General features: G+C 34.2%; 5 protein-coding genes, 1 long non-coding RNA gene and 1 pseudogene across 6 annotated transcripts in view; 4 read left to right on the forward strand and 3 right to left on the reverse strand.

Annotated features, from left to right (window-relative positions):
• The first annotated feature begins 19,036 nt into the window (after positions 1–19,036).
• Positions 19,037–22,643, forward strand: LOC108323627 (G-type lectin S-receptor-like serine/threonine-protein kinase At1g11300). Its single transcript, XM_052878281.1, has 7 exons — positions 19,037–20,345; positions 20,533–20,673; positions 20,747–20,943; positions 21,047–21,257; positions 21,350–21,587; positions 21,664–21,811; positions 22,147–22,643. The coding sequence occupies exons 1-7, from the start codon at positions 19,067–19,069 to the stop codon at positions 22,468–22,470; spliced, it is 2,538 nt and encodes an 845-aa protein (XP_052734241.1). The 5' UTR covers positions 19,037–19,066; the 3' UTR covers positions 22,471–22,643.
• Positions 22,644–27,497: 4,854 nt separating this feature from the next.
• LOC108339351 (serine/threonine-protein kinase SRK2A-like) lies at positions 27,498–37,607 on the forward strand (annotated as a pseudogene).
• An 8,538-nt stretch (positions 37,608–46,145) lies between these two features.
• Positions 46,146–49,357, reverse strand: LOC108338910 (E3 ubiquitin-protein ligase RMA1H1). The gene is made up of 2 exons (XM_017575977.2): positions 49,188–49,357; positions 46,146–47,102 (listed from the first exon to the last, which is right to left on the reverse strand). The coding sequence occupies exon 2, from the start codon at positions 47,054–47,056 to the stop codon at positions 46,334–46,336; it is 723 nt and encodes a 240-aa protein (XP_017431466.1). The 5' UTR covers positions 47,057–47,102; positions 49,188–49,357; the 3' UTR covers positions 46,146–46,333.
• A 16,621-nt stretch (positions 49,358–65,978) lies between these two features.
• On the forward strand, positions 65,979–66,632 carry LOC108323723 (uncharacterized). The gene is made up of 2 exons (XM_017556313.1): positions 65,979–66,306; positions 66,451–66,632. Exons 1-2 carry the CDS (start codon positions 65,979–65,981, stop codon positions 66,630–66,632), a joined length of 510 nt encoding a protein of 169 aa, XP_017411802.1.
• A 38,346-nt stretch (positions 66,633–104,978) lies between these two features.
• LOC108340081 (GPI-anchored protein LLG3) lies at positions 104,979–106,767 on the forward strand. Its single transcript, XM_017577309.2, has 3 exons — positions 104,979–105,225; positions 105,313–105,369; positions 106,359–106,767. The coding sequence occupies exons 1-3, from the start codon at positions 105,144–105,146 to the stop codon at positions 106,733–106,735; spliced, it is 516 nt and encodes a 171-aa protein (XP_017432798.1). The 5' UTR covers positions 104,979–105,143; the 3' UTR covers positions 106,736–106,767.
• A 12,309-nt stretch (positions 106,768–119,076) lies between these two features.
• On the reverse strand, positions 119,077–119,958 carry LOC108340009 (uncharacterized). The gene is made up of 2 exons (XR_001833143.2): positions 119,622–119,958; positions 119,077–119,491 (listed from the first exon to the last, which is right to left on the reverse strand). It is a non-coding gene; the product is annotated as an uncharacterized LOC108340009 (long non-coding RNA).
• Positions 119,959–144,148: 24,190 nt separating this feature from the next.
• Positions 144,149–144,179, reverse strand: part of LOC108339571 (riboflavin synthase) — a 1,315-nt gene continuing 1,284 nt past the window's right edge. Inside the window, exon 2 of the mRNA XM_052877832.1 lies at positions 144,149–144,179. This exon is cut by the window's right edge and continues 66 nt beyond it. The gene's annotated coding sequence lies outside the window, so the exon portion shown is untranslated.

Raw genomic sequence — 144,179 nt, forward strand, 5'->3', positions numbered from 1 at the left:
TTATATAAATTTGAAAATGAATTCTGAATATATTAAATGCCAAAACTAAGTTACATTTGCTAGTTTTCTACTTTTCGGGTTTGGTAAAACTATAAAAATGGATCATTGTTTATTAGTGTTTCGGTGTAAATGTTGTCCGGTGTGTCTTTGTTGCTCCTGGATGTCTGGGATGCTTGCTCTTCTCCAATTGTCGTTGTTCATACTCGCCAAAGGAGGGAGAGGTACCTGCAAAGATACTCCGACGCTCAAGTCAGATGTGAGTTATGGAGCCTCAGCTCTCAAGAGAGTGATTATGATACTGCTCTGAAATATTATTTAGGGTCTTTAGACATAAAGAGAACGTACCTGAACTTTTGCCCTGTCATTGTATTTATAAGCAAAATAAAAATAACCACCTTACCTAAAAACGTGGTTAGTTACTTAGAAATATCTTAACCGTTAAAATATCTAAGATATTTTATGTAATAAATATTATCTAACATATTTTATGTAATAAATATCTTACTACAGAACATGCCCCCCAAGTCCGAGTTAACCGTTCCGTTTTTACGGATGTGGTAACTATAGGACTTATGAGTTTGAGAGAGGCTGTATTTGCTGTATTAGAGAGCGTGTTTCTGGTTGTTGCTCATTTGTGGTCTGAACGTTTCAAACCAAGGATGACCGAGCGGTTGAGTTTGAAGGACCAAAAAAGATGTGAAGCCAAACGGCAAAAAAGCTGGAACGAGTGAGGCCGAACGTGAGGACCTGGATGGCCGAGCGGTAGAGGCTGTATAGCCGAAGGTCACAGAAGCTGAATGCTTGAGGCCATGGACGGTCGAGGTCGAGTGGCATGTGAGGCCAAATGGAACGAGTGAGGCCGAACGTCATTACGGCCGAATGAACAACATTAATGGCGTCAAACGGCCGAATACTTGAGTGCTCGTGGCCATGGATTGACGAGCGGTTGAAGCCAAGGGGACGACTACCTTTGAGGTCGAATGGCCGAATGTTTGAACGCTCGTGGCTATGTATGGTCGAGCGGTTCAAATCAATATGTGAATACCTTTGAAGCCGAACCGCCGAATGCTTGAACGCTCGTACGCATGGATGGTCGAGCGGTTGAAACCAAAGGGCGAACACCTTTGAGGCCGAACGACCGACTGCTTGATCGCTCGTGGTTGTGCATTGTCGAGCGCTGGAAATCAAAGGGAGGCCGAACGGCTGACTGCTTGAACGCTCGTACACATGGATGGTCGAGTGATTGAAACCAAAGGGCGAACACCTTTGAGGCCGAACGGCCGACTGTTTGAAAATTTGATGTTCTTGGGTGAACATAAGCTAGGCTAGGGGATGGCCCCCTACGTTTGATGGTCTGGGTGTTCTAGGGCGAACATCTACCAGCGGGAGTGTATCCCTTTATTCAATGCACCTGGGTGTTCTAGGGCGAACATCTACCAGCGGCAGTGTATCCCTTTATGCAATGCACCTGGGTGTTCTAGGGCGAACATCTACCAGGTCTAGGAGTGTTCCCCAATTTTAGTGCTTCAACATGAACGGTTCTCTGGCGTCCGCTTTTATGTACGAGATATGCCTATCTGCACTCTAGAACGAGGAAAAAGAGTAGGCAAACAAATTAATGCATTTATAGGATTTAGAAAATTAGCGTAAAACATAAATTATGTTATAAAGCCGTTCGGTTGAGAGAGTAGGATGGCTCGGTCTTGGGCCGATTGTTTCTTGTGACCTGTAAGATAAATAATATTAAGCATATAGGTGAGACCGTTAGATCGAGTTGTAAACCTGGCGGCCGAACGTCAGTTAGGCCGAATACTGGACGCTTGAGGCCGAACGTCAATGGGATCGAGTGGCTGAACGTCAGTGAGTTGGAATGACCGAACGCTTCCTGCGGGAATTACCGAACGTCAATGAAGCGATTGGCCGAACGGGTCAAGCCAAGATGACAAACGTCAGGACCAATGGGCGAGCATCAGTTTAGTTGAATGGCCGAACGTCAGTGAGGCTGAGTGTTGGACGCTTGAAGCCGAACGTCAGTTAGGCCCAATGGCCGATCATGAGTAGGGTCGAACGTCCTTGAGACCGAATTCTGGAATGCTCGAGATACGGATGGCCTACCGGTAGAGGACGAGTGGCCGAACGTCAAGGAGAGCGAACATGTGTAGGGCCGAATGGTGGACGCTTGAGACCACGGAAAGCTGAACAATTGAGGCAGAAGGGATGAGGACAAGTGACCGAACGTCCGTGAGACTTAATGGCCGAACGACGATTGAAGCCAAGAGGACGAAAGTCATTGAGGCCAGATGGCTGAACATCAGTTGGGTCGAACGGTCGTGGCGGTCGAATGCTTTAGGCCGAACGTCAAGAAGGTAGAATGTCGGACGCTTTAGGCCGAACGTCCGTTAGAACGAATTCTGGAACGCTTGAGACGCGGATGGCTGAACGACTGAGGCGAAAGGGTGGAGGCCAAGCGGTCGAACGTCATTGAGACCTACAGCTGAACGACTGAGGCAAGCGGACGAACGTTATTTGAGTGCGACTGGCTGGTCATCAGTGGGGTCGAATGGCCCAATGCTTGAGTGCTCGTGTAGATGTATGGTCGAGCGGTAGAGGCCGAAAGACCGAGAGTCAATGAGGCTGAGTGGCCGAAAGCAGGAACGTTCGAGGTTGAATGTTTGAACACATGAGACCGAATGGCCGAAAGGTTGAGTGCTCGGGAGGCCGGATGGTTGATCGCCAGGGGGGCCGGATGGTTGATCGCCAGGGAGGCCGAATGGCTGATCACCAGGGAGGCCGAATGGCTAATGGCCAGGGAGGCCGAAGTGTCGAATGGTTAAGGCCCAGGTGCTGAACGTCAGGAGGCCGATCATGAGTATGGCCGAATGTTGGAGCGCTCGTGTCGGTGTATGACCGAATGATTTGAGGGCGAGCGGACGAACGTTATTAAGGACGTCGGCTGGACGCTTGATGCTGAAAATTGCCGAACGATGGTGAGACCGAATGGCCGAACGATTGAGTGCTGAGATCATGCATGACCGAGCGCTAGAGACCGAACGTCAATAAGAGAGGCCGAACAGTCAAGTCCAAGCTGCCGAACGCCGATAAGACGGATGATTGAATGGTTGAGTCTAAGTGTCCGGACGTCATTGAGACGGGTGACCGAACGGTTGAGGCCAAGCTGCTGAACGTCAAGGAGGCTCAATAACCCACCATCTGTTTGGTCGGATGACAGAACGCTGGTGGAGCCGAGTGGACGAACGTCAGGGACGCTCAATAACCAAGCATCATTTTGGTCGAATGACCGAACGCTGATTGAGCCGAGTGGACGAACGTCAAGGACGCTCAATAACCAAGCATCATTTTGGTCGAATGACCGAACGCTGATTGAGCCGAGTGTCCGCATGCTGGAGTATTTGAGGATGAAGAACCGACAAAAGGTGAGGCCGGACGGACGAGTAGTGGAATGCTTGTGGCCACGGAGTGGTCGTGAGGCCCGGTCAGCAGGATGAGCAGCCAAGGATGTCAATCCTGGGTGTGTAGCCACTCGGTTCTGCCGACTGGTCATGATATACACTCGCCCTTGTCGGTCGACCTAGATGGACGACCTTGGAGTGCGGCTTGTTCTTGATGGTCGACCTGGATGGGTGACCTTTAGAGGATGGCAAGATCGTTGTCTTGGACGATCGCTATTGAGGTTATTGGACAATGGAGTGCGGCTCGTTCTTGATGGTCGACCAGGAAATGGTCGAACGGCAAGGAGGAAAGTTTTGCCGATTGGTCACGATACACACTTGGTCTTGTCGGTCGGCCTAGATGGACGACCTAGAAATTGTTGAACGACAATAAGGAAGGTTTTGCTGATCGGTCATGGTCGACACAGATAGACGACCTTGGAGCATCGTTGAGTCCATGTGTCGGACTTATCGGCCGGTTCAGTAAAAGTGGGGTTCAGGCCAAATTAGTTGCTGAGTTCACAATGGATGGCGGCGGATTTCGGCAACGCCAACCGAGGCCCTACAGAGGAGAGATTGGATGAAACCTTTCATGACAGAGAAGGAACCATCCGCTCAGAGATTCATTCGCGAACCCTAAATTGTCGATGCCGTTGGCGGTCAGGGAATGATAACCGAAGTTTGACATATGGGGAAAAGAAATTTGGACGACGTGGAGGTAGAACTGAAGGGTGCGTGGATGCAGTGGGTGCTGCGGAAGATGCGGAGGATGGGGCGCGTGGATGCCGTGGGTGCTGCGGAAGATGCGGAGGATGATTAGGTTTGGGATGGGCTAACGGCGCCTCGGTGACAGTGGTGCCTGGGGGCGCGACGGAGGCTGATGGGCAGACCCGATTTGCCATTGAAGACGAAGAGTGAGAACCTGAGCTCAATTTGGGGATTTAGGTTTTCACTTTTCCTGCGCTTCCTGAGAAACGATCCTGGTTAGGTTTTACAGAGTTTTTCTCGTTGGGGATTTTGGGGTCTTTCTGCTCTCATTCTCGATTCTGATCTTAGGGGTTTCGATTCTGGTGTGAAGAGCTCGCAACTTTGAGTGCCTGAAGATGGCGAGGGCCGCGATGCCGTGATTGGCGAAAGCGGCGGCGACATTGAGCTTTGGGTTTAGGGTTCCTGTTGTTCTCCGATTTTGGGGATTGGGGTTTGTGGAAATTAGGAAATTAGGGATTTCTGTTTTAATTGGATTTTCATTGATTGGAATTGTGGTTTTGATCTTCGCAACGGCGACGATGAAGGCGGCAGCCCTCTCCGACGAGGATTTCCCGTGTTTACCGACAAAGGAGACGGTGAAACTAGATATTGTTCCGAAGCGTCACGGTCCCTGCAACAAACTTCAACTCGTTCTTGAATAATTGGATCGCGACATTGTTGTTTCCTCCAAATGGAAGGAAAAACTGGGGTGACGACGTCGAGATTAAAAGAGGTAGTGAAAGAAGTTTTCTCTTATTTGTCCACCATTGTTGAGGGAGGTGAATGATGAGTTTAAGCATGTTTTTGCGCTGGATCTGACCCACAAAGGGGTGTGATTTCGCTGATGTGTTCACTGGCGCGATTTCGCAGAGGTGCTCGTGCTGGCGTCAATGGCTCGCGGAGGAGACTTCTGGCGGTGATGGAGTAGCTTTATCCCTAGAAATTATTCATCGAGGCCAAGGCTCCTCTTGTGGCTTCTTTGGGTTGGCACTCGGCCCCACGGTGGGCGCCAAAATGTTTCGGTGTAAATGTTGTCCGGTGTGTCTTTGTTGCTCCTGGATGTCTGGGATGCTTGCTCTTCTCCAATTGTCGTTGTTCATACTCGCCAAAGGAGGGAGAGGTACCTGCAAAGATACTCCGACGCTCAAGTCAGATGTGAGTTATGGAGCCTCAGCTCTCAAGAGAGTGATTATGATACTGCTCTGAAATATTATTTAGGGTCTCTAGACATAAAGAGAACGTACCTGAACTTTTGCCCTGTCATTGTATTTATAAGCAAAATAAAAATAACCACCTTACCTAAAAACGTGGTTAGTTACTTAAAAATATCTTAACCGTTAAAATATCTAAGATATTTTATGTAATAAATATTATCTAAGATATTTTATGTAATAAATATCTTACTACAGAACAATTAGAAAAAAACAGAGGAGGGACGTTGAAAAATTATCATTTTTTAACATTAATTAACATCAGAAAATGATAATTTTTTATGTCAGTTAACGTCTTTTTTTACTTCCAACGTCAATCAACATCTTCCACTATAACATTGGTATTTTTTGTAGATGTTAAAAATCGAAAATAACATACGTCAAAACTTTTTTTTTGTAATAATGAAAGAAATTACATTTGCTAAGAATAATAGTATGAAAGTTTTAAAGTAGTTTGCTTCCGGGATTAAGGATTTTCTTTTTTGTAAAGATTTAGTAAATTAAAGCTTTTAATAATCAAATTCGTAAGAAAATATATCAGAATATACATAATATACTTGTTTCATGTTAAAAATTTTCAAATCCCAATGAAATAACATCCTGCATTAAAAAAAGACATGTAAAAAAAATAAAATTATGTCTACATGAAATGCAACAAAAGTAAAGAAAATCACATTACAGACCACAAGAGAAGATTCATTCGGTGTTCTGAAGGTGGAGGTTGGTGCATATATGCGCTTTCAAATTGTGCATTATTGAAAAACTGCTTGAAGGATGAAAGTTGATCAAGTGATCTCTGATCTCTTGAATAGATTGTGTTTGAATAAAAGAGCCGGTAATATTTTTATAAATAAATGCAATTATTAGATGTCATTTAGAACTTTAATTATTTGTTATAAGACGTCGAATATTGAGAAGTCTGACGTCCTATTGGAAAAATTTTACAAAAATGTTTGGCTCGAAGGTAAAAATATACTTACGTATGTCGTTAAAAGGTTATAAAACATGGAATGCCCTAGCGTTAGACGTCAAAAGGTTAGTGAATTCAATAAAAATTTGAGCGGGAGATTGAAAATTCATTCACTTTATCTTAGTGCGCGAGACCTTTTCTCTGCTCAAACTTTTCTCGAACGAAGTTTGACGGCCATTACATGTAATCTTTCTTTCATTTGATACAAATGTATGTTAATTATCTACTTTAGGTATGATTTTCGTTTGTTTTGACCGATTATTTTCATGTTCTTGCCCTTCATAGGTGCATTTTGCTTTCTCTCTCACGGGTCACAACACTTTGTTGTTCTTTGGTTGAACTTGTTTGTTGTTGTTCTTTGGTTGAACTTGTTTGTTGTTGTTCTTTGGTTGAACTTGTTTGTTGTTGTTCTTTGGTTGAACTTGTTTGTTGTTATTCTTTGGTTGAACTTGTTTGTTGTTGTTTTTTCGTTGAACTTGTTTGTTGTTGTTCTTTGGTTAACTTGTTTGTTGTTGTTTTTTGGTTGAACTTGTTTGTTGTTGTTTTTTGGTTGAACTTGTTTGTTGCTGTTTTTTGTTGTTGTTGTTTTTTGTTGTTGTTGTTGTTTTTGTTTGTTTTCTGTTGTTGATACAACACTACACGTTCATAGTTCGTACTTTATAAAATACCAAATCTGTTTTTGAGGTCTTCATAGGGTTGTAAAAAAAATCACAATTAATTAAAAAAAAAACAAAAAATTGATTAATGTCGTTGACAAAATTCGACGGTAATTAACGCAAATTCAACGTCAATTTAATATCTCCTTATATGACGTCTGCCTTGAATTTGACATTAAAAACCAAAAAAAACACTTACTTAGTCATCAAGATAAGATTTTTCCTAGGTATTTAAACTAGATTTCAAAAACACGTGAAACTAATAACCCAAAGAAAATAACACCAATGAAGACAAGGAGATAAGAAAAAAGAAAAAAAATTATTAAATGTGTATCATTTGTAAATCTCACAGAGATTTATACATATACTAATTTAAAATAAAAAGAAATCTTTACTATTAAAGATAAATTCAAATTTTAAAATCCAAGTTTGAATATCTGCTATATATATTTGATAGGGGTATCTTTACTTTGATTTATCTTATAAAATTGAAATAAAATTAGTGTCATTACTTATATATTGGAAACAAAAATCTATAAAATAACTAAAGTTATTTTTACGTAGATTTAAGATAACTAAAAAAATCCTAAAAAATATAAATAAAATATGTAACTGATCTATATAAAATAAAGATAAAATATAAGTGCGTATCCATAAGATAATGACGAAGTTATCTTTTGATTTTATACTCGTTTATATCTTTAATTATTTTTTAAGCAGATTTATCATCATTTATTTATATTGGATTAGTTATATCATTTTTAGTGTTTCGATAAATTAAACGTTATTTTATTCAGAGGAAAAAAATGTTTACTTATAATGTATTAAGCTTTTTTATGGTAACAAGATTGTGTTAATATGATTTTACTTTTATATATAAATATGTATGTATGGTCTTCTGATTTTAATATATATTTACAATATTTTAATTTTAAAATAATATTTTTTTTAAGTTTAGTTCATGGATAAGATATATCTATAATAACTTTTCTTTTAGCAGACAAATATATGTTTTTCATTTTTTTATAATCTTGATTATCCATATATTTGTATCTTTTAATTTTTTTAAGATACAATATGCAAGTATAATATAATTTTCTTTTTAATGCTTAAGTTGATACCGAAAGAAAACAAATCTACAAAACACTAAAGTTATTTCTACAAAGTTTTAAGACAACTAAAAGAAATTCCATAAAAATATAAATAAAATATGTAATTCATCTGTATAAAATAAAGATAAAATATATATATATATATATATATATATATATATATATATATAAGTCTTTTAATATACCAGTCACAAAATACTATAAGATACTACTAAAAAGATAGAATATAAATATTATCTTATATATAATAATATCTTTTACCTAATATAAGAATACTGCATTCCTTCCTCTTTATCATTAGTTAGTATAATTTATGTTTTAAAGTTGAAGAAATGAGAAGTGAATGGAAGTAGTAGAGAAGGAAGGTGTTGAATCAAATAAAAATATTATTTTATTTTATTCAATAAAATAAATACTACACTTATTCATCACTTCAAAAATAGGAACAATAAAAGAAATGCATAAGATATAAGAGTGTATCTATATAATAATGACGAGATAAGTTGAGCTATTACTCTAATTAATCATTACATTTCAATAAGTTCTAATAAATCATGAAAATATATATAACTAAAGATACAACATACATACGATAAATTATATCCTCTTATACGCACTAATCATAGTAAATAAGTTAGATTTAATTTTTTAATTTATTAATAAATATAAGATAATAACTAACACTTAAAATAAAATAATTATATATAATAGATACTAGCATATATTGTGTAGAATAATATCTTTTAGATAATGTAAGAATATTTATGCTAATTGGTTGATCTATATATATCATTCAATAGCATAATAAATGAATCAAACCTCACAAAAACACATTCATAGTGATTGTTTATTGCAAGCCATGTCGATGCATTTTGTAGATTCTCTAGCAATGTTTGCACAAAGGGATGCAGAAGAAATGTTTAAACTAGGAAACATCAAAGGGGCCATCACTTGTGCCACCATGGCCAAAACACTAGATCCAAAAGTTGATGGCATTGATGAAACAATCTTAGCATACAAGATCCACCAGGCAGCAATGAAAAAAGATGACAACGGTGCAACAAATTGGTACAAAGTTCTTGGCATTAACAAGGGCTTTGAAGATGACATTGAGAGCATCAAGATGCAACACAACAAATTAGTAGTCATGCTCAATCCAACCAAGAAAGCTTCAGTCGCAACTTTGGGTGCTTTTAGACTCATTTACAATGCTTGGAGACACCTAACTGACTCAAATTATAAAAATGTGAATTTAAGAAGAAAGACGACTCCTCATCGCAACAAAGTTACCAAAAGTGCATGTTTACGATGTAGAAAGTGGTGCAAATACCAAGTTCCCAAGATTTCAAGTGTACACAAACATGGAGACCGCACTAAAAGAGTTTTATTAATCGAGTGCTCGTGTTGTAAATGTAAATTTGATCCAATATCTAGACAGATTCCAAAGTCTAAGCTTCCCCACCTACAAAAACTTCTATAATAATGTTGTACTTGAATTCCATCATTTTATTGAATTTGTTCAGTTACACTTTTCTTAGTTTTTCATAAATATAATGTTCTATCTGTATACAAACGCATTGTTTTCCAGGAAAAGAATGTTAGTGCTGGTAATATATATGTAAAATTTTATACTAACAAATACAAATTTGTGTTAATAAAATTTTATTTTAATGCATATTTATTTTATTTCAATGTATATTTATAATATTTTAAAGTTAAAATAATATTTTATTTAAAGTTTAGTTATCAACATTTTATTTTAAATTTAAAAAACATAAAAAATAATAATTCAAAAATTTTAAAAAACCACGAACTGACACGTGTCACCTCCTTTAACGGTGTTAGTACGAAACTAACGGCAAAGTCTAAATTGATTCAATTTTTCACAATACAGAACCTAATTGAGAGCATTTACAATAAGGACCTATTTGAGACGATCCTGAAAAATAAGAATGTCCAAAATTATTAAACCTAAATTTGATTACGAATTCAGCAGATTAAAAGATCTCACTTTTGGTGGTTTGAGAATATGTTAAAAATTGGTTTGAGAATCCCACTTTTAAAATAGAGATTATTTTTGGTGGTTCTGTGAGTTGAATAGTGGTAGGAGAAGATAAAGGAATGATCTGCTATGTTTTATATATAAATCATGGACTGGTAATTATATTAATGTTAACAAGAAAGATTAATTTCATATGAAAAATGGGAAATTTTGGGACTTCATAAGTGGAATCTTGCAATTAAGGGAGTAAAATGTGAGATACATTGAAATTTTATCAGGTGAAATGGTGTATAACTGAAGCAAATATTTTTGTTATGAATTGTTTGCTTCTTTGTCATTTTTGTTCCAAGTGATATATATGTGGAGGTCATTAAGAAGGAATTTTACTTGTTCAATAATTAAAGCATATTTTTTATTTGGTTTTTTATTGACATTGCTATCTCTTTTCTGAAGGCCCTCGAGATGCATGTCTGCAAAACCTGATCCTCGTCTGGCTTGAATCTAATGTTAAGGCATACTCTGGTGAAACCACATCATTTTATACTTTGATTTAATTTTAATTTTTGTGTTTTTGTTTTGTGTGATTGTTACTTTTAATTTTAATTGGTCAATTATTCATATTTAGTATTTATAGTTTTTGATTGTTCGAATTAATTTTCTTTAAATTTCATTTAATAATTAATAAAATTATAATGGAAGTATAATATAGTACGATATGTATAGTTTAGAAGAAAATCCGTAAAGTATTAAAATAATAATGAAACCTACATTTTATTATTTTTATTTAAACATTATTTATGTTTTCAAATGCATTTGTACTATTACATGGAATTTTAGATGAAAGATGGAAAATTATAAGAATTCTGTTTAGACAACTATAAATAAAGAATCAAAATTAAACACTGATATAAAGTGTTATTAAGCCTGTGATAATTTTGTAGACATATTATAACATTTTATGTGCATATTTGATTTGATGTTTGGAATTTCAAAGTTTCTTTTTTGATATTTGCAGTCTCATGTTTACATTTACACAAGTAAATATTGAAATTGTTCAAAAATAATTTAAGTTGACATGTAATTATGAATTTACATTGAATTACAAATCAAATGTGTACTATAACTTTAATCCATACATTTACACGATGAAGTTTAGTAAAAGTTAAAAAATCAAATTATTCTCTAATGTTAAAATTTCAAAATATTTTGAAATAAATTATAGCAATTTTAAAACCTTCTCTAATAGTAACTTCAATTATTTTATTGTACCAATGTATTTATTTAATCCTAAAGTTGGTTTTCTAAAACGTAATTTTCAAAATTGAAATTTCATCATTAAAAAAATCCCTTATGAATGTACAACAATTTTAACGTTGTGGAAAATAATTTGGTAAGTATTCAATAGTTTAATCTACTTGAGAAGTATTTTCCAGAATAATTAGAATAAAGACAGTAAAATTAAAAGATATAAATAATAATTGTTTTACTAAAGATTAATTTGGTGTTTGGATTCTCATACCATTTTATTTGTCGTCTTGTATTTATATTTAAGAGATGTTAAAATTTTTAAATTGTTTAAAGTAATTATTTTTATGTTTAAGACATGAAAAGTTAAAATTATTTAAAGCAATTTTAGACGTCATACGGATTTACATTATACTGGATTCCAAGTCAAATTAGATATTTATTAATGTAAGATCTGAAAAATACTTAAGAATAGGAGTAGATAATATTAATAAAGTTTTGATTACTTTTTTATTAAAAGCTTGAGTTATAATTAGAAAACCAATTAATCAAGTTTTATTGTATAAAATTTACCATTTCTTTAATATTCCTCTTCTATTCTCTCTAAAATTTTGACTAATTTATTCTTCATTTTGAAAATATGAGTGAACCATAGGAGTTATGATGTAGAGAGCAATCATCTCACTTAATCAAAGTCTAAATCAAAATAAGTTCATTTTTTTCCTTTCTTTTCTGTCATTTAATGTGCGGAAAACTTGCCTCCATGTGACACTTGTTTTTGATGTTCAAAATGAATCTTTGTGTAGTAGGTTGTGTTCAAATAATTGTCTATATTCTACCAAGTCTTTTATTTTTGGTTTAATAGCCTATTTTGTTTCAAGTTTTGCTGAATTTTCTCAATTAGATCACTCTTTTTAAAAATGTGTCAAATTGATTTTCACTTGGTAAATTTTACGACAAACCTTTTAGTCAGTGCTATCTTTTTGTCTATTTTTTTTCTTTTTCTTCTTTCTACTAAACTAATCATTCATAACACTCATACCCTTTTCTACTTTCTCTACCTCCCACAACTCACTTCAACGTTCAATAATGAAGTCTTTCGATTTTGTCAGTGTAACCTTCCTCCCTCTCCGTATCACTTTCTTCACTAATTTTCAGTTGTCTCAGGTTTTTTTCTCTCACCCACTTTCTTCATTAAACATATGTTTCCTACTTTCTTCATTCATCAACTTCTAACCACCTTTTGCGGGTTCCTCTATGCTCAGAATCTATGATCCTCGACAAGTTGTTTCTATTCCTTTATTCTGTCATTGTTACCTTTCTCTACTTTCTTTTTCTCCTATTGGTTTCACATTTTATACCCACTATATTTTTAGTTACAATACCTCTTTTGCCATGATGGATGGATCAACTATGGAAGAAATTGACTTCAAAATCGTCCACATCCCCTTGCAGCTTCTCATCTTCCCCTTGGAATCTTCTTCGCCGTCTTTAGCAATCGGAAACATCGTCGCCGGTCCCCTCCAACTTTGTCTGTTTCTAATGTCTCTCAACTCCATCTCAGTAGTGCCAGACAACTTGGACATCTCGAACATAAACAAAAACCACCTATACTTGGTGGTGCACCTCACTAGAGACACCTTCCTTGTCGACGTGTAGTCACATGAAAAACTCTTTGAACCTTTTGAACCGTGTTTTGCAATACCCTTTTGCACGTTCCTGCAAGCCTTGTTATTGCATTCATCAACACGCGGAGGAATATCCTTGAAGGGAATGAGTTTACCGCAGAAGATTATGTTCTCTGTAGCTGCAATGTTACTTGAAGAGTTGAATTCTTCACTGAAGAACTCGAACATGTTATAATCATCATCACCGTCATCACCAAAGTTTTTTTCATCTTCTTTCGAGAAATCACCATGCCATTTATCTGAACTAAAGCCACTGTAAATAAGAAGGTCACAAAGAGAGATAGTTTCTTCCTCCTCTTCGTATGGATCTACCTATAATAGGGTGCTTTCTTCATTTCCTGCTTCTTGATCCGAGTGAAACTCTTTAACCGCCATTGTTATATAAAGTTAAAATTCTTTTGTCAATTAATATTGTTGATCATTATATTAATTTTTATGATATTAATTATTATTTTAACATTTAGCCCTATCATGAAACCAACTACAATTAGAGTGGTTCTATCTCTTGTGGTTTCTCTCAAATGGCAAGTGCATCAATTGGACATAAACATGGCTTCTTTTACACGGTGATCTCAATGAAATCATGTACATGGATGAACCTTCAAGATTTATCCAAATCTGGTTTGCAGACTTCATAAAGCCCTCTATGCCTTAAGCAGGCACCCCATGCCTCGTATCACATCTTCAGCTCCACCCTAATACAAATGGATTTTCTTTCAACCACTAGTGATTCCTTTCTTTTTGTTATAATTCAGAATGACTCTATCTTACTAATTCTCATTTACGTCGAAGATATTCTTCTCACAGGGAATCCTGTTGATGTTGTCACTTCTCTTATAGTTTTTCTTCATCAACGTTTGGTTCTCAAAGACCTTGGAAGACTTCATTATTTTCAGGGTATAGAAGCTTACTGGACCACCAATGGTGATTTATATCTCACACAAACAAAATACATTCTCCAAAGCCAACATGTTGGACGGTAATCTACAGCCATCACCCATGGTTTCTTTAAAGCTCACCGTTGATGCTTCTGTTGCTTATCCTAATCCAACTTTGTATCGACAAATCGTGGGCACCCTTCAATATATATATATATATATATATATATATATATATATATATATATATATATATATATATATGGGTTTGCTAACGTGCACCGCAATTTGTTGCTCTTGCTCTGTTCGTTCATTTGTTTTCCACTTTAATAACAAAATAACTGATGATGTTGATGTTGATTTTTGATGGGAGAGTTGTGTTATATATTTTCCCTTCTGATTATTATTAAATTTCGTTTTTAAATTTTAGAATTTTGTTGTGTTACAAACTCTCTCTACAGGCACACTATCATCAATAAACCAAGATCTAAATCAAACCAAGTTTAGCCAATTAAAAATTAAGTCAGGAGAATGTAATGGTAAATAAAACATTTAGCTTCACAAATCACATAAACAAATTAGATAAGTGAGGAAGGTAGATTAGGGTTAGGCAAGTGTTTCTGATTTTTTTCAATTGAGACTAATATAGGGATGACAGAGAAAATGTTGGAGTGAAAGAGATGAAAGAGAAATGGTTGAGAAGAACGAGGAAGGTGAGCAAGGGTTTAGGGGTTTCTTTTTTTCTTTTTAGTTTTGACAATGAAAATTATTAAAATACCCTTAACCTTAAAACTTAGAATGATGATATATAAGAGTATTTTTGTCTACTAAAATCCGATACACATTACTAAAATGTACCAACTGAAAAACAAACGTACACGTGTTAGCAAACATTATATATATATATATATATATATATATATATATATATATTGAATGAGAATGGAAGATGTTTATTTATGCTGGTGTTTATCTGTAATTAACTTTTCATATATTTGTAGGATTAATTCTCTTAGTGTTTCATAAATGGAATCTTATTTTATTCACATAAAAAAAATGTTACCATAAAATGGTATTTCTTAATAAATAAAATGTCAATTTTTTACTGACAAGATTGTGTTAGTATGAACTTACTTTTATATATAAATATATAAGTATAATAATTTTTATTTTAATATATATAATATTTTAATTTTTAGATAATATTTTTGTTTAAAGTTTAATTCATAATAAGATATATTTACAATATTTTTTTTTCTTTCAGTAGAGAAGTATTTTTTTTTTATTTTAGTTGTGAATATATTCTATCTTATTATTTTGATGTCTGAAAAAGATAAATGAATACAAAAACTAAAGTTATTTCTACATAACTAAAAAAATCCTACAAAATTATAAATAAAATATTAATTCATCTATATAGAAAGATAGAATCTATAAATAGTTATTTCTACATAACTAAGAAGATCCTACAAAATTATAAATAAAATATTAATTAATCTATATAGAAAGATAGAATAAATATATATATATATATATATATAAAGATAACTTGAAGTTTTTAATTTTTTAGTAACAAAAATGATAAGATAATCTACGTATTGAGATAAAATAGTTATGTATAATGGATACGATTAGATATTATAGATAATAATATCTTCTAGATAATATAAATATAAGATAAGTATATTGATAGAGATTAGTTCACCTATATATATTATTCACATAGCATAGTAAATCAACTCTCACAAAAATACATTCATAACGAATATCTACTGTAAGCTATATCGATGGGTTTTGTAAACTCTTTAACCATGTTTGCACAGAGGAATGTAGAAGAAAAGTTTAAAGTTTAAGATAATATGTTTGTTTAAAGTTTAATTCAGAATAAGATATATTTACAATATTTTTATTTCTTTATTGGAGAAGTATTTTTTTTTTTTATAATCTTAGTTGTGAATATATTCGTTATCTTTTATTTTTGTTAAGATAAAATATGAAGACGTCATATAATGTTTTCTTTTGTTATTATTTTGATGTATGAAAAGATATAAATCAATAAAAAAATAAAGTTATTTCTACATAACTGAAAAAATCCTAGAATATTATAAATAAAATATGTAATTCATCTATATAAAAGGATAATATATATATATATATTATATAAAGATAAATTTTAGTTTTAATTTTTTAATAACAAAAATGGTAAGATAACGATAAAATAGTTATATATAATGGATATTATTAGAGATTGTGCATAATAATATTTTCTAGATAATATGAATATAAGATAATATTGATGTAGATTAGTTCATCTATATATATATATATCATTCACATAACATAATAAATTAATCAACTCTCACAAAAGCACATTCAAAGCGAATATCTACTGCAAGCCATATCGATGGATTTTGTAAAGTCTTTAGCAATGTTTGCACAAAGGAATGCAGAAGAAAAGTTTAAAGTAGGTAACATCAAAGGGGCCATCAGTTGTGCGACGATGGCGAAAAGACTAAACCGAAAAGTAGAGGGCATTGATGAAATGATATTAGCCTACAAGATTCACCAGGCAGCAATGAAAAAAGATCGCAACAGTGCAACAAATTGGTACAAAGTTCTAAACATTAAGAAGGGCTTTGAAGACGACATTGAGAGCATCAAAATGCAACGCAACAAAATGGTAGTCATGCTAAACCCAACCAACAATGCTTCAGTGGCAACTTGGGGTGCTTTTACACTCATTTACACCGCTTGGACACATCTAAGTGATCCAAATTATCAAAATCTGGAGTTTCAAAGAATGACAACACAACGTCCAACCAAAGTTACCAAAACTCTGTGTTTTCGATGTTGAAAGTGTATCAAGTTCTTAATAAAGTGTACACAAACATATAGACCACATTAAAATAATTTTTGTAATAAAAAATACTCACTTAAAACTAATCAACCTTCTCAACTTATCTAATTTTTTGTTTTTCTTTCATCTCCATCATCTCTCACATTCACATACAACAATTCAGGACACCGCAATTTATTTCTTTAACTTTGTTTGTTCATTTGTTTTCCACTTTAATAACAAAATAATTGATGATGTTGATGTTGATTTTTTATTTGTGTTATATCTTTTTCCTTTTGATTGTTATTAAATTTGTAAAAGCTAAAGTCTACAATAATTTCAAAACTAAAAAAAAATAAGAAACCTCCACGAAGAGAGGTTAGCATCAACCCATAATAAGGGTAAAAGAGTTAGTTTCTTAATACCAATTTTGATAAAATCATAGAATTGAAAGAAGTAAAACTTAAATTCCAATTTATTAAATTTAAATTCTAATTTGAAATTCAGTACATTTTGTTTTTCTTAATTTCACTTCTATCGCAAATATTAAATCAAAATGACAACATCATATTTATAATTTTGATAAAATGAAATTTTTTTTTCTTAATTTCACTTCGCGTTGGTTGAATTTGATTAGTTGTAATTCTTTTATAGTGTTTCAAAAATCTAATGGTTGATATTCTATGGAAAAACGTTATTTACTAGTAAAATTTTGTACTAACAAATACAAAATTGTGTTATAAACATCTCATTTTAAGATATTTATAATAATAAATATATATATATATATATATATATATATATATATATATAAACTAATATATATATATATATATATATAAAATGGATTTAATCCCATTTTACTCATAACTAAGGCCAAATATATAGATTTCTTTTAAAATATTTTTTCTATATTTGGCTTCTATTATGACCTGAATCAAATCAATATACATTACAAAAATAATATAATATAGGAAGGGTTTGTTTTCCACTGTTTCTAAAACCTTAAATTTCTCACAAACATATAGACCATATTAAAATAATTTTTGTAATCGAGTGCCCAGGTTGAAAGTGTAAACTTTTATCCAATATCTAGGCGTACTCTAAGGTCTAGGTTTTTCCATCTGTAAAAACGATATGCTTAATTCTACTAGTTTGCATTTGTAGTAATTTTGTATCGCGTTCATCATTTGTATGGATTTGATTAGTTGTACTTGTTTTATAGTTTTTCAAAAATCTAATGGTTTATCTTCCATGGAAAACGTTATTTACTTGTAAATTATATACTAACAAATACAAAATTGTGTTACAAACAATTCATTTTAAGATATTTATATATATAAATCTAGAGAACAAATGAACTTTACCTTTAGACCTATTATAGACAAGAAAGAAAGTCCAAAAACTCAACATGCCTCAACCAAGTGATTAACATAATTTGACTCAAATCGAGATAACGTTTCAAGCATTCATTTGATTGGTTTCTACAAACAGTAAGTGATACTTTGTACGTAAGGTTGTGTAAATTATAAAGATTCAATATACAAGGGCAAAAACCTAAAATATGGATAAGTAAACCTAAAATATAACAGGCACAATCAAATTTGAATTGATTCTGTCATTATTTTAAAATAATGCTCATGATCATCAAGTCCATCCTCGACTTAGAAAGTGACATTTTTAATTGCCTTTTATTCTATGGAATATTACACATAGCGGGCCAGTGTTTATTTATGAAGTCAACAAGTCCACCCTCCACTTAGAAAGTGACAGATTTGGTTGCTTTATATTGTTTGAAATATTAAAAGGAAAAAGAAATATGTAATAAATGTAGATAAAATTGAGATATATGGGTATAGTTACTCATCACAATCACAAGTATTATCAAAATGTCAATTTAATTTGACTCCCTTATGAGGGGTTGAAAAAATTTGATCCAATTCAACTTATTACACATTAAAAAATTAAATGAATTTATTTACTGATTCATTTAATGACAAGTAATTTTTATTTTTTAATTTCAAAAAAATAACAATTTTTTTTTTAATTTAAATCTAAGGCAATCCAAAATGAGTTAAATTAGAAAGAAAATTTAAAATAAAGAAAAAAATATAAGAATAATCACAATTCATGGGTTAGTTAAAGTCAAGCCACCAATGCTGTCATGAATACGAACCATTCAATCCGTCATCTAGGACAACTTATTAGATTGGTTTTCTCATATAATATGTAGAATTGTTTTAAATAATGGCAATCAATCTTGTGAATTAAAATGGCATTAACTTCCTCAACTCTGGCATCCTTGACATCATTCCTTTGCCTGTGTACGTTTTGTGTTAATGCAGTCATTCACAAGGAATTTTTGCAAATAGGAGAATCAATGGGAACCTTAGACTCCGTTGTTTCTTATACCGGGAAGTTCGAATTGTGCTTTTTCACCAGAATCAGAGATAACTCAACCAAGTACTACGTTGGTATACGGTATAACAGGGTCCCAAACGACAAGAACAAGATTGTCTGGGTTGCTAACCGAGACTACGCATTTCAAACACCATCAGCAGTTCTTACCTTTAAAGATGGAAATTTGGTGATCATAGATGGAAAACTTACATACAATGTCAGCAATGTTTCAAACAATATCAGTGTCTATGCCATGCTCTTGGATTCAGGAAACTTGATACTGCTGAAAACCTCAAGTAAACAGATTTTGTGGCAGAGTTTTGATTATCCTACGGACACCCTTTTACCCATAATGAAACTAGGACATGACGAAGGAAACACTTGGTCATTGCGATCATGGAGAAGTGCAGATGACCCTGACCAAGGAGCTTTTTCCCTCGAATATGATTTGGGCAGGGTCAGCCTAATCATCAACAATGGTTCTAATGCTTTCTGGATTGACAACCACTACAACGAAACTATTGGCAATTTTACTAGCCGAAGTGGTGGATATCAGCACAACCTCAACGATACTCGTTTCAATGTCGGCTACTATTTCACTTTGCCAGTTGGTAATGACTCTAGGCTGGTACTAGAAGTGTCTGGTGAGCTCATCCAGGAGTATTGGTCTGATAAAGAACACCAATGGATTTCTATTCAGTCATCCAAGTGTGCTAACAATTCGTGTGGAGCCTTTTCCATCTGTAACCCGAAAGCTCGTGACCCTTGTGACTGTCTTCAAGGTTTCAGGCCCTCTGATGCTGATTCTTGGTATAATGGGAACAAATCTGCTGGCTGTGTAAGGAAAAAAGACTTGTCGTACTGCAGTAACAGTGTTAAATCCAACGATAAATTCAAGCAACTTTATTATGTCAAATCACCAACTTTGGACAGTCTCACGAAAATCAATACAACAACAACAAGAGAGTGTGAAAGTACTTGTTCTAGAAATTGTTCTTGCGTTGCTTACGCTTACTATGTGAACGGATATTGCCAGTTGTGGCTTGGTTCGGTATTGAATCTAAAGAACGTCTCAACAGATGTGGCCAATTCTGATGATAGCAAACCAATTTTTTACCTAAGACTTGCTGCCGCGGAAGTCGATACTTCGGGTAAGTTCAAGAAGCGTATTTTCCTAGACTTTATGTGTTTCTCAGAGTTAGGAAGACAGAATCCTAAGTTCTTTTTCACTCAGCTGCTACTTCTTTCTCTTTTTTAGCTAGAGTCACTTCACTGAAAACTTATATAAATTTATCAGTCAATACATGAATTTTTATAGTTGATAAATTTTCTCTGCAGATTCGAACACAACAAGAGAAAAAGAATCACGACAAACTTCTGTGAGCAAGATCCTACTTCTGATTGTTATGTTGATCTCCTTTGTAGTTTTTCTTATATTGGGCCTTTTAGTTTACTGGATTAGAAAGAAGAGGAGAAAAGGTAAGAAAGACACAAGTTTTCCAAGTAAATTCAGAGTATGTTAACTTATGAACTAATTTTCCTCAATTTGCAGGGGAAGATTTGCTCCATTTTGATATAAGCATGAGCATGAAAGTTGAAGATTCTGAGCTTACTGAAGCAGATAGGAGTGCCAAAGTGAAGAAGGAAGTGAAATTGCCTTTATTCAGTTTCGAGAGTGTTGCAGCTGCAACTAATAATTTCTCAGATGCAAATAAACTTGGTGAGGGGGGCTTTGGACCCGTCTACAAGGCATGCTCAAAAACTCTATCCTCTCTATATAAACAGCTTTTACGATATAAACAGCTTTTACTACGCCATATATGTAACTTATACAAAAGATAAGAAAATACAGGGTACATTATTTAATGGGGATGAGGTTGCTGTGAAAAGACTGTCACGGAGATCTGGTCAAGGATGGGAAGAGTTGAGAAATGAAGCTTTGTTGATTGCAAAACTCCAACACAACAATCTTGTTAGACTTCTGGGTTGCTGCATTGATCGAAATGAAAAGATGCTGATTTATGAATTTATGCCTAATAAAAGCTTGGATCTTTTCCTTTTTGGTTTGTATCCTACAGTCTCTGAACTCTCTTAAATATGATCCCATCTGCCAAACTTAAACTTTGGTTGTGACATCTTCAATGATGCATAGCAGATGCAACAAAGAAACAGATGCTGGATTGGGGAACAAGACTCAGAATAATTGATGGGATTGTCCAAGGAATTCTTTATCTTCATCAGTATTCCAGGTTCAGGATCATTCACCGAGATTTAAAAGCTAGCAACATATTGTTGGACAGCCATATGAATCCCAAAATATCAGATTTTGGATTGGCAAAAATATTTGGTGATAATGAGCTTCAAGCAAATACAAACCGAATAGTTGGAACGTAGTAAGTCAATTAACTACAACTAGTGGTTTTTTTTTACGTGATCAACCATCTACTAATTAATCTACCTTGTTCTCAGTGGTTATATGGCTCCTGAATATGCTGCAGAAGGGCTCTTCTCAGTAAAATCGGACGTGTTTAGTTTTGGGGTCCTTTTGCTGGAGATTCTAAGTGGCAAGAAGAATACTGGCTTTTATCAAACGAATTCCTTCAATCTTCTTGGATATGTGAGTTTCTAGATTCCATCCATTTGCTCTTCATTTGCATTTTCACATTCAAATTGATTTCATGATTTTTGTGCATGTTTTAAGCCTTTTTACAAATGGTATGTTATGGCCTAATGAGTTTTCTATTTTGAGAAAGGATTCATCAAAGAGAAACTACATACATGTAATCTGAGTTCAACCCACGCAAAAGATTAATACTACTTTTAATCTAACATCAGAGAACGAGTTCAAGTTTAAATTTTCATCATGAGATGGAGTATACAAAATCATAGTGCCATACCAGAATATGCTCCAGACTTTCTAATTTTGAGGTTGTTTTGTGTTAAATCTTGAAGGCTTGGGATCTTTGGACAAGAAATTCAGGACTGGATCTAATGGACAGTGCATTAGATGACAGTGATACTTTAAGTAATAACAGTCTGCATACTGTGCCAAGATATGTGAACATAGGACTTCTTTGCGTTCAAGAAAGTCCAAAAGATAGGCCAACCATGTCTGATGTTGTATCAATGATTGGAAATGACACTGTGCTCCTTCCTTCTCCTAAACCACCTGCATTTCTAAAGGTAAGAGGTGAGTATAGTTCAACATTGCCCTCAACCACCCCAGAAAGATTTTCAGTTAATGTTATCACAAATACAACTATGGAAGCAAGATGAGTTACTATAAAATCCTCCTCCTTGTTCTTGGATTAGACAACAGCTCTTTTCTATTGAAAGTTTTATGTATCAATTTCTACTTCCCTTATATATTATAACCACGGAATCAGGTTATAAAAAACTGAGTCTGAGTCCAACAGTTAAATGATTATTAAAATACTTATTTGATGATGGATCTTGTATATTTTTTAAAGATTATAAATGATGCAAGGCTGCTAGATATAAGTTAAAGGTGGGAACATGGAAGTAATCAGGCTGATTTTGTAATCTTGCTTAATTGTTAATCAATGTGTCATGTGTAAGGAGATTCAAGTTTCTTTAAATAAATTTCTAGAATATTTTGTATATTGAGATTTATAACTTGATTCGAATTTCGAATTCTCTATTTAGTATGTTTGTATCAAATAAGTTATCTGCCACTTGTGATGAGTAGTTTTTAACTGGCTGTTTTACTTTACACTTCATAGTTATATTTCTTTTTTGAAACTTCTTACACTTCATAGTTATATTTATTTTTTCGTTTCATTTTTTCTCTCATTTTTTTGTTTACCTGATGTCTTAAGGTGGGTTTTGTGTGACATTAGATTAGGATAAGCAATGGTTGTCTTGTCCTAATTTTAAGAGAAATTATAAATGGTCAAGGCAGATGATTTTAATTCAGTGGCATAATAGTTTAAATTTTTTTTCTTTTTAACTTGGTTCTATTCGGTTTGATACGTTGTCTACTATTAGGATCTAGGATGATATGATAGATTGGATTTAGGAGTTAAGGGTCTGGGGGTGTCGGTTGTAAAAAGGGAGTGGATCAGAGCTGCTATAAATAGAGCTCTTGTAACTCGGTAGAGGGCTTCAAGTGTATTTTGTGTAAAGTCCGGTCTTTAACCTGTAGAGAGAGGTTATGCTCTCAACCAGGAAGGTTATGCTCCCAACCCATTCTTTGTAAAGAGGATTCTTTTACGGTGAATAATAGAAACCCTTGGTAATAGGTGCGCTTTTACGGAACCCCGGTTAGTTCCGGCAGTTCCCAAAACCCCTGAAAATTGGCAGAAAATCGCCAATAACTTTGTGACGCTACTTTTCCCAATGGTTCTTGTAACCTTTGGAAAAGTATTTTTCGGGGGTTAAAACCTCCGGTAACGTTAAAAATAACCCCTACTAAAATTACATATTTTTGTAGTGGCTGATGGTTTTAAAAGTTTAACATACACTCAGTCCTTATTAATTAAATTACTTGTGTGGCTTTAAATCTATATAGAGCTTCTTGTTTTTGATTAACCTACGTTATCTTCACTTTATTCACCAATTTTGATATGCTTTTAATAGAAGATAACATTTTAAACACAAACTTTGAAAGTACATTGATTGAATGTGATATCGAGAGTCAATATGTAGTTTACATCAAGCTAACTCTCACACCTGGTTCTCTCTATTGTCTACAAAGAATCAAGCTTAAGGAAATTAATGGTCACTCATGGCTTTTGAAGAATCTACCAAGAGAGTTAACTGAATCAGTTCAAGTTGTCTTTTACCAAAGATCCAACCCAAGTTTTTTTTTTCAAAGTGGGGAGGAGATAATGAAAATTGTGGGAGAAGCAAGGGACCACCTTTAGTTTCTAGGCCTTTCAAAGGTTTTGATTGCAACGATGAAGAAGACGAAGGAGAAGAAGAGAATAATTTGATACATGAATTTATGCACAAAAAGAGAATAATTTTAATTAGTACATAAAAATACAAATTCAAAAAAAAAATTGATTTAATGCAAATTTTAGTTACCGTTTCCTAATTAATTGTAACACGAGCACGAGAACGTTGTCATTAAGTACATTACATAATAACTCTGCTGATATGAGCTTGTTTGTTTCTTACACAACAATATATCAGTACAATTATAAATAATTTATAATTGTTTAGAAATATTTTTTTATATGATATAAGAGTATATTTGAACAACCTTTTAAGAAAAAAGTGAAAGTTCCACCCTTAAATTCACCCACTAACAGTAACTTCTACCATTATTTAAAAATTCAAAAGATGAAGTGTTTCACAATTTCAAAAACATAGTATATTTCAATATCTTAAAATTAAAATTTTAAGTTTTCATGAATTTACATTTTCTTAGTGTTAAAAGATAAGAAATTTGATTGCCTTTTTTATTTATTTTGGATTTATCCAATTGTTTTAAAAAATTGGACCTTTTAAAACTTTTAATATATAAGAAAATACATTCTTGATGAAATAGTAAAACAATGATTAGTGAAATTTGTTTACAGTTCCACTCATAGAATGTTGTCAAAACAAATTAACACGATTTAAAGTATGTATGATACACAGACCATGGACTGTTACAATATGAAAAAAATTATTTTTTATCACATACTTGAAAATAAGGCATTCAATGTAAAAGAAATATGAAAATATGACATTCAACTATCTATGTATGTAAAACAATTTTTGTTATCATATAAAAGAAAACATTACATCAAATAATTTGCGTGAAAACTAAGAACAATTAACATTACAATTTTCTAAAGTTAACATACTAGCGTCTGTACAATATGACTATTACTGTTCTAGTACCATATAATAAATGAAGGGTTAAATATGTTTTTAGTCTCTAAACTATCAAATGATTTTGTTTTTAGTTCATCTTTCAAAGCAAGGTACTTTTTGGTCCTTCACTTTTAGGAAACCATAATTTTTTGTTCTAAAAAACCAATGGCGTTAAAAAGAAGCTGAGCTGGCTAACAGTGGAGTGTCACGTCATGTTTTTTTCTGACACTGAGTCAATCGATCCCTTACCGTATGGTAATGCCGAACGATATTGTTAATGGCCGAACGGTATTGGTAAGGCCGAATGGTTATGATGACTGAATGATCGAACAGTATTGGTGGTGACCGAACGATATTGTTAATGACCAAACGGTATTGTTAATGACCGAACGGTATTGGTAATGGTCAAATGATTATGATGACTGAATGACCGAATGGTATTGGTGGTGACTGAACGGTATTGGTGGTGGCCGAATGGTTATGATGACTGAATGGTGATGGTGACCAAATGGTGATGGTGACTGAATGATGATGGTGACCGAACGGTGAGGGTCAGATTGACTCCGTGTGAGAAAAAAGATGACGTGACACTCCACCATTAGCCAGCTCAGCTCCTTTTTAACGTCGTTGATTTTTGAGGACGAAAAATTATGTTTTCCTAAAGGAGAAGGACTAAAAAGTACCTTAGTTTGAAAGAGGGACTAAAAACAAAATCGCTTAATAGTTTAGGGACTAAAAACATATTTAACCCTTCATTTATCAAATCCCAATTTCTCGTCGTGACTAAGGTTTTCCTTTTGAAGAAATCTGAATTTCTCATCGTGAATAAGGTTTTTCTTTTGAAGAAATAACCGATAAAACTAAGGAACCCCAAAGAAAATAGCAACAATGAAGATGACAATGTAAGCAAAAAGAAAAAAACTGGTTAATAGTCTGTCATTTGTAAATCTAACATGGATATGGATTATTTATAAATATATTAATTTAAGATAGAACGAAATCTTTAAGATAAATTAAATTTTTAAAATTCAGATCTAAATACCTATTATATTTGATATTGGTGGCATTATTTATTTCGATTTATTCCATAACTGAGAAAAAGAGATATAAAGATCATTTTATTCCACAAAATAAAAGCTACATGTATTTATAACAAAATAAAACCGTGTATTTATATAATATCCCCTTTGATATCTATATATTTGGGTTATTTTTTAATTTAGTCATTACACTAACAAACTATGAACATACATATAACTAAAAATACAGTGTATCTATATATACAACAGATAAATTTTATTTTCTTAATTAAACAATAAGATAAAATATATTATACATTCAATCTTTTATTTGATTTGTACTGATATTTCTTAGGTAATAAATCCTTATAATACAATATAGCGATAACTTTGTCTAATAGGTAATTATGAGAGATTTCCTCTTAATAATTATATTTAAGTACGCCTTTTTAATATAATTAGGGGTTATATTTTTTTTTTACTTATATATATTTATATATATATATATATATATATTGAATGGGAATGGAAGATGTTTATTTATACCTGTAATTAACTTTTCACATTTGTAGGATTAATTCTATTAGTGTTTCATAAATGGAATCCTATTTTATTCACATACAAAAATGTTACCAAAAACAGAGAAGGTATTTCTTAATAAATAAAAATGTCAATTTTTTATACTGACAAGACTGTGTTAGTATGATCTTACTTTTATATATAAATATATATGTACAATAACTGTTATTTTAATATATGTAATATTTTAATTTTAAGATAATATTTTTATTTAAATTTTAATTCTGAATAAGATATATTTACGATTTTTTTTTCTTTTAGTAGAGAAGTATTTTTTTTCTTTTTATAATCTTAGTTGTGAATATATTCGTTATCTTTTACTTTTGTTAAGATAAAATATGCAGACGTCATATAATTTTTTCTGTTTTTATTTTTTTACTTCTGAAAAAGATAAATCAATAAAAAAAATAAAGTTCTTTCTACATAACTAAAAAAATCCTACAAAATTATAAATAAAATCTGTAATTCATCCATATAAAAAGATAGAATATATATATATATATATATATATATATATATATATATATATATATATATATATATATAAAGATAACTTTAAGTTTTTAGTTTTTTAATAACAAAAATGATAAGATAATCTACGTATTGAGATAAAATAGTTATGTATAATGGATACTATTAGATATTATAGATAATAATATCTTCTAGATAATATAAATATAAGATATAGATTAGTTCATCTATATATATCATTCACATAGCATAATAAATCAATCAACTCTCAGAAAAGCACATTCATAGGAAATATCTACTGTAAGCCATATGATGGATTTTGTAAAGTCTTTAGCAATGTTTGCACAAAGGAATGCAGAAGAAAAGTTTAAAGTAGGTAACATCAAAGGGGCCATCAGTTGTGCGACGATGGCGAAAAGACTAAACCGAAAAGTAGAGGGCATTGATGAAATGATATTAGCCTACAAGATTCACCAGGCAGCAATGAAAAAAGATCGCAACAGTGCAACAAATTGGTACAAAGTTCTAAACATTAAGAAGGGCTTTGAAGACGACATTGAGAGCATCAAAATGCAACGCAACAAAATGGTAGTCATGCTAAACCCAACCAACAATGCTTCAGTGGCAACTTGGGGTGCTTTTACACTCATTTACACCGCTTGGACACATCTAAGTGATCCAAATTATCAAAATCTGGAGTTTCAAAGAAAGACAACACAACGTCTAACCAAAGTTACCAAAACTGTGTGTTTTCGATGTTGAAAGTGTAAGAAGTTCTTAATAAAGTGTACACAAACGTATAGACCACATTAAAATAATTTTTGTAATCGAGTGGCCAGGTTGAAAGTGCAAGTTTTATCCTCCAATGTCTAGGTTTTTCCATCTATAAAATCATATGCTTAATTCTACTAGTTTACATCTGTAGTAATTTTGTATCGTGTTGGTTGAATTTGATTAGTTGTAATTCTTTTATAGTGTTTCAAAAATCTAATGGTTTATCTTCTACGGAAAAACGTTATTTACTAGTAAAATTTTATACTAACAAATACACAATGGTGTTACAAACATTTCTTTTTAAGATATTTAGATATATGAATAAATAAATAATAATATATATATATATATATATATATATATAATATTTTGAGAAATTATTTTAATTCAAAATCGAAACAGTCGAGGTAAAAGAATGATGATTTTTCTATTTTGGTTATGAGTCGTAGCTTAAAGTTCAATATTTTCATTCGGTTCAATAAGAACTAAAGTTTCTAAACCATAATTTAATAATAAAAAATTAAAAAAGTGGATTTGGTCTTGATTTTACTCATAATTAAGACCAAATATCCTTTATGCTTCAGTTGTATAGATAACGAAAGTCTAAAATAGATTATTTCAAAAAATGCTTTTCTGGCTTCTATGACCTAAACCAAATCTATACATTACAAAACTAATGTAATATAAGACGGCTTTGTTTTCTGCGATTTCTAAAACCTTATATTTCTCACATTTTTATTAAAATCGTAGTTAAGTTGTGTGGAAAAAAGGTGTTCTGAAGGAAATTTGTCTTTAATGTATACAACACCAAAATTGTATTTACCTTATGATTTCACTTATCTTTTTACACGATATTAACTTAGTTTAAGATGGAAGGAATGTATTTTTTAGCTTAATAGCTTATTTTGTCCTTAGTTTTGCTGGATTGTGTCAATTATGTCCCTCCTTTCAAAAGAGTGTCAAATTGGTTCTCATTTAGTAAATTTTTTGTCAACTTCGTCCATTCCGTTAAGTAGAAACAAACGGAGTTAAGGATTGATGATCAGGCAAAAGACATGTTATTTTATAGATATATTTATGCTGACGTGTGAGAGAAGAGATGGAATTTAGGAGTGCACTTGGTATTTTCTAGGCCAGGCTCAAACCCTCTTTTCTCTAGGGTTTCTTTTATCTTTTTAAAAAACGAAGGTCTCTTCTCCATCTTCATAAGCGACAACTTTGTCCTCCGCATGGCTAACGCTGTCGTGCCTCCCTCTGGCCGGCCAAAACTGTCGCCGGCGACACCGACCATCATCGGCGACACCGATCGTCGCCGAAGACACCTCAACCACGCTCAAGAACATAACCAGCGTTGTCCAGCAACCACAATGAATCACATCACCTCCATTGACGCACCACCGTGAGCAATATCAGACCACAAAGAATTCCTTTATTCTTCCATCAACCACTCAAATCGCGACAATAGAGAGAACCCGAGAAAGTTCATCTTCTCCTCCATTCTCCACCGTGAAAACTCAAATCTCCTCCATGCCATCTCCATCATCCTTTGTGTCTTGACATGCATCAACCTCAACCCAGTAAATAAGAACCCATATACGAAACCCAAATCGCGCCTCCACCTCGTGAGTTTCGTCCATTCCAAAATCACCAGATTCATCACGAGTTCAATACTTCTCCTTCGAAACATGCAAGGAAACACAACCAGCCCCAAAACTCCAATCGAAAAGAGCCCCAAATTGCAGAACCCTAATCACGTAGAAACCATCCCCACCACGAGCATCCTCATCGCGCATCAACATCGTGCCTCCTCAAACCTGCAAAGCAAGAGAACCAAACTAGAACAGCCATGGATAAATCTTAATGCAGCCTTGCACAACCCACTGAATTGGGCATTGTGAGGGTGGTGGGACAAAACGGTAAGGTGGATTCAGGGTCTCTTGAAATTCTGGAAATTAGGGTTGGCGGAGGTGTAAGAAAAAGGGGTTTGGGGGGGGGGGGGGGGGGGGGGGTGGTGGTGATAGGGTGGGGGAGGCGAAGCGGGGCAGAAGGGGAAGTGAAAGAGGGAGCAAGTGCGACAGATATTCGGTGGAGGAGTGGGACTCCATTGCCGATTATCCATTGCTAACTGCAACACTCTTTTTCGGAAGAAGAGGAAGAAGATTTGATCCAAGGAGTGGGACGCCATTGCTAACTATCACATTAATTATAATTAAAAGTAATTAAAAGAAAAACATTAATCCAAATTAATTATAATTAAAGGAAATACTAAACACGTCACCCCACATACAATTTAAAATGCCACGTTTCTGTCAGATCATCAACCCATTAACGCTGTTTATTTCTATTTAACGGAAGGGGCAATTTTGACGCAAAATTTAATAAGTGAGGACCAAGTTGACACTATTTTAAAACCAGGGACCAAATTGACATAATCGAACAAAACTTGAGACAAAAGAGGCTGTTAAGCCTATTTTTTATACAAGGCTTGTTCTATATTTTTCAGTAAAGCCATGTAGTTTAAGAATTAGGATATGTTAAAAACATAAAATTTATGATATGAATATTGAATAATATTTGAGTTATAAAAGTACCTATATTTTATTTTGAAAATATTAATAACCTGTATTATGGCTTAGGGAATTTTTTAAATACTTTTAAATATTTTATTTACTATTTATAATAGGTTTAATGTTTCGTTAGGTTTCTATTTTCGTCCAGAATTTCAAATAGGTCTCTTTCTTTTTTGACGTCTCAATTGGATCCTTATTTTTGTAAAATTGAATCATAGAGGCTTTCCGTCAAATTGAGAAGACGTCGTTAAGTGACATACTGACAGTATCATTTTAAATGACGTGGTATTAAAAGTGTTTGAAGTGTATTTTTTAATTTTTGAATTTAAAAATGGAGTGCAAAGAGGTAAAATAAAATTTTAATAAGGGCAAAGTGGTCAAAATAATGTAAATTAAGTGCAGCAGCTTCTTTCTCTTTTGATTACCAATTCAAAATCACATTGGGGCCGGGACCAGAGTTCCTTGCTGCACAACTTACAAAGATTCCCTTCTACATTGCTGCAAATGTGCCTATTGCGGTGCTATCATTGAAATATTGAGGTGGCTAGTTTAGGCCAAGGGATATTGATATTACATCCACGCCATCCTCCACAACTGCATCCAATGCGGCCAATACACTGCTTTATGGGCACTCTTCTCCAAAACATACTTTGTAAATTGCCAGGTGAGCATGAGAGGCAATCCCTGATACTGTACCTTTGGCATTTCCCATTACTTTTGCATTATCAACAAAAGCACCAGATGGAGTGCTCGTTGTGTGAGTCCCATGCCCATCTTCATCAATTGGTGTCACTGTTTCTTTCGTTGTCTCTGAAGCGAGGTTAAAAGACCTTGCTCCAATTAGTTTATTGTTACATGTCACATTAAGCTCGCATCTTCCAATCTTTTTTCCCCAATCTGATTTCGATTTCGAAAGAGAAAGAGGCTGCTGCACTTAATTTACATTATTTTGACCATTTTGCCTTTATTTAAATTTTATTTTTCCTCTTTGCACTCTATTTTTAAATTCAAAAATTAAAAAAATATACTTCACACACGTTTTTAATGTCACGTCATTTAAAAAGACACTATTAGCATGTCACGTAATACCCTCGTTAACGCGTCTTCTCAATTTGACGGAAAGTCTATATTTGATTCAATTTTACAAAAATAAAGACTCAATTGAGACGCCGAAAAAAAAAGAAACCTCTTTGAAATTTTGGACAAAAATAAAAACTTACCGAATCATTAAACATTTATAATACCATCATTATGAATACTGATTTTCTCTGCATGTTATATTCTCATTATCTTACCAATATTTCTCGTTCTCATTTGTAGCGAATAAAGGTTGTTCAATACAAAATCTCGGATTATGTTCACATATCTCAAGATTGCAGACACCTTCTTTCTTGTATATTTGTACCAAATCTATTAAAGGTATGTTATAATATTCAAGTAACTCTTGTTTCCTTTTTACATTTCAATTTAGACAAACCATCTTAAAACGTATTATATTCCTGAGTTACACTTATGTTTATTTTGTTTTTACTTTGTAACCCTTGCGAATCATAGTGTTGATGAGAAATAATCAAAATTGTGAAATAAACATTGTTGACTGAAAGCTATACCTATTGGGAAGTTCTACACCTAACCCTTATTCCTTAATAATCATCTGCTACCCTATTGTTTAGTTGATTGGTAAAGATAAAAAATTTCCATTTTTCCTATTGTTAAACTACAACTTGAATTTAGTATTTTTTTTTCTCTTCTTTGCATTGCTTTCCATATGTCATGCTTAGGTTTGTTAGAGATCCGAGACAACGCAGAACTGAGACTTGAAAATTTTGAGCCTAAATCTTATCATATATTTGATGAACAATGGTATTTTCTTTTCAAAAAATTTTGGTGCTACTGACTCCAGCAAATGAATTGGCTGGCTAATGGTTATAAAAGTTTAACATACATTCAGTCCTTATTAATTAAATTACTTGTGTGGCTTTAACTCTAAATAGAGCTCCCTATTTTTGATTCACTGTGTTATCTTCACTTCAGTCACAAATTTTGATATGCTTTGGACAGAAGACAACATTTTAAACACAAATGTTGGGTTCGAGCGTAAAACGGAGAAAAGAATACCCAGAAAGCCCAAAGAAGAAAGAACAAGAGAGAAAACACAGAGAGAAATGATCTGAATATTTTGATATTGAATTGTATACTAAAACACAGAAGCTGGCTACAATATATAGCCAACTCAAGCAACAACAACAAACAGAATGACCGAACACAAGCAAAAGACTAAACGGTCACAACAAGTCTAACCGAAAAATACCGAACGATTATCAACATGAAACCGAACGGTCAAAAGTAATAGAAGAGTCTAATCAACAAATCTCCACCTAGAATCGACTATTATAAGAAAGAACAAATCGAACGGTACACAATTACAGACCGAACGGTAGAAACCCAATCCTGGACAAAAACTTCAGAAACTTCTCTTTAGCGAGTGGCTTAACCAGCATATCTGCAGGGTTGTCTTCAGATGCAATTTTGCAGATTTGGACATCACCGGATTCCACAATACTCTTGACAAAATGCAGCTTGATGTTAATATGCTTTGTTCTAGAATGGTAAATCTGATGGTTGGCCAAATGTATGACGCTCTGATTGTCACAATGAACACGGACAGACTTTTCATCAATACCAGTTCCTGAATCAGGCCTTTTAACCACAGTGCCTCATTTACCCCTTCAGCAAGCACACAGTATTCAGGTTCAGTGGTTGAAAGGGCAACAACCAATTGCAATGTACACCTCCAGCTTACAACAGTACCGAAAGGTGTAAATACATATCCCGAACGAGATTTCCTTTTGTCCATGCACCCGGCAAAATCTGAATCAACAAAAGCTTCAATATAACCTCCATCTTGAACGTTATTTTGGAAGAGTAATTCAGTATCAAGAGACCCCCTTATGTATCTAAGCATATCCACTTCAGCGCTTCCCAGTGAATTTGTCCAGGATCAACCATAAACCGGCTGAGAACACTTACTCCATGCGCCAGGTCAGGTCTTGTGCAGACCATGCCATACATGATTCCACTTGAAAACGGAACAGATTCCACCTTCCTCCTTTCATCCTCGGCCTTTGGGCATTATTCTTTGGTGAGATTCAAGTGTTGACCGATCGGTGTGCCAGCAGGTTTGGATTCAGTCATCCGATACCTTGAAATCACCTTCTGTAAATAAATCTTGAGATAAAAACAAGTTTTCACCCCGTTTATCTCTCTTTATGTCAATGCCCAATATCAGCCTTGCTTCCCCTAGCTCCTTCATCTCGAAAGCACCACCCAAATTTACTTTCATCTCATGAATCATGCTATTGTCACTGCTGACAATCAGAATATCATCCACGTATAGAAGAAGATATAATATCTCACTGTCACGGTTCAGAGTATACACGCAGTCATCATAATTGCACCGCTTGAAGTTCAGCTTTATCAGAAAATCATCAATTTTCCTGTACCACTGTCTTGGACTTTGCTTCAAGCCATATAGAGACTTCTGCAACAGGCATACCCTATCATCCATAACATATCCCTGCTTCGTATAAATGGTTTCCTCCAAGTCTCCATGTACAAACGCAATCCTCACATCCAACTATTCTAGATGCAAATTGCGGTGAGTAACTATCACCATTAAAACTCTGACCGAACAGTGCTTCACCACAGGAGCAAAAATCTTATGATAATCTACACCTTCAATCTGAGTAAACCCTTTGGCAACAAGCCTTGCTTTGTACCTTACTTTCTCACCCCCTAGTATAGCTTCCTTTTTCTTGAATATCCATTTTGAACCTACAACCTTCTTACCTTTTGGCAGATCCACCAATCTCCAGGTGATGTTCTTCCTCAAAGCCTCCAGCTCTTCTTCCATAGCACTCTGCCAAAGATACTGATCGCTGCTATCAAGAGCCTCCTTGTAACTTCTCGGTTCATCCGAGCTTTCAAGATCTTCAGCGGCATTCAAGGCGCAGCAAATCAGATCCGCCTCTCCAAACTGTTTGATTGGCTTAGAGATCCTCCTTTCTCTATCACGAACAAGCTGATAATTCCTCAATTCAACACCAGCTCCTCTTGAGTGACTCACATCACCAGATATACCATCTATTTCATCACCAAGATCTGTTTGCATTTCACCCGTTCGGTTCTCCTGTAATGACCGAACGGTTTCGTCTTTCCCTTTACCCATTCGGTCTTCCTCAGTCAACGACCGAACGACTCCATCAGTAGTATGCTCCACCTCCACGAGAGTCTTCTTCTCGCCTCCAGGATTTTCAACATGCATTGTCATTCTCGTTTCATCAAAAACGACATCCCTACTAATGATTAATTTTGAAGGTTTAGTATCTAACCTCTACAACCTATATCCCTTAACTCCTTCAGCATATCCAAGGAATACACTTCTCACCGCTCGGGCATCCAGCTTATCCCCTTTGACATGAGCAAACACCAAAGAACCGAACACCCTCAAGTGTGAGTAATCAACCGGTTGTCCAATCCAAGCCTCCATTGGTGTTTTATAGTTGAGAACCGAAGATGGACTCCTGTTAATCAAGTATACGGCTGTATTGGCAGCCTCTCCCCAGAAAGCCTTTGACAACCCTGATCCAAGCAGCATGCACCGAACCCTCTCCAGAATTGTTCTGTTCATCGTTTTAGCCAAACCATTCTGTTGAGGAGTTACCACCACAGTCTTGTGCCTCTTGATCCCTTTAACCTTGCAGAACTCATTAAATTCCTCTGAAACGAACTTCAGACCATTGTCAGTTCTCAGACATTTCATCCTACACCCAAATTGGTTCTCGGTCTGTGTATGTCACTCCTTGAATCTCTGAAAAGTTTCAGATTTATTCTTCAGAACGTAAATCCATACTCTTCTTGAAAAATCATCAATTATGCTCAGGAAATACGCTCCTCCACCATGAGTTTGAGTTCTTGCATGACCCCACAAGTCAGCATGGGCTTACTCAAATGGTCGTTCGGTTAAGTGCTTCCCTTGACCGAACGGTATCCTGTGTGATTTCCCTAAGACGTAATGATCACAAAAATCTAGCTTCTGCAGTTTATCTCCCAGAAGTAAGTCTTGCTTCTCCAATTCTTCAAGGCCTTTCTCACTGATATGACCCATCCTCAAGTGCTAAAGCCAAACGGTATTCTCAGTCTTCCCACTTGCTACCGAGACATGAACAATGATTGTGGATCTCTCCAGAATGTACAAGTCATTCTTCCTTCTGCCTTTGACAACCATAGAATCTCCATAACACACCTTCATCACTCCATCTTCGACTTTTGTGGTGTAACCTCCAAGATCAAATGAACTTATTGAAATTAAATTTCTCTTCAATTCAGGCACATAGCTCACATCCTGCAGCACCATCTCCTGGTTATCAAACATCTTCAGCCTCACAGACCCCACTCCTTGCACACGGCAAACCTTGTTATTGCCCAGCAGCACATTTCCATGCTTCTTCTGATCAAGACTCTCAAAGAACTCCTTTACCGAGCACATGTGATAGGTGCAACCAGAGTCCATGACCCAGCTCCTTTGAGAATCTTCTGATGAAGCCACCAGAACACCGACAGATTCATATCCCTCAGACGTCTCTGTCACATCAGTAGTTTCCTATGACCGAAAAACCTTTCCCTTCTCTGGACAGAACTTCTTGATATGTCCAATCTTCTGGCACTTGAAACATCTCACCTATTTCACACCTTCTAGCTTCGACTTCTTCCTATTTCCATCCTGCTTCCTCCATTTCTCTTTCACCGAAATCAGCCCAGATGCCACCTCCTCGGTTGCCTTCGAATCTTGGAGCTTTTGAAACTCCTTGAATCGGATTGACATCACAACCTCCTCTAGCGTGATCACCTGATCTTTACCGTAGAGCAAGGCATCCCTGAAATGCTCGAAGGTTCTTGGAAGCGCATTCAGAAGGATAACAACTTTATCTTCATCTTCCAACCTCACGTCAATATTCTCCAGATCGTCAACAATCTTGCTTAATTTTGCAAGTTGCTCCTTTATGGTTCTTGATTCTGTCATCTTGAACGAATAAAGTTGTTGCTTCAAACACAACCTATGAGCTAGTGATCTCGTCATGTACAGAGATTCCAACTTCGCTTAAATTCCAGTTGCAGTCTTTTCCTTCGCAACCTCTCTCAACGCCTTATCACCCAGACACATTATGATTGCACTTCTAGCTTTATCAACCATTCTTTTCTTCTCTTCTTGCAACATCGCAGCACCCATCTTCAACTCACCCTTCAACGCTTCATCGCATCCTTGTTGTATCAAGATAGCCTCCACCTTGATCTTTCACAGCCCGAAATCATTAGAACCATTGAACTTCTCAATGTTGAACTTGGTTGCCATCGCTTCTGGAGTTTCTAGATTCATAACCCTACGGTGGGCGCCAATTGTTGGGTTCGAGCGTGAAACGGAGAAACAAAAAACCCAGAAAGCCCAGAGAAGAAAGAATAGGAGAGAAAACACAGAGAGAAATGATCTGAATATTTCGAGATTGAATTGCATACTAAATCATAGAAGTTGGCTACAATATATAGCCAACTCAAGCAACAACAACAAACAAAATGACCAAACACAAGCAAAAGACTGAACGGTCACAACAAGTCCAACCAAAAAAGTACCGAACGATTATCAACATGAAACCGAACGGTCAAAAGTAATAGAAGAGTCTAATCAACAACAAACTTTGTGCTTTTGAAATGACACTTGATTGAATGTGATATCAGGAGCCAATATGTAAATATGTAGTTTACATCATGCTAACTGTCACACCTTGTTCTCTCTATTGTCTACAGAGAATCAAGCTTAAGGAAATTAATGGTCACCCATGGATTTTGAAGAATCTTCCAACAGTGTTAACTGAATCAGCTCAAGTTGTCTATTACCATAGTCGCAACCCAAGTTTTTTTGTTCAAAGTGTGGAAGAGATAATGAAAATTGTGGGAGAAGAAAGGCACCATCCTCAGTTGCTTGGCATTTCAAAGGTTTTGGTTGGGACGATGAAGAAGACGAAGGAGAAGAAGATGTGGAAGAAAAAGAGATGAAGAAGATGAGTATAATAAGACAGTGAACGAAGTTCATGTCAGTGGAAAATTTCAAATCAGTTAAGCAGTATAATTATTATGTTCTTGGTTAAAGTTTTTAGGCAATCTGAAAAACAAGAAATTGAAAAAATAAATGAATTTAATGTTTGTGATCTTCAGATTTTAAATATATTAGTAACTAATCATTATTTTACATTGTAGGTATATCATCACATACAAAATGATGAAGATAATGAACAAGAACAAAAAATAATTATGAAGATAATGAACAAGAACAAAAATAATTATAGTTGTTGAACATGTTTATTTTAATTTTTATTATTGAATAATGTTATTTCTTATGTTGAAGAGAATGTTTACCGTTTATTTTATATAACATTACTTAATTTTAGTTTTAAAATATTTGATTTTGTATTTTATTATTAAAGTATTTTTATAATAATAATAATAATATTTCAGTAATATAAAAAAAAAAATTGTAGTCATTTTCAGTCTCGTTAGTTTTGAAAGCTCCAATAAGTAGTGACGGTTTTGTAAAAACCCAACAAGTAATGGTAATTTTGAAAAACTCCAACACGTAGCTACGGTTTTGGTAAACCCCAATAATTAACGACAGTTTTGGTAAATCACAATAAATAACTGCAGTTTTGGAAAACTCTATTAAAACTACCGGTAATTATTTATCAACACTGTTTTCCTAAGGGTTAAAATCATCGATAATGTAAACTATAACCCCTGGTAAAATTCAATATTTTTGTAGTGATACTCCTTTTTGTTTTGGATTTTGCTATAATTGTGGCAAAAAACCTTTTATGTTAGGGTTTTAGAAAACTCCAACAAGTGAATGTGGTTTTGAAAAACCCCAACAAGTAGAGGCAATTTTGGTAAACCCCAACAAATAATGGCAATTCTGGTAAACCCCAACAAGTAGTGACAGTTTAGGAAAACCCTAACAAGTATCAACGGTTTTGGAAAATCCTAGCAAGTAGCGATAGTTAATAAAAAATTGTCCGTAATTATTTATGTACGCTATTTTTCCCGACAATTTTCGTAACCTCGGGAAATGTATTCACCAAGGATAAAACCGTAATTAATGTGAAAAATAACTCTTGTTAAAATTCGATATTTTTGTAGTGATACCCCTTTTTGTTTCGGTTTTAGCTATAATTGAAGCCTAACATTGGAATTTTTTAAAATATCTTTTTTTATTGTTTTTATTCCATCATATATATCAAACTTGCACAAACCTCCAACACAGAAACAAAATAAATTATATATTTATCACAGTCAAAATAAAGCCAAAATGTGTTAAATGTGTTAAATGTTATCCTTACATTTATGTTAAATCCTTAAGAAGATGATATCCTTATAATTAGTAAATGTGCTTGTAGAAATTTATCCTCAACTGAGTCCAATGTTGAGGAGATCGGTCTCAGTTGGAGTGGCGGGAGCATTCACGACTTTCTTTCGTTGTGTGTTAGGCTTGCACCTTTGTTCTCTTCAAGTTTGACGTTGATGAGATCAGTCTTAATTAGAGTGGCAGTAGCGTCCACGACTTTCTCTTGTTGAGTGTTAGGCTCACCTGCTTCATTCTCTCCAAGTATAACGCAGGGGAGATCGGTCTCGGTCGGAGGAACGAGAACATCCACGAGTCTCTCCCATTTTGTGCCGAGTTGACCTGCTCTGGTGAGGAGATCAATCTCGACTTCTATTAGAGTCTCGTCGAGACGAAGAGGTATGCCCTAACTTGGAGTTCCGGGGTCTTTTTCCATTTTCTAGGCCAGTTTGCTTCTCCAAAGTTCTTGAGCTCATGGAGGTCTACTTGTCATTGGTTGCACAAAGCTTCGACCTTGGTATTGTAATGTCAGTGCTTGTTGGTTGTTGTGTTGGATGTGCATCTACATTGATGTCAAATGGTCGCCATTGGGTGTGACTCCATCTCGTGGCTTGACTTTGAGTGGTGACCATGAAAATGTGAGGTCAGGGAAGAGTTTTACCGAGACCTCATATTGGACACCAAATGATTCTAGTGATGGCTCGAATGGAATTCCCTATTACTCAAAGGGGGCAAATCCACCTACAAAAGACTCTTTCACTCTAAAGTTAGTAAGAGAATTTAAGATCTTTATGAATATATTAAATGTGAGTGAGTATTATGTGAAAAATACTATGTTCCTATTGAAATAATACTTACCTTAATAACAGTGTAGTTAATAATAACATAATTATACCTTATCATATATAATAACCATAATATCACATTGTCGAAATTAATTATGATATGTCGATATTGTTTAATATATATAAATTTAGATTGTTTTATAATGAAAAGACTTAATAAGTTTTATTAGATTATACTCTTTAATATATCAATTGAATGGGATAGTAAATATATAATTACTACTTTCAGAAACATATTTAATATGGAACTTATATACACGTTGAAAAGTCCCAACTAGTTTAATAAGTTAATAATGACCACTTCCTATATATCGACTTGTTTAAAAAGTTTTAGGTAGATTGTGTTTAGCATGCCATTTTATCCATAATAGCATTTATCCATGAAATGCGTATTGATTAACTTAATTTTAAGTTTATTCTATTTTGTTTATGTTTCTCGTAAATGAAATAGTACCTTTCTTATAAAAAACAAATTGAACCCAAAAAACAATGAAATTCCTTAATATGTAGCTTAATTTGACTTTTGTTTCATGCACTCTCATAATGATTATCTCGATCTTCCTAATTTTTAAAATGATATTTCTATCCTGTTAGACGTAACATTCTGCTGCTCAAAAACCTAATTCCGAATATGTTTTTAGAATTCGAAATGTGGAAACATGCAAATAAAAAAGGTGTTCAAAAATTACTCTGGCATTAATGAAATTCAAATCCTTTACAAGCTGAAGAAAGTACCTTCGGAAAATTGACAGTGAAATTGGGTCCATGATCATAGAAAATGCAGCAAGTTGAAGTACTATAAGTAATATTAGTTTGTTCTTTTCTTTTTCATTTTTTCAAAAACAAAGCTATTCATCACAGAAAAAAAAAATCTTATAAAGATGGAGGATAAGCTCCGTGAGAGAAGCTTTTTCTTTTTTTCATTTAATAATAAATTATGTTTTTTAAGAACAAAGAAAGTGAAGTAAATATAAAAGAAAATCTTTTTTTCTCTCTAATTCGTATGAAAAATTTAATTAAACTCCTAATTTTTATTTAGTTCAATTTAGTTTTTTGATTTTTTAAATGATCCAATTAAATAATTCTCGTTAAATGGTGTTAACATTATAGATGAGCATGTTATGTGTAATGTTGTATCACATGACACTGTCATGTATTCAATTTAATTTTTAATTTAAAATTTTGAATCAATTTAGTTTTATTTATTTTTAAATAGAACAGTTTAGTTTAAAAAGATCAAATTAAGAATTAAATTTAATTATAATATATATATATATATATATATTAAAATAATTTATTATAATTTATATATCAAATTACTTCATCTAAATATTCAAATTAATTTTATTTTTATATTTTTATTTTAAAAAATCTCTATTTTAAACTTACAATTTTTAAAAAATATTAAAAATATAAATGTAAAGCATACTCTAATTTTTAGATAAGCTAATAAAGATGTAAAATATAATAAGTTAAAAATGTAATTGTATTTGTCACATTAAATTTATAACTAAGCTAATTAAAGAAAGTACATTTTTAAAAATTATTTCAAATATTAAAATTTTAAAATTACAAGTATTATTTTTTATTTACATTTTTAATATTTTAAAAAAATAGAAATTTAAAAAATTATTTTAAGATGTATATATTATTAAGACAATATCGTCTAGATACTAAATCATCTAACAACTTAGATTTTGAAGTTTAACAAAAAAAAATATTAAACGAAGCTCTATATGAAAAGTTATTTTAAATAGCATCTAAGAGAAAAATATTTTGGAACATCTTTTATAGACGAAAATAAGTTTATAATAACATTTTCTAGATGATATTGTGGGATGAATAAAGCCTTATGAACAACATTTAATAAAGGTTTAATAGCCAATTTAGTCCCCACTTTGGTTGAAAAATCTCAATTTAGTCCCTCGTTATAAAAGTGTTTTACATTAGTCCTAACTTTTAAAATAGTGGGTCAGATTGATCCCTTTCGTTAAATATAAGTTAACGAAATTAATGGATGATGATGTGACACAGCTTAAAGCTGATGTGTTAGATTGGTCCCTCGTTAGTTTTAAGTTGTGTCACATCATCATCCATTAATTTTGTTAACTTATATTTAACAGAAAGGACCAATCTGACCCACTATTTTAAAAGTTAGGACTAATTCAAAACACTTTTATAACGAGGGACTAAATTGAGATTTTTCAACCAAAGTGAGGACTAAATTGGCTATTAAACCTTTAATAAAAGGAAGTGTCTTTCTTAATGAATCATCTAATAAACGATACGAGTAACCAACAACATTTTTACAAACAACATATAAACGCCTAAACAAACAATGTCTTACAAGCAAGCATTTTGTGAATAGACGCGTCTATCTCATGACAACACTAAAGCTTAAAGTATGTTCTATTCAAAATAGTGTTAATTTAAGCAAAGTGTCTTATGAAACGTACCATCTAACAAAAGACCGTTAAACGCTGCATATCTCAAATAACTCTTAATATAGCATATAATGTTTTACACCATCTAATGATCATATATGTTGAATGCTTTATTAAACGACGCATTTATTAATGAAATGACAAATGATAACATGTTTTGAACATGCAATATGACCTAACGCTTATCAACATTCACAATACTTAATGCATGTACGATAAAGTGTTTCGATGCTTGTATACCTTGTTCTTGATAATGCATGTATGTTTTGTTAAAAGCTATGACAAAGCATTGTACCTCTGCAAAGTAAACTTGAGTTTGACTTCTCACCTATAAAGGCTACCTACTCTACATGAAGTCAACCTCTCTATCTAACGGTCATCTCTCAAAACAATCTATAAATAGAAGGAAGCTTGAAGAAAAGATAAAAATGATAATATAGTGAACTCGTGAATGCTTAAACAAACTTAATGTGCTCATCATCTGAAGCTAAATTTTCTAAGAAAGAATCCTTATCAAAATCTCATATTTTTTTTGTATTGTTTTATATCCTTTCTTTCTGAGTTATTTGTGTTGTATATTCTGAAGAAAATTAAAACACTTGTTATTAATTTATATGTAGCTCAGTTATAAGTTAAATAGTCTAGACGTGTTATCTAAGATTGAACCATAATAATTGTATGCTGAGAGTGGTTAAACTCGAATCAGTTATATTGACTAGGTGAACCAAGATTGGTGATAATACTTATTGTAAACCTAAAGAGGTAAAACTCGTGAAATATTCTTCAAGATTAGTGAAATCTTAAGAATTTTTAAGAAAGAATTGGACATAGTTTAAGTTGAGTGAATCAATATAAAATTTGTGTTTTATTGTTTTGCTCTTTGAAACATTTTCCATTTGTGCTTTTCATAAAATTAAGCATCTAAACATCTTAATAAAATTATATATCTTTAGCAATCTATTAGATGTTTTGCAAAAAAATTTAAAAACATTATTCACGCCTCTAATATTTTTCTGTGATTTCATAAATAAGTTGTAATTATACATAATTAATAATTTTGTTCCATTTTAGAGAAAGATTAAATTACTTCATTAAAAAAAATAAGAGTAAATTGAGTTAAAATTTCAAATTAATAATTAAATTGAATATAAAACTTTATCACACTAATATTGACTTACGTACACATTTCACTTTACATACCATTGACCTGACATATAACAATTTTAAAAAAAAGTTAAAAATTTTAAGAAAAGTAAAAGTACTACAATGTGATGTGTGATATATAAATGTTAATATAAGGGAAAAGAACTTAATTGAATTTTTAAAAAAAAATGAACTGAATCAAATCAAAATTAAGAGTCTAATTAAATTTTTCATAGAAAACAGAAGATAACAAAATTTGAAAAAAAAAACAGCCAAAAAAGAGAAAAATTCAATATTCAGTAAATGATATTATAAAAAAACCGGTGAACGGTTACGGTAGGTTACTATTAAATATATTCATTTATAATTCACAATGTTAGGTGCTATATGGTCTCACGATCGCTTAAGATAGGACATCTGTTTCTCCAGTAATATTTTTATTAAAATTATAAATAATATTAAATATAAAATAATAATGCATATCTTTTTATTTAGATAAGCATGTAAATTAATAAAATATTATATTTAAATTTATCAAAGCAAAATAGTATAATAAAATAATAATTTAATTAAGTTTTAACTATTGTATAAATTTGAGTATTTTTAATTAAATTTTTAATAAAGAATATCTTTTCATCTCCGATATACGTGATCTTCCACGTTGAAAATGAAAAAATACAAATAACAGTCAAGTCGTGCTACTGTAGACAAAAGTCAAACAACAGAAATTTTCTTAACAATTATTAAGCCTCAATTAAGTATTTAAAAAATTCAACCGTGTAAATATGCAAATTTGGGTATGTTGGCTAATAAGCATAATTGATTCGGGTTTAATTGAAAGAAGGAATTCAACAAATCCAAATTCTAAGTGCTAATGGATTCAACTTCTTCAAACATCTCATCTTAAAGTCGTTCGAAGGAAAAAACCCTAATCTAGAAAAAGAGATCTCATTGAAAAGATATCATAAAATACTTCCTAAAAAAAAAATTAATCTGATCAATAATTGAAAAACAATTTGACCAACTACTATCCAGTTAATTTTGACTTGGATACAACAAACGAATCATTCATTTCATAAATATAACAACACAATATTCTTGAAACTCTAAAACTATGACCAACAAAGTCGAAGAGTCCACCTATAATTTAAGACAGTGCGATTATTAACAATTGAATCGTAATTAAATTGTTTCTATCCTAAATTTATAAATACATATTTAAAATAAAGAAGAAGTAAGAGATGATATGTAATATACGTTAATAGCTTATACTGTCAAATTTTTAATGATTTTAACATCGAACAAACATAGTAAAAGAACAAACATTTAGACCACTAGTAACTCATACGACAACAAATAATTGATCTGGATCTCACACCCAAAACAAACTATATTTTTAATCTCTTTTTCATACCAATACTAATTGACGACTTCATATTTCTAAAACATTAGAACTATTTTACTTTATATGCTCTGCGTATAAAGAATTTGTTTTTCATGAAAAAGCATTTGAGAGTCCTCACAACTCCCATTTCATTTACCATTTTTTTGAATATTATTGGTGAATTCCTATCTGCAAACCTCTTCAAATCTGTGTTTCACGTGGAAAATCATTGCTGGCATGACAGTGAATCGAATTTGAATTCAGCCTTCTAAATGACGAAGGATAAGGACAGGAACGGAGTGGCAATTTCGCTTCAAACAACTGCTGGGACCATAAGTCACTTTCATTATCACTAAATCGATCTTTTGTGAACACTAGATGTTGTGCCCCCATTACGAGTAGTCATTTTCATTTCAGGGTCATGAAATTGAACAAGAATAACGTAAAGAGCATGTCATATACATTAAGTCTTTTATGATGATGTGACAACATTTTCCCACCATTTACCATTTTACAACTCCATGCATTGGCATCATATAGTTACCATTTTGTCAGACGTTTTTTTATAGTTGAATGTCCTAGACTCCTAGGCCTTGTATAGTCACTCATCTACTTAGAAAAGCCAAAACTTGTAAGAAGATTAGAACAACTTATGTGGCATTTTGTTGCATGGACCACTTTCTCCAAAGCAATAGATAAGGTATGACTTCCAAGGCCATATGCATCCTATGCTTGCCTCTATCAATAAGTGATTCCTATCACGAATCCTCCTATTAGTCCTTTCTTTATGTAGAAGTATTATTGGATTGTTTTGAACAAGTATAAAGGCTAAAACTACGGTAGAAGTATTGGTAGTTGGTTTTGAACATGTTTAAAGGCTAAGAGTAGAATACCAAGTGAACTGGTCAGAGATTAATGACTTTGATATCAACAGAGCTTGGAAGTTCTCTCAAAGTGATTCTCTCTTTAGGCATGATGGAGGTCAGTGATAAAGGGTTGAGAATCTTACAAATGACTATTAATACTTAAAATTAGTGAGAAATTTGACAAAGTAACTGTAAATGTCATAAATGTGAAATTTCACAACTGATATGACTAGTTTATGAGGATGTTTTAAAATAAATTAAAATAAATTGGATTGGATTAGAGATGTGTGAAAAACAGTTTGATTAAAAAAATAAACCATATATGGTTAATAACTCACTTACTTCACTTTCTATTTGACTGTCAGTGTTCTTTTTACCAGGTAGGCCAACTCAGTGGATTGGGCTGGTGTAGTCAAAGTAAAAAATCACAAAGGTATACTACCTTTGTTTCTCTAGTGTTAATTCTACTCCCCAAAAACTTATGACAAATACTACAGATAGGAAAAAATTGGGATAACAAAAGATAGAAATCAACATGTGATGAAGAGACATGCAGAAACAATAAAAAGTGTTGTACAAGAAGGTAGTGATAAATCACGTAAGAATATCATTGTTCATTTCATATATAACTACTAGAGAGAATGGTAATAAATAATTACACATAACTCAGCATTAATTTGCGACTTCTCTAGCATAGAATACATCTGGATCAATAGGCTGTTGTATTCTATGCAAGGATGTGCTATAACTAAAGATAAAAAGGAAGTATCAATCAGAATAAAAGGAGACACAAAACTAGGCAGCATAGGAGGAAACAACTTATTCTGCTGAGTGATTTATCAACATGCATTAAATGTCTTCTCATCCTTGGGTTACTGATCCCAGAAAGATTGTACGAATTAGCATATGGATGCATGTTTGTCACCTGGTTACCAAACACCCTTGCATATATCATCTCACCAAAGATTCCAAATGAGTTGTCCAGTGAACCACTTGTTCTGAGCATCGGTGAGGTATAACCGTTTGGAACTGAGTTGAATTGCTGAGTATAATAAGGATTACTATAGGGATCATGATAACTTTGAGAAATAGGTTGGGAAACCCTGCTGGTACTCAATGATCTGGGACCATGAGGTCTTTGTGGTATGACATTCCCAACTTGATGTGTTTTCCCCTTAGAAGGTCTTGTGGTAAGGCCACGGCCATATAATGGAACAAGGGAGGATTGAGAAACTTCTGATTTGCATACTGGACATTGTGGATTCTGTTGCTCTTCACTGTCAAAAGAGGTACGTTGAAAATGAAGCCATTTGTATATGCATGGCCAGCAATAAAGATGACCACAGAGTGTGACCACTGGTTCTTGCACACACTCAAGGCAGATGTTGCAGTCAAAGCCACTCGAGGCGTTTATATCAGAATCTGCAATGACTTCATTGGAAGATTTCCACTTTTCGTTTTGGGGCACAACCTCCTCCAAGTTATCTAAGGCCATTTTTTCCCTTCAGTTTTCCAATGTTTACTTTCACAGGTAACTGAACCTGAAATGCACAACCACATCTTGTGAGTTGAGTGCCTCATGTTATTACAGATTGGTCCACAGTTAAATGAAGTTTTGTCATGATGAGAGAGTTTAAATTTTAGAAAACACTCAAAACTAAAGGTTGAAGTAAGAAATGTCAACCAACCAAATGAAATGCAGTGTTTACATCATCTATGATTAGGAGAAATATGGTCACTTGGTTAACAATTTTAGTTTTAAGTTTCCATAAAAAATAACTAGTATATATAAAAAAAAAAAAAAACAAAGTCTTCAGATCAAATCAAAAGGTTTACAGGATAATATTAGAGTAGCAACATCATTCACAGATTTTTGGAAACTACCTTTCTATAAAGGGTGATGATTATTTTCATCAAGGCTTTACATGGTTGGTGAGGGTGTGGTCGACTTTGCCTAGAGTTGACAAGTTCAAAGTTATGGATGACAAACCCCTCTTAGCTACCAAATATTTATGCTTAAAGAATAATATTTTGAAAACTAAAATTAAAATAAAAATATTTTAACTGATTCAAATGCTAAATTTGGTAAGAACCAACCGATTCAACTCTCCAGCCACCTTTAAGTAGACTTTATGATGGAAAAAAATATATATAATATGAAAATTGGAGAATAATCTATCATCACAGACCCTACTTTGAATACAAAGTCTGAGGTGCGGTGCGACCATAATTATTCTATTTTATTTCCTCAAAGTAGTTGAAAATCGATTTGCAATTTCTCGTTAGATTAAATAACATATCATGGTTATGTCGGAGAAAGAAGCACACAACCTTAATATTTTTATCAAATAAGAACTCATCATGATTTGTTATTATGCACTCAATTATATTTGTCAAAATTTGCATTTCTCTCTCTCTATCTAACCATATCACATTATCCAAATCCTTTTAAAATTACTCCACTTAATCTCTGTTCCTGGAAAATAAAGAGGTTACGGTGATAAGATTTCAAATCTACAATCACTTGTCGTCAATGATTGCCAGAAAAATGACAATTACAGCTACAGAAAATAAACATATCAGTACTACATTTTTTCTTTATTTGACAGATTGAAACAATTGCAGGCAGAACTCGCCGATCTACTTAAATAAACTAATTTCAAGAATTTTCCCCACAGATATTCTCTTTCCAAGACGATAGGTTCATAATACTGTTAGATACTAAATATATTATATAAATATCTTTATCAGCTGAAATTAATCCTTTATTCTTTACATAATCAAAGACTAGTTATGTTTCAATAGACATTACTTTCGCTAATAGTCAATGCAATTTTCTTATTATCCTAATTACATTATATAAGAGATTATTATCGTTAGGCTAACAGAAAAGGTTCTTCCAATTGAAAGAAGCAATTCGATAGAAAAATATCTCTCAAAGCAAAAGAAGGTCAAAAAGACAGAGAAACCTATGTCAGGGATGTCCTGTATCATGCATATCATGTACTCTGAAGGAAAAAAAAAAAGTTTCTCATATCCACCATCCATCACCAAATCACTTTTTGCAGGAACAAGAAAATTCTGTAAGATTTCCTTCTCGCTTTCTGGTTTTAAAAACTATTTTCTAAAACAATTTCCTACAGCATCAATTTTGTGTAGGAACTAAAATCAGTTCTCAAAAAATAAAAATCAAACACACCCAAAACAAATTTATCTCTAGATCTGCCACGAGAGAAAACAAAATTTAGCCATCAATGAACAGTGGAGTACAGTGGCGTGTTGAACATGAAAAGCAAGAGACAGTGGTATTTGTTTCAATCTATTAGAAATATATAAATCAGGATCTCAATCATCATCGCACAGTATTGATAGTTACTTCATAAGTTTCCTTGCGCAAAGTTAAAGCGCATCCATTGAAGACCAAGCAGTTCCCACAACAACAACAACAAAAAAATGAAAAAAGAAACATTTTTGATGGAAAATTTCAACACCCAGATGAGCACAAGAGGCCAAGAACACATAAATAAGGTGAGTAAAGGAAAATAAAAACGAAAGTGCATGACCCATGTTTTCATATGGTATACAGAAAAAGAGAAAGAGAGAAAGGGAGGAGTTTGAATACTTACAGGTGAGACGAGAAAGGAAGTTTTGGAGGGTGCAATTAGAATTACAAGGCGTCGAAAGGTTGATAGAAAAGAAGAAAAGTGAGGTTGAAGGGTAGAGACAGAAGGATGAAGGAAGGAAGCAGAACAATGAAGTTGAGGTACGAGGGAAGGAAGAACTCGCGGATAATAAGATTTTATAATAGAATAATTAGACCCTAATCGTGACTATGGTATGAATTCCGCGGGGAAAATAATAAATAAATAAATGTGACAAATCTTATGATAAGAAAATAATTTTAAAAATATAAATATGAGGAGTTTAGTCTATCATGTACTATCATCATCTTCATCTATACACAATCTTTCTATCTTGTTTTTCCTTTTTAATCCTTTTATTTTTATTTTCTTTTACATTTATTTTGGTATAGTAGACATTCTTTCATTGAAACTACAAGAGAAATAAAAACACTTCTATCCTTGAAACATCAAATTCTACTTAAATTGAAACAAATAATGTGAGAGATGTTAATCATCTAATGCAATAATGGACTATGGGATGAAGAAGCATTAGTTTAAAAAAAGTTGGATTAAAGAACATAAGTTTGTCTTTTTGTGATTAAAATATAATAAGACAAAATGTTTAAAATAACAAATCTAGTCCTTGAAATTAGGTATAATTCTAAAATTATGAAAAAATTCACATAATTTTTATTTATTATTTATGCAAAGTAGATAAGATTACTATTATTATATCATATTCTGGATCATGATGATAAGAAGGCTATCAGGAAGATGAGTTATAAGTAACTTTTACATTCATGAAAATTGTTTATATTGCGAGAAATCTGTATTTAATTTTTATTATATATAAAAGTTTGATTAACCAACAATAAACATATATTACCAGAAACGAAATTAATATAACATCTAATAATAAGCCTAGAAGAATATGTAATAATAGAATAAAATATAGTATAAGATTAGGGTGAGACAATTATTAGTGGCAGACAATTTCTCAAATTTTCAATGTGTCTATTAAAGGAAAGTACTTTAAATTTCTCAGATAAAATATTATTTGTGCATGCACTTAGAATTAAATTCTTATTGGTATGTTTAAAAAAATTCATCAATTGGATGATGATACTAATGTCTGTTGGCTGTACTTATTTAAAAAATTCAACATTTTTTATTAAATTATCATACATTTAAAAATATGAATTATTTTTACATACTCTAATAAATTTCTCCAATAGAATTATTAAAAAAGTGATCCAATAAAAGTTTTTAAATCTCTTTATTATAAATAATTCAAATCTATATCTATTTTAATCATATATTATAACTAAATTTTGTTATTTTGATGTATTAGTTATTATGTATATGTGCTATTATTTATTATTATATTATTATATATGAAGTAAATATTATTTTAATAAAAATATAAATTTATGATTCAAATTGATTCTTTAAATATAACTAATATTTTCTACTTAGTACCAACTTAAAAAAAATACTTATACACATTATATTTATTTAAAAGAATCTATAAAAGTTATAAACAATTTCGTTATATTTACAAATATTTAAGTTATAAATAATGGTTATTAGCGTAGCGCCACATATGCTTAGTCTAATCATATTCTATAATTAGAATGGATAACCTTCCTGACGTGGCTCCACATATAACACACTCGCACACTTTTTGAGAGAATCAACGTCTTTTTCTAACAATTTTTTATAATTAGTTTTAACACTTTTATTTCAATTTTATGATTTAAAATAGAGAATGAATAGACCTTTTGTTTTTGGTAAAAGATTTTTTTAGCAACTATAAACTAATTTTACTTATAAGATTATATAATTATAATACTATAGTTATAGTAACCTCAGAAATTTTTTTATCGATATAATACAATAATATTATTTTTACTGTCATAAACATTACAATATCTCTTCGTATAATACATTATTATAGAAACTAATATTAAACCCGTGTGTACCACAAGTTATGAGTTCTTTTTATTGATTAGAAGAATATTTATTAAATAAATGTATATTTCTTTGAAAGAAGTTGTAAGATATAAAATACTAATAATTATTGGTGATTATTAATATCTTTTTTTGTTAGATAAAAATGTTTTGAAATGTTAATAATAATAATAATAATAATAATAATATAGTTAATCTATGTTATAAAATAAAAATTATAGATTGTGACAACATTTTGTATTGAAATATTACACTTTTGTGAGTGCAGATGGTAACATCCCAAAATATATAGTATAGACTATATTAAAGAGAAGCTACATGCATGATAAAGTAATAAGTTATTCATCTAGAGTATAAAGTGTTTTCTTTACAGTCATCCAAAAACAACTATAAATTTAAACTTTATATAAATACAAACCAAAGGAAACTCAAAATTATACACAAGATCACTAATAACTAATCCAACTACTCAGTAGCATCACCTCCATCCAATGCTTGCTCCAGAGAGACCTCTTCTTCTGCTACTCACATCCAAAGGATGGTCATTGTAGAAGAAGAACAATAGAACATACAAAACACAAGCACACAACAGGGTAAGCTAGTTTAAACAAAGATTAATCATACGTCAATTCATTTAACTTCATACAAACATATTATTCATTCACATCACTTAAATCCTTTACACATAACACCACACTGAATTTGACTGTCCGGACTTAGAATGACTGCCGAGCTATGGTGGGTCGTGCACTCGTGGTGGCTTCTACTGCTTTGCAAAGTCGTTGCCAATGGGTTTCACCCTACCACACTCACGAGGTTAGTCCGTTATCACTCACCTTGGGCCATACTGGAAGCACCCAAGACTAGGACCTCCTACTACTCCTCACGACATGGATCAATCCTCTCTACTTGAGAATAAAAGACCATTGGAGTTTCAGGATAACCTCCAAGACTAAGCTCCTGCATCCATTCTAAACTTACTTGAATCTCAACTAGAGATTTCACTTTGAATCACAACATAGGGCACCACCATGTCTCTTCTCCTTAAGGATCATGGAATTACGTCCATTAACCACACTTGAACTTTACACTTTTAATTACAACATACATCAATCACCACAGATATTACATGATACAACTTCAACTTACTTCATACAACACTCAATTGTTCATTTAAAACAACTTAAGATCACAAGAGAACTAAACTAGAACTGAACCCCTCGCATAGCGCACACTTTCGCACAGCGAAGCCATAAGCTTCTCGCACAGCGACCTAACTCGCCTTGCGAAATCCTTAGACAGAGACCAACTCCTCATAACCACTCGCATAGCAACTAATTCGTTATGCGAATAAACTGTGAAATGTAACAGACCCCAACCCCTCGCATAGCGTCCTAACTCGCTATGCGAGAACCTCAAACAGAGACTCAGACTTCTTAAACACTCGCAGAGCGAAACCCACTCGTTGTTCGAATAAAAAAAAATGGTTCCAGACCCCAACCAGTCGCATAGCATTTTGATTCGCTATGCGGATTGACAAACAGAGAGCAACCCTCTTACTTTACTCGCACAACGCACCCATCGCTATGCGAGTGACTTGGCAGAGAGCACCTCGTCAAGGTGACTCGCTATGCGAATCCATTCGCACAACGAGTCTGCATAATCTACATAACAAAATTCTGCAGAATTATGCAACTCAACTCCTCTTTACCAATTCTACTCAACTTTGCCAACTTCTAACACTCCTAATCCGTTGTATATACTTAATTAGACTTGACTAAATGATTCTAGACCTTCTTATCCTTAATCTGAAGTGTTTATGCATCAAATCCTACTCTAAAACCTCAATTCATCAACTTAGAGACCCAAATCCTAATTGACCACTTTGAACCTGATTTTAACCATTTTGATGACTCAAACAAGTCACAAATGACTTATCTAAACTACCACAACAGCCTCTAACAGCACTTGACCTCTAATACTCAAATTCACTACCTCACTTCCTCTAAAATACACTAAACACATTCAAATCACTTCATATTTACTTAATCACCACAACACCAGATTTCACACCTGAATATATATTCAATTACAACAGCACACAACATCCAATTCAATTCATAATCATTCTTCCACAGTCTCCACAATTTAACATTTTAAGAACATACATTCATCAGCTAAATTTTCAACCAAACAACACAATAACACGAAATTATCCCATACAACACAAATTGATAACTGAAACACAACCTAGCTTCCCTTACCTCAAAGATAAACAACCCCACTCACAGAAACGCTCCAATTGTACCTTACACTGCAAGGGAACTCAACAGAAACCTACAACTCACCAATTGGTGATAGAGAACAACACTTAGAACCTAAATTGAGCTAGCAAATGGAAGGAAAAACTGTTAACCACATGCAAAGCGGAATTAGTGCATGTTCACAGTCCACAGAAAACGTATAACAATGGAAACCACTTACCAACTGAAGAACACGAAATTGATCAGTCCAAAACGAAGTCCTCAACGCCAAGATCGCCTAGGCACCTCCTGATCGTCGAACAAATAACTCAGTAGATAGAGATTGTAGAGATAAGTCATAGAACTCTGAGGAATTGAGTTCTAGAGAGATGAAGTGTTCTTAGAATAATGAGAAGTGTTTATAAAATTCTATTAATATTATAAGATTATTTTAAATTAAACTAATCTGTCTCATTATTTTAACACACATATCTGCACTATAACACTCTATTTTTCAGGTCTTTACATTCTCCCCAACAACAAAATTTTCGCCCTCGAAAATTAGACTTACTAGAGAACAGGTGAGGATAGGATTCTCTCATAACTCCCTCTAATTCCCAAGTGGAATCGCCTGTTATACTATCCCAGACAACCTTGACTAGACTGATGTTCTTTCCCCTAAGTTGTTTGGTCTGGCTCTCCATAATCCTGACAGGATGCACTTCTACAGACAGATCTTCTCTGATTTGCACGTCTTCAACTTCTAACACGCGGGAAGGATCAGGCACATACTTCCTAAGCTGTGATACGTGGAACACTGAATGAAGAGCTAGTTTAGGAGGCATGGCTATCTCATACGCCATTGGCCCTACACGCTTCAGGATCTGATAAGGACCAATGAACCTAGGAGATAACTTCCTTGCACGAATGGCTCTTCCTACACCAGTAGTAGGAGTCACTCTGAGGAATACATGATCCCCAACAGCAAATTCCAATGGTCTCCGTCTCTGATCGGCATAGGACTTCTGTCTACTCTGAGACGCCTGCATCCTTTCCCGAATCAACTTCACCTTATCGGTCGTCTGCTGAATCAACTCCAGTCTAGTCAAAACTGATTCTCCATCCTGAAACCAGCAAAGAGGCGTCCTACACCTTCTCCCATACAATGCCTCAAACGGTGCCATACCAATGCTGGCTTGATAACTGTTGTTGTAGGTGAATTCCACCAACGACAACACCTCATCCCAAACGATCCAAGACAAACGTCCTCAATAAATCCTCAAGTGACTGGATCGTCCTTTCTGACTGACCGTCAGTCTATGGATGATAAGCTGAACTCATCTAAAGTCTGCTGCCCAACTCACTCTGAAAAGTCTCCCAAAAACGAGAAGTAAACCTTGGATCTCTATCTGATACAATGCTAGAAGGCACTCCATGCAGTCTCACCACTTCTCTGATATACAACTGAGCAAGCTTAGCCATAGACATCCTCAAATTGACTGCTAAGAAATGAGCGATCTTGGTCAGCCTGTCAATAATCACCCATATAACATCATGACCTTTTACCGTTCGTGGCAAATGGGTAACAAAGTCCATAGCTATGCTATCCCATTTCCACTCAGGAATTTCTAGCTGCTGCAACAAACCTCCAGGTCGTTGATGCTCCACTTTAACCTTCTGACAGGTCAAACAAGAAGCCACAAACCGTGCAATATCACCCTTCATTGCAGACCACCAAAACGAATCCTTGAGGTCTTGATACATTTTAGTCATGCCAGGATGCATGCTAAAACGACTCTTGTGACCCTCCTCAAGGATTAATCTCCTCAGCTCCGAATCCTTAGGAACACAAACTCGGCTTCTGAACCGCAGTATACCATCAGTCCCCACATTGAAGTCTTTACCCTATTCGATACCGATCAACCCTGTTGATTTTTGAAGCTCGACGTCTAACAATTGTTTATCTCTGATGCGGTCCAACAACCCACTTGATACCACCAAATTGTTGCATCTGATAAAATCCGATTCTAACTCCACCTACAGTCTCAAATTCTTGAAACTCTCCACCAACTCCAATTCTCTAACCATCAATGCTGATACATGAACCGTCTTCCTACTCAACGCATTAGCAACCACATTCGCCTTCCCCGGATGGTAGAGAAGACCAAACTCAAAGTCTTTCAAAAACTCCATCCATCTCCTCTGCCTCATGTTCAGCTCCTTCTGATCAAAGAGATACTTCAAACTCTTATGATCATTGAACACCTGAAACTATGCACCAAACAAATAGTGCCTCCATATCTTCAAGGCAAACACAACTGCTGCCAACTCCAAGTCATGAGTGGGATAATTCTTCTCATGAACCTTAAGTTACCTTGAAGCATAGGCGACCACCTTCCTCTCTTGCATCAACACACAGCCAAGTCCCTGATAAGAAGCATCACAGAAAACCTCAAAAGATTTTCTTGTGTCAGGGATTACCAACACCAGAGCACTGGTCAACCTCTGCTTTAATTCTTGAAAACTAGACTCACACTGGTCCGTCCAAGCAAAAGGTTGATCTTTCCTCGTCAACTGAGTCAACGACGCTACCATTCTAGAAAAACCTTCTATGAAACAAAGATAGTAGCCCGTTAAACCAACAAAACTTCTAATCTCAGTGGCAAACTTCGGTCTCTCCCACTGAAGCACTGCTTGAACCTTAGTTAGATCCACAACAATTCCACCCGCTAAGATAACATGTCCCAGAAACTGCACCTCTTCTAACCAGAACTCACACTTAGAAAGTTTAGCGTACAACTTTTTCTCTCTCAAAATCCCAAGCACTGTCCTAAGGTGATTCTCATGCTCCTCCCGAGTCTTAGAATAAATAAGCATGTCATCTATAAAAACAACAACAAACTTATCTAAGAACGGCCTGAAGATTCTGTCCATATAGTCCATGAATATGGCTGGAGCATTAGTCACACCAAAAGACATAACTACATACTCGTAGTGACCATATCTAGACCTAAAGGCAGTCTTCTGCACATCACCTACCTTGACCAGAATCTGATGATAACCTGACCTCAGGTCTATCTTGGAGAAAACAGTAGCTCCATGCAGCTGATCCATAAAATCATCAATCCTGGGCAAGTACTTGTTCTTGATGGTTAACTTGTTCAACTGCCTGTAATCTATACACAGTCTGGAGTTACCATCCTTCTTCTTCACAAGCAACACAGGCGCACCCCACGGAGAAACACTCGGTCTTATGAGTTGTTTCTCAAGCAAATCTTCAATTTGCTTCTTCAGCTCAGTTAACTCAGTTGGAGCCATTCTATAGGGCGATATTGATACTGGTTCTGCTCCAGGCACCAGATCAATAGAGAACTCAACTTCCCTCTGAGGAGGCAACCCCGGCACTTCCTCCGGAAACACATCCAAGAAATCACTCACAACTAAGTGATCTAAACCGTGCCCACTCTACTCAACCGCCAGATGCGACAACACAAGAAAACAACAAGCTCCTTCCACCAACTCTTGCTTCAGCTGCTCTGAAGACAAGAACAATGTCCCTTCTTCATCAAGAAAAACTAACTTCTTCTCACCACAATCTATGAGAATGTGATTGGTAGATAGCCAATACATCCCCAAGATTACATCTAATCCTTGCAAAGGTAAACAAATGAGGTTTACCTTGAACGGACGCCCTTCTACAACCATAGAACATCTAGCACCCAAAAGTAGATGTCTTGACGAACCCCGAAGTGGGAGTAGCTACAGCCAAATCATACTGTAACTCTCTCACAACTAATCTCAAATCAGCAACACAATCTTCAGACACAAAGGAGTGTGTCGCTTCAGAATCAAATAACACACAACACTCTCTACCATTCAACACACAACGCCCAACAATAAGAGTACCTGAGCTGGCTGCCTCTAACCCCGATAAAGCATACACCCTGCCTGAAGCCTACGGTCTGGCACTGCCCCTCGGACGTGCTCTCACAGCCTGATGAGTCTGTTGACCTGTCCTCCTGACAGTAGGACAGTCCCTGGCGTAATGCTCCTCAACCCGGCATATATTACATCTCCTATAACCCGCCATCTGGGGACAGACTGACTGAAGATGGGGACTTCCACAAGAATAGCATCTCACTCCCCCAGAACTGCTGGAAGGTCCAGACGACACAGAAACCTGAGAAGAAGACCCTCTAGACCCATGAGAAGGAGGCCTAGAATAGGGAGTCCTCCTAGAACTGGAACCACCTCTGAACATCACTGGTCCTCTCACTCTCAACGATTGACTCTTCTGGCTATCAACTTCCAACTTAGTCTTTTCCATGACTCTTGCCATTTCCACCAAAGCAGGGAATTCCTTAATAGAAACTCCTTTTACTAACAACTTGATTTCTCCTCTCAGGCCATTCTCAAATTTCCAACACTGCCAAACTTCACTCATAGGCACTGTATGAAACCTGATCAGATGCTTGAACCGGTCCGCATACTCAGAAACTAACATATTTCCCTGTACCAGCTGTAGGAATTCAATCTCCTTAGCAAATCTAACGCTGTCAGGAAAATATTCAGCATAAAATCTCTCCTTGAACAGCTCCCAAGTGATAGGAGTGTTACTGCCCTCCATTATCGTCCTCATACCACTCCACCAATGACTAGCTTCCCCGGACAATAAGTACTCCATGAAAGCCAATCATTTCTCTTATGAACACCTCTTGGCATTAAAGATGCGCTCCATATCTCTGAACCACCTATCTGCCTCATCCGGGCTAACCTGTCCATTAAACTTTGCTAGACGGTGCTGCAAGAAATTCTCAAGGCTCCACTCTTGAGGTTGTGTGGAAGAAGAAGATGAGGGTCCAACTACAATCCTCACACTGGTCAACAAGTCCAAATACTGCCTTTGAGAGGCCTTAGCTGAAACTCGAGCAGATTCCAACTGTTGCATTGCCGCAGAATTTTGTTGTACCAAAGAAGTATTCTGCTGCCGCATCTCACTGATCACTGATTCAATCATCCTCATCATATCAGGTGCATCAAGATTTGTGGGTGGAGGAGGAGGAGGCCTAGGTGCCATCTTCTGCTTACACAGAGAGAAAATACGTCAGTCCAACTCAAAGAGACAAGGATTGCTACTAAACATGACTAAGAGCACACAAGCACAAGCAAGGCACACTCAAAACCTACAGGATTCCTAAGGAAAGAACTGCTCTGATACCATTAATGTAACATCCCCAAAATATATAGTATAGACTATATTAAAGAGAAACTACATGCATGATAAAGTAATACAGTTATCCATCTAGAGTATAAAGTGTTTCCTTTACAGTCATCTAAAAACAACTATAAATTTAAACTTTATATAAATACAAACCAAAGGAAACTCAAAACTATACACAAGATCACTAATAACTAATCCAACTACTCAGCAACATCACCTTCATCCAATGCTTGCTCCAGAGAGACCTCTTCTTCTGCTGCTCACATCCAAAGGATGGTCATTGCAGAAGAAGAACAACAGAACATACAAAACACAAGCACACAACAGGGTAAGCTAGTTTAAACAAAGATTAATCATACGTCAATTCATTTAACTTCATACAAACATATTATTCATTCACATCACTTAAACCCTTTACACATAACACCACACTGACTTTGATTGTCCAGACTTAGAATGATTGTCGAGCTATGGTGGGTCGTGCACTCGTGGTGGCTTCTACTGCTTTGCAAAGCCGTTGCCAATGGGTTTCACCCTACCACACTCACGAGGTTAGTCCGTTATCACTCACCTTGGGCCTCACTGGAAGCACCCAAAACTAGGACCTCCTGCTACTCCTCACGACATGGATCAATCCTCTCTACTTAAGAATAAAAGACCATTGGAGTTTCAGGATAACCTCCAAGACTAAGCTCCTGCATTCATTCTAAACTTACTTGAATCTCAACTAGAGATTTCACTTTGAATCACAACATAGGGCACCACCATGTCTCCTCTCCTTGAGGATCATGGAATTACGTCCATTAACCACACTTGAACTTTACACTTTTAATTACAACATACATCAATCACCACGGATATTACATGATACAATTTCAACTTACTTCATACAACATTCAATTGTTCATTTAAAACAACTTAAGATCACAAGAGAACCGAACTAGAACTTAACCCCTCACATAGCGCACACTTTCGCACAACGAAGCCATAAGCTTCTCGCAAGCGACCTAACTCGCCTTGCGAAATCCTTAGATAGAGACCAACTCCTCATAACCACTCGCATAACGACTAAACTCGTTATGCGAATAAACTGTGAAATGTAACAGACCCCAACCCCTCGCATAGCGTCCTAACTCGCTATGCGAGAACCTCAAACAGAGACTCAGACTTCTTAAACACTCGTAGAGCGAAACCCACTCGCTGTTCAAATAAAAAAAAAATAGTGGTTCCAGACCTCAACAAGTCGCATAGCGTTTTGATTCGCTATGCGGATTGACAAACCGAGAGCAACCCTCTCACTTTACTCGCACAGCGCACCCATCGCTATGCGAGTGTCTTGGCAAAGAGCACCTCACCAAGGTGACTTGCTGTGCGAATCCATTCGCACAGCGAGTTTGCATAATTTGTAGAACGAAATTTTGCAGAATTATGCAACTCAACTCCTCTTTACCAATTCTACTCAACTTTGCCAACTTCTAACACTATACTTAATTAGACTTGACTAAATAATTCTAGACCTTACTATCCTCAATCTGAAGTGTTTATGCATCAAATCCTACTCTAAAACCTCAATTCATCAACTTCGAGACCCAAATCCTAATTGACCACTTTGAACCTGATTTTAACCATTTTGATGACTCAAACAAGTCACAAATGACCTGTCTAAACTACCCCAGCAGCCTCTAACAACACTTGACCTCTAATACTCAAATTCACTACCTCACCTCCTCTAAAATACACTAAACACATTCAAATCACTTCATATTTACTTAATCATCACAATACCAGATTTCACATTTGAATATATATTCAATTACAGCAGCACACAACATCCAATTCAGTTCATAACCATCATTCTACAGTCTCCACAATTTAACATTTTAAGAACATACATTCATCAGCTAAATTTTTAACCAAACAGCACAATAACACGAAATTATCCCATACAACACAAACTGATAACTAAAACACAACCTAGCTTCCCTTACCTCAAAGATAAACAACCCCACTCACAGAAACGCTCCAACCGTACCTTGCACTGCAAGAAAACTCAACAGAAACCTACAACTCACCAATTGGTGATAGAGAACAACACTTAGAACCTAAATTGAGCTAGCAAATGGAAGGAAGAACTGTTAACCACATGCAAAGCGGAAATAGTGCATGTTCACAGTCCACCGAAAACGTATAATAGTGGAAACCAGTTACCAGCTGAAGAACACGAAATTGATCGGTCCAAAACGAAGTCTTCAACGCCAGGATCGCCTAGGCACCTCCTGATCGTCGAACAGATAACTCAGCAGAGAGAGATTGTAGAGAGAAGTCAGAGAACTCAAAGGAATTGAGTTCTAGAGAGATGAAATGTTCTTAGAATAATGAGAATTGTTTATAAAATTCTATTTATATTATAAGATTAGTTTAAATTAAAATAATCTGTCTCATTATTTTAACACACCTATCTGCTTTATAACACTCTATTTTTCAAGTCTTTACATAAATTGCATAAAGAAAAGAATATATATAGTTTATTATGTGAGAATAAAAGGATATATTATTCAGAATATTATGGTTCTATATAAACATACATTCAACACTATTTTTAAGTTAATACTAATAGAATTTGTAATAAAGAACAAAACTATTAGCCAAAACTTGATCAACAATGTCATATTATACCAATAATCTAGCTCAATGAATAAAATAACAATAGTGAAACATATTTCTATAAGCATTATTACTAAATAAATGACAGAATAACCACACTACCCGTTGCAAAAATCAAGTATGGCATACCATATAATGAATAGTAACATAGATCTTGGATTACCTGTTGCTGATTTGATCCTAAATTAAGTCAAGATAATCACTATATTTTATAAACTCTACCTTTCCCTCAAATTAGTTAAAAAAGTGTGCAAAAGCCATCGCATAAAGTGCACCGAATTAAACATTGGATTATTGAAAATGATCAAATGATTAAACATATAATTAATGTTGTTATTATGTATGACACTCACTAACATGAGATTTGTGACATTAAATATAACATTCTTCAGTGGGGCTTACTCTTAACATTATCCACCATACAAATAGCATCTTAATTCATCAACAACATAATAATTAATTCGTAACATATATGTTTAAACACATTTTTAGATTACAGCACAATTTATAAGTGTACTAAAGTTAATAATTTTTAACCACTATTTTCTTTATAAATTTAAAAATTAATTATGTTTTTAGTTCTTAATTTCAACGCAAAATTAAGTTTTTTTATTCAAAACATTAATATGTTATTATTTCTAAACTTTAAAAATAAATAAATATAGTTTTTTTAACTTAATTAATAATGAGGGCATCCAATATAACAACCAAATTATAATAAAAAAAGAAAAAGTAGTCTGTTGTTCAACCACAAATAATGATGAAACAATAATCGAAAAATGAAGAAGTGGTTCAATATATTAAAGAACATCTTATAAGATTTAGCTGAGTTCCTAAACTCTTCAATGATTAACTCAACAAATCCAAAAATAGCACAAAATAAAAAATATTCAAACCATATGCTTGTATGTAAGAATCAAAATACAAAACAAAAAACATGTATTCAACATTTGAACCCTAAGCCACAAATAATGGACAAGCCATAATCGAAAATGGAGATAATGTAACATCCTAAAATTTTAACTCATAAGTGTATTAATCTCTAAATATTTAAACTAATAATTGTATTTTTAATATCATCAAAGGATTTTATTTTACTTTTTTACCAATCTTATAACCATACAATGTAGAAATCCAAATATCCTCAATATTAATACAAATATTTATAATAGATAAAAATAAAATAAAATATTTGCCTTCTTCCAAATCCTTTTTTCTTGCATCAATACATATATTAGTTTGTACATATATTAGTTTGTGTATATAGTGTAAGAACCTAGAAAATAGAGTAATAGAGTAGATAGGTGTATTAAAATAATGAGACGAGCATTTTTACTTTAAAAATAATCTTATAATATAAATAGAACTTTCTAAAGCTCGGTTCATTATCTAAAACACTTCATCTCTCTAAGACACTATTCTCTACTCTTTCTCTGCCTTCTCTCTAAGATTTCTCTACCCTGAGTTGTATGATTGACGATCAAAAGGTGTCCAGACGTTCACGGCGTAGAGGACTACACAATTGACCGATCAATTTCTTGATTCTAGCTGGTAAGTTGTTTTTCCCCCTTTCTCCGCATGTTCTTGAGTCGAGATCATGCAAATTCTTTTGTTGCATGTGTCTTGTAGTTATCATCTTAAATTCCTAATTCAATTCAAGCTCTAAGAGTTGTTCTCTATCACCAATTGGTGAGTTGTAGGTTTCTTTTGGGTTTCCTTGCGGTACAAGGTATTGTTGGAGTGATTCTGTGAGCTGGGCAATTTATCTCTAAGGTAAGGGGAGCTAGGAAATTTCTTTAATTGTGTAATTTCTTGTGTATGTTTCTGGAAAAGATGATCCTTGAGTTCTTTGAACTAAAATGATGTTTTGTAGTATATGAACAATATGGGAAATGATGATTTTGAATGTAATTGCATGAATTGAGATTCTGGACTGTCTTGAATTATGAATTGAACTGTTTTGGTGGTATAAAGGTTGGGAATCTATGAGAGAAAAGTTGTACTGAGGTTGATTGATTTTGAATGATAGTAGGATGTCTCTGTTAAAGTCATTATGAGGAAGTGGAGTAGTGAAAATGAGAATTTGATGTTAGAAGTTGTTTTGGTCTGTTGGGATAACTTTAGTAAGTTATATGTGATTTTTTTGAGTCATCAAAATGGTCAAAAACAGGTTCAAAGTGGTAGATTGGAATTTGGGTCCCTAAGTTGATGAATTTGATGTTTTAGAGTAGGAATTGGTTCATAAACACCTTAGATTAATGTTAGGAAGGTTTATAATCACTTAGTCAAGTCTAATTAGGTTTATAAAACAATCTAGAGGTGGTTGAAGTTGGGGAAAATAGTTAGAATTGGTAATTGGTGGTTGAGTTGCATAATTCTGCAGAATTTCGTTCTGCAGATTATGCAGACTCGCTGTGCGAATGGATTCGCATAGCGAGTCACCCTGGCGAGATGCTCTCTGTCAGGGCATTCGCATAGCGAATGGGCACACTATGCAAATGGTTTGAGAGGGTTGCTCTTTATTTGATGATCCGCATGGCGAATCGGGGCGCTATGCGACTGGTTGGGGTTTGGAATTATTGCCAATTTTATTCGAATAGCGAATAGGTGCGCTTTGCGAGTGTGTAGGGAGTTTGAGCCACTGCCTGGGGCTCTCGCATAGCGATTTGGGGCGCTATGCGAGGGGTTTGGGTTTGATACAATTAGAAGTTTATTCGCATAGCGAGTTTAACTGCTGTGTGAATTGTTCTGAAGGGTGAGTCTATGTTTGACGATTTGCATAGCGAGTTGGGTCGCTGTGCGAGATACCTCTGGATTCGTTCTGCGAATGTATGCACTGTGCGAATGGTCCAGGTTTAGTTCACTCTTTTCTTTTAGTTCTAAGTTGTTTTAAATGAATATTTGAGTGCACTATGAAGTAGGTTTAAGTTGTCTTACAATACATCATTAATTGTTGTTATGAGTTATGTTCCAAAGTGAAAGTTGGTGATTTCAAAGTATGCGAATTCAAAGTATGGTTGATGGACGTAATTCCATGAATCTCACGGAGAGGTTACATGGTGGTGCCCTATGTTGTGATCCAAAGTGAACTCTCTTGTTGAGATTCAAGTATGTTTAGAATGAATGCAGGAGCTTAGTCTTGGGGGTTATCCTGAAACTCCAATGGTCTTTCATTCTCAAGTAGAGAGGATTGTTCCATGTCGTGAGGAGTAGCAGAAGGTCTTAGTCTTAGGGGTTTCCAGTATGCTCCAAGGCGTGTTACAGACTAACCTCGTGAGTGTGGTAGGGTGAAACCCATTGGCAATGGCTTTGCAAAGCAGTAGAAGCCACCACGAGTGCACGACCCGCCACAACTAGACAATCATTCTAAGTCCGGACAGTCAAAGTCAGTGTGGTGTCATGTATGAAGAGTTTATGTGATGTGAATGAATATGTATGAATGTATGAAACTTAGTAAATGAATATATGATTAATCTTTGTTTAAACTAGCTTACCCTGTTGTGTGCTTGTGTTTTGTATGTATTGGTGTTCTTTCTTCTGCAATGATCATCCTATGGGTGTGAGCAGAGGGAGATGAGGTATCCCTGGAGCAGGCTTTGGATGGAGGTGATGCTGCGGAGTAATTAGTTTAGTTGAAACTTATAGATAGTTTTGAGTATCTTAATGTACATATATAAAGTTTTAAATTTATAGTTGTTTTTGGATAACTGTAAAGAGAATACTTTATATTCTAGATGGATAATTGTTCTACCTTATCATGTATGTGATGACTCTCTTCTATAGTTTATTTTATATTTTGGGATGTTACATTAATGGTATCAGAGCAGTTCTTTCCTTAAAAATTCTGTAGGTTGTGAGTGTACCTTGCTTGTGCTTGTGTACTATTAGTCATGTTTAGTGGTTATCCTTGTCTCTTTGAGTTGGAGTGATGGCTTTTCTCTCTGTGTAAGCAGAAGATGACACTTAGGCCTCCTCCTTCCCCACCCACTAATCTTGATGCACCAGAGATGATGAGGATGATGGAATCTGTGATTAATGCAATGCAACAACAGAATACTGCTTTAGTTCAACAAAATTTTGTGGCAATGCAGCAATTGGAGACTGCCCGGGTATCCGCTGAGGCCTCTCATAGGCAGTATTTGGATTTGTTGAATAGTGGTAGGGTTGTAGCTGGACCACCATCTTCTACTTTCACTCAACCTCAAGAACGGTGCCTTGAAAGTTTCTTGCAGCATCGTCCAGCCAAATTTAACGGCCAGGTTAGCCCAGATGAGGCAGATAGGTGGTTCAGAGATATGGAGCGTATCTTTAATGCCAAGAGATGTTCGGACGAAAACAGATTGGCTTTCACGAAGTACTTACTATTCGGGGAAGCTAGTCATTGGTGGAGTAGCATAAGGACGCTACTGGAGGCCAGTGGAACTCCTATCACTTGGGAGTTGTTTAAGAGGAAGTTTTACGCTGAATATTTTCCTGACAGTGTCAGATTTGCCAAGAAAATTGAGTTCCTTCAATTGGTTCAGGGGATATATGTCAGTTTCTGAATATGCTGACCAATTCAAGCATCTGATTAGGTTCCATACAATATCCATGAGTGAAGAATGACAGTGTCGGAAATTTGAGAATGGTTTGAAAAGTGAAATCAAGTTATTGGTTAGAGGTCTTTCTATTGAGTAATTCCCTACTTTGGTGGAAATGGCAAGAGTGTTAGAGAAGACAAAGATAGAAGTGGAGAGTCAGAAGAGTCAGCCGCTGAGAGTGGGAGGACCATCTACGTTCAGAGGTAGTTTCAGTTCTAGGAGAACTCCTTACTCTAGGCCTCCTTCTTATGGGTCTAGGAGTTCCTCCTCTCAGACTTCAATGTCGTCTGGGCATTCCAGCTTTTCTGGGAATGTGAGGTGTTACTCTTGTGGAGGGCCTCATCTTCAGTTTGTTTGTCCTCAAATGGTCGGTTACAGGAGGTGTAACATTTGCAGAGGTAAGGGACATTATGCCAGGGATTGTTCTACTGTCAAGAGGGCAGGTCAACAGAATCATCAGGCGGGGAGAGCTCATCCGAGGGGCGGTGTCAGACCGTAGGCTTTAGGTAGAGTGTACACATTATTTGGGTCAGAGGCAACCAACTCAGGTACTCTTATTGTTGGAAGTTGTTTGTTGCATGGTAAAGAATGTTGCGTGTTGTTTGATTCTGGAGCGACACACTCTTTTGTGTCTGAAACTTGTGTTAAGGATTTGGGATTGGTTGTGAGAGAGTTACAGTATGATTTGACTGTATCTACTCCTACTTCGGGGTTGGTCAAGACATCTACATTGTGTGCTAGATGTTCAATGGTGGTTGAAGAGCGTTAGTTCAAGGTAAACGTCATCTGTTTACCTTTGCAAGGATTAGATGTGATCTTGGGAATGGATTGGCTGTCTGCCAATCGTATTCTCATAGACTATGGTGAGAAGAAGTTAGTGTTTCCTAAGGAAAAAGAGGCAATGTTGTTGTCTTCTGGGCAATTGAAGGAGTTGAGTGAAGGAGTTTGCTGTTTTCTGGTGTTGTTTCATTTGGCGGTTGAACATAGTGGGCGGAGTCTAGATCACTCAGTTGTGAGTGGTTTCTTGGATGTGTTTCCTGAGGAAGTTTCGGGGTTGACTCCTCAAAGGGAAGTTGAGTTCTCTATTGATCTGGTGCCTAGTGCAAGACCAGTATCAAAATTGCCTTATCGAATGGCTCTAGCTGAGTTAGCTGAGCTGAAGAAGCAAATTGAAGATTTGCTTAAGAAACAGTTTATAAGACATAGTGTCTCGCCGTGGGGTGCGCCTGTGTTGCTTGTGAAGAAGAAGGATGGTAGCTCCAGGTTGTGTATATATTACAGGCAGTTGAACAAGTTAACAATCAAGAACAAGTACTCGTTGCCTAGGATTGATGACTTGATGGATCAGCTGCATGGAGCTACTGTTTTCTCCAAGATAGACCTGAGGTCAGGTTATCATCAGATTCTGGTCAAGGCAGGTGATGTGCATAAGACTGCCTTTAGATCCAGATATGGTCACTATGAGTATGTATTTATGTCTTTTGGTGTGACTAATGCTCCAGCCATATTCATGGACTACATGAACAGAATCTTTAGACCATTCTTAGATAAGTTCGTTGTTGTCTTTATAGAGGACATACTTATTTATTTTAAGACTCGGGATGAACATTAAACTCACCTTAGAACAGTGCTTGAGGTGTTAAGAGAAAAGAAGTTGTATGCCAAGCTATCTAAAAGTGAGTTCTGGTTGGAAGAGGTGCAGTTTCTGGGGCATGTGATCTCAGCTGATGGCATCTCTATAGATCCAACAAAGGTTCAAGCGGTGCTTCAATGGAGGAGACCTAAGTCTGCCACTGAGATAAGAAGCTTTGTTGGTTTGGTGGGCTACTATCGTCGCTTTATAGAGGGATTTTCTAAGATAGTGGCGCCATTAACTCAGTTGACGAGGAAAGACCAACTGTTTGCTTGGACGGACCGGTGTGAGTCTATCTTTAATGAGCTAAAGCAGAGGTTGACTAGTGCTCCTATGTTGGTGATCCCTAACACAGGTAAACCTTTTGAGGTTTTATGTGATGCTTCCTATTAGGGACTGGGTTGTGTGTTGGTGCAAGAGAGAAAGGTGGTCGCCTATGCTTCAAGGCAACTCAAGGTTCATGAGAAGAATTATCCCACTCATGACTTGGAGTTGGCGGTAGTTGTGTTTTTCTTGAAGATTTGGAGACACTATCTGTATGGTGCACAATTCCATGTGTTCAGTGATCATAAGAGTTTGAAATATCTCTTTGATTAGAAGGAGCTGAATATGAGGCAGAGGAGGTGGAGGGAATTTCTGAAAGACTATGAGTTTGATCTCCTCTACCATCGTGGGAAGGCGAATGTTGTTGCAGATGCTTTGAGCAGAAAGACAGTGCATGTGTCTGCATTAATGGTTAGGGAGTTGGAGTTGGTTGAGAGTTTCAGAGACTTGAGACTGCAGGTGGAATTAGAATCTGGTGGTATCAGATGCAGCAGTCTTGTGGTGTCTAGTGGATTGTTGGACCGTATCAGAGAGAAGCAATTATCAGATGTCGAACTATAGAGGTTAGTGGGATTGATTGGTACAGATCAGGGCAAAGATTTTGCTTCGGGGGATGATGGCATTCTGCGATTCAAAGGCAGAGTTTGTGTTCCTAGTGATTTGGAGCTGAGGAGATTGATCCTTGAGGAAGGGCATCAAAGTCGTTTTAGCATGCATCCTGGCATGACTAAAATGTATCAGGATCTCAAGGAATCTTTCTGGTGGTCTGGGATGAAGAGAGATGTAGCACGATTTGTCTCTTCTTGTTTAACCTATCAGAAAACTAAGGTGGAGCATCAGAGACCCGGTGGCTTGTTGCAGTAGTTGGACTGAGTGGAAATGTGATAGCATAGCTATGAATTTTGTTACCCATTTGTCATGCACGGTCAGAGGTCATGATGATATCTGGTTAATTGTGTATAGGTTGACCAAGAGTGCTCATTTCTTGGCAATAAATTTGAGGATGTCGATGGCGAAGCTTGCACAATTGTATATAAGAGAGGTAGTGAGACTACATGGGGTGCCTTCTAGTGTCGTATCAGATAGAGATTCGCGTTTTACTTCTAGATTCTGGCAGATGCTTTAGAGTGAGATGGGCAGTAGGCTTCAGATGAGTTCAGCTTATCATCCCCAAACTGATGGTCAGTCAGAGAGGACGATCCAGTCACTTGAGGATTTGTTGAGGACGTGTGACTTGGATCACTTGGGAGTCTGGGATGAGGTGTTGTCGCTAGTGGAGTTCACATACAACAATACTTATCAGGCCAGCATTGGTATGGCACCGTTTGAAGCACTGTATGGGAAAAGATGTAGAACGCCTCTTTGCTGGTTTCAGGATGGAGAATCTGTGTTGACTGGGCCAGAGTTAATTCAGCAAACTACAGAGAAGGTAAAGCTCATACAAGAAAGGATGCAGGCATCCCAGAGTAGACAGAAGTCCTATGTTGATCAGAGGCGAAGATCATTGGAGTTTGCAATTGGGGATCATGTATTCCTCAGAGTGACTCTTACTACTGGTATAGGAAGAGCCATTCGTGTTAGGAAGCTATCTCCTAGGTTCATTGGTCCTTACCAGATCTTGAGGCGAGTAGGGCCAGTGGCGTATGAGATAGTCATGCCACCCCAACTAGCGAATCTTCACTCAGTTTTCCATATCTCACAGCTTAGGAAGTATGTGCCTGATCCTTCTCACGTGTTAGAAGTCGAAGAAGTGCAAGTTAGGGATGATTTGTTTGTTGAGGTGCAGCCTGTCAGGATTGTGGAGAGCCAAACCAAGCAACTTAGAGGCAAAACCATCAATCTAGTCAAAGTTGTCTGGGATAGTAGTATAGGTGATTCCACTTGGGAGTTATGAGAGAGTCATATCCTCACCTGTTCTCTGGTAAATCTAATTTTTGAGGGCGAAAATTTTTGTTGTTGGGGAGAATGTAAGAACCTAGAAAATAGAGTAATAGAGTAGATAGGTGTATTAAAATAATGAGACGAGCATTTTTACTTTAAAAGTAATCTTATAATATAAATATAATTTTCTAAAGCTCAGTTCATTATCTAAATTCCTTCATCTCTCTAAGACACTATTCTCTACTCTTTCTATGCCTTCTCTGTAGGATTTCTCTCAACTGAGTTGTCTGATTGACGATCAGGAAGTGCCCAGACGTTCACGGCGTAGATGGCTACACAACTGACCGATCAATTTCTTGATTCTAGCTGGTAAGATGTTTTTACCCCTTTCTCTGCATGTTCTTGAGTCGGGATCATGCAAATTCTTCTGTTGCATGTGTCTTGTAGTTATCATCTTAAATTCCTAATTCAATTCAAGCTCTAAGAGTTGTTCTCTATCACCAATTGGTGAGTTGTAGGTTTCTTTTGGGTTTCCTTGCGGTACAAGGTATTGTTGGAGTGATTCTGTGAGCTGGGCAATTTATCTCTAAGGTAAGGGGAGCTAGGAAATTTCTTTAATTGTGTAATTTCTTGTGTATGATTCTGGAAAAGATGATCCTTGAGTTATTTGAACTGAAATGATGTTTTGTAGTATATGAATAATATGGAAAATGATGATTTTGAATGTAATTGCATGAATTGAGATTCTGGACTGTCTTGAATTATGAATTGAACTTACAATTTTAATATTATTAAAATTAATAGAAAAATATTTTATAATATTTTTATGTGAATAATTTTTATAACTATAAATTTTAGTAATATTTTTTAATTCATTTTATAATAATGATTATTATTTTTTAAAATTATTATCATAAAAGAGTAAAATAGGCATTATGTTCTCACTATTAATAATAAAAAATAATTGAATGCCTCGAAGATGATTAAAAGTATACTTCAATAAAAGAAATCAATTATGCAATCTCTCCCAACTGGTGTTATAATAGTGTATTTTCAAGTGATTAAAATTTATAATAATATACACATTGATATGTGTATGGCTAATTAAGTAATTTTTCATTTGGTCTTTATTTGGGATGGTTGTTTCCAATTATTACTATAGACAAAAGTGTCCCTTTCTTTGCTTGCTGACAATATTTTAAGAAAACTTTTCAATGTTGTATTGATGAATAGGTGATCGACATGTTGGCTCAGCGTCTTTAAAATTCTTAAGGCTTAATACCTCTTTTTGTCCCTCTTTATAAGGGAAATGTTCAAGTTCGTCCTACCTTTCTTAAAAAGTTCAATGTGGTCCCAAGTTGTGAAAAAAGTGTCCAATTTAATCCTTTTTGGTCACGGCGTTAAATATTTAACGATCCAGCTGACAGCGTGGACTGATCTGTGCAACGTGGCTGTTTACTTTCGTAACGTGTCAGTCATAGTGTTGTTAATTAAATTTCACGTGGCAGTGGCAGTGATTAAAAAATTCTGAGTTAGGGTTTGGGTTTTCGAAATCGCGATTTGGGGATAAGCATCTTGGAGGAACTGGAAATCCAAATTGGGTGATCTTGAAGGTGAAATCTACAGAGCAAATCCAATTCCGCAAATCAGGTTAGAGTTTACATTTGATAATTTGAAGTGTTTGAGGTTTTCCGATCTGTTTTCATTGTTGTCGCATTTCCAGGAGTTTAACTATGGGTGAAATTGTTTTGTGTGAAAAGTTGTCTTCTTTTGATGCATGATAGTGGTCCCATAGGTCTTACTTTAACTGAAATTAGTGGTCCCCCGTTTGCATTTGCAGGGTTCGGGTAGGGATGTCTGATGACATGTTTCGGGTAGTGGTCCACCATGGTGGGACCTTGATCAAAGAAGTCCCCTTTAATTATATAGGCGGGGAGATAGTTAATTGGGACGTAGACCCCGATAAATGGTGTTATTTTGGAGTATTAGGTTCACTTAACCATATGGGTTGCATGCAAGTAGAAGAATTATATTACAGTGTCCAAGATGTTCTACATAAGGTTGATGATGATAAAGGAGCTATGAACATGATGAATGTGGCTAAGTATTTGGGGAAAGTGAACCTGTATGTTGTGCATGGGGTGGACGAAGCAACTATCTTAGAAAATGATGAGAATGAGATTCTTTTGCTATGTGAAGGTCATGCAGAGAGTGGTGAGAGTAGTGGCGTGGGAGGAGAAGCACATGTTGAGGGTGGTGAAGAAGGAATTACAGACGTAGTGGAGGGTGTAGTGGAGGTTCAGAATGACTATGCAGTGGATGTTGACAATAAGGATGCACTGGATGTTGAGAATGACGATGCATTGGAGGTTCAGAAGGAGGATTTACTGGATGTTGACAATAAGGATGCACGGGATGTTGAGAATGACGATGCATTGGAGGTTCAGAAGGAGGATTTACTGGATGTTGACAATGAGGATTGGTTGGATGTTGAGCATGACGATGCATTGGAGGTTGAGAAGGAGGATTCAGTGGATAATGAGGATGTTGAGCATGAGGATGCAGAAGATGATGAGGTTGCAGTGGAGGTTGAGAATGAGGATGAAGTTGAGGATGTAAGTGAAGAAGCATTGGAAGTGGATAATGAGGCTGAAATTGAGATCGAAAGTGAACAAGTACTTCACGTGGACATTCAGGATGGAGGGGAGGTTGATAGTGAAGAAGAAGTGGAAGTGGAAGTGGAAGTGGAAGTGAACAGTGATGATGAAGTAGGAATGAATGATCTGAGTGGTGATGAATACGTGGATGAAGACAGTGAAAAAGAAACCCAACAATGTAGGGGTTTGTCAGATGATGATTGGGAGTCTGATAAGCTTTTAACTCCTGAAAATAGTGCAAGTGAGGAGGATGACAATGATGATACAATATATGTAGGTCCTTTCCCAAAATATGCAAAACAGAAGTCCATGGCAGATTACAAGTGGGAAGTGGGCATTGTTTTTACTGACAGGGAAGAGTTTAAGGATGCTATTAGAAGGTATGTTGTTCATGCTGGGAGGGATCTAAAATTTATCAAAAATGATAACCGTAGGGTGAGGGTGACATGCATAGGTGGCCAAGGTAAGTGCCCATGGCTAGCTTATTGTGGTTATTTGCCGTTACGAAAAATTTGGCAATTGAGGAAGATAATTGATACTCATAGTTGTAGTAGGCAACTTAATATTAAACTGATGAATGCTAAGTGGTTAAGTCAGGAAATAGATAGATCTTTAGTTGAGAATCCTAGTTTAAAGGTGAATGATATTCGTACTAAAGCATTAAGAAAATGGAATACAAATGTTTCAATATCCAAGGCAAGAAGGGCAAAGTTAATTGCCACAAGACAGGTTGAAGGAGATTTCAAAGAACAATATAAAAGGGTGTACGACTATGGACATGAGCTGTTGAGGTGTAATCCAGGGTCAACAGTGCAGATTAAAGTTGACTCTCATAATGGTGACCCAATCTTTCAAAGAATGTATGTTTGTCTCAAAGCTTGTAAAGATAGTTTCATAAGCTGTAGGCCCATTATATGTTTAGATGGATGTTTTTTGAAAGGTGTTTACAAGGGGGAGCTGCTGACTGCTGTTGGTAGGGACCCAAACGATCAAATGCTACCCCTTGCCTATGCAGTAGTAGAAGTGGAGAACAAAGACAGCTGGACATGGTTTTTGCAATTGTTAATTGAAGACCTCGGGGGCACTGACGTATGTGGAGGGTGCACATGGATGTCAGACCAGCAGAAGGTATAATGTGCAACGTATTTTCATTTTTAGTTAATGCTTTTGTATAGGATATGGTTTTATTACTAAATTTAATTGTGCAGGGGTTAGTCTTAGCTATCCAGGAGCTTCTGCCTCGGGCAGAACAAAGATACTGTTTAAGGCACCTTTATGCAAACTTTAGGAAAATGTTTGGCGGGCAGGTATTAAAAAATCTGATGTGGAGTGCGGCAACCACCACATATCCCCAGGCTTGGGAGAGAGAAATGCTGAAAATTAAAGAAGTCAATGTTGAAGCATATAAATACCTCATAGTCACTCCCCCTAGGTAACCCACTAGCCATTATATACACTTTAGTGTCACAAATGCATTGTAACCCATTTGAGAATTCTTTTGTGCAACAGGTTTTGGTCAAGGTCTCGCTTCACAGGTCAACCAATGTGTGATACCCTTGATAACAACATCACTGAAGCTTTCAACAGTGTTCTCATTCATGCAAGAGGAAAACCAATTATCACAATGATGGAGGATATCAGAGTGTATCTCATGAAAAGGTGGGCCACCAATAGAAGCAAGGTGGCATATATGGACTTCACAATATGCCCAAAGATAAAGAACAGGCTTCAGAAAGAATGTAATTTGTCAAGATTTTGGCTGCCAAGGTAATGTTATCACCACAGTTTATATACATTTTGTTATTTACATTCATTATTGATGTGCTTCATTGCTTTCAGCTGGGCTGCACGAAAGATCTTTGAGGTTAGGCACAGTTCATCCGTTGGGAACAAGTTCACAGTGGATCTGAACACTAAAGAGTGTAGCTGCAGAAAGTGGATGATCAGTGGCATCCCATTCTGTCATGCAATTGCAGCAATGAACTACTGTAATGTTGATCCAGACAATTTTATACCCACTTGCTTAAGAAGATCCACATATGAAGAGGTGTATGCGTCCATAATTTTTCCACTCAATGGTCCCCAACTATGGCAAACCACAAATTTCAATGATGTACTACCACCACTGATAAGGAAGTTGCCTGGGAGGCCAAAGAAAAAACGGAAGTTGGAGGCATGGGAGTTAACTAAGGACAACACTCAAATGCGTGTTGGAGCATAGGAAAAAGTGTACCATTTGCCGTCAGACAAAGCACAACAGGAATAACTGCCCTTTACAGCCCCAACCACCAGAAGCAACCCAACCACCAGAAGCAACCCAGCCACCAGAAGCAACCCAGCCAACACAAACAACCCAGTCACCAGAAACAACACAACCATCACAGCCACCTCCAAGTTCCCAATCATCCCGTTCAACAAAATTCAGAGTTAGAAGAAAAGATAGATAGATAGATGAATTGGTTTATTATGTATTGTACTATCTTTATTTTGGTCACAGACATGTATTGTCTCTTTAGATGAATTGGAGGTTATATGTATTCACTATCATGTACTTTGGTAACAAACATGTACTGCCTTTATTTAATGAATCAAAGTGGTTTCATCATGTTTTGGTCAAAGCTTGTACTTAGATTTGTAATATGTGTCATTAGTCATCATCATATGCATTATTGGGTTGATCTATTTCAATATTTTTAAACCAAATGGGTGACTGATTCGAATAATCTCCACTGAATTTAACTTCATCTATTCTATTTTTAAACCAAATGGGGGACTGATTCCAACATTTTGTACATTGCATTGCATAAGTAATGTTACACCAACCAAAACACCTTTGCATTGTCAACGTACTTTTTTCAAGCATCCAAATACATAACAGTATTAAGCCAACTTATAACAAACACCCAAATTCACGATCTAACTAAATCAACCTAAACACAACTTGAAAATGACAAAGTCAACCACAATACACACACACAAAGCTACAACTAACAACTTCATCCTTTTCTGCATTTTCTGCAAATCCTTCACTGCATTTTCCAGCTCACTTATTCTCTTCAGAATTGTGCAATCTTTTTCATCCACGTTGTCTTCACAACACCACTTGAAAAAGTTACAGCAGCTCCCAATTGAAGATCCACCCTGTTATTCACCATGTTAGGGAATCTATGAACAAATGCATCAAATCAACTCAAGAAATCATTAACTGAGAAGGGTATACTTCAAACCTTGTAATGAGGACAACCCCAAAAATTTCTCCCAGCATTCTTCGTAGTTCTGGCCACTTTGATTACTGCAGTATCACCACAGTAACAAGTAGGGATTAACCCACCTCCCATACAAGCACCACCATGGGACAAACGGGAAGATCCTTTGGGCCAACTTTTCGAAAACGAAGAACACCCTTGGGAACCCATTCCTATGTCTCCCCAAACACTTCCCAATCCTCAAAGACCGATTCGGAGGAAACCAAACCCTATGCCTTTACTTAATGAAAATCACTGCCGCCACGTCAAATTTAATGAAAAACACTGTGACTGCCACGTGACGAAGGTAAACAGCCACATTGCACAGATCAGTCCACGCTGTCAGCTGGATCGTTAAATATTTAACGCCGTGACCAAAAAGGATTAAATTGGACACTTTTTTCACAACTTGGGACCACATTGAACTTTTTAAAAAAGGTAGGACGAACTTGAACATTTCCCTTATAAAGAGGGACAAAAAGAGGTATTAAGCCAATTCTTAATTAGGTAACTTCTGGATGGGTGAAAATAATATTTGAATACGATTTTTGAACAAATATCCATATCAACGGTATATGAACATGACTTAAAGGTTTACGAAATTCAAATCAAAGGTCTTTTATTTAAAATTTATATTTTGATTTATTTTAAACGAAATTATTTATTAAATTGTAGTAATTAATTTTATTTAAATTTCATATGTTTTTCAATTTTAATTCATGTCCATAGCTTATTTTAAAAACTCTAAAAGATTCACACAAAAAAATACAGAAAAATAAAATCGCGTGCATTTCTAATTTCTAATCTTAATATAAATTCAACATATAAAATAAAAATAAGAACACAAATAAAAAGAAAAATATACTAACATAAAAGAGGATAAAAATATTAGAACACAAAGATAACATAAAATTCAAGAAATCAAATTTGTCAAAACTTTCAAAAACATAAGTCTAGAGTAAAAGAAAACAAAGAGGGATAAGGAATAGAATCACTATATAAAAAGTCATGTAGAGATAAAAAAAAGAAAATATAAATCAAAATTAATTATATAAGAATAAATATTGTAACATCCCATAATTTCACACTTGATAATTCATAATTGATATATTGTAGCATTACAGTAACATCTTTTAATCTCACACTTGATAATTCATAGTTGATATATATATATATATATATATATATATATATATATATATATATATATATATATATGTTTTAAACTCAGATTTCAATTATAAACTCATAAATATAACTCGAATTCTTCTAATTTATTCTTCTATCTCTTTCTTCATTGGCACTGAATCAGACGACATTCCTCCATCTGCTCCCATATAATGAATTATACGATTATCGCACATACACAAACACAAACAAGTAGGGTGAGCTAACATGCAACCAATCATTTATAAAACATGCCTAATTACTTTGATACACTCAACAAACCTCATATAATAATTATGTCAGACACCCTCATACCATCATACAACAAGCACATCATAGATACTCATACCATCATACAACAATCGCATCATAGATAATCATCCATTACTTTGATACACTCAACAAACCTCATATAATAATTATGTCAGACACCCTCATACCATCATACAACAATTGCATCATAGATACTTATATCATCATACAACAATCGCATCATAGATACTCATCACACAATACCACAATTACTAATAGACACTCATCCCACAATACTTAACAGACACTCGTTCCACATTACTCAATAGACACTCATTCCACAATACCCAATAGACACTTATTCCACAATACCCAATAGACACTCATTCCGATGATATGTTGATGAGCGATCACGGGAGGTTTTGCACTTGCGGTGCCTTCTACTTCCTCTTACAAATACACTTCCAAAATACTTCATACAATCCACAAGGTTAGTCCTCAACACTATGTCCAAAACCGGCACATAGACCAGGACCTCCTGCCCCTCTCACCACATAATTCATCCTTCTCTACTTGAGACTGGATGATTATTAGAGTATCAGGATAACCTCCAACTACAGGACCCTCAACATCAACATATACACAAATACCATATCATTATTGAATCTCTCCGCGAGACTCATACCATACTCATATTCCTCAACTCACATTATACCCTTACAAAATCTCGCCATAATACTCATATAATGTTCAGATGCATAAATTCAAATCCAATATAATAAAATCCAATCATCGCAAAAATCATACAAAATGAATATATCACAATAAATTAACAATACTAAAATATCATCATAAATGGTCACCGGAGAAGAATCAAATGTTTGACGAAACAAACTCACCATAAACGCCAGTACATATGACTAGTCACAACTTACTGGATTTGACCAGGGCTACTCTATGATCAAGGATGTACCAACTCCGGTTTTTAAGATTCCTCTATCCTACCATCACAATTATAATTCATAATTCCATATCTACCACAATAACATGAATTCATCAGACATTTTCATTCCAACGAGATATATTGCACAATAATTTAACAGTACATAATCTGTTCAACAAGATTTAAGTTAAAAACTTCTCGAGTAGACTTCCAGGAAAGAGAGGTGCGTCACAATGGACAACTTAAGTACCAAGTCTTTCCTTAGCCAAAGTGTTCCTCAACTAGTTTTAACAAATTTCTTATTTACAGATTCAAAACAACAACATATAATATTAGCACAGAAATTCACTATAGACAGATATACAGTAAGCACCTATGTTTTTCATTAATAGTATTCACAGAGAATTTCAAGACATGAATAGTAATAAAACAATACTAAATCATAATATAAAAGGTTAGAAAGGTTAGCTCCCCTACCTCTATTCCAGACTTAATCTCTTGCTCAAAATTTGTTTCCTCGAAAACCCTCCAGAACCTCTACTCTTCTTGCAACTAAATTTTTTTTCCTAACTCTTTCTTCTCTATTTCTCAAGCTTTTTCACTTGATTCTTCTTCTCTTTGTGCAGAATAGCCTCCCCTCTCATGGCTATTTATAGTCCAAAAATTTTACTATTCACCAATTTTTTAATATTATTTATTATATGAATATTTTAATCACCACTTGACATATTGGATTCCTCAATAATGCCTTAAAATCTGAGTGCTCTTTATCCACTATCAATATTTTAATTAATTTTTTTTTTAATTTTTTTTTTAAAGAAAAAGGAAGAAAAGAGTTTGAACCCATGTTCTTGAAATCACCACAATTTTCTACCAATTAAGCTACTAAAATTTCTTATTTAGCTTTCCACATTTTATTTTTTACATAAACTTATTATATTTTCCATTCACAAAGAAATCTAGTAATAAAATTGTTACTATTAAGGTAAATATTTTTTATGGGTCTTATAAATATAACTAATATTTTTTTAAAATAAAATTATAATTTATTGAAAAAAAAAGTTTTAACTCGTTAAATATCATTTTTAATACTAATAAAAATGAAGAAACATCGATAATAATTTAATTAAATTTTATTTTGGAATATAAAATTATAATTAACTTAATAGAGGAACATTATGTTAAAAGGGAGCAAATTGATTAGTAACGTGTTTTTATGATGTTTCAAAAGTGTTTGATTGGTTTTTGATAAAAAATTAAAAATTCTCGACCTTAACTAGTTATTGAATCTGTTAAAATGCATGTCAAAAAATGTTTATTCATTGTTTTAATCGATTATATTAAAATCATAATCGATTAAAAATAACATAAACATATTTTTGAATATACATGGGTCTTGTCTTCATTTTGGAGCGAAAAATAGAATGGATTTGTGAAGCAAGAAAGGTCAAGAAGCATTCTTGGAGAATAAAGAACCTTAATATATGGAAATCAAAGACAAAAAACTTTCAAGCATGGTTGGATGTAAATGAGTGGTGAATTAGTTTGGTTTTTAGTTTAACATCTACAGTTGAGGTGTTTTTTTCTTTTATTTTTATTTGTTGTAAACTTGATCATTAGTGTGTGTACTTGTTGTGAAGCCAAGTTAAAGATAATTGTGCGAAATATCACTTTAAATAGTCATTTTTTATTGTTAGAGATTAAGGTTGCATAGGTGAACTTGTAATTCTATAATCTCTGCATTTTTATAGTGTATTTCCTTCCAAACTCAGTTTGTTTGGAAGAAGAGACTTAACATATGCTTATTTCATTTAAACTGGTATAAAATTTTGTGTGAATCTTATCTTTCTTTCTTTACTTGTTTTTACATATTTAATTGATAGAGAAAGTTCATATTTGAAAAATGTAGTATATGGTTATGTTTTAATTACGAAATAACATGTTTTTGTAGTCAATAATTTTTTTTATAATAAATATCTTTTGCCTATGTTTCATGAAGTATAGGCTTTTTTGCTTTTCTTTATCATGGATTTAGTACCATCTCCTCATGAATTGTATTTTTATATGTTTATCCTTTTCTTTAATAAAAAATGATAAATGTGTTTTGCAGTGCTAGGTTACTTGAAATGTCCAAGTACATCACGGTGTGTAATATGAACTTATTTGTAGTTCATATAATGTGTTATAAATTACTATTGACTTTTAGTGTTATTAATAAATATTATATCTTATTCGATAAATTTTCACTTCATTGTATAATCTACATAGGTATTTAGTTTTTCATTGAAACTATTAAAATCATATTATTGTTTTTGTTTCAACAAATTAACTTAGTTTAATTTCTTATATTAATGCAATTGAAAACAAGAAAGTTATAAACGTGGCTATTATGTCATTGAAGTTATATCATAACTTTCTTAGTATTATTGATTATTGGAAGTGGGTATTAAAACACTCTAAATATTATGAAAAACCGATTATAGGTTTCGTATATGTTATTGTGATAAAAAAAACAATATTGATTTCATATTTTTGGGTTTTTGTTGATGACGAACCATTGAACACAAATAGAAAAGAGATTCCAGACAAATGGACAAGACATTTTCTATGTATTAGAAAATAGCATTAGTTATGGTTTAAACTTATGAGTGATACTTATACATTGTCATTTCATATAACTACTTTACTTTTTATTAGCAGTTATGATTAGTTTAGTTATGTTTTAATCCTTTTACATTGAAACGTTACAGTACTTAATTGGCCAAGTTTTGCTATTCATTAGTCTAGATCAACCCTGAAATATATTTTATTGGCAATATTGTTTGGTATTTTAAGTTTACTTACAATATGGTATCTTAAAAGTAATGCGATACATTACATTATATTAATTGTTGTTTTAACCGATATAATATATACTTATATATCGTGCTTTGTGACTATATGAGACACATTAAGTGTTATAATGTGTCGCGTCTTCTCTATTAGATTGGACATATTACATCAGTAGGATAACATAACCAATGTAATATGTTTATTTCATATTCTCATTTCCTTTTAACACTTTTTCAAAAGATGTTACATAGGTGAGTATTTATGATCGTTACAATTTTTATATATATTATATGTGTTCTAAAATCAATGTAGGATAATCTCACTTTTTACATCGGATAAGAAATCAATGTAATCTTATGAATAATTGATATAAATATGTTTTTAATAATATTCATATTTCTTTTATAAATTTTCTTCTAATAATTTCTTACATTATTTAGGTTTTGAAATATTTTTTATAGTTTTTAAAATTATTTACGCTTTGAATTGATTACTTTTTACTATGAAATGTCTTTTTCATTTATTCAAGTTTTAATGACAATATATCTCAATTCTAGCATTTCTTTTCCTATTAATTCATTTTATTTCTTTCCAATTTGTTCTTAACTTTGATTCATACAACTCCTAAGTTTGTTTCACAAATCAAACTTCTTTCGGACAAGTGAATATATATATATAAAGAAATTCTATGCATTCGTTTTATGTTTTTTTGATAAAAATAATACATATTAAAAAGTTTCACATCACGTAAGAAAGTTATTGATATTAACTATATAATAAACTTAAGGTCTATTATATTTAAATATTCTAGTTAAAAATATTTTAAATTTATATTTAACTTTTCTTAATACTTTTGAGATAGAATTTTGTAATATTTAGATTAAAATTATTTCTTTTGAGAGTATAAATATATTTAGAATCAAATAATATGAAATCATAGTTTATGTTATAAACTTTTCACATATTATTATTTTCTTATTGTCATTAAACAACCGTTGTAATATTTTATCCGATTTTGTATTGATTGTTTTTATTTTATAGTTTTCTATTATTAGTATAAGTTCATTTTTATATCAGGTTGATGTTATTTATAATATTTTTTTCAATGAAATATCCATGAATGAAACACTAGTAAATGCATTGGATAAGTTTTGAAATGTGATAGAGATGGAATAAAGGGGGAAACAAGAAGCATTGTGATGTATGACAAATACATAGTGATTGTTAAGGTCTCTCTACTCGTGTCTTCTCATATTTGTGTTTTATGTTTGTCTTTTATACACATCATTTCAATCTTTATCTTTAAGTAGTACTATCTCCTTCTATTCCACCGTTTCATCCATATCTCGTATCAAACTCTTAACCAATCAATTATTAACTCTTTCAATTTTTAACTTCACAACAAATGGCCTAAGTAAACAACCATATTGTTGTAATTATGCATGTATATATTTATATTTATTGTATAAAGTAATAAGAATCACCTTTTCCATTTAGCCCATTTTGGTGGGAGCAGGTCAATATGTACTATTTTACAATATCCATGTTAAATAACGAAATGATTTCAAAGTATGGAATGCTAAAAAAATCACTTTAATAAAGTTGTCAATATTTGCCTTATAGAAAGCATATAGCCATACTTTAATTATACTATATATTAATTTCATAGCAATGTAATTAACTTGGTTCTTGTTAATGTATTTTTAATTCTTGAAATGAATTTGCGTTAAAATATAAATTTTAGTTCTTAAGTTTTGTCAAGATCCATGATATTTTTTTAGCTTTGTCAATAATTCTTTTTTGTTGATAAAATTGATTGTTCATTGGTGTTATGTCTTAACATTGTTCTTTCTAAAAAATCGAGTTTGAATATAACTTTATATTTTTTTATCATAGATTATAAATACATATATTTATAAAATTTAAAGATTGGCAAAATACTTTGTTATAAAATAATTTTGTTAACATATTTAGAAAACAAAATATGTTGAAATTAAACATATATTTAGTTAATATTTTATTAGTTTGTGCATTGAATAGGATAAATAATTATTTAAAATTAATTAAAAAATCATAATAAATAAATTTTTTGAATATTTGAATTTTTTACTATTAAATATATTTAAATATAATTGTATTTTATAGAGACAGGATCATCTACCTCCTTTTAGTCGTTTCCACCCATGCTAAAACCAAACTAGAGCTAACTATAAGTTTGTATAGACCAGATCACATGAATTATGAAACAAAATGTAAAAACTATTGAATCTGAATATCTTATAAAAACAAAATTTTACTGTGTATATTAAAATTATTGAAAAAAACTTAAAATTAATAATTTGTTATTTATTACAAGAAAACAAGTGAACATGTTATAAAAATAGATTATGAAATAAAATCTAGATATATGCCTATTATAGTATATAAAATTAATAAAATAATAAAGGAAAATATTTAGTTGTATTTATATAAATATTAAAAAGAGTTAATGCAGAGTATGGATAGGCCTATACAGGCCGATGGATTTAAATGTCTAAGGGCTTGTCTGTCATCCTAATATTTTAAAAATATAAAAATAATATAAATTTAATTTCAATTTTTCAAATAAAATCATGTTAAGCATTATTATTATTATGTATTTTTTCATTTTAGATATATTAAAATCTCAAAGCTCATCAATAATTTACCATCGTATAAAAAATTATTAAAAAGTTAAAATAAAAGAAAAGAATATAAAATAAATAAAATCATATTAAATTTATGATAAAAATTATATTTTACAAAACATACACAAATTATATCTATTTCAATTGTTTATATTTTCTTTAAAATTTAAAAAATTTTAAAATGTGATTCCAATTAGATTTAAAAAAGAGAGCAGCTAGATATCATTCAGAGAATTTTTTATTAGTGTGGACGATAAAGTCCACCATGTAACTCAAAATAAATAAAATAATATAGAGAATATGTAACTAAAACATTATAAAAAATAAAGCACATAATTTTTTAATTAGATACTTTAATCCTGTCACAAAAAAGTTAATATAGTTGAACTTAAGATATAATAACAAACTAATCAACCTTCCTAATCTTTTGTACTTGGAGAGCAGACAAGGACAAGATGTTTGATATTTTTTTCCTAATGAAAATATTGCGTGTCATCCTTATCCATCTCAATGGAAGAAATAGAATCTCATAATTATTTGTGGGGTTTGCGTTTTTATTCTATATTTGTCACAACAAAAGTTGAAAACTATTGTCTTTCAGTCAAAATAACACTGAAAGTTTTTCTTGCTACTGGGTGGCTTTGGGTTCTTTTATAAGTACCAAGCTTCGTATCAAATTGGTAAGATGTCTCTAATTGTATATTGATTTTTAATATTAGTTTATAAATCTTATCAAAAGTTGCATGCATTAGTTTTATAAAAGTAAGCAAGTTTTATAATTGAAATTGTGTGGTATACTGTTAGAAAGTACTTAAGTAATTAAATATTGAAGTAGTATTCGCCGAATTCAATTAACCTTTGTTTGGTTGACATGCATCTTTTGTCTTTTGCTATTTATTGGTGGGACGGTTTGATAGGATTGGAACAATGCGAAGAAAACAAGATAAAAATATTAAATCCAACAACGTTAATCACTAGTTATTTTTTTTAAAAGGAAAAACTTACCTTCACCAGCTTTTATATATGTATATATGTATAATTTGATGAGTTTGATAATAAGATGGAGGTATAATAGTTACTCTTACATATAAAATTATGGATATTCCTATGAATAAAAGGTATTTTAACTTTCAATCTATTGATCCTTGTAAATAAGATACGACAAGTGTATTGTGTCACATATCTTACACAAAGAAAGAGTAAATAAGGTTGATGTGTTACAATTAAAATGGAAATTATGAAAGAATAAATAAGGTTGGTGTGTTACAATTAAAATGAAATAGAAAGGTCTTGCCAAATTTCATTATGTGGAAGATCATGTTCTTTATAAATGAAAGAAATATCATATTCAAATAGTGTGTTACAATGAAAATGAAGCAACTCAATTGGATGTATTTTGAGATTTCAATGTTAACAAGATGATTTTGAAGAATTGGATATTGAAGATAATTTGTTTGAAAATAATGATTTAAAAAGGAAATGACAATGACGAGAAAACGTTTAAAAATTATAATTTAAAAGAAGATATTAAAGATAAAAATATTAAAAATAATGATTTTGAACAAGACATCGAAAAGAATACATTTTATAAATTCAAGATGAGGGATTTGATGTTGATAGAAGTCTTTATCTTTTTTAGCACCTTACTATTATATATAAATCATTATTATTTGATACAAATAATAAACTTATTTATTCTTTTTATTAATGAGATTTTTTTAAAAAGAAAAATTATAATAACATAACTCTATATTCATATATATAATTCACTCTTGGTTACAAGTATTATGAGCACTCTTGGTCTTCTAATCTCCTAACTAGTTCAAGTATTATAAAACACTCTTGGTTTACCTAGTCAGATAAGTATTATAAATCACTCATGTTTCACCTAGTCGATGTTGACTAGTCCTAGTATTATAAAATACTCCTAGTTCACCTAGTAATCCTGACTAGTCCAAGTATTATAAACCATTTAGTCAATCATGACTAGTCCAATTATTCTTACACCACCCTTAATTTACAAGTGTTTGATTACAATAATGATAATAACTCTCATTGAGAGAATATTTAATTAAAGCAATATATTCCTGGATTCTTGTAATTGCTCTCTTTCTCTCTTTTTGGATGAAAGCATTAGACGATGTAAGAGCAAAACACTTGATTTTGGTTGACTCTCTAGTTTTCTCTTCTCTTCTTTGAGCATTTAGACGCTATGAGCACAAAATTTTTTTTAGAGTGGATATTAAACAAGGGCTTATTTTTCTTCTCTGAAAGCTTCAGACGTTGTAAGCTTAGAGATAGAGTAGCCAAATAAATCTATGATGATAGTTCTTTTCTATTTTCTCTTCACTCTTCTCATTCCCTCTTGATAAAGCATGCTTTCATTCATTGTTTCATATCTTTTTCATTTTTCTTAGGTTGAAGAGCATCAAACATATGCACTTAGATAGTAGGGTTGATATTTATGATCATTCTTGAACATATGCACTTAGACTATCTTGTGAAATATACTGTTGGATATTGAGTTGATTTTAAGATAGACTTCATAGCCTTTTTCGATAGCTTAGTCAAACTTAGGTCTACGTTGTATAGTAATAGAGTTTTTTCGCATAAATAGCTTGTACGGTTTTCTTGGGAAAGAAGCTTTGATAAAACATTCTAAGAATGTCTTCTTATCTCTCAACGTCTTTCTGACCTTGTGTAGAGCTTATGAGTTAAGCTAGGTGTTGTCATTTCCTACACAGATAAAGAGAGCAAAGTATGCAAGCACAAAAGCACTTTTTCGTAGATTTTATATCCGTTGATGATCGTACAACTCATTATGAATGTGTTTAGAGTATATTTGCATATGTCAACATCATTTAATTAATGCATAATTTATTATCTAGTTGAGTTAGATGATGTAAAAGATATATTATTTAGACACTTGTCTTATAAGAGTGCTTTCGTAAACTTGTGTCTGTGTTTGAGCGAGGTTAGCACTTAAATGCTTTATCATTAGATCATACATATCTTATTTAGTTCAGACGTTATATAGTATAAATACTCTGTCATAAGTTTTATATTGTTTAGCGCAAGTCTGGGCTAGCATATTACTTAATTGGATGACTATCGTTTATCCCGACACATTATGTTCTTGTGATGTGTGATATATATATTTTTCAATAACTTTTAGTGCCTCTTTTTAGTCATCACACATGATTTACTTTGACAGACGCTTGACACAAGTAGCTTGAATGTAAATGCATAAGCGTGTAGCATTTGTACGTATATCTTTATTGCATAAGACAATATCTATGTTCTTGTGATGTGTGATATATATATTTTTCAATAATGTTTAATGCCTCTTTTTAGTCATCATACATGGTTTACTTTCACATATGCTTGGTGATGCAAGTAACTTGAATGTACATGCATAAACGTGTAGCATTTGTATGTATATCTTTATTGCATCAGACGCTATCTATTTGGTCAAAATTACTCTAATATTCATTATGTATATTTTGTCCTAGTGTTTTAGATAGACAATTTTATTTGTCAAGCATATGTCTTTTGACATATCCAATTGTTTAAACGCTTCTTTTTATAAACAATATTTTGTTAAGTATTACTTGATAAACTTCAAAACATGAGTTGTTAGACAATCTAGCTTTTCTTAGACGATTTTGTCTCATCAGATTTTGATTTTGTTATTATTCATAACTTATGTGGCTTTGATACTAATTACAGTACTAATCATTCTAATATTGTTACTCAACCTTTACGCAGAATAACCAAGATTACTACTTCTTCTTATCTCTTTGATTATCATTGTTACGTTACTAATGTATCTTTTTCTCTTATCCTATATAGAAAGATGTAACTGCTCCAAGATTTCAAAACATCACACTCACTATATATGCCAAATTTCAGAGAATTTGAGCCACAGACATACAATTGGATTTCCTCACTAGCAGAAAGCTATTTTAGATGAACATGTTGCCTTGGACATGACTAATTTTCATATTCATAATTCTTTTGCAGTAGTTTATTTGACAATAAGGCAACTATACAAATTGCCAACAATCCTCACATCACGAAAGAACAAAACAATTTGATCTTCATTTCATCAGAAAACAAGTTGAAAAAGGAGTTCTTAGACTTATTCATGTTCAAAAACACCATCAAATTGTTGATGTCTTCATTTCATCCTCACTTCTATTATCTCCAAGATGAACATCAACAACATATTCCTTCCATCTTGAAGGGGGACTATTAGCTAAGATAGTTAATAGAAGTGTTTACAACTTTCTAATTTGTTTAGCTTTCTTTATTTATAGCCTTTGTGTAGGCTCTTGTCCACAATCTAAGTTTTCAGCTCACTTTATCAAAAAGTTTCCTTTTCATTGTAAAACTGTCTTATCTTCTTTTCTTATTAGAAAACTGTGTTGGGAATCAGTGAGGAATCTAAAGGCTATAGGCTATTTGATCCCATAGCTAAAAGAATTCTCATAAGTAAAGATGTGATTTTTGAGGAAGACAAACAATGAGATTGGGATGGAACACAACCTGTACCAGATTTAGAATGGAATGATGATGCAAAAATAGATGCAGGTGAGAATGATGCAGAAATAGATGCAGGTGAGAATGATGCAGAAATAGATGAAGGTGAGAATGATGCAGAAATAAATGCAGGTGAGAATGAAAGAAATGATGTTGCAGAAATAGATGCAGACAACGATACTAATGTTGGAGAAGAATTCCAGCAAAGGAGAAGATCTTCTAGTGAAGGAGAAGATCGAGTATGAGTATCAAGAAATAGGCAACCTCCAACATGGATGGATGATTATGTTCCTGGCGAAGGTCTGTCGGAGGATGAAACCCATATGACATTAATGGTGTCAAATTAACCCACATGTTTTGAGGAAGCAATGAAAGATCTGAATTGGCGATGGGCTATGGATGAAGAAATCAAATCCATAAAAAAGAATCAAACATGGACACTCACTGCACTACCTATTGGAGCTAAAATAATTGTAGTAAAATGGGTCTACAAAATCAAATACCATGAACATGGAAAGATTGATAAGTACAAGGCTAGATTAGTGGCCAAGGGGTATTCTCAAAAACATGAAATTGACTATACAGAAGTTTATGCACCAGTGGCAAGGATGGATACAGTAAGAATGATTATTGCTCTAGCTGCACATAAAAATTGGCAAATTTTCCAGCTAGATGTTTAGTCGGCTTTCCTTCATGGTGATCTTAATGAGGATGTTTATGTGGAGCAACCAAAAGGGTATGAAATGAAGGGTAGTGAGCATTTGGTTTATAAGTTGCATAAAGCTTTGTATGGCTTAAAACAAGCCCCGCGAGCTTGGTTTAGTCGAATTGAAGCTCATTTCATTAGTGAAGGATTTCAGCGGTGTGACAGCGAGCAGACATTATTCACCAAGAGAAACAAAGAAGGAAAAATTATCATTGTAAGTATTTATGTTGATGATTTAATTTTTACTAGTAATGATGAAGTTATGATGTCTCAGTTTAAAAGCTCTATGTTAAGAGAATTTGATATGTCTGACTTGGGAAAGATGAGATTTTTTCTTGGGATTGAGGTGCTACAAAGACCTGATGGTATTTATATATGTCAAAGAAAATATGCATTAGAAGTTTTGAGCAGGTTTGGTATGCTGGAAAGTAATCATGTAGGCACGTCAATTGTTCCAGGTTTCAAAATGAGCAAAGATGGAACCATAAATTTTGTTGATGAAACTTATTACAAGCAGTTGGTTGGCAGTTTGATGTATCTCACTGCCAGAAGACCTTATATAATGTTTGTTACATGTCTCATAAGTAGATATATGGCAAAACCACTGGATATTCACCTGCAGGCAGCTAAAAGAGCCTTACGATACTTGAAAGGAATTGTGAATTATGAAATTTATTATAAGACAATAGAAAGTGGTGAGCTATTAGCTTTCACAGACAGTGACTATACAGGAGATATGGAAGATAGGAAGAGTACATCCGGTTATGTATTTTTAATGGGGCCAGCTGCTGTCTCATGGTGTTCCAAAAAACAACCTATACCAGTACATAAGTGATGCTTCTATTATCGAGTTTGGTTCTTCTTGCTTCTGGAACGTGCATATGGGCTACACATCCAAAGACCCGAAAGTGAGCAACTGAGGGTTTCACTCCACTCCATGATTCTTGCGGTGTAACATCTTTCACAGCTAATGTAGGAGATCTGTTTATGACATAAATGGTTCAGTTCACTGCCTCTGGCCAAAAAGACTTGGGAACATTTTTACCAGATAGCATGGAACGAACCATGTTCATCACTGTTCTATTTTTCCTTTCAGCGAATCCGTTCTGTTGTGGAGTATAAGCAGTGGTCAATTGCCTTTTGATCCCATTTTGTTTGCAAAAATCATGGAACTCTGTTGAATGAAATTCTGCCCCTCTATCTGTGCATAAACACTTAATAGACATTTCAATCTCTTTTTCAACCATAATCTTAAAACATTTGAAAGAATGTAACGCTTCTTATTTTTCTGCCAAAAAATACACCCATGCTTTTCTACTATAATCATCAATGAATAGTATAAGATACCTTTTATTACTATTAGATGTTGGAGAGATGGGACCACATATATCTGCATGGATAAGTTCTAGCTTCTGACTTGCTCTCCAATTACTTTGTTTTGGAATGGAGTCACGATGTTGCTTTCCGTTAAGACAATCACTACAGATTACTGTTGACATAGAGAGTTGAGGAAATCCTTGTACCATGTTCTCGTTCAATAATGTTCGTAAGCCACTATAGCTTAAATGCCCATACCTTCGGTGCCAAAGATGAGATAGATTTTGAGTGCATGTATGGAGGCATTGGTCAGATTGTGTTTGATGGAAAGTAAAAGATTGGGGCAGTAGGAAAAACATCCTGTTGGCACTCATGTTCGTCTGAATAATCAAGCCTTTCTCTGGATGGAATATTTTGCACATTCCTCCCTTGATCAAATTGGTCAAGCCTTTCTCTTGTAATTTCCCTATGCTTAAGAGATTATTTCGCAATTCTGGAATATAGTAAACTTCAATGACAACAAAGTTTACTCCATCTACCAGTAACTTGATGCCTCCTTTTCCCATAATTGTCATCTTGGTCTTGTTTCCCAATTTTACTGAGTGTCGAAAGTTTGCATCAAACTCATGGAACATAGCAGAATCACCACACATGTGATTAGAACATCCTGAATCAAGAAACCAAACATATTTTCCTTTAGTCTCAGGAAACTCCACGTAAGACATCAAAAGTAGTTCTTCTTCTTCATCATCAACCTCCGCATAATTTGCCTCTTTGTTCCGAGAACATTCATAACGAAAATGTCCAAGTTGATGGCATTGGTAGCACTCTACAGTTGCCTTGTTGAAATTTGTTCGACCTCTTCCTCTTCCCCGTCCTCTTCCTCTTCCCCGTCCTCTTCCTCTTCCTCTGTGGCCACCTCGACTATGACTTCTTTCCTCTTCAAAGGTCACTTTTAAGTCTTGTTCCTCATCTTTGTGTCTACGAAACTTCTGTTCATGTACTATTAGTGAGCTTTGTAACTCATCAACATAAAGATTATCTATGTCTTTGGACTCCTCAATGGAACATACAATGTAATCAAACTTCTCAGTTAAAGAATGGAGAATTTTTTTCAACCACTTTAACGTCTGACATAACTTCTCCATAAGTTCTCATTTTGTTGGCCACTGTCATGACCCTAGAGAAATACTCTGTCACTACTTCACCAGATTTCATCTCAAGAACTTCAAATTCTCTGTAGAGAGCTTGAAGATGAGATCTTTTTACCCTTGCATTGCCTTCAAACTTTTTCTTCATAGCATCCCATATCTCTTTAGAAGTGTCTTTCTTGAGTATGGTGTCGAGAACAGTTCGATCAATCGCTTGAAAGAGATAGTTTTTGACTTTCAAATCTTTCAATCGCATCTCATCTTGCTTCTCTTGTTGTGCTTCAGTTTGTACGGTTCCGCTTGTTGGGATTACATAACCAGGTTCAATGAGATCCCAATACTCTTTAGATCGAAGGAAATTTTTCATTAACATGCTCCTATGGTCATAATGACCATCAAAATGTGGAATGGCTAGCTGGACAAAGCTCCCTTCGGTAGTCATTTTCTGTGCTGGTGCAAAACTTCAAAGATTGCTGCTTTGATGTATCAAGTCCAGTGGGGGCTCTGATGTATCAGGCCTAGTGGGGGCTCTGATGTATCAGGCCGAGTGGGGGCTCTGATACCATTTGTAAGGAGGTCCAACACACACACATACACATATATCTCCACACTGGTAACACATTGTCTGCTTTGGGCCAAGTCCTCACGGATTTGCTTTTGGTAACACTCCAAAAGGCCTCTTACCAATGGAGGTATCTTATGTGTATATAAACCCATGTTCATCTCTTATTTTATCCGATGTGGGACTTTGTTTATACCCAACATATATTGTTGGAAATCCAAGTGTGAGTCTAAGTCCCACATTGGATAGAAATGAGAAAGTAGAGCAATATATAAAGATGAAAGACCCATTAACCCATTGCCTTAAGGTTTTGGGTAAAGAGTGGTGTCGATCCCTTATATAGTTGGCTCAGATGTTATTGGTGTTTGTGTAACCCATAAGGAACTTCCTCCTCGACAAACCCAACAGTGGTATCAGAGCCGATGGTTTGTCTTGGTGACCGGCTTAGACGAGTATAATGATCCCTATATCGAAAGTATTCCTAGCAAAGGATATCCAGGTAAGCGAGTTCCGTTAAGATACGACGGTTGGAAAGGCCTACTCGTAGTTGTGGTTAGTTGGGAATGCTTCCGCTGGAAGGGGAGTGTACTTATGTGGAAGGGACTCACCCTTGAGGGGGAAATTGTTAGGAATCCAAGTGTGAGTCTAAGTCCCACATTGGATAGACATGAGAAAGTAGAGCAGTATATAAAGATAAAAGACCCATTAACCCATTGCCTTAAAGTTTTGGGTAAAGATTGGCGTCGATCCCTTATATAGTTGGCTCAAATGTTGTTGGTGTTTGTGTAACCCACAAGAAACCTCCTCCTCGACAGACCCAACAAATTGTTTCAACTTTTATCCAATAAAAAGGAAAATAGAAATAATTTTTTGTAGGATAAAATTAATTTATACTCAGGTTAAAAATAACAATTTGGAAAAATTATGTGAGAAACTCCATAAATTAATTTATATGTAAGCTACTTTTAACTTAAAGAAATTGATTTCAATTTATCTATCCCAATTACTAGAAAACAATCTTAAACAAACTCTTTCACATAGTTAATCACTCTATTTTTTTTTCGTCAAATTTTTATATTCAAAACTTTCGTTAACTATGTGGCCCAACATCGTAAGTTGCATGGGCCAAGGAAACCGAACACAAACGGAGAAGGTTTTGTTTTTTTTTGTTTTACATCATAATTTCCTTTTATACTCCATATATATATATATATATATATATATATATATAAACCTCCTGATTTGCTCTTTCAATTTATGAAAAAATTAACTTTTAAATAATTTAAAAGTCATATTTTTCATAAAAAAAAATCAAATTATAGAATTTAAAAGTTATTTTTTAATTTTGAATTATGTAATTAGAAAAATGTGTAAAGAGACCTAAAAAAAAATCAACAGTGACAACATAAAAAGATTAAGAATATTTTATCTTTTACAAATTTCCCGATAGAGGTGCAGAATGCAACCATGGAGCTGCAAAAGGAAATATCCAGCGAAGAATTCTGAGCCCAGTCATAGCGCAATATACTGTCTAACGCATGTAATGAGATTTCATGAACTAAGTTTAAACATATTAGACTAATCAGAAACTCTCTTTTTTTTTCTTAAAAAATAGTCCACATACCTAGTCCTATTTTGTCAGATGAAAAACCGTGGAAGTTACTGAAATAAATTAATAACAAAATTATATCTCACCACCATGTTATTTAAATTTAAATACATTAAGAGCAGCTAAAGAACTTTTAGAAGCAATAAGATGTAAACAGGATGAGAAAGATGTCCTAAATTAACAATGGGCAAACTATGATTAGGAAAATAAAAAACCAGGAGACCATGTCGATATTTAACAATGTCAATCGTCTTCATTGAGGTGAGATTCTGGAAAAGGAAATTGTTAGGTTCCATTATAAAACGAAAATGTTTGCTTGAAGAAACTAAAGATAAAAGATTAAATCTAAATGTGGGAATATACAAAACATTAATGTAAGAAAATATCTTTAGTAAGTCTTGTGCTTCATACGTCTTTAACATGGATTTTTACATAATTTGAAAGAATAACATGTGAATTGGACATATAAACATAAGTATCATATAAATTTTTATACCAACATATGTGAGATGTGGTACCAGAATCAATATTCCATTGGTAAGAATTGACAGGTGGATTAATGTATGAGATATTACCTATAAGATTTGTAGTTATTGTTGGAATTTATGATTCACATATTTAACAATTTGGAGCAATAAATCATTATAATTGATATGCATTAAACCCTTTAATTAAAGTAATTCTCAATATTCCTTTAACAACTTGAATGAGTTTCTAATCTTTCTTCTGCAAGAGTACTTTTAGTTTTTCTCTAAATTTTCTCTTCTCATGGGGATAAAGAGAAATAAACAAGAATTACACGACATGCTCACAGATGGGGACCATGACCCTTTTAAGTAATTTCTGGCGATTACTTTTCTTTAGTTTCAATAATTATAATTTGACCCCTTCAACAAATTAAAATTATTGTTGGTGTCTACACAATATATCTTTTATGACAAATATACCCTTAGCCATATTTACTTAATTAGATCACTTTATAAAGTTGGCTAATAAAATATATTGGCCCTAACACATTTAATAATTACTTATATATATATATATATATATATATATATATATATATATATATATATATATATATATATATATAAATCTTTACAAATGTGTTAGACTTTATGAGCTCAAAAATGTCATTATATACCTTGAGCAAATCCAAAAGTCCCGTCCATTGATTATATCTGCATATCGAACCAATTTTCATTGCATCAATCGCAATAAAACCTAACAATGATCACTAATGTTGACAAAACCAAATGACATGAATTCATAATGAAATGTGTAACATGAAAATCACGTGAAGGTGACCTATACACGTCTATTTTCAACTAGTTCTTACTTTATCATAATGAGATCAACATAATAACCTTATTGTACAGAGTGCAATATTCGAATAATAAACCATATATTTATTAAACCAAATATGTCCAAGGACAATGTATGCATACATTAAATCAAACATAAAACACAAATACAAAAGGGACTAACTCCCACTAAACTAAAGATTCCTTAAAAGCTAAAACACCCATGTGAGCAACATGCTCATGAAAGACCTTGGGGACTAACTCCGGTTAGACTAAGATTTGATAATAGCCAGACCTCAAATCAATCTTAGATAATACACCGACACCCCTCAATTGATCAAGCAAATCGTCGATCCTTGGCAAAGTGTACTTATTCTTGATTGTAACCTTATTCAACTATCGATAATCAACACATAGCCTTGAACTTTTGTCCTTCTTCTTTACAAGCAACACTAGCGCTTCCCACGATGATACACTAGACCAAATAAACTTCTTTTCCAATAGATTTTGTATCTATTTTGTCCAGTAGAACATCACACCATGACCTATGGTTAACTATGATTATTCATAAGCTAACAAGTATTTGGGTCAATAGGCTTAGGCCCATCCAAGCAAAAGTCCATAAACAACAAATATAAATAGCACATCCTAAAAAAGTATGTTAATTACGTTCATTAGTTACTATATTTTTTGCTTGTTGATAGACTAGATTGACTTAGGAGTTGGAGTATTTTCTGCATACATAACTCCTATCAAGCTCAAAGAGAATGAGTACTTAAGAGGAGAACGAATACCCAAGAGATTGAAGATTGAAAGTGTTTGAAGCATCCTTGGTCGATTTCGTAAGAACAATTGGTGTCACCGTGGGGCTGGCTACAATTCTTTAAAGAGAGCATTTATTGTGTCTACTAGAAGCAGTATGGTTGGAGAAAAAGAAGAGAGAGTCTCCTTGGCTGACATAGCCACTATCTTAGAAGCCTAGGTGAATATGCAATTGGAGTTCGCCTAGTTTAAGAAAACAATTGTTGAGGAGATAAACATCCTAAGGCAGAAGAAGGTCATGTTGAAAAGGATGGTTGAGGTTGAAGTAATGATGGGTAAGGAAAAAGGGAAGGAAACCCCGATAACACATAATTGATCCAAAAGCCACACCTCGTACTGGTATTGCTTGTGGAAACAAGGAGAAAAGTGAGTATAACCCTACTCCCAAGACACACCACTCCTCAGCAGGAGGAGGGAGCCGTTGGCACCACTTCATAGACAACATCATCGATACCCCCCTTCCTAAGTAATGGAAGGCTCTTACCCCACATCGGTGTGATGGTAGCACTAACTCGGATGAACACATTGTCATCTATACCACTTAGGTCAGTTTGTACTCGATTGATGATGCCATCATGTGCAAAGATTTTTCCACCATTCTAAAGGGCACATCCCTAGAGTGGTTCACTCGTAGTTCCCCTATTGTACCAATTATTTTGAGACAATGGTGTCGTCCTTCATAATACAATTTGCATGAGCCATTGTCATCACCTTACCTCCCTCGCATTCCTCAACGTTAAGCAAGAAAAGAGAGAATCTATATGAATCTTTATTGAAAGGTTCAATAAAGTGTCCTTAAAGATCAAACACTTGAACCCCGAAGTCGTTCTCCACTATATGATCACAATATTGAGGTAGGGTCTGTAACATCCCGTAATCTCACACTTGATAATTCATAATTTATATATTGTAGCATTACATTTAAGGTAACATCCCTTAATCTCACACTGGAAAATTCATAGTTGACATATATATATATATGTGTGTGTGTGTGTGTGTGTGTGTGTGTGTGTGTGTGTGTTTTAAACTCAGATTTCAACTACAAACTCATAAATACAACTCAAATTCTTCTAATTTATTCTTCTATCTCTTTCTTCATTGGCACTGGATCAGACGACATTCCTCCATCTGCTCCCGTATAACGAATTATACGATCATCGCACATACACAAACACAAACAAGTAAGGTGAGCTAACATGCAACCAATCATTTATAAAACATGCATAATTACTTTGATACACAAACATAATTGTTTTATTATATTAATATTTTAATCACCACTTGACATATTGGATTCCTCAATAATGCCTTAAAATCTGAGTGTTTTATCCACTATCAATATTTTAAATTTTGATTTTATTTTATTTTATTTTTTTTAATTTTTTTTTTTTTTTTTTTGAAAAAAGTATAAGAGAGTTTGAACCCATGTTCTTGAAATCACCAAAATTTTCTACCAATTAAGCTACCAAAATTTCTTATTTAGCTTTCCACATTTTATTTTTTTACATAAACTTATTATATTTTCCATTCACAAAGAAATCTAGTAATAAAATTGTTACTATTAAGGTAAATATTTTTCATGGGTCTTATAGGGTCCCTTTCTAGATGATTGGTGTATTACGCCACCTACTAAGGTGTTGAACGAGAATCTTATCCAAAGGGTAGTTCCCGTTAGAGAGAGCCTAGAACTACTCGATTCTCGCGTTACACGCCCTTGAAAGCTCTGGGTCCCGTGTGTTGAAGCAAGCGTTACAAGAAGATCTCATACCACTACCCAAGAAATCTCAAAACTCGTCAAATGTTGACATGAAAAAATATTGTAAGTACCATTACCTCAATGGCCACACCACGGATGAATGTGCTACACTCAAGGATAAGATTAAAGAGTTAATCTGACTTGACCACCTTAAGCGTTTTGTAAGATGTGGCAATGAAGGAATTTCACATTTTGAGTGCCAAAGACCTAGTGACTGAAGAAAGGTAGACAAGATAGGGAGAAGGAAGAAAAGAGAGAGAAATTGACCCAACATGAGGACATGTATTTTGATCTTGGACCCCCTTTGAGGGGTAAAACAAACACCATATATAGAGGGTTTGTGGGAGAAGCATCCTTATCACAGCTAAAAAGAGGCGTCTAAGTGTTGTACAATTAGTGATCTCAGTATCCAATAACTCTCGATGAAAAAGGTTGCCACCAATTATGTTCACAAATGTTGACTTCCAAGGGCTAGATTCGGATAGAGTTGACCCTATGGTCATAGCAATAGAAGTCGAGAACTTTGTTATCAAAAAGGTCAAGGTCAACTAGGATAGTTTAGTAGATATACTTTACTAGAAGCCCCATAAGAAGTTGGAGTTGCTAGAGGAAGTAATGACCCCTTATGACGAACTTGTATACGACTTTTCAAGAGAAAGGGTGTCTATAAGAGGCTACATCAACCTTTGGGGAAGGTAGTTTAACAATGATCATACGAATTTGGTACTTGGTCATTGACATAAGCATGTCCAATAACATCATCTTGGGTCGGCCATTACTTATTGTCAACACCCAATTTTGTCCGGGTTGAAAAAAATGTGTTTTTATTGGCTTTTATTTTATTCTATTTTTTATGTATTTAGATTTTTTGCTTTTAATTTTTTCTATTTTATTTCTTATTTTCAATTTGTTTTAATAATGTTAATTAATCAAAATAATTAAAAAATTGAAAAATAAAATTAAAATTAAAAATAAAGTAAAAAAAAATATAAATAAATAAAATAAAATTGGAAAAAAGTAAAAAAATAGAAAAAAGGGAGAAAACGTGAAAAATGGTATAGGAGACGTGTCTCAGCAGGGGAGACCAGGTTGTTACAGGGGAATATTTTTCCAAGATTTTGGGGGAGAATTCTGTTGGATCAGAGAGAGAAAAAAGGAAAAAGGGGCACACGAGGAAGATCCATCATTGGGGAATCATCATCCAGATTGGCACAGGGAGAGAAAACAAAAGGCTAGAGAAGGTCACCGGATACAGAGCGATAGCAGCAGCCATAACTACAGGTAAGTCTCTGGTTCACCTGTGCATCCAGACTCATCATGTATGCTTACTGCATAAGCTCCATTCACCCCTATCCCGTCAGCCCATGCACCATTATCAGGATGATCTATCCCACTCATGCTCATATGCACACTGCACTCATCGTTTCCAATACCGAATAGACGGAAATCAATCAACATTAAACCAATCAGAAAATAATAAAAAATTAGGGGAGGCCGAGAAGGAAAAATGGTGTTGTGGAGGGCTTTCGGCATTCGAGAAAATCCTCGAATGGGGAAGAAGAAGAGTAGTGTTGATGGCATCGGTGAGGTTAGTGGCGCGATGGCGTTGAATCCCGGAGGCCTGGAACTGTTGAGAAGGAATCCGGTGGCCGTGGAGGTGACTGAGGAGGTAGACGAGGGTAGGCATAAGGACATTATCGTGATAGTGGTTGTGTTGTCGCAGAGGTTTTAGCAATGGTGAAGTTGATGTTGATGGGTGATGATGGCGAATGGATCGGAGATGAAGGCTGAAGAAAACCCTCCCCGAGAATCGCTGATTTTCGAAGAAAGAAGATTGGAAACGGTGGCGTCGTGGCTGGCGGTGGTTCTGGTAGCGCGAGTGGTCGCCGGTGAGTCCAAGGCGTGATCTGGTTGAAGCGACGGTGACCGGCTCTGGCAGAGGTGGCAGTGAGTTCATGGTGCAGAGCAGGAGACCTTGTGTCTCTAGGAGGCGTGAGCTGGGGAATGGGGAATGAGGATGAACCTCCTGAACCCCTAGAAAATTCTAGGTTAGAGAGCATTCGTCTGGACCAAGCCCAGAAATGGGCGTACATCCGGGAACATTCAGCCTTTTTGACCGTTCATTCAATATTCCAAACGAACGAGCGCTCGTTATCTAAACGAGCGAGCGCTCGTTAACCTTAAGCCTTTTTGACCATTCGTTCAACATTCTCACCAAACGAGCGAACGCTTGTTACCTTAAGCCTTCTTGACCGTTCGTTCAAATCTTCTCCCTGAAGAGCGCTCGTTATCCAAACGAACGAGCGTTCGTTTCCGAACCAATGAATGCTCGTTACTCAGCCTCAATTTCTCAACGTTCGTTCGCCACTTCCACAGCGAACGCTCGTTACTTAGCGCTCGTTCGCCACTTCCATAGCGAACGTTCGTTACTTAGCGCTCGTTCGCCACTTCCACAGCGAACGCTCGTTACTTAGCGCTCGTTCGCCACTTCCACAGCGAACGCTCGTATTTTAGCGTCCGTTCACCATCTGCCCAATGAACGCTCGTCATTCAGCTCACATTTCTAAACGTCCGTCCGTTATGTTCCCCAATGGACGTTCGTCCTCTCCCCCAACGAACGTTCGTTGTTCTGAATCTCTTCCCAGCGTCCGTTCGGCATTTCCATTTCTTTTGTTTGTTCATTTTATTTTCTTTTATTTTTTTTTATTTTATTTTATTTTGTTTTATCTATTTATTTTAGACATTTACTTATCCTAAAATATATATTTAATAATACAATATTGATAGTTTAAATAAAAAGAATTTACAAGAATATTTTGAAAAGGTTTAAGCACACGTGCGACCGCTCGCGTAGGCCTTGTGCTGAAAATCTTTTCCTTTTCTTTTATAAAAATTAAAAATCAAATAAAAATATTTTGAAAAGGTTTAAGCACACGTGCGACCGCTCGCGTAGGCCTTGTGCTGAAAATCTTTTCCTTTTCTTTTATAAAAATTAAAAATCAAATAAAAATATTTTGAAAAGGTTTAAGCACACGTGCGACCGCTCGCGTAGGCCTTGTGCTGAAAATCTTTTCCTTTTCTTTTATAAAAATTAAAAATCAAATAAAAATATTTTGAAAAGGTTTAAGCACACGTGCGACCGCTCGCGTAGGCCTTGTGCTGAAAATCTTTTCCTTTTCTTTTATAAAAATTAAAAATCAAATAAAAATATTTTGAAAAGGTTTAAGCACACGTGCGACCGCTCGCGTAGGCCTTGTGCTGAAAATCTTTTCCTTTTCTTTTTCTTAAATAAAAATTACAAAAAATATGTTTCAAAGGTTAAGCACACGTGTGATCGCTCGCATCGTCCTTGTGCTAAAAACCTTTTCTCTTTCTTAAATAAAAATACCAAAAAATATAAAATCTACAAAAACTATAAATATTAATACTTTCAAACGAACAAACCATATTGCTGGCTAGAACTACGTTACCCTTGATTCTTCACCAAAAATGGAGATACGTAGGAGCAAGGCCAGTCCTTGTCAGGTTCATTTCCCAAAAATACAAAATCATTTCCAAACAAATTTCTCAAACAGTTTTAGAAAGAACTACGTAACCCTGATTTCTCATTTTGAATGAGAATACGTAGGAGCAAGGTCAATCCTTGTCGGGCCCAAAAAACTAAAAAATATATTTTGTTTATTTAGAATTTTATTTTAGGGACTAGTTAAACATTTTGAAAACCACATCATATTCGTGCATTTAGTTAAAGGTACTGCCTTCGGGCAGGCGTTGTAGGGTGCTAATACCTTCCCTACACGTAACCGACTCCCGAACCCAAAATCTGGTTTTCGTGGACCGTGTCTTATTATTTTATGGTTTTTCCGTAGTTTTCCAGAATAAACTATGGTGGCGACTCCAAATCTCTTTTCAAAAGCCGTTTCTTTTTTGGATCGTCGTCCCGTCGCGATTCCGGTTGCGACACTTATCATGTTGGGTGTCGTGATGTCCACCCCTCGCCTTGCTATGAAGTTCTCGTCCTTGTCCAAAGACATTATCACCGTCCACTATGACTAGAAGATGACCTGAGAGTGCTAAATTGCAAGCCTACGACTCCCAACTCCCTTGCTTGAAACTAACAATGTCGAACGGGCGAGAGCACTCCACACAGTTATAGAAGGAGGCAACCTTGACTAAAGAATCGGCAATGACCCAAGGATAGAGCCTGTAAGGGAAACAAAAATGTTTACCGTATGTGAGGACCAAGACCTAAAGATAGGAGTAGTAGTGGGCGAAGATAAAGAACAATTAATAGGCAAAGTCTTATTTGACAATGTCGATATATTCGTATGAACAACAACTGACCTCTCACGGGTAGACCCGAGGGCAGGCTCCCATAGGTTTTCCATTTCCATATAGGCTAAACTAGTTTCGCAAAAGAAAATGAAGTTAGGAGAAGAGAGAAGGTTGCTTGCCAAGGTCGAGACAAAAAAGTTGTTATAGATTGGTTCATCAAGAAGGCATGACACACAACATGTTTGGCCAATGTTGTCTTGGTGAAGAAGGCGAATGAGAAATGACAAATGTGCGTGATTTATAGGAATCTTAACAAGAGATGCCATAAAGATGCAATTGGAGTTTGTCTAGTTTAAGAAAGGAAGTATTGAGGAGACAAACACCTTGAAGCTATAGAATATCAGGCTGAAAAGGAGGGTTGAGGATGAAGTAACAAGTAGTAAGGAAAAGGGGAGGGAAACCCTTGATACCATGCAATTAGTCTAGAAAACCCCTCCTTGAATTGGTCTTGTCTGTGGAAACGAGGAGGAAAGCAAGTACAACCCCTACTCCTGAGACACATCACTCCTCGATAATAGGAGGGAGTCGTCGAATTCCTTTTATAGATGGCATCATTGATACTCTCCTCCTAAGCAGTGGAAGGCTCTTACCCATCAATGGTTTTATGATAGCACCGACCTGGTGAAATCATAGGAAAACACTAGAAAGGGAGTAGGGGTTGAATAATGTTTTAAAACTTTTTCGCAAATCAACGTTTAATGAATTCGCAAAAGATATTATTTAAATAAGATGTTCAGACACTGGTTTTTATAAAGGGTGCATATATAAAGCGTTCAAAGAGCAAATCAATACATCGTCGAATTCCTTTTATAGATGGCATCATTGATACTCTCCTCCTAAGCAGTGGAAGGCTCTTACCCATCAATGGTTTTATGATAGCACCGACCCGGTGAAATCATAGGAAAACACTAGAAAGGGAGTAGGGGTTGAATAATGTTTTAAAACTTTTTCGCAAATCAACGTTTAATGAATTCGCAAAAGATATTATTTAAATAAGATGTTCAGACACTGGTTTTTATAAAGGGTGCATATATAAAGCGTTCAAAGAGCAAATCAATACATCACAAAATTTATACTAGTTCACTCAACCTAAGCTACGTTTAGTTCTCCCTTAAGAACTCTTAAGGGGTTCCATTAATCTTGAAGAAGATTAAACAAGTTTTGCTTCTTTAGGTTTACAATGAGTATTAGCACCACTTGATTCACCTAGTCAACAACACAATTAGTCCGAGTTTATCCACTCTTGTTATACAATTATTCTTACCACTTATGGTTCAACCCTACACAACTATATAGACTATTTAACTCAACTAAAACCATTCAAAACATAAATTTGATACCACTTTATTCTAGACCATATATTAACTAACTCATTACCCATACAAGTTTAAAAAATACCATACAACATGTCATAAATCACCATTTCTCCCTTTAGACAACTACTTTTAAAACTCACCTATCAAAACCTCCATTGTTGATTAAAAATTAACCTATATAATTCTTACTAACTCATTTCTTCTCAACATTCCAACCAAAATAACATCATCAATTTCATAACCACAACATTCACAAGATTATTCCAATTCGACATAGATTCATACAAGGCATCAAGCAACATACAACTAATTATATTCATCAAAACACAATTGTCATTAAAACAATCATCCCCAATACAATTAAACCATCATATCCTCGTAGTAACACTCAATAAAAATTGAATTTCAAACTTTAAGCCTAAGCATTAGCTTCCCTTACCTTAGTAGGGATGCTATCAAGCATTATCCGCTCACGACCCTTACTTCAAGCTCAAGGAACTATATATACTCCTACAAACCATAGAATTGTGATCAAAGTGAGTTCTTAGGACCTCTGATCAATAAGAAACTAGAAACGATCAGCGAATGACACATGCAAGAAAACTTCTAGTCGCATGTGTCTTGAACTACGAATTTAAGAAAATGCGCAAAAACTTACTTACTCTAGAATGAAATCTGATCAATAGAGAATGAAGGATTCACCATCGTGATTGCTTAGACACTTTCTGATCATCAAACAAATGATTCAAGAATTAGAAATGTTAGAGAGAGGGAAAAGGAACTAAGAGAAAGAGTTGGAGAGATGACAAGTGTTTTAGATAATCAAACGAATTTATGAAATTTTATTTATATTATTGAATTATTTTAACACTAAAATACTCAGTCTTATTATTTTAAAACACCTATCAACTCTAATACTCTATTTTTCTAGGTTTTTACAATAATTATCTTTTTAAATTGTACAATAAATTTTATAAAATTATACCTATGATTAGTTGTTCACAAATAAATGTACAAATTAATAATTTCAATATAAAATTTATATATTAATAATATTAATTAAACATATAAATTTTAATGTGCAATTAATTGTATAATTAATATATGAATAAACACTATTCTTGTTATTAACATACAATTAGTATACACTATTTATGTACGTTAATATATAAATTATATACATTAATATACGGTTAATAATACGATATATAAAAGTTTACATTAATTAATTATTCCTATGTATATAAAATTGTTCAATTAATATATACATGTTTTTATATTAATTGTACAATTAATATTCCTATTTACATATTTTTTAAACTATTTCACATATTATATACATGTCAATTAAAAAAATTAAAATAACAATCATATGTAAAATAAATTATAAAAACAATTTATTTATAATGTAATAAATATAATTTAAATATTTTTAATTTAATAATATAATATAAAAACGTAAAAAAGAAATATTTGTGCTTAAACATACCCGATAATTAGTTGAATAAAAAAGATATATATATATATATATATATATATAAACTAAATTAGATACAAAACAATTATATTTAAAAATTACGTTGACATCTGATTCTAACATATATACATTCTTATGCAACATTACATGTTATAGACCTTATACATAAAAAAACATTTTTAAAAAGTATTAAAAATTAAAAAATATAATTAAAAAATTACAAAGTAATTCAATCGTTTTTTAAAAGAAATATAACTTAATTAAAAAAATGTAACTATAAACTTATTTAAAAAATTTCAACCAAAATTGAACAAAATACTACAAACCTAACCTATAATCTAAATTTAAATATCATTTATATAAAAAAAAAACAAATCATTTAGTTAAGTATCTCATAACAAAGAACTCATGTTTGTAACAACCCAATACCACAAATAGATTAATATTTGACTATTAAAAGAATTTTATGACAAAAAAAGTTTTCAATGTAAAGAAAAAAACTATCTAGAGATAATTCCCTCACCTTCCTCGTTTACAATTTTAATTTAAAAAAAATAAAGGGAAAGAAGATCTTATAAAACTACCAAAAACTACCAAAGACAAGAGAAGTTGCGGAGAGCCATTGGAACTTTGCCAGCTTGACAACACCTTTGATTTCTACCACAATTCCTGCAATAGTGTCTGTTCTTCATCTCACCAAAACCAGACAACAAAAGAAACACACCCTTCAAAGGAAAAAGTAAAAATTTTAAATCAAAAGGGTGAAAGAGAGTGAAAGAGAAAATGGGTTCCAATGCCTTCTTCTCTTCCATTCTCTATTGTTTCCTCCTAGCCACATCTGCCTCTGCTGCTCCATTCATTTCTGGTACATTATTTTTCTTCAAAGTTCCAACCTTTTTTATTCATCTCTCAAATTTTGATCATGGGTGATTGAATTTTTTGTTCGACACAGATCATATATTTGAGACTGAGGCATCCACTGGTCGTGCCCTCCTACAGGCTAAGAAAGGTGACATTTTTGTGATGCTCTTCTAGATTACTATTGGAAACTATGAACTCAAATTCAAACGTAAAACTATGTTGGAAGAATTTGGCTATGTTGTTTTTGTTCTTAAAGATTTTCAAATGGGAACACTAACATGCCGTACATCTTTGAATTCAAAAATGTGAAAATCATGTTTAATGTTTGAAGAAGCTCTTGAAATCAGGTTAATTCTTAAAAATGATCCCTTTCTAGAAGACAAATGGGTTATGCGAAGGTTGAAAGGTGACATGTGAGGAAAAAAAAAACATAAGAGATTGATTTTTAAGACACAGTCCTTTGAATTATTTATGTTTATTCTCATACGTTATTGTATAAAACGTTTTATTAAAGTTATGTTTGGATACATTTCCAATACTAAACTGCAAATTTACCAATAAAATAATGACAACAAATATCACTATTTTTATATTTTTTGAAAAAAAAACTTGTTTATAGCTTAGATTTGAAGGGTGTCATTTATTTTTTTCATCGATCTCTAAGAAATAGGAAAGTTTTAGTGGAGATATGACTCACATATGCCGTAGTAATGCTTAGCCACTAATGAAAATGTCTTTATCAGAATATAAAAACTGGTGTAATGTGAACCCATTAGCCACTCAAACTTTTATGATCATCTTTACTAGTTTCCAACGTTGGATTTGAATAATGGTAAAGCGTGTTTTTTCCTTTTGAACTAATATCTTTTTTGCTTTCTATAGTACTTTTTTAAAACAAAAACAAACGAAAATCGTTTAATCTTACAGTTCATTAGCCAAGACATGTCATTTAGAGATATAAACATCTTTGGAATTTTAATCTTGAAATGGAGACCTCATCAAACATTCTCTCAAAAATTAGAGAATAAGATATTAGTATCTCTCATTTTTCTTTTGCTTTTGAATGTGTAGTCTTTAACTTAATAATTTTTTGAGAAGTTGTGATGGCTGAACTGATAAGTGAAAAGTTGTGTGCAGCTTGTAAAGTTGACTTTGAGAACCAAAACTATACAGTGCTGACAAGCCAATGCAAGGGACCCCAGTATCCACCGAAGGTGTGTTGTGATGCTTTCAAGCAATTTGCTTGCCCTTTTGCTGGTGACATCAATGATTTGTCAACTAATTGTGCAGAAGTTATGTTTAGCTACATAAACATCTATGGCAAATACCCTCCTGGTCTCTTTGCCAATGAGTGCAAAGGAGGAGAGCTTGGTCTTGACTGCTCTAATGTCAAACCAGCCAATCAATCTTCAACTTCTCACACCATTCATCTTCCTCCTCCTCATTTTATCTCACTCATCTCTATTGCTTTTTTCCTCATCTTCTTATTAACTTCTTTCTCAGCCTTGTACTAACACAACCTTGTACTAAGGCAGGGAATCTTCCATCTAACTTAACTTCAATAAACTAATTCACTAAGATGAAGATTGTCTTTAGTTATAATATATTATAAGTTAGTCTTATACATAGTGAATACAAAATATTTAATACATTTTCTTTTGTGGACATCAAGTATTAAAATTAAAGAAAATTAGTGAAATTTCCATCTAAATTAAATAAAATTGATTCTCACATAAATGAATAAAATTTGAGTTGCTGATGCATGATGAACAGGAGACATGAACATAAAAGAAATGAAATTGAAAGGAGTGGGGTTAGCACTTGGAAAATTAGTGGTCTCAAATATTTCACTCTCATGCATGCTCATAGTCTAACTTAAACATCGTATTAAATTTGTCGCTATGATTGAACGAAGATGCAAGAAGAATATTTAATTAGATGAAGACCGGTTAAAAATAAATAAACAACTGAGCACTAATTAATAGGAAGAAAAAGATAAGTACCCGTGAAGGCTCCGTCATCGATACGAAAGGCAACCACAAACTAACCAACCAATTTATTTATTTTTATTTTAATAGAAACTTATTTTATTAATTGAACATGATGAATATAATTAATATTTAATTTTTTAAATTAAATATGTGAATAATATATCTATATATTATATATATTTGTCTTCATATTTATATTCATTTTTATTTTAAATTATTAAAACGTTTTTATTTTATTAAATCATTTAAAAATTTTATATGCAAATTTTTTAGTTTTTAATTTTTTTTAATTATTTTAAGGTACATTTTTCTACTTTTAATATTTTCTATAATAGTATAAATATAATTAATTATATTTGTATTATATGTACAATTGTAATTTTTAATTTATTTTATTTTTATCAGTATTATTCATTTTATATTTGATATTAGACAAAAAAAAAGTCTATTGTTTTTAGATTAATATTTGACAATATGATTTTTTTTATAAAAATTATTTAATTAGTATTTGAAATAGTAAAGAGATAACATATATATTATTTTTCTGATGAATGAGAATAGAATAAAAGTCTCATTATCATTATCTATGAGATGGGAATAGGGAATAATTTATCCTTAAAATTAAAAATGAGATAATCAAACTCAATGTTACCGTGTAAAGCACTCCTTAAACTAAAATAAATTAAAATAAATATATTAAACTTAAATGAAAAGTAAATTAAGCATTAAATTGCATAATCAAATACAAAATGGTTCCAAAACATAACAATAACATCAAGTTTATTTCATCAATTAAGTTTGATCACATCCTTAACGTCATATATGGATCTTCCAACTTTTTATCTCTTTAAAATTTTATCAATGCATCTATAATACCACATGCAAAGAGTTACTTTTATCATAAAAGTTAAATAAATAACAAGATTGTAATATATTAGCGCAACTTTGTACTAGGTTTATTTTACATATATTGTTTAGTCCATTTTCGGAGATTGCAAGTTAGGGAAGTAGTTTGTGAGCTTTTATCTGTCGACTTTAGTCGTAACTGTCAAGTAGTATAAGGATAATATATTTTTATATGATATCTTACCCTCAACTTATAATATTTTGAGTTGATTTTTACTTTTGTAACCTACTCACAAAGTGTCTCCTAGGTTAAGAACGATGATGAAATTGACCACGCAACTATAATGTTTTTTATTTATTTTCTCATGTCATGTGTCTTTCATTTAAGCGTCAAAGGGTTCACTTAAGCATGTTTTCTTTGCTCAAATCTTGATTTGAAAAATACTCATCATCATGATTAACTTCTCTTCATTTGGCTACAATTAGAAACCTATAGAAGTTTTATATAGTTTCCTTCCCAGTCCCCATCCTTTCAATCCTTGTTTTGTGGTAATTATTTACCTTTAGTCCTGACAACTCAAAGCATCTTATTATAGTCTTTATGGTTGTTAAATTTTCTTTGTTCGCATCACATAGAAATAAACAGAAATAAAGTATAATCAGCAAATTGTAATAAATTAATCACAATATCCTTCTTTTTCCACCTTAATCTTCTTCCAACATATCTAGCACTCACAGCCAGCAACATCTTCATCACACAGCCACCACTAGACACCACGCAAGTCACCACAAGCCCCAAATTTCCACCTATAATGATCGTTCCATCAAATTTTTCTAAATCATCACTTGCAAATAATATTGCCACTTCAGCAACCAAGGATAATTCATCAACAACAAGGAATTGATCTTTTCTGGTGTGGAAGATCGTACAAAATTATAACTACAGAACATACTAAGAATATCCTATCGAATCATAAGCTCTTATACTACTCAAATGGGAAAAAATGTGTCATCATGAACAATATCATTGTCTTTACCCTCAAGAATCACCCTACCAATAGATAAATAAGATAAACACAATCAACACAAGAATATAACATAGAATATCCAAAACTGAAGAAAAATCACGATCGTTGTTAAATGACAAGCAAGTAATAACATTGTGAAAAATTTTACAATATATAGACAACTGTGTCATGTCCTTTGATCCCAAGTACACTCACACTTTTCAAAGCAATAATTTAACTCAAACCTCACAATACTCTACTACAAGACTATAAGAAAGGAATTATAAGGTGACTTAGTAGTTAAAATGGAAATAAGGGTGTGAGAGGTTGTGGGTTCAACTCATCCACTAACATTTGAAAGTTATAAGGTTGATTTTAAGGGTTTGGAAGGGAGGACGAGAGAGGTTATAGGTTTAACTCTACCTACTAATAAAGTATTAAGAATTAACATTTGTCAATCAAAAACAATAACAAAAGTATAAGAAAAACAAATACAAATTTAAAGTGTCTTTAACTTGGGGGCATCTAAAACCTGAAATTAGAGTTCATTATATAGTTATTATTACGTACTTCATTCCTTATCTTAGGTGATATGTGACTTTGCAAGATTATTACTTTTATCAACTTAACAAAACTAAATTAAAGAGAATAACATATTCATTTGAGTAAGTGTCTAGTTATCACCCAGACTCTTGGTTTGTCTAACTCAAACGCTTTAATTTTTATTTAAATTGAAATTTGTCTTCTCAACCTAAAACTAAAGATAAAAAATAAAATAATAATAATAAAGTTAAAAATAAGTTTATAAAAAATATATTGAAAAATAGCTTAAATAAACAATAAATGCTAAATAAAAACCAAATTTAATATCAAAATATATAATATTAAGACTTATCAAAACACAAGCTTAAAAATTTATTTAGTTTTTTTTAAAAGCAAAATAACACAATCTTCTAATAAGAAGTGCCAAAGTTCTCACTTCGCTTTGTTGATCAACTTATCTTACTTTTATTTCCTAAATCAATAACAAATTTAGTTAAAGTAAGTCGGATTAACCATTTTACTATCCTAAATTTTTAAAAAAATTAATTTAAATATGATCATGTTTTATCTTTAAACATACGAATATCAGAATTATGTTTTTCAAAAGTCATGATTCATATCAATTCTACTTTCACATTTAATTATATGTAACGGAATGTAACATAAATTAAATGCAACTTCAAATATCAATATCATTTCTTTTATTTTGTTACAAAATTCTCTTACATCATAAATTAATTTTGCTAATAACATTATGATTTTCGTTATAACTTAACAAAATTTTACTACACAACGTAGATTGAGAAAATAAAAATTCTTTGCTACATTGATAATGTGTCTAACCATTTTATTATTGAATGTTAAAATGACAAGTAAATATTTAAAATTTAAAATATAAGATGATCACTAGTGTAGTTAAGGGAAACGACATCGGTTATTTTGGCCATAGACAACGGTTCCTGAACCGAGGCATATACAAGCGAGACAAAAAGTCTACCTCTTTTTGCCTCGGTTGTGAATGGAGGTAGTATTGTTGAGTCTACTGCCTCAGTTGGGACCTGAACCGAGGCAATAGAGTGTTCTTTTCTTTTGCGCCAGCCTTTCCCCGCCGTATCTTCCCTCTCCCGACCACTCCCATTGTAATTCACCTCCCATTCCTCCGCCTCATACTCAAACCCAACCCCATCACCTCATTGTCAACATCATCCATAACAGTCCCAAAATCCCCATCCCCATCCCCATCCCCAACTCAGCCCAACTTGGTTGTCGTTAGCCTCCGAGCTTCCCATCACCACCGTCAGAACTTATTTGTACGCGTAGAAGAACCTCTTCATCGCCACCTCAATCGCCTGCAACAGGTGAACCTTCTCGAACGCGCTCTTCGAGATGTACAACTTGGTCCAAGGAAGCGACCCCGCATCAACCCAACATAAAGCACATAGGTTTTGAGCAAAGGTGAGAACTTTGCGAAGTGGGCATTGAGGAAAAGGAAGAGGGTATAACGTGAAATGAAAAGAGTGACCGAAAACCTAAGGATGCGTTTGATTTATGGAGTAGAGAAGGAAGCCAAGTCCATCCCTCACTTGACAGCGCGCTTGGCTTCTCGCTTCAACTCGTTCCGGCTCTTCTTGGCCTCGAGATCTGCGTTAGAGGTGGATGGTAGTGGAGAGTTGGGTGTTCGAAGTTTCGGACGAGACGAAGCGAGCGTGGCAAACGAGAAGCGGTTAGAGATTGGCGGTGTTTTAGATGTACTCGGGTGAGGTGGTGGAGGAGAAAGAAGGTGGTTGTGGTGGTGGTGGTGGAGGAGGAGGAGGAGGAGGGGGAAGGGTGACACAAGTGCGGTGGATGTGGAACCATGGGCAACAAGGATGTAGGCGAGACCATTCGCAGCATAGGGGGCGGCGCGAGGAGCCAAGGAGTGGCAGTCATGGACGCAAATGAAGAATGAGAGAGCACGAGGAAGAAGAAGCTACATAGAGGAATGAGAGAGCACGAGAGGAAGAAGAAGCTGTTGGGCGGAAATGAAACGTGTGTAGGATTTTCAGAAGATGAATGGAGCTACTACCTCGGTTACTAACGAAACCCGAGGTAATACAACCATATGGCACCAGTTAAAAGCAGAACCCAAGGTATAAAGTGCCACTCAATGACCTCAGTTCCTTGAAGAACTGATGCCTTAGGTTCTTCAGGCGAAAAGCCTAACTTGTAGAGGACTTTCAGGGAAAAACCTGACAAGCGTAGGTGTATAGGCATCGGTTGCCTAACAAACCAAGGCAATAGAGCTTTTCAAAAAGTTGTCAGACAGAAAGGTCTGATTTGCAGTGTTATGTGTAGAGGTATAGGTCTCTGGTCTTTTACTAACTGTCAACACCCAATTTCGTCCGGATCATTTTTGGATTTTTACTGTAGTCTATTCTCTTAGGTTTCATTATTTATTTATTTTTATTTATATTGTTGTTTTTATTTTTATTTTTATTTTTTTATTTTTTATTTTTTATTTTTTTTTATTTTTTTATTTTTTTTTCGTTTTTATCTTTTTTTTTTTATCTATTATTATTTTGTTTTTATTCTATCTTTATTTATATAAGTTATCTGATTTTATTTTATTCTCCCCTCTATTTATTATTTCCTTTTTATTTTTGTTTTTGTCTTTTTTTTGTTTTGTTTTACCTCTTTATATTTTATTTTATTTTAATGTAATTAATATAACTAAAAAAAAAGAAAAAAGGTGTGCGTGTGTTGGGGAAGAGGGGGCAGAAACTGTTTCTACAGAGAGCCAAGGTGGTGGCAGAGACGTTTTGGAGGAGAGTAGGGTGGCAGACGCGATTTGGGTGCGTACAAAATCAGTACAAGTAATTTGGCACAGAGAATTGCACAAAAACACAGAGAGAGAGAGGGGGGAAGGTTTTATTTTTCTAGTTTTGGAGAGAAAGGAAGAGAAGGATTTCACACACTGTCTCTCAAACCTTCACCATTGGCACCTGCAAAGAAGAACAAGAGACATTATTCACAGCAAAAGAAGGGAGAAGTCAGCCACTCAAGGGAGAAGGGGATTCATTGGAGATGTAAGGTTGACCATAGAGAGCGGATCTTCGAGAGGTAAGTAATGTTGTTTTAGTGAGTTGTTTGCTTGCTCTTGCACATATCTCTGTTGAAGTTGCTAGGCTTGCGTATGACTGTCGTTGAGTGCGTTCTTAGTGTTGTGGATATTGGTTTATGTTCACTGTTATCGATCATCATCATCCTCCCCAGACCCACTCCTATCCGCTTCTTTTGTTCCATTTCTCTCCTCCAAGCATGTCCATCTGCTCAAGATTCGATCAAAAATAGGCTTTCACGCCTCTGCCCATTTCCAACCATCAACATTGAAATTGAAACAGTAAACAGGATACTCACAAAGAACAATCACAAAAAAAAAAAAAAATAGAGCCAGTATCATCTTCACCAAAACCACTTCATTCACCCATTGGAACCTCCATCCCAACTCACGCATAACACCATCATCCTCAACCTGCATTGCACAAAGCCACAGCCAAAAACAATGACCAATTTCCAGCACCCACACACAAGCCCATACTGTACCTTCACTGAACCAAAGCGGGAATTGGCCACTGTGCCGTTCACCATCACCTTCGACCACGCAACACCAACCTCCACTTCCATTCATTCTTGTCCAATCTAAGAAGAGGCACACTCACCCACCATCAGGCTCACCATCACGTTGTAGAACACTAGATTAAGGTAGTAGTGCGTAGAGGGAGAAGAGAAACAGAGAAGGAAAGAAAGGCTTCGAGCTGTGGTCGGCGACGACTTCGGCGGTGAGTAGTGTACTCGCAATGCTTTGGACAATGGCATACGGCGGCTGGCTAAGACCGCGGTGGCGACCTGCATCGCCGGCAGCACCTCAGGTAGAGCAAGGACCAGGCAAAGAGCCTCTTCGCGGTAGCCGGTTTGACGGGAGCAGCTATACGCGCGCGAGCAGAAGAGGAAAAGGGGAACCCAGCGCCATGGCTGACGGTGGCTCCGGTGACGAGCGGAGGCGAACCCCTCCCTAGGTTACCATTTTCGAAGGGAAACGAGAGAGAAGGCAGTGGCGCCGCGGTCGGCCATGCTTCCGGTGGCGCCTGAGGTCGCTGTCGACGCCGAGACCGGTAGAGGGTCCTCCCGCGGTGGCTGTTCAGGCGGCGGCTGGTTCGAAGAAGCAGTGGTGCGGTGGCCGTCCGGGCGGAGGTGAGCGCCTCGGATTTTCCTCGCTTAGAGAGAAAGAGACCCTAGGTCTCATTTGAGAGCAGTGGCGCAGAGAATGGGGGAACCCCTAAGGTTCCCTGCTGGAGAATGAAAAGGCCTTGGGCCTGTTGCTGACCCAGCCCCCTTTGCGCAACCTCCATTCTTCACCCGCGCACCTCCACACATCCTCGGGCCAGTGTCAGGCCAAGCCCAAGAATAATTGAAAACCTTTTCTCCCGCAGCCCCTGTTTCTCACTTCCACACCCCCTTTCAGCTTGGGTTTTTGGCCTAGTGCATTTACAAAAGAGGAAAACTTTTTCCTGCACCCCTTTTTCCATTTCGCACCCCTACTTAGTTTGGGCTTAAGCCCATCCGTTTCTGCAAACAAAAATTAAAAAAAAGGGAATTGGGCCTGACAAGCAAATACTCAATGGCACCTCCAAATTTCATCCTTACACCCCTGGCAGATGCAAAGTTGGAGAAAAAGGGCTTGGACCCAAACCAAAGGAGCCTCAACTTTACTCTGCACCTCTGGTTCTTATCTCTGCACCCCTATTCTTGTTGGGTTGTTCTCTTGCTTTATTTTTATGCTTTTGTTTCTTTATTTTTATTATTATTTGTTTGGTTATTAGTTTTTACTATATGTAACCCCTTGTATGATAACCCGCACCCCTATATCTTGTGTTTTATTTTTATTTTTATTTATTGGGCTTATATGCTATAGTTTAAACATGAAAAAAAAGAAGAAAATAGATATATATATATATATATATATATATATATATATATATATATATATATATATATATATATAAATTACAAAAATATGTTTTAAAGGTTAAGCACACGTGTGACCGCTCGCGTCGTCCTTGTGCTAAAAACCTTTTCTTTTTTTCTTAAATAAAAATTACAAAAATATGTTTTAAAGGTTTGGGCACATGTGTGATCGCACGCATCGTCCTTGTGCTAAAACCTTCTTCTTCTCTTCTAAAAAATAATAAAAATATTTTGAAGGTTTAGGCACATGTGTGATCGCATGCATCGTCCTTGTGCTAAAAACCTTTTCTCTTTCTTTTATAAAAAAATAATAAAAATATTTTGAAGGTTTAGGCACATGTGTGATCGCACGCATCGTCCTTGTGCTAAAAACCTTTTCTCTTTCTTTTATAAAAAATACCAAAAAATATTTTAAAGGTTAAGCACATGTGTGATCGCTCGCATCGTCCTTGTGCTAAAAACCTTTTCTCTTTCTTTCATAAAAAATACTAAAAAATATTTTAAAGGTTAAGCACATGTGTGATCGTTCGCATCGTCCTTGTGCTAAAACCTTTTCTCTTATAAAAAATACTAAAAAACATTTTAAAGGTTAAGCACATGTGTGATCGCTCGCATCGTCCTTGTGCTAAAAAACCTTTTCTCTTTTATAAAAAAATACAAAAATATATTTTTAAGGTTTAGGCACATGTGTGATCGTTCGCATCGTCCTTGTGCTAAAAACTTTTCTCCTTCTCACATGAAAATACCAAAATATAAAACATTCACATCTTCAAACAACAATCAACCTTTCATCCAGAACTACGTGATCCTTGATTCTCCATCAAGAGTGGAGATACGTAGGAGCAAGGCTGGTCCTTGTCAGGTTCACTTCCCCAAAAATCCAAATTTATCCATAATCAATTTCTCAAACAAATTTCTCAAACAATTCATCAAACAAAATTTTCAAGCAGTTTCCAAAAGAACTACGTAACCCTGATTTCTCATTTTGAATGAGAATATGTAGGAGCAAGGTCAATCCTTGTCGGGCCCAAAAAACAAAAAAATATATTTTGTTTCTTTAGAGTTTTATTTTAGGGGATAATTAAACATTTTGAAAACCATACCACATTCGCGTATTTAATTAAAAGTACTGCCTTAGGGCAGGCGTTGTAGGGTGCTAATACCTTCCCTACACGTAACCGACTCCCGAACCCAGAATCTGGTTTTCGTGGACCGTGTCTTATCGTTTTATGGTTTTTCCGTAGTTTTCCAGAATAAACTATGGTGGCGACTCCAAATCTCTTTTTCAAAACTCGTTCTTTTTTTTGGATCGTCGTCCCGTCGCGATTCCGGTTACGACACTAACCAAGACAATATCACAATTCCGCCTCGGATCAAGGTGTAACCGAGGTATATAGCTTTGCACGCTTCGGTTTTTGCATAACCGAAGCGTATATGACGCGTCAGAAGCCACTTTTTTTTACTAGTGGATATCAAAATAATGATTGACATTGATTGCTTCATAGGTGAAATTGCCACTTAGAAACTCTAAAAAAAAAGTGTCACTTCTAAACTTATTTTTAATAAAAATTATTATTTCAAAACTTTTATCAAACTTATATCACTCAAATCAATCATACCTATACTTTTACTCTTGATGCTTATCCTTCTCCTAAAACGATAATAAAAATAATCTTGAAATATCAACTTCAATTTTTCCATACCTAATAGAATTTCACATCAACAATAATCAATACCCAATGGAGCTTAGTAGCTTCTGGACAAGAAGTCACTGAGCCATCCACACCATTACTATGTCACTAGATTATCGTGGCCATTAGTTTGCATGAAGATTAAGTTGGCAGTTGAAGGACTTTTGTCGAACAGTTCTCATTCTTGAACTAGTCCAAACCCTAACCAACATGTTCGTAAGAATCTTTAAGGATGTTTCAAACCTACCATGACATTTTTGTGCATGATCCCAACCTTTATGCAAAAGCATTCATCACACATCATCTTTTCCGGGACTAGGAAGCAATATCCCATTCCCTTCCAACACTCGTTTCATTTGGTGAATTGCTTTATGCTAATGGACAAAAATAGCACCTAAAGCATCCATGACTAAAGGAGATTAATGTAAACAGAAAAAAGTGTGGAAGGGCTTTAGGAAATTTCCTCACCATAAAGGGGAAAATTTTCAAATCATGGTATAACATTTCAATCTCATAAAAAGTTGATGACGAGTTTTGTTTGGAAATATCAATTTTCTTGCGGGCTTTCTTTACGCATCATGTCTTTTGGGGGGAACAAACCATAGTGCATTGGATGATTAAGATCAAGCTGTAATCAAAATAGTTGGCGTATCCAATGAAAACAAATCATATCTATATATTAAAGTTTTGTTCAACACGATGCATTAGGGTTATCTACTACTAATAATTGTACGAGCTTGTTTAACTTCATCCAAGTTTGTGAGAATTATTCTATCTTAATTAGGATTAGACTGTTTCCTACCCTTTATCCTCACGATAGAAAACTAAAAAAGTTAACTTCATGGTAGTGATCATGTTCAAGAGGTGGGTATTGATTTTTCCGTTAACAATTAGATGTCATAACCATAAAGGATCAAATTGAATATAATTTACTAAAATAAGAATCACATTACAAAGAATGAATCCTATATTAAATAACTGGACAAAAATAAAAATAGAAAAAATATTTAAGTCTATCTTACATTTATTAACTATTTTTTAATTATATATTAATAACTTAAAACATGATGGTTATAAAAGGAAGTGGTGATAAATTTTTGTGTTCTCAGAATGAACAAATTATTGAATTAACAAGTAAGATAAGTTAGAAACAAAGAAAAAACAATTAAGGGAGAAAAAAAAATATACAATAATTTAATGTGATTTGGAAAATACTGACTATATCTATGTGGATCACTTATTAACTAGCAAGTTCAATATAAATGAAAAAGTATTCCGAATCAAAAATACATGAAATGTTGAAATTATAAAAAAAAATGCATCATTTTACTAGTTAATCTAAGACTTCAAAGAAGAAAAATAACAAAAATAAGAAGTAAAGATAAATTTTGAGAATCAAAATGTGAATTTAAATTCATATTTATTAAAGTTAAATAAATATTTAAAAAATTATGAATTCATTGTATTTTATTAAATATGATATCATAATTTTTATATAAATTAATCAAATATTGAATTTTTTATGTGAATTTCCTAAAATATTAATAATATAATAATAGTTATCCAATTAAAAGATTAAAGGAATGTCTTAGTACATTGAAATTTATTTAATATTTAGTTATAATTTCATTTTATTCAAATTTAATTTAAATTTCAACCATAATATGCATGTTTGATTAACTTAATTAATTGAATTAATATTTAGATTTAGATATACTACATTTGTATTATATGTTATGATTCTTAATGTTTTGTTTAGATTAATTGAAAGATGAAAAAGGAAAGGGAAGAAAAGATAGGAGAGAAAAAAATAAAATTGTTTATATTGAAGAAAATAAAAAGAAATAGATATTATTTTACTTTTTTCTTTTAATTAATTATTGTATATAACATAAAAACATATATCACTAATATAATTATTGAACCTATTAAAATTTTATTAACATAATCGATTATATAAAGTTTATAACTGATTACGTTAAAAATATTTTATTACTGCATACATTTAATTAATATATAAGATTTAGTAAAAGGAGTGTTTATTATTATTTTATATCCTTTTTTTTTTGCAAATTTTCTTAGTTTATGATAAAAAAGTTTATCACGTATTTTATCACTTCGTTTTTCGTGATTTTAATTTCCCTTTGCAAACTTTCTTTACTTATCAAATAAATCTAGGATTACTTAAATAGCCTTATTGTTTGAAGAAAGTATAAAAGAGAATGTAACGATTTAAAGAAAAAAAATGATGCTTTTAATACATTTTGCCTTCTAAAATATCAAAATCAATTAATTTTAAATGTTAAGCTCTCTTAACTCGAGGCTAAAAGTTATACATAAAAAACAAGCATAAAGAGACACGTTCATAGTTTTATTCATAATTGTCTAGTGGTTTCATTTATATTAATTAAAATTCCATAAGAGGTCATTTACATTAATATTTTCTGAAACAAAGCTTTTTTTAAATGCTTTTCAATATTATTATTTTTGTTTTAAATTCTTTTTCCACCTAACATAAGAATATGCAAATTATTTAAAAATGTTAGTAAAAAAAAGGTGTTTTTAATTCTCTCCATGCATAGTTCAAACAACGATGCACCGAATATACTACATGTGGCCCCTTCCCACTCAAACCATTCCGTCTTCACAAACTGAGTCGGACACGCCTCCGACATCTTTTAACCAAATCGAACAAGTAACAATTGCAACAAAACACGGAAATTAAATTTAAGAAATATATACATAAATGATAATAAACAATATAAAAAAAGAATTAATAAATTAATTAATCATTTTTTATAATATTTCCCTCATAAATTACATAGAAATTAATAGTCACGACTCACACAAGGGTCGAAAAAACTCACTAGAAAGCATCGTATCAAATAACAGTAACAATTCCGTAGTATTACAATCTCTCTCCCATTTTCTAAATAACAAAACAAATTTAAAAAGTGAGATCCAAACATTTCCCATGAGTTTTGTTTTCTTAGTTTTCTAGACAGCACAAGATCAAAAAGGCTGAAGGGAAAACCCCAAAAGCGCGTTTCCGCAACGCACGTTCATCTGTGCGCAGTAATAAGCGTTTCGATGAACCGCAACCCGTCGAACCGCGGCGCGAACTTCTCCAACGACGCCGCACTCGCCGCAGTCGATGGCTGGCCGTGGTCTCTCCGCGCCCCGCCGTCCTGCACAACCGAAACGCGCGTTTCAATTTCAACGAAAAAAGGATAATTTTCACATGAAAATTGTCAGATCCCGTGGTTTGACACAGAATCACGACTAAAGAAGGGAAATTTCGCGATTGAGGGCGAGTACCTGAAGAGAGAGCTTCGTGGAGGAAGAGAGGGAAACTGCAGTGGCGGAGGCGGCGGCGACGGAGGCAGCGAGGAAGGCGGATTTGGTCATGGTGGGAGCCTTTGGCTGCCTAGAAAATTTTTGGGAATTTTCCGGGAAAATAATTCTGGGAAAATGGGAGAAGTGAGAGAGAAAGAAAATTGAAGAGTATGTTCGTTTATTTAATCGGGTTTGACTGGGTTATATAAAGAGACGGGAAATGAATGGTTTTGAGAGCTTGGAGGGTAATAACGGAATAGTCATGAAGATTAATTACGCGGCAATTGTTTATTGCCTTTGCTTATTCAAAATTACCTTTTCCCCCTTTTTCTTGCTTAATAATAATAATAATAATAATTATTATTATTATTATTATTATTATTACTATATCATATATAATATATAATGAAATCAACCAAAGGTTTTTTTTTTTAATTAAAGATGACATCTCTTTATCAACCTTTCAACCTTTCAAGACGCTTGGAATTTATATTTTATTAGTATTTTGGTAACACATTTTTTTATTTGAAATATATAATTGTATTTAGTGCTAATTTATAACATTATTTAAGATGATCGAGTATCTTATTACTATAACCTATATGATTAGTTTGTGAGTTGTAACTACTATTTAGGTTAAATTCATTAAACATGACAGTTATAAATAGAAGATATACTCCTAAAGCAGCCCAATAATATGTCAATGGAATAGAGAGGATACATGATAGCAACTATGAAATAAAACATGAAAAAATTAAATAGAAGTAACCAATAGCTATTAAGCAAAAGATCTAAAGGAGTTGGTTTGACTATTAGTTACTTTGATAGAGACAAAGTTTGGTATTGGTTTGAGGGAGAGAGAATTCATTTTGCATGATTAAAATATTTAACAATTGAAATTCAAGTTTTAACTATCCAATAAAGTCACATATAACACAAACTAATCTTTTGAGTAATCTAAATCAAATAATGATAGCTTACTAATCATTTCAAGCATTCAATCAATATTTAATTGAAAAAATAATATTAATAATAGGTGGATCATTTTGAACACTTCAAGGGTCAAAACTCATTTATCAATCTCAAGATGTAAGTTATATTTTATTGGAAGGGGTTGAAAGACAATGGAATGGAAAACAGTTCTTTCATTCACCAAACAAGTCTTACAAATTAAAATTAAAATAATAATTTGTAAATTAAGTTAATTTTATTTTCTAAATTGAACTATTTAAAATTCTTATGGTTTATACTTTTATTTTTACTAGAATTTAAATATTTCCAAATTATATATATATATATATATTTATTTATTTTTATGAATGCATGAAATGTTTATTATTTGTTTTTTGTTTTATAAAATAAGAAATTGAGCCATCATAAAATTATAAATAGGGAAAACAACTTGTTAATGAGGGAATACTAGAAGATTAGTTTTATGAATCATGACAAATGGTTTTTAAATAAATAATAAAATAAATACTAACTACACAATCACAGGCAAAGTAAAAAATATTTGAATTAATTAGAACATGAGGAAAAAAGCATGGAAAAATGAAAACCGAAGAAAATAATAAAAATGAAACTATGCGTTTTAAACATTTTTTTGCAGTATATAAACTAAAATGATAATACATTATGTATAAAATTAATTATGTTTTTATGGATAATGGATTATTTTGTTTAAAAACTTAATTATTTTTTTAATATAATTGGTTATGATTAATATTATATTGGTAGTTATTTTTTAAACACAATAAGTCAATTAGTAAAAAAATTAAATACTAAATAAAATAAAATAAATTTAAATTGGATATTTTATTCTTTAATTTACTTTAATATATTTTAATTTTGAAATATAACTTTAATTCATAAAAAAATTATAATAATTTTCTTTTAATTTAAAATTTCTATATATATATATATATATATATATTTTTTTTTAATCTTTCAATTTGTTTCTTTCTATTGAAACCATCTCAGTTTCTACGTAGTTTTTACTGTCTCTGAACAAAAACACTACATCATTGAAAGCTTTGTTGTTATTTTATTTATATTTTGTAGGAGGAGTTAGATCTTGTTACAAGGAATAAACTTAAAGAGGGAGGCGTGAATGGTGGAGATGACTCCAATGGCGGAGATGACTCCAAATAAGCAGTACAGTTGGAACACATTAATTTTCAACTCCATCTTAGTTGTTTTTATTGGTGGAAAAGTATTCAAAAGCTTTGAATACAACATTTTCAACTCCATGTTAGGTGTACTCATTCTTAAACTTAACAGAGTTTTAGAAAATATAATGGTGGCTTTAACTTGATAATTGGAATTGAATCATTCTTGTTTAGAAGAGAAAGATTCATATCCAAAATATTCTTTTATGATTAATTTAATAAGAAAATTTGAATTTTTATAATTATTAAATAAGTTTTTTTAGAGAATATTAATTTTATTTATAAGATCAATACATGATTATTGTAATAATAGTTACCTCAAGTATCATTAATAATAAAATAATACATCTCATTACAAATAATAACCATAATATCAAATTTTTTATGTTAGTTATGATATGTGAATTTTATTTCAATAAATACAGATTTTGATTATTCTAAAATAAAAAAATTTAATAAAAATAGTTTAATCGTATTTTTTAATATATTTATTAAATAAAAACCAACCTAAATAATTTTTGTGTATTTATTTAATAAAAACATTGTATAGTATATGTTAGGAATAATAATAGTAATATTTTAAATTAATTTTATTAGTGAAATTCTTTGTTATTTATTTAAAAATTAATCTTAATCAAGTGAAGTCAAGATGAACTCATACAAAATTGATTTACTATTGATATTTTATTACTTCTTATATTACTAGTTGATTATTCCTTTTAAAAACCTTGTAAATATATTTTATAAAACCATCATCAATCTCACACAACCTCTTATATATCTTTCATGAAAAGTTTTCTTTTGACAGGGAGAGCACAATGTTCGCTAAACACATCCCCTGTGATTTGTTTTTTATGATGACAACATATTGTTAATAAAAACATATGTATTTGTACTGTATTATGTGTTTGTGCTTATTGTGAAATATGCACATATTGTGATTGTCACATTTGACATATTGTGTTGATTGATGCATACTACTGTATTTGTAAAGTGATCATATCTGTGTATTCACAATATATGTTTTTGAAATAGAAAAACCACATGTACAAAAGCATATCTGTATGACTTAATCGAATACAGTGTTGTGATAATCAATTAAGGTCATCAGACAGCTTGAGTTTTAAACTGTGACAAAACAACCAGTTTGGAATCGATTACATTAGTTGGTAAATCGATTAAAACTCGTGTGTTTGCAAATATCTTTTTTCAAATGTGTTGTGATGAATTTTGGGAAGAAAAGTTTTCAAAAATCTATTAAGTATTAAAGCTTAATCGATTACATGGATTATGTATTCAATTAAGTTTGTTAAGATTTGAAAACTGATTTATGTTTGTCTAACTACTATAACGGTCATATTTTAAATATGTTTGACTAAGAATTTATTGGAAATCGATTGTATTAATTGCGTATTCAATTAAGGAGCCAAGTTGGTTGTAATTTTGTTACACCTGTTTAATGTAACCGATTACATAAGTTGGCTAATCGATTTAATTGCGTCAGGATTGACTTAAACTATATATTAACGCATTGATTGTTTTCTGTAAAAAGAATTGATTCTAACATTTTCATATCTGATTGTTATTGAGTTTAGAAAGCTTACAAATTACTTAGAAGCTCCAAGAATCAAGAACGTGAAAGATTAAAAGATCTTGAAGAATTCTTATGAAACATATTATTGTATTGAAGAGACTGATCGTTCTGCACAACTGAGGTGCTTCATGTTTGATTAGGAGAAGAAGATTAGTAAACTTTGTGTTGTTGTTCCCTATGCATGAGGCCAGGAAGAAGAACAAGGAGTTCTTTGTAGTTTGAGAGGGTTCTCAAAGGGGTGATTGCAGGAGATAATTGTTCTTACTGCAGGTTTTTGTAAGAAGTATACATGTCTCTTCCTCTTGGCTACAAAATAAAAAAACCAACAAGTTTGCAAGTTGTTGAAGTCTTTATATGGACTCAAACATGCCTCTAGACAATGAAATTACAAGTTGACAACTACTTTACTTTCTTTGGGCTACATATAATCAAAATCAGATTATTCACTTTTTGTCAAAAGTGATTATGCTCATATCACCATCTTACTTGTTTATGCAGATGATATAGTCTTGGCAGGTGATGACATTCAGGAAATCAAAACTGTGAAGGCTCTATTGAATGCAAAGTTCAAGCTTAGAAATTGCAAGATCTCAACAGGGCATTACTTTGTCACAAAGGAAATATGCTCTAGAGTTACTAAAAGATACAGGATTGTTGGGATGTCAACCAAATTCTACTCTCATTCAAGCAGACACAAAATTTTCCAAGACAAATGGGAAACCCTATTCATATGTGCATGCCTATAGAAGACTTCTTAGCAGGTTACTATATCTAACCAACACAAGACCAAATTTATGTTTTGTTGTTAGTACTCTCAGTCAATTTCTTTCCAATCCTTTGAAAGATCACTATGCAGCAACAATAAGGATCCTGAGATATATCAAGAACAATCCAGGACAAGGATTATTCTTTCCCTCCAACACAGATCATGCTCTCAAGGCTTTTAGTGATTTTGATTGGACTGCTTGCTCTGACACTATAAGGTCTGTGACTGGTTTTAATGTGTTTTATGGTGCATCCTTAATCAGTTGGAAATCCAAGAAACAAGGTACTATATCTAGATCATTAACTGAAGCAGAATATAGAGTCTTAGCTTCCACAACAAGAGAAATTCAATTATTTGCTCCATGATTTGAAACAGCCTCTACCACAATCAATTTCTCTGTTTTGTGACAATCAATCTGCTATACAAATTGCACAGAATCCAACCATGCATGAGAGGACAAAGCATATTGAATCCAACACAATTTTAATCTTTGTTGTCCAAGCTGAGCATTTAGGATATATATGCTACAGCTTGAGAGGGATATTAGATTTAATTTATTTTCCGTTCATATATGTGCATTTATGATCATATATTTATATTTTATTTTTATATTTATATTCCGTTTTTATATTTTTTATATATATAAATTGTATTCTCTCCTTATCATTGAATAAGATACACAATTCTCATCCTCTTTTCTCATAACAAGTACAAGTGAGAGATCTTAACAATAAGATAGATCAAGAGTGGTATAAGTAGAAGGAGACTCCGCATGTATAATTTTTTAATGTTTTACAAAAAAATTCTAATTTAGAATACATATATATTATATTTTGTGTAAAACTTTATTATGTAACTTATGAGAAATATCATAATACGTAAGTTATATATTATGTTGCGTTTTTTTTAATATTAAATTTGAAATAATTTACATTAGTAGAATAATTCCACTAATATGAGGTATTACAAATAAGTCTTGAGTTGATAATTTTATTGTTTTAAGTGTTGTTAGTTTTCATTTGTTGGTATTAGTTAGTTTTAATAGAAATAACATATGCAAGTGGTGATTTGAGTCATCACCGGAATGTTTACATATATTATAATTGATTAAAAAGTATTTTATTTAATTAAAATAATTGTAAACTTGTTATATTCATAAGATAGAATATCTCATTAGAAGAAATTTCCGTTTTAAAAAATTAAGATCACTTAAACATTTCAAAAAGTGAAGTTCACAATGTTTTAAATATTTTAATTTATTAAATTTTTTATTACTTTAAAATCATTTAAATATTTGAAAGGAATGAAACTAGCATTGTATTAATTGATTAAAACTATTTTTTATTAAATTAAAATCACTATAATGTCACTTTTAAGTTATTTTAACTAATTAAAATATCATTTTAACTTACTCAAATATCATTTTAGCTTATTAAAATTTTGTTGGACTTCACGTAGCTCATTTTAACTTATTGGAAGTAATTTTATACACTAAAACTACGAGACCTACAAGTTACACTTTTTATTCTTTTTAATTACAAATTAACTCAAAGTTTAATAAACATAAAATATCAAAACACTTTGAGCGAGAGTTTATTATTCGATGACATCCTTATCACTATCATTGAGGGTGTCGACATCATGTTTAACAAGTTCCTTAGCATGCAATAACAAATGTCTATCATTGTCAATGATAGCTTCCATCCCAACAAGCTACTGAGTCGGACCGCTTCTCTGTTGTTGTGATTTTGTGGGTGGTTTGACGATGGGAAGAAGGATGAGCCTACGTGTATCGGAGGAAGCGAGGTTTTGGAGTCAATGCACCTCATGTTCCCAATTTCGAGTACAAGTGAAAAAAAATGGTTTTGGTTCGTAAGATTTAAGAATTAGGATCATTGTTTTTAGTTTAGGATTTTAGATTTTAATCTTCTTGGTAGTGATTGCCTACTCTTTTATATGCAAGTATCGTTTTCTTTACTTTCTTCTTTCTTATGGTATATCATATATGCAATCTAATTATAGATGGTGTTAAGTGTTTTTGATTTGAAATTCCTTAATGACCTTTAAGAATATGAAAGATGAGATGCTAAAGCTCGAGTTGCCATCACGAAGAACATTATTTTTCAAATCAGTAATGCTTGAGGTTGTGGTGGTATAGCTATGCGAAGTTTCTACTAACAAACTTGTACTATATTTCTTTGTAACAAACTTGCAATCTCCGCACCACTCTGCCGCACCACTCCGCACCACTCTGTCGCACCACTCCGCACCACTCCTTTTCTTTTTGTCCATTCTGCTTTTGTTATTTTGTCTTTTATGCTATTAGTATTCTAGAATAGAAGGAAATATTGTATATAAATATTGGATGACCTATTACTGAGATAATTTGATCATTCCCAAACACTTTCACCTTTTTATCATCTTTCGTTTTATGGTATCAGAGCTCCCTCCTGGAGCTCTGCTTATTCCTTCGAAATGTCTTCTACTCCTCCTCCTAGTCCAAAGAACTCCGATAATGAAGGTCCTAAAACAGAAAATCGTGGTCATGAAGCCACTGATCCCACCATGAACCCATCAAGTCCCTTCTTCATCCACCCTAGTGAAGGACCTTCCTCTGTCTCCATAACCCCTGTCCTTGATGGCACAAACTATCAGTCCTGGTCTCGTGCCATTAGAATGGCTTTAATCTCAAAAAACAAGATGGCTTTCTTGTTAGGCACCATCCCCGTCCCTAAGGTTGAAGAACCCCTTTATTCTGCTTGGGAAAGGTGCAATACCCTTGTCATGTCTTGGTTACTCAACTCGATTACTCCCTCCATTGCCCAAAGCGTTATTTTCCTCGAATGTGCCATAGACATTTGGAATGACCTTCGCGAACGTTTTTCGCAAGGTGATCTTCTCAGAATCGCAGCGCTCCAGGAAGAAATTTATGGTCTTTCTCAAGGAACTCGTTCTGTCTCTGAGTTCTTCACTGCACTGAAGACCCTCTGGGAAGAACTCGATAACTACAGGCCCTTTTCTTCTTGCTCGTGTTTTGCCAAAACTTACCACCAACAGGATTTCATAATTCGATTCCTCAAAGGTTTGGACGAACGCTTCTCTGTTGTGCGTTCACAAATCCTTTTGATGGATCCTCTCCCCTCTATCAACCGTGTCTTCTCCATGGTTGTCCAGCAGGAACGACAACTCGTTTCGCCTTCGCTTACTGAACCTAACACCTTTGTGAATGCAGCAAATCACTCTTTCTCCGGCAAAGGGCGTGGCTCTGGTCCTTCTCCCATTGTCAAAGGAGCCTCCAACAAGAAATGCTCCTATTGTCACCGTCCTGGACACACTATTGACGTATGTTGGGGAAAACATGGTTATCCCCCTGGTCATCCTCGATACCCAGGGAGGCCGAAGTTCAATCGCGATGCTTCTGGCTCTTCCTCCATTAACAGTGCTGTTGTGATCGAACCCACCGAAGGAGGCAACGGTTCAGAGAAGGAGGGAGGCCCCATCACTTTGACCCATGCCCAATATCAAACCCTAATGTCTTTGCTCCAACCACAACAACAAAAGAATGCTTCTGATGTAACAGGGCCTAATTCTCTCGTTCAGCCCAATAGAGTGAATCTCATCCACGCTCCAAATCCTGAGTCCAGTGGTATATCCTTTGTTTTTTGCACTAACCCACACCACACCTCCTCCGCCACTCACAATGTCCCCTGGATCATAGATTCGGGAGCCACAGATCATGTTGCATCTTCTTTAAATTGCTTTTCAAATTATTCTAACATTAAACCAATACAAATAAGTTTACCTGATAAGTCTATTGTTATAGCCCATATATCTGGAATAGTAATTTTTTCTCCAGAATTTATTATTCACAATGTTTTGTTTGTTCCGGACTTTCATTTTAATCTTTTATCCATATCCAAACTCATACTGACTCATAAATATATCCTTATCTTCCATGATTTTTTTTTGCACTATCCAGGACAAGCGTACGTTGGGGATGATTGGTTTGGCTAATCTTCAACAAGGTCTCTATCATTTGCAAGTCAACAGAGAAGCCAAGGTTCTATCACCAAACCAACCTTCCATTAATGAAAGTGCTACCAATACCATCTCCAACTCCAACTTTTGGCATTATAGATTAGGACATCTCTCAGGAAACAGATTAAATATGTTATGTGAACAATTTCCTTTTATTCCAAAACATATTAATGAAAATTGTGACATTTGTCATTTTTCAAAACAAAGAAAATTGCCTTATTGCCTTAGTGATAGTAGAGCTTCAAAAAAATTTGATTTGGTGCACATGGACATTTGGGGACCTTTTTCTAAGGCCTCAATTCATGGTGAAAAATATTTTTTAACTATCTTGGATGATTTTAGTAGATATACTTGGATTGTCTTATTGAAATCTAAATCCGAAGTAAAAATATATGTTCAAAATTTCATTTCTCTAATTGAAAATCAATTTGATTCCAGAATAAAATGTATTCGGACGGATAATGGTCCATAATTTTTTCTTAAAGATTTTTTCGCTTCAAAAGGGATTATACATCACACCAGTTGTGTTTATACCCCTCAACAAAACGGGCGGGTTGAGAGAAAACACCAACATATTCTTAATGTGGCACGTGCTCTCATGTTTCAATCTCAACTGCCCAAACATCTTTGGTCTTATGCAATAAAACATGCAGTTTATCTTATTAACCGTATCCCTTCTCTAGTTACAAAGAAACATACTCCTTACGAACTTTTACATAACCAAAAACCTGATTTTTCCATGCTTAGAGTTTTTGGTTCTTTATGTTATGCTTCAACCACTGGACCCAAACAGAAATTTGATCCTAGGTCTAGAGAAGGAGTTTTTCTCGGCTATCAATTTGGCACAAAAGGCTATATTATTTTAGACTTACAAAATAAAGACATATTTGTCTCTAGAGATGTTGTTTTCTATGAGTCCCACTTTCCTTTTACTGACAAACACGAAGCCCAAGAAAAAGGAAAAGAAAAATTATTTCCTCCACATATCAAAACCTTCCATGACTTTGATCCCCTCCATTTTACACCTCAGGATCCACTTCCATCACACACTTCCATTTCACCTCAAACCTTACCTTCTCCAACAACTTCACCCTCTCCACAAATTTCACCGTCAACTTCTCCATCCCAGTCAATCTCACCACATATCTCTTCATCACCTCATCCAAACCCTATTCCTTTCATACCAAGACAAACCACTCGTGGCTCTAAACCTAATGTTCGACTTGCGGATTTTGTTTGCTACAACATAGAGACCAAATCAAATCAATCATCATCAACGTGCAGGTATCCTATTCAATCTGTTCTTTCTTCCATTACTGAGTCTGAGCGTCATTATGTCATGAACCTTATTTCTGAGATTGAGCCCCGAAGCTATCAAGAAGCAATTTTGAAGCCGTGTTGGAAAGAAGCCATGAAGGATGAAATTGAGGCTTTAAAGCTAAACAAAACTTGGGAGATTGTGGAAACTCCTAAGAATGTCAAGCCCATAGGATGTAGATGGGTTTACAAAATCAAAAGAAAACCAGATGGGAGTGTGGAACGATATAAGGCGAGGCTTGTTGCAAAAGGATTCTCCCAAGTTGAAGGGATAGACTTCTTTGAAACCTTTTCTCCAGTGGTTAAAATGACTACCATACGAGTTATCCTTGCCCTAGCTTCCATAAATAATTGGTGTTTGCAGCAATTGGATGTTAGTAATGCATTTCTACACGGAGACTTGTCCGAGGAAGTTTACATGACGCTTCCTCAAGGTCTATATGGGTATGAATCCTCACAGTGTTGCAAGCTCAAAAAATCTCTCTATGGGCTAAAACAAGCAAGTCGAAAATGGTATGAGAAACTTTCTAACCTTCTTCTCTCATCTGGTTATTCTCAATCACATGCTGATCACAGCTTGTTTATCAAGCATAAAAAAGGGAAATTTACTGGTTTATTGATATACGTTGATGATATTGTTTTAACTGGCAACTCTCCCATTGAAATAACAAAGCTCAAGCATATACTTCAATCTACTTTTCGAATTAAAGATTTGGGAGAACTCAAATTTTTTCTTGGGTTGGAAGTAAGTAGGTCTGATGATGGCATCTTTGTATCTCAACGGAAATACTGCCTTGAGTTGCTTTCAGATTCAGGATTATTGGGTTGTAAACCGAGTTCCACTCCTATGGATAGCTCTCTTCGCTTAAACCAAGCTAATTCAAGTGAAATACTTGATGATCCCCTATCCTATAGGCGACTCATTGGTCGTTTGATTTATCTCACAACGACTCGTCCAGACATCGTCTTTGCGACTCAGCAATTAAGTCAGTTCATGGCAAATCCTGCAACGTCTCATTTAGGTGCTGCAAACAGAGTTCTTAAATACTTGAAAGGTTGTCCAAACAAGGGGCTCTACTTCAAACGGAATTCTCCTATCCACCTAATTGGGTTTAGTGATGCCGATTGGGCAACTTGCGTCTCCACACGCCGATCAGTCACAGGTTATTGTTTCTTCATAGGGAACTCTTTAATTTCTTGGAAAACCAAAAAACAGAATACTGTGTCTCGTTCTTCCTCCGAAGCAGAATATAGAGCACTTGCTACTAGTACCTGTGAGTTGCAATGGTTAACTTACCTTCTCAATGATCTCAAAATTCAGTGTTCTAAGTCCGCAGCACTTTATTGTGATAATCAAAGTGCTTTACACATTGCTGCAAATCCAGTCTTTCATGAAAGAACAAAACACTTGGAGATAGATTGCCATTTGGTTCGAGAAAAAGCACAAGCAGGATTAATGAAGCTCCTTCCTGTTCCATCATCTCGACAACTTGCTGATATCTTCACCAAAGGTCTTCCTCCTCAGCCATTCCATGCAAACTTGTCCAAGATAGAGATGGTTGACACCCCTCTCCAGCTTGCGGGAGGCTAACAAACTTGTACTATATTCCTTTGTAACAAACTTGCAATCTCCGCACCACTCTGCCGCACCACTCCGCACCACTCTGCCGCACCACTCCTTTTCTTTTTGTCCATTCTGCTTTTGTTATTTTGTCTTTTATGCTATTAGTATTCTAGAATAGAAGGAAATATTGTATATAAATATTGGATGACCTATTACTGAGATAATTTGATCATTCCCAAACACTTTCACCTTTATATCATCTTTCGTTTTATCTACAACTAAGGAATCAAGTGAGAAAGTGATACCTTTTATGTGAGTTGTAGCTAGAACACACATAGAATGTTGACTTTTTATGGTGGTTCCGGAACTAACATAGATAGTGGAATCAAGATTTGAATCTTATCAAATTAAATATGCAAAGTTTGTCTCCACACATATATCAAACACATTGTTTAAGTCATCAAGAAATCAATAACAAAATCTAACACTTAATCACTTTTCATCTTTCTTTGTTGTATATTTTTATCGATAATATAAAATCTCCACATAAACCATGCATGAAAATGAAAGTTAAATGTGTACATAATGACAAAACAGTTACTTACAACAAGGATAAAAGTAGAACGAGGAAAACAATAATGAGATATTTATCTAAAATATCTTGTTATTGTAACTTTTTAACTTTTAACTTTTCAAGACTTTGTTTATTATCAAACCACAGCTCATCGCTATAGAAAATAGATTTAGGTAACCCATGATAAAATCTCTAATCAATAGTAAAAATAATTTTAAAAAAAGAAAATAGAAAAGAAAGGCCAAAAAGGAGTGATGACGCATTCATGAACATAACATACTTTAAAAAATGAAAGTTGAAAGTAGGAAACCAACACTAAGAATGAATAAAACACATTAATATAGTTTAAAAGAATCACTTAAGCAATAATTTAACACTTAGGCATGAAAAAGAAAGGTGAGAAGAAAGTGGTGGCACAGTCGTTTGGCACCAAAAAAAGGAATTGGTATCTGTTAGAGAAAGAAAGCATACTATGAGAAAGAAAAAAGCAATGGAAAACCAATATAAGCAGAAAGAGTAACAAAATGTTAAAAAACAAAAAGGGATGTCCTTAAATTAGGTTAGCCAAACTCCAAACATAAATAACATGTCTGGGATGTCAAATTTTTCAGTCTGAGTTATGATCATATGATCACAGTATTTTGTAAGCAGTGGAGACATGTTAAACAAACTTTACAACATTATGAGGTTAAATATGTTTTTCATTTTTAAATTATTTTCAAAAATTGTCTTTTTTTTTTCTAAACTAAATTATATATCTATTTTATCCTCGCACTATAAAAGTCATAAAATATCATTCTCATAAGTGACTCATGAACTTATATTATAATTCACTTATTACATGAAAAAAAAACACTCCACATATCGTAAAGATATACAATTTAATTTAAGAATAAAATATAATTATTTACGATGATTTGAAGACAAAATTTATGTTTAAACTTTATAAAATCTTCAATAAGATTAAAATATGAATATATTTCTTACCATTACACACATCCATATATATATATATATATTCTATTAATTTATATTATGTTTTTGGGGTTTAAAATATTTGTAGTCCTAAATATAATATGAAATTGAAATTTCTCTTCATTTTTTTATCTCATATATTTTAGTTCTTAAACTTTAAAAAGTAGTGAATATCATCATCTTAACTTAATTAAATTAATTTTTATAATTTTTTTACGTGGTAAACAAAATTTCATACTATACTAGTATTTAAGTTTAAACATGTCAAACAATATAAATAAATAAAAAACCTTAAACAACCACATTAAAAAAATTTAACACAATTAAATTTATAATTTTGAAAATATCAAAATTAGAGATTAAAAATATATTTAACCATATTTTTTTTATTTTTACCATTATATAAGAAAAATCCTTCTTTGATATACAGTTTTTTTTCAACTTTATCCTTTAATAAGTAACTAGTTTTTAAATTAAAAGAATTATCTTATCAATTTTACTTTTTAAATGAATTTTTTTCTAAATTTAACCAATTTTCTGTTTGACTACTTTAAATTAACTATTTTTTTAAAGTAAAATAAACTATCTATAGTAAAAAATACTCACAAAATAAATAAAAAATATGTATAACAAATTTGTAAAGTTATTTAATTTATTTTTATAATTATAATTTATTATTTTTTTATTATCATGAAAAAAAACACATATACTATATGTTTTCACTAGTTTTCATAATACAAATGACGTGCACCGAGCATATATATTACTGCCAAAGCAGTGCATAGTAATCCAAACACATTATCAAAGTTATACGAAATTTACAAATGACGTGTCACAGAAAAAATCTCCTTATCTGAAAACACAAAAACCATCAAATAACACAGATCAGAAGCGACAAGTCATGTCTGTGCTTCATATCACAATTTCTTCCGTATTAAACGCTGTTTTCTCATCTCTTATACATGAATGTTTTTCTTTTCTCTTTCGGTTAGGAACATTGTATGAGGAATTTTCTGTTTGCATCACTTTTTTAACTTCCGACAAACTGTGCCCTCAGGTTGTTGATACGCAACAAAGAGATTGACCATCCATTGAAGAGAATATCAGTAAATTAGTGAATTGGAACTTCACCTCAACATCTTATGCTAGTATTCAACGCAAACTTAACTTATGTAGATTAACAAGCTAAAACTTCAATTCGGAAAGAAAACAACATAAAAACCACCTAAAAAAACAGTGACGAAGTTTTATGTAATGGGTACCAGCACAGCAAGACAAAAATAACAGTAAGAGAATTAAATGGCACTGAATTTCATTCTCATTTCAAAAAATCTCTGTATTTGCAAAAAAAACTATGTCAGTGCAATATGCAGAACAGAGAAAAATGATAGAAGATAGTATGGCAAAAACAAGAAGATCCAGAGTGAGAAATGGATCATCCACAATTTATTTTCCTACTCTCTCTTCTAACGGCCCCTTCTAATGTTTGCCTCCAATCACTCTTACCACAAAATTTATACAGCATACAACTTCATACCATTACTTGCCTTGAAGGTAAAAACACTTATGAACAGAATGGTCTGCCAAGATAATTAATCAAGAGCATGACATGACAGCTATGGAAGTTGAATCTGCCCCTCACATAACTTGCACTGATGACAAAGTTTCCTGATCAATAATTGATACAGAATGTCCAGAACAAGTGCATCAAAAATTATCTTTCCAAAGTGTAAAGTGAGATAATCCTCTAGTGTCCAATGACAACATAAGCAAAAGGTCACCGTAAAATTGATTACACAAATAAGTACCTTACATTTACCAAGGAGAAATCAATCATTTCAAGCTAAGTAATATTAGCAATCACAGACTAAAATATTCATCAGAATTAAAAGTGTCTTTTAGTCTTATAGACGTTTCACTCATGACATCCGTTGATAATTGTGTATACGAAAGGCAACGTATATAGTAGGAACGACTATAGTGAGAACACTTGTTTATGTGAGAACATAAGAACAACTAATGACAACCATTATCAAGATTGAAGATAATAGATTGACTATTAACATTATAATACTTAAGAATTCAAACTAAAGTCTCATTTAACCATCAAATCTCTAAAAGACTCGCCAATCAAAAATAAAATCTATAAAATATCACATTCTAAAATATCTCAATTATCATGGTGCTCTTTTTTCAAGATTTTTGTTAACTGTCAATACAGTGACTAACACAACTATCATGATGACCTCATTTTTATCAAGCTAATCAAGGATTTTGATGTCAGAAAACTTTATTTTACAATAATGTATTTTTTATTACGACCAAAAGTTCATAATACGTTTATTATACAACTTTCATCAGGTGTAATCTGCATAAAGAATATACAACCTCTTTGGAATTCACAAAAAAGAGCAATAATAGGAAAGGTATAGAAATATACTGAAACAGAAAATATATTCAGGGATATTGATGAGAACATTATATTCACTAGTGAACCAAAACAACATTAATAAAAACTGAAGACAAACAAAACAAACTAGAGAAACCATACAAGATAACAACCAAAAGAAATCACAAAAGCACAAAATAAATGCAAAGACACATGAGGACCAAACCATCACTCCTCATCTTCTTATTCAAACCCCCTACAATGTGTCTTTCTCAAACGCCTCTGAATGCTTGATAACTTCGCATCTGTCATCAAGAAGCCTGTTTTAGTGCTCTTTCATCTCTACCTGCCTGTAGATCTTAAGTTTGTCAAGCAACATCATTTCAAAAGGTGAGAGCGGTTCCTTCAGGTTTCACAAGAATTTCCTCAAGTTCCCCTAACTCCCCATCAGGAAGACCATCCTTATAGACAAATTCATCTCCTTGTTTTATCAGTCTCATACGGCAAAATCCACTTTTATTAATCTTGTTGGAATTTAATATAATTTTGAAAACTTAGTCTATCAAATATACTTTGTTGTGTTCCAAAACCTTGAAGATCGACACAACATAAGGAATAGGGTAAAGAGTCAACTACCTAGTCTTCATAATGTGATCTGACAACTCCTGAAAAGTAAATCCAAAATTCTTGAACCAGTTGATACTAAAATACTTGTAGGTTATGATTTTTCTATCCTTGTCACTCTTGCTTAAAATGTAAATCCTTCCACTCTTGATTAAAAGGAAGTCTCACATTAGGGTTTGATATCCACCTTTCAACTACTGTTGGGTGCATTTCAGTGAGAGCCTGGCCCTTGTTGTGGACCTGTTAGGACATGGAGGGTTTATGAGAGGCGAAAGGAGAGGAAGAGTACTTAACTGTTAAACAGTTAAGTGGGGCGGGAAAAGGGTCTCTATATAAGGACCTCTTTTATTGTTTTCAGTAGACAGTTTTGTACTCTTAAGTGTAGACCAGTTCAGACCCGGTGAAGGAGGTTAAGCTCCTGGTTTCCCAATCGTATTCTTGATTCTTTGATGTGAATACAAGTCGTTTCTTTTACCAATTCTTGCTGTTAGTTTACGGAAGGGTGCGAGTAAGGGAGATAGTTAGGATTCTTACCAAGATCTCTAACAAAGTGGTCCGACCTGCCGGATCCAAATCGGAGAGAGACGCGATGGAAGGGAAGTTACATGCTCTGGAGAACAGAATTGAAGGAAATATGAACGTAGTTGAAGGACGAATGGAACACCTGGAGATGGCAGTAGACGGGTTGAAGGCGGAGTCAGCGGCAAACTGGCAAGACTCAATCGCGATGCATAAAGACATCCAAGAACTGTTACGATTGATGGGTGTGCAAAACAAGCCAAACGGGGAGAGCTCTGACGGGAGCCATGGTTCAGTCAATGATAATGGGGGTGGCCGGCGTGACGAAGCCAAAGGAGAAAGAGAAGGGGAGCGATCAGAGAACAAACCCAATTGGAGGAGATGGGTGGAGTTACCCACGTTTGAAGGACCCGATCCTTTGAATTGGATTAACAGGGCCGAAAAGTTCTTCGAGATACAGAAGGTGGCAGAGGCAGAGAAGATCGAACTAGCTCACATTAGTATGGAGGGAAGCGCCGGTTATTGGTTTAAATTTTGGAAGGAAAAGGCGAGCGACCGATCATGGGAGGGGCTCAAGGAAGCGTTGTTGATCAGATTCGAGAGTCGCTATCGGGGCGGCATTTTTGAGAGGATGGCGGCGATCAAGCAAACAACCACTGTAGAGGAATATGTGAAAGAATTTGAAGCTCTGGCAGGACAGACGAAGGCGTTTTCGGACGACCCGTTGTTGGGATACTTCCTGGCGGGCTTACGGGAGGAATTGCGATGCCAAGTGAGACACCACGACCCACGAAACTTGATGACGGCGATGAAACTGGCGCGGGACGTCGAAGAGGCTCTACGCGGGCTAGGTCTGATAGGTTGGACGGCATCCAAGAACCCCCCATCATGGGGACGAACGACAGGAGGAGGAGCGGGGGTGGTAAGAACCGATCCGCCGAGAAGCAATTCGATGAGAACGACCCCGACCGAGAGCGTCGGGTCAGTAAGACGTGACAGTGCGACGGGAGGCGGCCTGGTGAGAGGCGGAATGCACGGAGGAAGTGATAACCGAGGGAGGAGTTCAAGAAACCTGCCCTACCCTGAGTTTCTGAAACGCAGAGAAGAAGGAAGGTGTTTTCGATGTGGGGAGCCATTTAACCCAGGGCACCAGTGCCCGGAGAAGAGTTTACGGATGGTGTTACTGGCCAAAGACGAAGAAGAGGATGTTGAAGGGGAAGAAGTAGAGTTGGAGCCACCCTGCATGGAGTTATCGGCGTTCTCGGCTGGCGGGTTGACGCAACCTAAAACATTGAAGTTGCAGGGGAAAGTGGGAGGAAAAGTCGTGCTAATATTGGTGGACAACGGCGCGAGCCACAACTTCATCAGTAAGAAGTTGGTGGAGGAACTAAAGCTCGGAATGGAAGACACTTTTCCATATCAAGTAAGCTTAGGGGACGGTCATAAGAAGAAGACCCGAGGGTGTTGTCCGAGGGTGGTGGTCGACATGGGGGAAGTTGAGATTGATTAAAAGTTCTATTTGTTCGAGTTGGGAGGAGTAGACATGATCCTCGGAGTTGAGTGGTTGGCCAAATTGGGGGAGATCACACTGGATTGGGGGAAATCCACCATGTCGTTCCGGCAAGCAAGGAAGAAGATTGTCATAAAAGGGGATCCAACGTTGGAGAGAAGGGTGGTTGAACCAGAAAAGTTGTTTAAAATGAGTGAAGCCGAGACATGGGCTCTGGTTTGGAGCTTGGAAGGTAGACGATCGGGACGAGAGGATAGAGGGGAAGAGGGGATGACGGTGGAACAAAAGGAGGAAATGGGGAGAGTATTGAGGTAGTATGAGGAGGTATTTAGGGAACCCCGCGGACTGCCTCCTGACAGGGAAGAGAGACATCAGATCATTTTAAAAGATGGGGCCGACCCTGTCAACGTGCGCCCATACCACTACCCACATGTCATGAAAGAGGAGATCGAACGCCAGGTGGTAGAAATGTTGCATGCAGGGATTATTCGACCAAGTATAAGTCCCTACTCCAGCCTGGTGATTCTCGTAAAGAAGAAAGACGGAAGCTGGCAATTTTGCATAGATTACCGAGCGCTCAACCGAGCGACCGTCCCCAACAAGTTTCCCATACCGGTGATCGAAGAGTTGTTGGACGAGCTAAGAGGAGCGAGGTATTTCTCGAAGGTGGACCTCAAAGCCGGCTACCACCAGGTCCGGATGGGAGAGGCGGATATCCAGAAGACAGCGTTCCGGACCCACTTGGGGCATTATGAGTTCCTGGTAATGTCGTTCGGCCTCACCAACGCACCCGCCACTTTCCAGAGCGTTATGAACGAGCTATTACAACCGTATTTGCGGAAGTTCGTTCTCGTCTTCTTCGATGACATCCTCGTATACAGCGCAACATGGGCGGAGCATCTGCAGCAAGTGAACATGGTGCTGGACCGCTTACAAAAACAACAGTGGGTAGCCAACAGGAAGAAGAGTGAATTCGGGAGAACATCGATCGAGTATTTGGGGCATGTTATAACAAGGAGAGGGGTCGAAATGGATGAAGGAAATGTGGAGGCGGTCATTGCCTGGGAAGAACCGCGAACGTTGAAAGCTCTAAGGGGTTTTTTGGGCTTAACGGGGTACTACCGGCGATTTGTACGAGATTATGACAAGATAGCGAGGCCGCTAACGGAGATGTTGAAGAAGGGAAATTTCATATGGACAGAGGCGGCCAGGGAGGCGATGGGAAAACTAAAGGAAGCGGTGACGACAGCACCGGTGCTAGCATTACCGGACTTTACGCAACCTTTCCACGTAGAGTGCGACGCCTCAGGGGAGGGAATCGGAGCGGTGCTGACGCAGAAAAGGAGACCCATAGCATATTTTAGCAAAGCGTTATCGGAGGGAACGCTGGGGAAGTCGATTTACGAGAAGGAGCTCATGGCGGTGGTAATGGCGATCCAGCACTGGCGGCCATATTTGCTGGGCCAGAGGTTCGTCGTGCACACGGACCAAAAGAGCTTGAAATTTTTGTTGGAACAGAGGATGACCACTCAAGCTCAACAACATTGGATTGCTAAACTCCTTGGCTACGATTTCGAGATTGTGTACCGAACGGGAGCCACCAATAAAGTAGCAGACGCTTTGTCACGAAAGGAAAGAGAAGAGATGGAGGAAGGGACCGAGAAACACAGTCCAGAGATGGAAAAGGAACTGAAGGGAATGGTGAGGCCGTACTGGAAGGATTTCTAGGAAGTGGTAAGGGAGGTAGAAGAAGATGAAGAGTTGAAGAAGGCGGTGGCAGACATTAATCGGGATCCAGATAAGCACTCCTCATTCACGATAGAAAATGGGCGACTCCATTACAAGGGAAGGTTGGTTATCTCAACCAAGTCGGACTGGGTCCCGAAATTTCTGGCGGAGTATCATACAACCCCAACAGGGGGCCATTCAGGAGTATACCGCACTTACAGGAGGATAGCGCAGTCCCTATACTGGATCGGGATGAAGAAGGCGGTAACGGAGTTTGTCGCCCAGTGCTTAGTTTGCCAACAGCACAAGTACTTGACCGCTTCACCACAAGGGCTTTTACAATCGCTGCCAATTCCCCAGGCGATTTGGGAAGACATCAGCATGGATTTCATAGTGAGGTTGCCGAAGTCAAAAGGGTGTGACGCCATCTTGGTAGTCGTGGATCGTTTAAGCAAATATGCACACTTCATCCCTCTCAGACATCCGTATACAGCGACAACGGTAGCTGAAGTTTTTGTGAGGGAAGTAGTGAAATTACACGGAGTGCCTAAGTCCATAGTAAGTGACCGAGATCCCTTATTTCTCAGTTCATTTTGGAGGGAGTTGTTCAAGTTGCAGGGGACCCATCTTCAGATGAGCACGTCATACCATCCGGAAACCGATGGCCAGACAGAAGTGATGAATCGGGTTTTGGAAGGATATTTGAGGTGCTTTTGTTCTGAACAGCCAAAAAGCTGGAACCTGATCCTTCCGTGGGCAGAATACTGGTACAACACCAGTTACCAGGGGGCGGCAAAAAGCACATCGTTTGAAGTGGTTTATGGGAGGACACCACCAGCTTTAACCAGGTTCGTGCCGAGGGAAACACGGGTGGAAGCGGTAGCACAGGAACTTCATATGCGTGATGAGGCGCTGCAACAGCTTTGATTCCACTTGACGCGAGCTCAGGACCTGATGATCAAGCAGGCTAATCGAAAAAGGAGGCAGGTGACTATAAAGGTGGATGATTGGGTATATCTAAAGATCCGACCGCACAGACAAACTTCGATGTCGGTAAGACTACATCCAAAATTATCAGTCAGGTATTACGGGCCCTTCAAAGTGATACAGAAAATAGGAGAGGTAGCAGTCAGACTGCTCCTACCTGAGAATGCGAGAATCCATCTGGTCTTCCACGTGTCCAATTGAAGTTGGCCATTGGGACCAATCGAGTGGAGAAGGAGTTACCAGCAGACTTACAAATGAGTGGACCGTCATGCTGGCCAACTAAAGTGCTAGATAAACGGGTTCAGCAACAACGAGGAGACCAGCGAGAGCAAGTGCTGATTGAATGGCAAGACGGAGGGGTGGAAAGTGCGACGTGGGAGAATCGAATGGTGATGCAAGAACAGTTTCTAGAGTTCAACCTTGGGGACAAGGTTGCTTCTCGGGGGGAGTAATGTTAGAACATGGAGGGTTTATGAGAGGCGAAAGGAGAGGAAGAGTACTTAACTGTTAAACAGTTAAGTGGGGCGGGAAAAGGTTCTCTATATAAGGACCTCTTTTATTGTTTTCAGTAGACAGTTTTGTACTCTTAAGTGTAGACCAGTTCAGACCTGGTGAAGGAGGTTAAGCTCCTGGTTTCCCAATCGTATTCTTGATTCTTTGATGTGAATACAAGTCGTTTCTTTTACCAATTCTTGCTGTTAGTTTACGGAAGGGTGCAAGTAAGGGAGATAGTTAGGATTCTTACCAAGATCCCTAACAGGACCACACTTCATTTCATCCTCTTGGGTTGAAATGGCGATGCCAAAGTATTGAAAATAAAACGAACAAGGAATGGATGCACAAAATTTTAGTGATGGGAAGCAAAGAGAAGGTGAATTGAAGGGTGGATCTCAAACCTTGATGTGAGACATCATATTGAGCAAGGGTGAAAGGATAGAACAATCATAGCCCACAAGTATTTCAACATCAGCTAGTTCAAGAACTCCAGAATTACTTTCAAGGAGTTGTTAGATAATCAGAGTCTCAAGAAGTTTGTTGACATGGAAGACAAGTTCATCCGAATTCAGTTCACGCTTTCTACACTAAACATTAAGTTGATAAATGGTGTAATGCATTCCAAAGTGAAGGGTGTTTAAATTGTACTTGAGGGCACAATTTTGAAGGATGTATCTGGTTTCAAGCTTGATGGAGTCAACATTACTATTGGAAGTTGAACATTTTGACTAGTTTGGTATCTGTAAGAGTTGTCCTAGAGACCCAAACATCCAGAATTTTTCATTGCTCAAGACAAGCAGATTAAAGAAGAATGAGACACTGTTGACATATGTCAGTGCATGGATTCTTGTCCTAGGAGGAGTAATCACGTGACTACTAAAGACATATTGATCATCTATGCCTTCAAAATGGCATACAAATGGATTGGCAAGAATTGTGGTGGATAACATCATGAAGACTGGGCAGTTAGCCCTTTACCCTATTCCTTATGTTGTGTTCATCTCCAATGCATTGGAACACAACAAAGTAGATTTCACAGATGAAGTCTTTAAAATTATTTTTGACTGCAACAAGATTAATAAAAGTGAGCTTCACCACATAGGGTTGAAGAAGGAGATGGATTCATCTTTAAGGATGGTCTTCCAAAAGTGGAGCTAGAGAAACCCAAGAAAATTCTTGTGAAACCTAAGCAACTACTCTCACATTATGAATTGACATTTCTAAATAAACTTGACAAGGTACAATTGGCAAGTTGAGAGACAAGAGCACTACAACATGCTCCTTGATGAAACAAATGAGAAGTTGTGAAGAATTTAGGGGCGCTTGAGAAATGATAGATTAGTCCTCCTGTGTCTTTGCCTCTTTTTTTTGTTCTCGCCTAGTTTCTTTTGGTTGTTATCTTGTATGCTTTTTCTTCAATTAGTGAATATAATATTCTTACCAATCAATGAATATATTCTGTTTCAATATTTCTATGCCTTTCCTATTATTGCTCTTTTATATAAAAACTGAAAGGGGAGAAAGTTATTCTTTGTGCATACTACACTACATGAAAGCTGCATAATGCAAAGTTTTATGAAGTCTTGATCATCATGAAAAAGGAGATTGTTGAATCAGTTGATCAAGGATTTTGGTGTTTGAAGACTTTATTTTTCAATTTTGATGATGAACCAAATGTATTGAGTGTTTATAGCTTTCATGCAGGAATGGTTGAGTCATGCATTTTGATTTGATTTAAGTTAGAATTTGCATCTCGTTCATCGTAAGCCTTGATTTGAACTTACATATTTCAAAAATCTTTAAAAAAGCGTTAAGAGCAAAATAATCAATTATCATAATTTACATAATTTATTATCTTGAATTTTGTTTCAAAACACATATGTGCATTTAATCGATTAGTACTAAAATAATCAATTAAGTTATTCTTGTTGAGTTTCTTGCTGACTTTCCAGAATTAATTATGAGAAAAATAATTAAGATGTTCTAGTTGTGTCTCCAGTTACAACAAAGAACAATATAATTAATTATCATTATGCACAGTCGGTTGAATCATATCAGAAATGTTTTTCTATAAATTGGTTTTTGTGCTTTCCTGTTTTAACAATTACACTTGCTACCAAACATTTTATTACATCAAGAAAAACTCCAAGAACTAGAAAAGCATCTATTATGAAACCTTTTGTAAAAGTTTTCATCTCAAGACATTTTGGTGACTTTGTTGCATATTCACTTTGATCTTTAATCGTTTCAGATATTTGTCACAATGTATAATTTCTTCCAAACTCCATTGTGATTCGTTCTACACCTAAGTTTGGTGTTCAGTGCAGTAGGTTTCTACATTAGGTGTTGGTGTTCAAGAGTTTTGTTCATATCTTGTGTGATTACATGTTTTGCATGTGAAATGTGATTATAATCGGACTTTATCAATATAATGGAAACAAACTCTTTAAGGTTGAGATGACTGCGACTGGATTTAAAATCTGGAATATTCGAACCAATCTAAAATATTGTGTCATCCTTCTGTCTCTTATCTATTGTCTACCACCACTATAATAATCTAAATTCCAAAGTAAAATATATATATATATATATATATATATATATATATATATATAGAGAGAGAGAGAGAGAGAGAGAGAGAGAGAGAGAGAGAGAGAGAGTCACAAGATTTGAGACTCAACCATATATTAATCAGGCTAATTAGAGATCCTCAAACTACAGCTCAAGCAGCATAAGATCATCCTTTTAAAGCTTGACTACAAGTGTGATAATCACTTGATGCTTATTCACTCCTTAGTACAAAACTATGGTACCCATTCTACTTATATTCACTCCTTAGTACAAAACTCTCTACCTATTCTACTTATTCTTCTCTATTCCACTTTAATGAAGTTTGCGAGACAGAAAGATAAGAAAAAGAAACACACACCACATAAGTTAAACATAGTCAAGAATTTACCTGCTGACTCAGTCCCATATGAATGTAACAAATTACCATACATTTAATTCCAGTTCAATGTCTGATCATGTTATTGAGTTCCTAACCAAGCCACATCAGGACCAATCAAAGCAGATAAAATTAAGGGCATGTCCAGTTTTCAGCTGGGTCCAACTGTAAACTGATAATTGCTTCAATTTTGTATCGAAACTCAGTTTGAAATGGACAAAAAGAGAAAGTCACTTTTGCAAACTAAGTTTGCAATATGAAGTTCATTCAAACTTAAGACTAAATAAGGATAATAAAGGTTAGAAATGCGCTAGTTTTGGGAATTTTAAGGCACGTACCCGAGTT

This window comes from Vigna angularis, chromosome 5, assembly GCF_016808095.1.
Source record: "Vigna angularis cultivar LongXiaoDou No.4 chromosome 5, ASM1680809v1, whole genome shotgun sequence".
Lineage (NCBI taxonomy): Eukaryota > Viridiplantae > Streptophyta > Magnoliopsida > Fabales > Fabaceae > Vigna > Vigna angularis.

Excerpts from the sequence above, each read along its gene's own strand:
- LOC108323627 (XM_052878281.1), top strand. The coding sequence starts at position 19,067 with ATGGCATTAACTTCCTCAACTCTGGCATCCTTGACATCATTCCTTTGC. Across the intron at positions 20,674-20,746 it reads TAGAAAGAAGAGGAGAAAAG|GGGAAGATTTGCTCCATTTT; the intron begins GTAAGAAAGACA and ends CTCAATTTGCAG. Across the intron at positions 20,944-21,046 it reads GCTTTGGACCCGTCTACAAG|GGTACATTATTTAATGGGGA; the intron begins GCATGCTCAAAA and ends AAGAAAATACAG.
- LOC108340081 (XM_017577309.2), top strand. The coding sequence starts at position 105,144 with ATGGGTTCCAATGCCTTCTTCTCTTCCATTCTCTATTGTTTCCTCCTA. Across the intron at positions 105,226-105,312 it reads TGCTGCTCCATTCATTTCTG|ATCATATATTTGAGACTGAG; the intron begins GTACATTATTTT and ends TGTTCGACACAG. Across the intron at positions 105,370-106,358 it reads CCTCCTACAGGCTAAGAAAG|CTTGTAAAGTTGACTTTGAG; the intron begins GTGACATTTTTG and ends AGTTGTGTGCAG.
- LOC108323723 (XM_017556313.1), top strand. The coding sequence starts at position 65,979 with ATGGCAAGAGTGTTAGAGAAGACAAAGATAGAAGTGGAGAGTCAGAAG. Across the intron at positions 66,307-66,450 it reads TTCTACTGTCAAGAGGGCAG|AATGTTGCGTGTTGTTTGAT; the intron begins GTCAACAGAATC and ends TGCATGGTAAAG.
- LOC108338910 (XM_017575977.2), bottom strand. The coding sequence starts at position 47,056 with ATGGCCTTAGATAACTTGGAGGAGGTTGTGCCCCAAAACGAAAAGTGG.